This window comes from Lytechinus variegatus, chromosome 18, assembly GCF_018143015.1.
Source record: "Lytechinus variegatus isolate NC3 chromosome 18, Lvar_3.0, whole genome shotgun sequence".
Classification (NCBI taxonomy): Eukaryota; Metazoa; Echinodermata; class Echinoidea; order Temnopleuroida; family Toxopneustidae; genus Lytechinus; species Lytechinus variegatus.
Genome location: NC_054757.1, coordinates 19,310,404 through 19,454,582, shown reverse-complemented (window position 1 = coordinate 19,454,582; position 144,179 = coordinate 19,310,404). Strand labels below are relative to the sequence as shown.

Sequence of the window (144,179 nt, the reverse complement as noted above, 5' to 3'; positions counted from 1 at the left end):
GATACATGGAAGATGTTTTGTCAGAAAGGCTCTCTAGACATTGTATTTGACATCTTCAGCAAGGCTCCTCATGCAATATTGACAATATACCATTCCTAATTCAAATACTGGCTAATTAGTGTTGTTTTTTTTAGTTGAATGTTTTTTCTCTCCAAATTTTGAGAAGAATGTTTTAAGCCACTAGTACTAATATTGGGTGTGTCCGAGGCAGCCATTGAGTGTGAGGCTGGCTAGCCAAAGAAGAGATCAAGGTAAATTTAGCTGGGTGTTGACGGGTAAACTATATCTGTCTCCTGACATTTATTCTTCACTTCATGCCAGTTGGCAACTTTAGCGAGAAGACGAGGTTACCTCCGATCACTCGTGCCACAAATACATGTATCAACCCATAATTTCATTCAGCCACCCCCACAATCTAATGATTAAAAAGAAGATTGAATGTAGATGAAACCAAAATAAATGTAGCATCCATTCATCGTCAGCATTAACTCTTATATTGATGCACTATTTGCTCTAAATTGCAAGAATTTGAAATAAATCGAGATGGACTGTACAGTAGTTTGGGACCAATCAAATTGTGGATTATTCTGAATCTTAAAGATTTTTCAATCTCAAGGGATTTAATCCTTTGAAATTTACAAATGGATCTTTAGGAATCAAAGTTAATCCAGAATTTGATTGGTTGATAAAGTACAGTTTATCCCGATTGTTTTTTAATCTATTCATTGTAGAGTGTTAATTTTTTCAAGTTTGAGTTTGGATTTACAATGTGTGTTCTCATGTTAGAATTACAGTGTGTGTTTTCCTTTTTAGTGTCACTTAAGTGATAACTCGTCCACTCACCACATGTACTTTCATTTAGTCTAATGCCATTCTGTCCATCAACATTTGTATAACAACCATTTGGTCCAATAAACATTTGATCCAATAATCACTTTGTCTAATCACTATTTCGTCCATGACCGTTTCCTCTCATAACCAGTTAATGTAATTTCCATTTCATTTTCATTCATTTTGCTCAACACTTAGTCCGATTAGACCAAATGGTATTTGGACTAAATGGCTATTGGACCAACTGGTTATTAGACGAAATGGTGAGTGGACAAATTTGCAGTTAGACCATGTGGATAGTGGATGAACTGATGGTAGACCAAATGACAGTAGACGAGTTGACAGTTGGACAAATTGGCATTAGACGAATCGGAAATAAACCCACTGAATTTGCTCTAAAAAGGGCCCATGGCAATTCTTTATTACTACTAGTATGATATTCATGTACAGTATATATCTGTTATAATACAGTTAATGTTTTATAGAGACATATACCGTGTTTACACAGGGACACGGCTCGGGGGTTCGACACGCGAGCCGTGCTCAACACGGCAATTTTATGCTGTGTAAACGCGATCAGAGTGATCCGCGAGCCGTGTCGAACACGGCTTTTTTGATCCGCCAAAATTGTAGGTTTCAACCCGCGAGCCGAGTCAGACTCGGCAATTTTTTCGTGTGTAAACAGAAAGCCGTGTCGAACTCTCTTGACCAGGTCACTGCGCGCGCTTTCACTTTTGGCATTGTTGTTGTTCACACGGACAAGATTCGATTCCGGCGGTGAATTTCCCGCGTTTAATTTGCGACGTCATAATTCTTCTTCCGTTCGAGATCCGCGAGCCGTGTTGAACTCGCCTTTTTATATGTACGTATAAACGCGATCTCTGATCCCTTCTTCGCAGTGTTCAACCCGGCTCGCGGATTCAACACCCGAGCCGAGTCAATGTGTAAACACGGTAATAGTTATGGTGTTTCAAGCACTGTAAGAAAAAGGTTGATTGTTATAATTTTGTTATTGATGCCAATATGAAAATATTTTGTCAATCCTGGATTGTAGAATTATTTATGATTTTCATATCCTGAGTGTACAGGATCTTGGTCACTAAAAGTACAGTGTAATCAATTTTAGTCATTCGCTTATTAAGTTTGTAACAAATTTAGGTCATTACATGGCCAAAACAACTTGTGTTTTATTGACTCAGTTGTGGTCGGAGATACATTTCTTCATTTGATTGGACTGATAAACAAACATCTGTTTTTGGAACATGCTCTCATTTTAGAATGAACCTTTTCCTCATATTCTCATCACCTATTTATAGAGATTGTTTAATTAATTTGAGAAGACCCCATATTGCATCACTGACGTTCATTTGTGCATATGTACATCGCCCGATTCCTTTTGCATTGCATACGTGTAATTTTCAGCTGCGGTTATTTCTCCCATGCACTCATCCTTGGTGATAAATATAGGCCTTCGTTGTTAGGACATGGTGTTCGAAGCCTCTCCCTGATAGCTCTATCTCCTTTGATGATTCTAAAATCTGGTAAAGTGACCTGCCACATGGATGATCGGGAAACCATTCTCCAATATATCCTCAGCCCTGATCCAAGAAAAGAAGATGGAGATGCTGTAGATACAGAGGTGGTATTCGCACCCTCTCAATCAGAAAAATGCATGTACCTATAAATGAGAGACTGTGTGTATTCGCGCTAGTCTGAAGTTTTGAAAGTTCATGTAGAAATACAGGTACACCCGATTATCAAGTCAATCTTCAATGAGTCGTATATTCGCTAATATTGAAGCACATTTTTAGACAATATGAAAAAACATTTGTATGTACCTCTTGTGAGTAGAAATTCTAGTATACTGTACTTCATAATATTGTATACTGCAGTTGTCTGTACCAAGAGTGTAAAAAGAGGATTGACAGCTCATTTTATACATATAAAGTATAAAGATAACAGGTTTGGGAAAAAACAAATTTATGTATAGTTAAATAAGAAAAACATAAATGTACATGTAAGTGGGGACATGACCTTTATACATGTAGTACTCGTTCATGATGAATGTTTAAAAAAAATCAAGTTTTGTTTTCATTTTTTTCATCTAATTTTGATCATATTTGTAGGGTTTTGCTGGATAGATTTTATGCTATTTATTTGATTTATGTCAATTTCAATCTGGAGTATACCTTTAAATTACTTCAGATTGATTTGAAAACATATGGGGACCCCGGACCTGGTATAGAATTGGGTTACCTTAAAGTCAATGCTAGCTAATAATTGGTGATAAATCAATTATACACTTGCTGGCATTTTTTTATGTTCTATTAATGATACATGTTTATACACAGGTACCTTCTAAAGTTCAATCTGTTGCTGAAAATATATTGTCAAAACCATAAGTCTAAATTCTGGGATGGATTTGTATTTAAATTTTAAATGATTAATGGCATTTGTTACAGTGTCTTGTTTTTGGTTATACCATGGTCACATTTGTTCTATGGCGGCCGTACGGCTAGTCAAAAACAGCCGTTTTAACATTTTTGTGCCAGCTAAATATAGGTAGTTTGAATAAAAATGAATAAAAGATGCATGATTCAGTCCTCCCATTACACTTACATGTACTACATGTACTGTAGAATTGTAACATTATTGTTATCGCATGTGCAAGTAGCAATTTACAACGATTAGAGTTCAAATTTGGCATTGTTTCTGTCTCTTGTGCCCTCTCTCGGCAATGTCTTCAATTTTCTTTAAAAAAAGGCTCTTTTTGCACTTACCTTACAATTACAAATTCAGTGATTGGATTTCGGAAAGCTACAGATACGGTGTATATTATGAAATATTCAGAGCATTCCATGAATGGAAATACAATGTAGGTTTTATATTTATACATTTAAAAGAGATATGCAGGTGCATGTATTTTATTTTGATCCAGCCCCTGATTGAAATGAATTTTCCTGTATTAACCATGACACTTTTCCTTTCATTTTTCATTTCATATCCTCCATATCATAACTATCTATTGTAGAGCATACATGTACACAGTCATACAATCTAGTAATGAATTGTAAGAGAGAAAGATGCATTAGGGGTATTAACCAAAGCAAAAGACAGGTTTTTAACCCAAGATTTGTGTACATGTAGTCTGTTGGCATAAACCCTTGGTTTTCCCCATTTGCATAGAGCTTCCAGCAGAGTCTGAAGCAATGAGACTAGATTCACTCTGTACTGTGGCTGGGTGATATTTTACACAGACAGAGTCCTTGGCTTCTAGTCTTCACTTTAGAACTGTTATTGGTTAAAGTGTCAACTATAAGTCTGTGCTTGCAGAGTAGGATTTGTGCCCTCCTTGCTCCAACTAGAGACATGAGCTTGATAAGATGCCACCGTGGTATGGCATTAGAAAAAAAGACCTGGCAAGTATGTGATGGGTGTGGGAACATCCAAGGGTACAAGCAATGTTTCCCCTTACACACCAAAGGTCAATGTTGCCCCTCTATGTCTTCTATCCATCATCAACTCATCAATGGCTTTGAAGGAAGGGGTGAGGAGAGCGGAAGGGAGGGAGAGAGGAGAGGGGGTGATGGGGGGGGGGTGAGAAGAGGAGAGAGGGAGGTAGGGAGAAAACCTCAGCCCTATGGTGAGATTGATGAGGAGAGGGCAGGGAAGGGGAGGGGAGGAGGACATGGAAGGGGGGTAGAGTAGGGGAGGGTCTCTCCCCTCCTGAGCAGGGAGGAAAAAACCCAAGAAGGTTATTAGAGGATAGGGGGAAGAGATGAGAGGGTGAGGGGGAGAGGATGAGGTAAGAAAGGCTGATGAATAGGGTTGAAGGATGCAATGAATGGCTAAAGAAAATGGGAAGAGGAGATAGGAAGAGAAGAGGGGTAAAGAGAGTTGGGTGGAAGGACAGAAAAGGAGGAGAGAGGGGGGGGGGGGGGTGAAACAGAGAGTTGTGAGGAATAGAATGATGGAGTAAGGGGTAGCGAGGTAGGGGACAGAAAGTAAGACAAGTATAATAGGGTAGAATGCAGAAAGGTCATGGGGGCAAGCGAATAAGGGCTAGTGCACCTGTCGACTTGCGTCTCCCCAAAGTAGAGCATTGCCTGACATTTCATGAACTCTCATGCATGGCTCTGAAACATTCTTGGAGATTAATCTCTCTTTGGCCAGATACCTTCTTCATATCATTTTGGCCTATTTATATTTTCCTACATATATCATTATTAATAATTTTTTGTTCTGGATAAATTGACGTTTCCCTTTAAACAAGGATAAGGGCCTTCTAATTATTTAGGGCAGTATTAAAGGATTAAAAGAAAAATGGACAGTTGGACACGAATGCATCTGTCCTTCAGTTCCCAGTTAAGACTGTCCTCGTCAACTGTAACTGAACTGCGTCTTGAGCAATGGATTTGGGAGTGGGGGGGGGACATGGAATATATTCTTTGCATCAGGTTGGTAAAACATGTATTCATTTCATAGATCTGGTCTAAAGTTCTTGATTCATTCAGATTGTATTTCATGCCTGTCAGCGCCCAAACCAATCCCCCTCCCCTCGCTGCCAACAGATAGATTTTCCTGCTAAATAGTTGGTGAAAACCTTTCTCTGAAACGCATCCATCAGATTTGATCGGAGCTCCCCAGTGTCCAATTTTTCATATGCACTTGTCGGCGGCGTTACTCTCGTCCCAAGTGTAAGGTCTATAGCTGTTTGGCAGATCAATAATGGTTCGGGGAGAAAGTACAGTTGTTAGCTGTGAAGTTGATTAATTCTGTTCTCTTCGCTTCTTATCGGCCAGGGTGACATGTCGTTTGCTGTTGATTAATTGCTGATCATGAGTGAGAGTCTAAATGGATGTAATATCATCCTTACCTAAAACACATGAATCTTAGGTATTAAAGAGAAAATGGGAAATTCATATACTTTCAAGACTAAAATTGTTTTTTTAGTATAATAGTGCAATCTGTATAGTTCATAAAATGAAATTCCAGTTGTTTTGTAATTGAATATTTCCAGCTTGGGCTTGTACAAGGGAATGCAAACAGAAGGAATGTTGTTTTTACTGCTCTATTTATATATATACTTGAATATTCTCTAAAAATAAGGTAAATGTAGACCTAAGCCTTTACAAAAGAGGGCCTTCATTTTACTGTTTAATAACAAATAAATAAAAATATACCCACAAAATTTCTTTAGCAACAGAAGAAAATAGATGAGGGGGAGGTAATGTAAGGAGGGCAAGGGTGAGACTGAGAAGTGAGGGAGGGGGTAGAAAATGGGTCCAAATTTGTGTTTCCAGTTTTACAGAATATAATGTATGAGAATAGAAAATGAATGGGGGTGGGGTGGTAGAAGTAAAACTATTAGTGGTAGAGGCAGAGAGAAAGAGAGAGGGGGAGGGGGGAGAATGGGTACTTATGTTTTCATCAGCCTCAGATATTCCAAATACCAAGCTTCTTTTGATATAGGAAATCATCCCGATCTTCAGTGAATGATACAGTTTTTTTCAGCAAACATTTTTTTTTCAGATGTCATCTCAAGAATACTAAAACGTTTGCCTTCTTTTGGTGAAAACTAGTAACAAAATCTGCTGTTTGCTACTTTACATTTATGTAGGTGAAGTTGTATGATACTAAATGATGCCCATAATGATGATGAAAAGCAAAGTGAAGAGTGGGCATGCTCTTCAGGCCTATGTATTCCATATCTTGGGTTAGAATCTTGTCAGTTGTGTTTAATGAAAGACTGGGTACGGTATTTGAAACTTTTATAGGCAAGGGCTGATCGGGTTTCGATTGTCAGAGCTAAAGCGAATTTGGGCTAATGGGGACCCAACCAACCAACAACAAAAAAATGTTTGATATCTCCATGGTTTGAGAGAATGGGAGCCGAGTGAGAGATTCATCTACGATCATCTCCATGATTGATGCAGGCGTATTTTGACAAGATGAAAATCGCCAAATTCAGTTGATCCGCAGAGTGGGAGAAAAAATGCTGCAAATAGCTGTTAAATGACATGCCCTGACATCTGCGCATTACCTGTCCATTTATCTCACATATATCCATGCATAAATACATTTATATCATATGGTTCAATCATACTGTATATACGCATGGGGGAAAGATATTTATCCTGTTTTTATCCCAGTGTTTTGAATTGAATTTGGCAGCACTGTGATGACTTGTTTAGTAAGAAAACAGGCTATATAGCTTGTTGCAGTATATTGCATATTTTGGAAAGGTTGAACAAACTTCATATATAATAATTTTATGATAAAAATCATAGGACTACAATCTTACATGAATCATGACAAACTTGTGTACAGAATGTAGTATGGGTTTTCTGTATCTGTGAATGACGAGTGTCCCCCACTATTGACATTATACTACCTGAACATTCACAGGTAATCCATCTCAGTTTATAAGTCCTTTAACAATGTAGGGAAATATTAATGAGATATTTCCCTTTGTCTGTGTCTGTGTCTATGTTTTTTTGTCTGCCTGTTCATATAAAAACAAAGGCAGACAAGAAAGGAGAAGGTGATAGTTGAGACAGTGAGAGAATAAAAAGAACAGGAATGTTAAAGGGGAAGTTCACTCAGACATCAAGTCAGTTTTGGTTTAAAAAATCTAGGTAAAGAAAATGAAGCAATGCTACAGTGAAATTTTGACCAAAATCCATCTTGTTTTTGTACATGACTTGCAATAGACTTGAAGTTACTCCATGTACATGTTATTAAAAAGAATATGTTATGAATGGGGGGAGGGTCCTAAAGTTTATGACTGAAGGGGATAGTACATGTATTTTCAAACTGGGCGATGTGCAGAAGATAAAGGACCTACACGTACATGCATGTATATCTATGAAACTGCATAAAAGGAAAACAAATTCATGAATTGTAGAAGAATCTGGGGAGCGTTTCATCAATATTTTCATCCGACAAGTTGTCAGATCTGACATCTTTCTCTGATGTTGATTGGCTGAGAGGTACTGTTACTATGGTAACTGTCGGATAAAATGGGACTTGTCGGATAAAACGTCCGACAAGTCCTTTCATGAAACGCCCCCCTGGAAAGTGGAGCTTTGTTACATCAGGGCTCGACATTTGTGGTGGCCCCGGGCAACCAAAAATGAGAGTTGGGCCACAAAATTCTGTAAAAGCCTGCAATCGGTGGCCCAGTTGGGCAATCAGAGTTTTGATAAATTGTAATGTTTTCTATTGTTTTAGGGCCACCAGATTTGCTTTTAGGGCCACCAAGAATATGAAATTGATGATTTTGGTGGACCGATCGGGCCACAAAAGGAATAAAGTTAGTTTGGAGCCTTGGTTACATCCACATTCACAAATAGGACACTTTCCAAGTTTTTTTTAAGATGATGTACATGTACATGTAGAACTATAGTTTTCAATGCCTGTATAAACCTCCTATTGTTAGATCACAGCATGTAAAGTGAGGTCCTTGGATAGATCATGACTTGTAAGTTTCTTACATAATCTTTGCGACTGTTTGACGAGTCTTCAAGGTAGCATCTTGTCCCAGTTCCTGTTATGAAACTCGTTTATGCTATATTGATAGGGATGAAAAGATTTTTGTCTGTTACACTTTGAGAGTTGATGCATATATATCTCTCAGTCCCATCAGAGTATTTAGATGCAGAATGTTTTTCTTGATTTGCTCAGATGATACATTTTGTTGGTTCGGAAGCATTACATGCATTTGGCATTTAGGGAGTCAAATCAAGGAGATAAATATCTCCTTGGTCAAATCAAGGAGATATCACCTCAAATAGGCCAAAAGTAGGGGAACAGTGTGATTTTTTAAAAAAGAAAAATAGGCAAAACTAGTGGCAGAAGGGTACTGTTTTAGGGGAGCATTTGATTTCATTTCAACAGTTACATTTGACAAGTTGTCAGATCTGACAACTTTCCTTGATTTTGAATGGCTGAGAAGCACTGTTACTAGGGCAACTGTCAGATGAAATGGGACTTGTCAGATAAAATGTCTGACAAGTCCTTTCAAGAAACACCCCCCAGAGTTTATTCATTTGGTGTTTAGGGCATCTATTACATCCCCCCATAATGGTTAGGATTTTGTAGGGTTTGACCATGGACACTTGCTTAGGCCAGGGCTATAGGGTAAAATGTAAGCAGAAAGCAGTGAAAAGCACATGGCAGTCATGTATTGTTCCAGTGCATTTATTTGGGTACTATTTTAACAAATGAAAGATACAGAAGTTACATGCCTAAATCTTCTTAAGAACTGGTATAAATTAAGTGTGGTCTGAATAGCACAATCAAATAACATTAATTGAGATTTGACCTTGATGTGTCCTTCTATAAAGGTGCCACATCTCTTATCTTGAGACATCACAGGCACTTTCATATGTTCCATCAAATATATATAGTTTTATCATGCATTTATGCCAAAATGTCTGTGAACACTCAGTTGATAACAGATTCAAACATATAGATTACAAACCGATGACAATGGTTTCTTATGATGAAAAATCTATGACATTATTGAAGACTTCATCTGGCATGGACCCCCTTCTGCTATGAAGAGTTCAATTATTTTTTTTCAATAAATAGACTTGATATTGTTTATTATCTGTTACTTTCAGAACCACTTTAAGTTACCAGAATTCAATCAAATAATTAAATCAAATGAATATACTCAATATAATTTAATTTATTAAGTCTATAATGGAATTTTGTATCGGGATTTACATAATTATTCAAAACATGCATTACATGATAACATTAAAAAATGCATGCGTGAAAGACATATAAGGTGGAAATGGTAAATATACAAAAATGGTGTATCATTACAATAATATAAACATATCAATACAATGTATACATAGGCCTAGCTTTTTATTGAAAATTTTAGGAAAACTTTAGACCCTAGCATATCTACATTTAGTAGAAAGGAAACAAATCCTGGTCGTGTTTCAATTAATTTTCATCCGTGAAAAACAAATTGCTCTTTTGATATCAATTATTACAAACAAGCAAATAATGAAAATAATGTTTTCTTGTGTTAAATGACCACTTCTCAGTCTTTTTGGATGTTTCCTTATTTAAGAGTTGATAGATATCAAACAATTGGTAATCTTTTGAAGAGTAAGAACCACATCTACCGCCCGAACTTCCAATCTCTCTTCTGTAAGAAGTGACTAACCATGATAAGATCAGTATCATCTCTTGGGACAGTGGCCCTATCAGTATCATAACCCCCAGAAGGGCACCGCCAACCAGGGGTCAAGTTGAAGGTCAAGTAAAGAGGTCAAAGGTTAGATCAATTGGTTGATGTACATCTCTCCTCAGGAGAGAGGAGACCTCCATGATGTTTCAGGTGTGACAAGGTCACATGGGACTCATCTGTCATAACTGACAAATGCATTGATAACAGATGAGGTGTTCACATAAGAAATTTAACAAGCTCACTGACTAATACATTCAGAGCTGAGGGACTGTTCACATTAGCAATTTAACCAGTCTTTGTGCTGCAATATTGATGAAAAACATTGGAGGCATATTCATGTCTCAAATGAATTTGAAATTATATATAACGTATAAATTCATTTTAACAAATAGCAACACAAATAGTGTTTTATATCCATTTTCCTACTTTCTTTGCAAAAATTGGGACTCCTCTGTCACAAACAGACAAGTGCGTCAATAACAGGGAGTTTTCACATTAGAACTTTAACAAGCAAATTAACAAATGCATTGATAGCTGTTGAATTGTTCACATTAAAAATCTTACTAGCCAACTGACAAATATATTGATAATTTTTGTGTGTATTCACATTAGAAACCCCAAAACAAGCCAATTGACAAATGCCTTGATACCTTATTTTGTGTTCACATTACAAGTTTAACCAAGCCAACTGTTAACTGTACATGTATTTGATAACCAGTTGAGGGATTGTTCACATTAAAGAAATCTAATAAACTTCTGAATGCTGCAATAGTGCTGGAAGTCATTGATGCTTTGGACGGCACAAGTCCTGTCTCCTATCAAATTCAGTCTCAGCGTAACTTATAATCTTTAGCATAAGAAATAAGCAAATATAGAAAAAAAAGAGTTCTTTATATTTTTTTTTCAAAACTTGGAACTCATCTGTCATATTTGACAAATGCATTGATAACTGTGAGATTGTTCACATTAAAACCTTAACAAAAGCCTCTGTCTGCTGCAATAATGATAAAAACATCATCGAAGGCCTGCCTTGCATCAAATTCAGCCTCTGTGCATATTGTAACAAAGGAGCAAAAATAACATTTTGTTGTTGTTGTTGACAAGAACCGTAATGTCTTAACCTTCAAATCTTTATGGCCATCAATTTACAGACGTTTCTTTTTTTCTTCAAAATAGTCACAATACATGTACTAGTAGGCAAATAACTCAACCTGCCTTTACTTTGTCTGCTCAATTCTACCTATAAGCAGGGATTTTTCTCTTACAATTTATAATAGTGTCGATAGCATCATCACTCAATATTCAAAATAAGGTATCATTTATGGAGAAAGTTAGATGCCAATGGTGAGGGTTCTCTTCCACCCTAAACTTCAAGGATTTAGAATAAATCCTGATAGGCTTTGAGTATAGTGATCAGCTGAATGTTAGATTTAACTTAATCCTAAAGATTAACTTATTTACCTAAATCTCAAAAAAAAATTTAAAAGTTCATCTTTATGAATAACTCTCCAATCTGTGTTATTTAAACCCTCGAAATTGTGAGTGTACAGGGGTGCTTGTCATTCATTTGCGATTCAGTGTTTTGTGGCATTTCATTAAAGAACTGGCTTTCTAATTCCCAATTATGATCTTGAACCATTTAAATATTTGCCTCAGATATTAGGCCTACTTGTATATTGATTTGTATCCTTGTGATGCTTGATACCAGTGGAGCTACTCACACACATTATATCAAACAGATCCAAGCGTAAGCTCTTGGTAACCCATTGGTTCCCATGAAGTAACCATTGAGACTCCCAAGGCAGTAAGAAATGATGAGATTGATATCATGTTGCTCTTCTCTGATGCGGAAAATTCATCCATACCTGGAAGAGGTGTCCAGGGCAGCTACTTCTGAGGTCACCAAAGTTTAAATGCCATGGTGGGCCTCACTAAATATAGCCTGACAGTAAGTAATTACTACAATAACACCATTCATGTCGCGACAATTTTCACCCAGAGAATTCCCCCACATTGGGGTGCTAATGCAGTCCCAGCACCCGGCTCTGTTGGCAGCAAGGTGGGTTTCAATATATGGCCAACCGTTGGCGTAATTGGGGCGCAACGCAAATGGCATGCTTGAGGATAGATTGCCGATAGAGTCGTCCATCGAGGTGTGAAACAATTACTGCCGTACGCAAGTGGTGTGAAGTAGCGGCTAATCGACACTGGCGAAACAGGGAGCGTTAGTAAATGGACAGAATTACAGCAGGACTTTGATTTAAATTGGAATTGATGGAAGGATATATTGTTGATATGTTTAGGTTACCTGTAAAGAATGCCAAGAATTATTAATCGTCTGGTATGGATCTGGAGTTCAAATGTTCAAAGGAGCAAATTTTACAAAACTGATGGCGCATGGGTTGTTTGGTTGCTGCACAGGGGCACTACAAGTATTTTCTATTATTAAAGAAGTATACATGTAGGAAAAGATGTTATCTCTCATCAGTGTGGCTTTTTATTTTATTTTAGAAGTAGTTGTTCAAATGCTCATGTTCAGGACCATAGTTAGAAAATGAATGTCCAAGTCTCAAGGGCTATATCCTACTGGAAAAAAAACTTTTTTCACAGTGTGTTCACAGTGTGCTCAGTGTGTTCTCAGTGTGTCCACAGTTTGTTCACAGTGTGAACACATGTTCACAGTGTTTCCACAGTGTGGAACATGATACAATATTATTTTCACATTGTTAAATGGTTAAATGCAACATTGTGAAACTCATATTCACCGGGTCCAAATTATGAACAAACTGAACACTCACACTGAAGAGGCGTCCGCAGTGTGAAATTATCTTAATTTTGATAATTTTCACATTGATATGGCCGCACTGTGAACACACTGCATGGATGTGACAGTTGCCTGTATTCTGAATTAAACTTAATTTAATCTTTGGTCTAAAGTTGTGGTGAAACTGTGGATTGCCATTTGTGACACAAATCTATAAACAGTACTTGATCAATGACATTAGCCTCTTATACACCAAAATCATAACTGTCCGGGAATAATGTCTAGAATCAGTGCTCCATCATAAAAGCATGGTGGTAAACATGAGAAACGTATGATGTAAACTAGATTAGAACAATTTTGGCTTTCCATAATTTTAATACAGAGTTAAGACCTTGGCGTACATGTAACTTAAACCAAGGGGTGTTTCACAAAGATTTTAGTATGACTTAGACTGGAGTTGCACTTAAATGCTGACATGGACATGATATGCAATGCACAATCTTATTGATCAATAGGCAGGAGTGCACATCCTCTTGGCATGATCTGACCAATGCCATCGTGCCTTAATGCATGCAACCAGTCATTTAAGTGCGACTCTTAAGTTATACTTTAGTCTTTAACAGCCCCAAGCTTCAGAAAATTTTCCAATAATGAGTTCTTTCCAGTGGGGATGGCATCTTCCTTTAAGAAAAGTAGAAGGAGCAGTACTGTCTCCTCTCATCTGTACGATCACTGAGATATCCCCATGTGGCCGTAGATGTTCTGTCATGGAAGGAACACATGAAACAATGATGGTTGGCAGGGTGACGAACAAGCGATAACACACTCCAGGACTCCCTGATAAACCCCAAAGATATCTTTGACATCCGTATCATTTGTAGAATGAAAGTGCTAGCAGGATTTTATCTTTCACACGGTGTGTGGGGTACATAAAAGTAAAAGCTGAAATCTAGGTGTCTAAAAAGATTCTTCATTAGATTAGTTAAGGTACTTGCCCTTCATGCCCTCATCTGGGAAAGAATCACCAAGAGTTTCAATCTTGCCTCTTTGTTTTGTTACGCAGTATGATACTTTTTCTAAATCTTGACACACACCCAAATTATTTTTGGGAAAGTATAGACCTCCATATAATTGCTGGTTAACTTGTTGACTACTGTATTCTTAAAATCGTGGATAATTTTTACAGGGATTAACTGATTCCAGTAGGTACTGGGTTGAGTGAAATCTGTTGTCGATTTTAAGACAGAAAACAAAAGTCAGAATGCAGAAACAGATGCAGGATTGCATCATTTGGGAACGAGAGTGTGCTTGATTTAATGTTGCTATTTTTGTAATACCCCCCCCCCCAGATTAAAAAAAGAAAGGACATAAGTGGCAACCCCAAAAAAGGTTTCTAGAAAAAGGGGGAAATGTTTATTGCTACAAAAGTGGCAAATTTGCCTAGTATAAAATAACAAACAAAACACACCCAAATTTTGTTTGAACATAACAGTGTAACGGTATTTGAATTCTATCAGGAGAGGAGAGGGGATAGTTTTTTCTCTACCACAGACAGTGCATTGGAGGCACCCTTGTTCCTTTTCACCTTTCACATAACAGTGTCTAACTTTCCTTAAATGTATTGTAACTTTGTGAGCAGCCGATTTAAAAAATTCTCACACCAAGATGAAACATGTGTACAAGTGCATGTATTAGAACTAATAAACCCTGAAAACAACCATTATTGAGAATGAAAAGCTAAAACTACAAGGCAAACCCCAATTTTGTAAATATGCGTCTTATAGATGCCTAAATAGTGCACATAAGTGTATGGGATGAAATTAAGATGGTGTTTCAGGTCACTTTATATTTCAATTTTTGAAGCACTAAATAATTATTTTCGAACGCAATTTTTTCTTGGCTTCATTTTTGTAACATATTACAGACACAGGTGACAAGTGTGACCTAGCTCAGATTTGTTAAAAGTCAAACCAATGTTAACCAATCACTTTAAAGTATTAGTTTGAGAATGATATTGACCCTTTTCATCAAACAGATGTTGGAATGATTTCATCTACAGCTAATTGTAAACTCAATCAGCTGCTAATCTCTCAGACACGAGGTCTCTTGACCAGTTATAAATCTATTAAGCCATTCAGACAACCAAAAATAGATATGTTTGGAGGCGTATTTCATATTGATATGCAAGGTTTTGAAATCCAGTTTGAATGGCTTGTATACTTGTATACCAGTAATTAAGAAAACTTGCAGAGGATTATGGATGTTTTTAAGCACTACATATCAATACACTGGCTTTAAAATACATGTAGCTGCCAATAAACAATGCTTTAGCATTTTAAGAACTTCCTGTTTAAAGGTCCCCATTTATCTCACCTGGGTTGAGAGTGGTAAATGTAGGTGAATGCTTGCTAAATGACATTCATGCTAAGGAGGCAATCAAACCCTGTACCCTGAGGTCAATAACCTTGAGACATATCAGCCAGACCATCACAACACCTCAACAAAATAAAGCATGGAATGAAACTACAGTTGGAGATAAAATTTTGATTATCGATCTGACTTAAAGATTTAATTTGGTCTGGTGCCCAGGAAAATATTTTTTCCCTATTTTTGTCTTGTTTTTATTAAAGAGAAATTCCAGTTGTTGCAGTAAACACTGATTTCATGAGAAAGTCTGTAAAACAAGGCTTAATTGTCCGTATATCATTGAGGATCTAGATCTGGTACAGTTACATAAACTGAACTTTGTGAAATCTTGAAATCTACGCTGAAAAATGTTCAGACTGAAGATCCCCAACACAGATAAGCGCACGTGGGACAGTGTATAATTATTGCTTCGAATGTTGGGCCCGACGCTCTACCCGAATCCTCTGCTTATTTGCTGATTTCTCAGCAATTACACAATTTCTTCCAGAATCCTTTGGCACATATGTTTTATTTATACAGACAGACACTTTGGTGGTCATTTCATTGGATTCTGTACGAACTCATTTTGATATCGTTACCAAAACTGGCACTTACCTTTAACCAAGTATGGAATTCCTGTTAATTTCAGGATGTAATCCTTGTCTGTGGCTTTCCCATTAGTGCTCATAGTGTTTTAAAGAAAATAATTACAAAAATTACCCAGAGAGAGCACCGATGCCAAAATGAATCCTAATTGCTGAAAAAATGCCAAATTTGAATTCCAATGTCCACCACTACAATTTTTTAATATTTGTAAAATTAGATGATGCTTCAGTTTATGTAACTCCTATACTGGCCCTTTACCAAAGAGCTTGAGGTGGGCTTTTAAGCTAGATAATCTGATTTGGCTCCCACATGCATGTATCATATATAGACAACAATTGCTTAGTGTAGATAATGGGGTTGGCTGGAAATAATTAATTTCAATAGGATAGGGGCAGTTCATTTCATTTTGGACATTTACACTTATGCACTTCAAAAGGCATTGATGACTAAACCACTTTCTTTTATACCTCATGCTGTATGTTAGAATCATGCTCAGTACAACTTTGAGTACAGCTTATACAGGTACCTGTCAATCATGAAAGTTTTAATCCATTTCAGTTGTTTAAGGCTATATTGTTACGGTACTAGTAATGATACATCACATTACATTGAAGTGTTATCCTCAGATCTTGTGCCATTACTATGATTTCAGATATACTTTTTATAGGGAGCATTTGTAAGTAAGAACAATGTAGTTTCCCTGTTCAAATTCATACCCATATCCTTTACTCTAATAAGAGTCGGCTACCTTATGCTACCTAGGTCATGCTGTTTTGCAAGTTCAGTGTGAAACATTCCACAAGTAAGTTTACTACAAACTGTTTTGCCATGCCCATCTCATAAATTTTCTTTCCATCATATTTCAGATTTGACCATAAATGTCAGGGTGACATTGATATTTGCACATGCAAAATACTTTCACTGTGTACCCGTAAACTTGAGGGTAAGGCACTGTAGAATTCTTTAAGAATGAAAAATAAAGCAAAAACTTCCCCAAATGTTGGAGACAGTTGCCATGGATATCTATAATTTATTGAAATTCAGTTACTGTTACAGCAGCAGAGAATGCACATACTGCAACTTTTATTTTTCATCTTCGTGTTTGCATCCGTGCTGTCCCACTGAACTATTTCACAAACTGACATTGTTCCATGAGATATCTGTAGTGGTGTGCAAACTCAAGTTCCAGCACGAGCTCCATTAAGTTTTATTTTAATTGAATATCGGTCTCAATAGCAATAGCGATGACCCGTTAAAGTGTGCGGGCTGATAAACGCGCATAAGATGCTCTATTTTTGTGGCCCCGTGATTTACGACCTTCGCTAGGAATGCAAAGGGTTTTGCTTGATGTCTCAATAAGGAAACACTGTTTTCATCATGTTTCTGGCAGCGATCATCAAGTCTTGAAAGTCACCTGATAGGTTGGCGAGACCTGCACCCACGGGCTGGGCGGCGACGACGCTGTACGAAAGAGAAGTTTTACGACCGTGCGGTATGTGTTTACTGACAAGGGGAGCTGTCTTCCCATGTTGGAATGCAGACTATGCATTCATTCATACCGAAGAGTAGAGCAGAAAGATGCCATTTTTAAGAGCAACAACCGGTAGGAAAGATCTCGGGGAATATTTATGAGGATGGGAGGTAAATTGATGCGGAAGCGGTATCAAAATATTCTTAATGGAAAAAATATTATTGTCTTGTGATATATGATACAGCTATATGTGTGGCAGGCGTGATCTAGACTGCTATTTTATGGGTGACTTTATGTGAGCATTAAGCAAAGTGTCTGATGGCTGTTAGTAAGTCCTATCCAAGGGACTCAGACATATTGTTAAAACTTATGTGTTAAGAACACAAACACCATCAGGTGCTAAAAATAAAGTATGAAGTGTAGATGTAACACCACATAGTGTAAAATATAATAAACATTAGGGTGCTGTTGAACTAGCACCATGAATTCAACACTAGAGTAAATTGCTTGGTGCAGTCGGCAGAACATTGTCTTTTAAGCACAGATTTTCCTCTCATTTTGAAAAGATGAGAATTAGGAAATGGCTTTGACTATAAAGCAGGAATTTTTCACATTTCCATTGACCTGGTACAAATATCAAAGATTTACATTTGTGATCTATTCACATTTATTTATAATTAAACATCCTTTACCTCTTCAGGAACATAAAACTTCTAGTATCAACCCAAACACGATATGTTCGCATTCTAAATTAAATATAAAGCGTGTGTGACATCATTACTTACTTGTTTTCTTGTCAGAGTGATATGCAATGAACCATTTTGCGATATTTTAGGTTAAGTTTTAAAATGTAATAATTTTCTTATTTTTTATCTGTTTTTGATGAAATTTTCAGCATAGTGGTTGTTTTCTTTTTCACTTTTTATTCAAACCCAACTTTTTCTTGGGTGTACTTCCCCTTTGAAACTTCTGTTAGCTCCGGCGACAATTACTCTGCTATTAATTCCACACACTAATCGAATGACTCAATGCAACCATGGATTTATCACTATACTCTAAACTAAACCTAGCTTTAAACCAGACGTATAACCCTATTGCAACTCTAACCCTAACCCTGCATCTTAGATGAAGTAAAGCCCTGAGCAACTGTTACAGGAGCAAATTTGTCACTCTATGCAAAGAGAAGTATCCTTGTCTAAATGGAGACTCATGTAGCCGAACCTTGTCAAGCAAGACAAGCAAGGTAAATGGGTCTGTCTTGAAGCAAACCAGGGAAGTCACTGGGAGCACGGCAAATGTCAATGAATCTCTGGAGAGATCTTTGGGTTCTAAAACCTTCCTTCAATAATATGATGTGAGCTAATTTAACCACTTGGTGGTGATTTTGCAAGTTCTTCATGGTGCTCGTGGATGCTTCTTCAACCGTCCAAGTTGTCAGATTGTCCCACTCTTTCAGAACCAGCAAATTATCCCATTCAGAATAATCTTGAGGTCAGTTGTCCCAATTGCACCCCCAATAAGATTTTGTAGGAGTGATAGTGCTCCCCCGTACCCTCGATGCCCGATATTGTAATGCTGTTTAACCCAGAGATCCTCATTTCTTGGTCATTGGAGGTATAATATGGGTGCGTCATCATGGTCTGTTGGTTATGGCTCTCATCTTTCAATCTGAGGGACATAGTGGACATAGTGGCACGCCAAGCCATGGCGTGCTTTCCTTCAGTAAGAAATTTTCCCACATTGTGCTGCACTCAACCCAGGTAAGGCGAATGGGTACCCAGTAGGAAGAAATTCCTTGAATGCTTCAGCGGCTAGGTAGCCAAGCTAAAGCTGGGTAATAATAGCAGGGTGCGCCGGGGGGAGGGGGGGGGGGAGAACTACCCTGGGTAAATATAATGTTATTGTCATAATCCACCTGTTATTAAGATGTTTTTTTTTTTAGTATGGTCCTTTATATATTAAAAAAGTTAAAAGTGTGTACATATATTGATAACCTTTGGGTTGATATGGGTTAAAATAGGTATTACATTCCTATATAGGTAAAGGATAATTGATCAAAAATGAATGTGAATAAATTATGAATATTCATTCTTATATGTACTAGGTCAATGGGCGTGGAATAAATCCCTGCTATTAAAGTCAAGGCCATTTCCTCATGCTCATTTTATCAAAATGAGGGGAAAATCTTACATTTAAATTGGATCCCTTTTAGCTCCATCACTGATGGAAAATATCTCATTTTAGTAATAAATTATGGTTGTATTGCAGTGGGTTTACACCAGTGTGGGATTGATTTGGGAAAATCTGCCATAGAATTGGTAGAAAGCCGAGGTAATAGGCTGAACTTGATTGGATAATCTCGTTTAGTCATACAAAAGCCTCAAGTGGTTCATTTAGACTAGGGTTCTGAAGGGATAGGGTGAAAGCGTAGTACTGTGTAGTAGAAAAGAATGTGGGATTTGGATGAGAGAGAGAGATAAAGATATATATATAGAGAGAGTATAGAGAGAGAGAGAGTATTGTGAATGAAGAATATGCCATGCATTCTCACATTTCATGTATTGTTTATTTTGTCACTTTGAAAAAAAGAAGAAATTGAAGGCAAAAGTGTCATCAATATTGTAATAATTTCCGAGATGTATAGTTTGTTGCCACACAGTATACACATTCATTACGCTACTTCATGTTTAACATGAAATACAGACATGACTCTTGTTTTAAAATAAGAATTAATCATGTAAAGCAGGAAACCTCACCATAGTCACCTAATTAGTAAGAAATGTTAATTTGCTTTGGCATATCGCCTGGCAAGCTCCTCACAGTGACAGGTGAGAAAGGGGTGGGATGAAGGGTGGTCAGGGGGCACTTTCCTAATCTCTAGTTCAAAGAGTTGCGATTGATCCGATCAATCACAACTATGGACGGCCATCAACGTCAACATCTATTATGCATGTTTGTTCAAAATATTTTCTAACTATGATGTACATTCATGCATTCATTGTTGTCTTGACAATTCACTGTGCTTCTCTTTGTTTAAAAAGGACATTTTGCCAATCTCCTCTCGAAAAAATTATGACACTGCTGGATTTCCATAGAGTTATGATTGATTGGACCACTCATAATTCTTTGTAAGACGGGGTTCAGGCCAACTTTTTTCTTTCTTGGGTTGAAATGATGTGTACAGTGTATGGGGGCATTTAGACAATTTTCTTTTGCTAGCCTCATGATTTCATGAATATTAATAATTAAACAAAAAAATATTCACATTTTGTTTTATCAAAGAGCATGTATTTCAAGCACACCCATTTGAGTTTAACCCCCACAGTTAGACAAAATTATACAACACAATATACATAAAATGTTCTGCACAACCTGGTTCACTGTATGAACTCACTGTTGTTCTGTAACAGTTTAAAGAGAGTTTCAACAAATGTTTTAACAATTTTAACAACAATATTTAACTTTTGGTTGATATTGGAAATTGCCAATTGCCTTTTAGATTTTTACACACAACAAATAATTTGCCTTGTAAACATAGTTTTTTTTCGATGTTTATATTCTATGAATATAATGAAAAACATACTTGATTGGATCCTTCATTTAAACTATTACATCTTTCATCCTTCTCTGATTAAAAATTAGTGATTGAATGCTAGTTTGGTCCAGTAGAAGTTTGGACATATCTATTGAATTTAAATGTGTAAAAAGGGTAAAAATGGGGATATACCTTAAATAATGACTCTAGTTAAAATTTAGTTAGAAAACTCTATGCAGACCATCGAGATGGATCCCCCCCCCCCCCCCCCCCGCACAGTCTTGTTCAAATTATGTCAAGAATTATGGAGCCCTATCATAATATGATAGTAATTCACGTTGATTTTGAAGACTCGTTTTGAAAATTATTACTCACCACACTATATACCATTATTTGGATTTTCAGATTTATTCTTCTGATAAATCATATAGTAAAGTAGGGGTATTGACCTTAGTTCCACAGAGGAAGGAAATCACCACAAGAACTTTGGTTTTCCCCTTGACATTCTTTTACTGCCACAAGAATAGCTAAAAATGGGTCAAGAGATTAAATTCTCCCTATTCTTGTTTACCTTGTAACTATGAAATAAAAGCAGCTTAATATATCTTCTACATTCTTTCTTAATCAGATATTGATGGATTGTTATAAAAAATTCCATTGAGTTATGTCGAGTGTGTGTACACTCGAGGTGTGACTATATTGAGTACATGATACGGAACCTCGCGGCTCTTCGGAGTCAGAAGGCCGTTATATCACGTTCATTAACACTGGCTCAATGCCCTTTCAGATATCAAAGGACCTTATTAAAATTCTGGGGCATCATAAAATTTATGTTTACCTTGCAGATAAGATTCAAGTATTTGAGATGAATGTGTGTAGGTGTGTGATCAAAGTTCTTTAAAACTTCCTCTCGTGGTAGCCAAGTTTGATAAGATGGCTACTGCAAAGGTTAATGTGGTCTGCTATTTTTTGCCAGTCATGACAGAAATGTCTTTAAATAATCAAATGTACTCCTTAAAGAAGTGAGTGCATTTAATGATGGGTTGAATATAAATAAATGTAAAGAGAGAAGAGGCCAATAAATTAATAAAATGAGACAACCATAATAGAAAGTCATAAAAGCATACCTGCCAAGATTGGAATATGATTAAGTAAACAAAAAGAAAGGTATAATTTTGTACAACATCTGGGTCCGGTTTCATAAAGGCTTGTAGTAACAACTGAAAAGTTTCTATAACAAATTGACTATCAACCAATCAGATCTAAGGCTTTCAGTAGCTTTTAACTGTTATTGTAAATTTGTTATTATAACAGGTATTATGAAATGGGCCCTAGATCACTAATTCTTGGGCATTGCATCAATATTGACAGATTGAAAAAAGAACCCAATAGAAATTTGTTTTAACATGTTGAATGATCGATCAGTTTTACTACATTTAAACATAGCTAATGTGAGACATTATATTGGCAGATTCTCAAAGTGGGCTTAGTATAGATATAAGATCTCTATAGGAAGGAACTATTAACACATAACTTTGACAGTTTGGGTAGAGAAAACATGAAGGAGGATGTGATATATTTTCCCTGGTTAGTCTTTTCTTTTTATTGTGTGCCACCTATCATTTAATGATTGAAGAAGAAATGCAATTTTGACTTGGGAGCAGATTTTGGAGTTTGTGCTATTTTGTGCATTCACTCAGTGAAAATATAGGCAAACAATGCCATGGTCTGATGGTCAGAGAGTAATTTTTGCCATTTGGATTCCACCTTGTATTTCATATTTCAATAGTTGAATGATGTTGAATTGAATTTATTTTCGACATTCTCATTAAAAATATATGTATTGTGAATATACAAACAAAGCATAGCAATCAACATAATAAAGAAAATGTAAACAATTTTACCAAAACAACACAATACAACTGAAATGTGGTGGGATCATAGAAAGCTTTCTTGAACATCCAACTACTAGGAATTAAGCCAGAAGACTTTGTTTCACTTATTTCTATATTTACTTTTGTATTTTTAGAATACGTTTTTATTGGTAGGTTGACAAATATTTGAATTGTTTTATTTTCAGAGTTAGTAGTATTACATTGAACATTTTTGTTATCAGAGTATAGTAATGTATGCTTTTCCAATGCACTTACTTTTTCCTTCTTCAAGAATACATCAGAATTTAAAATAATTCTCCTTTATTGATGGTGTAAAGGTGGAGTAGGAAATTCAGGGAGAGGTGAAGTTAGCAGTCTAGTATCTAGGGAACAATGTGCTGTCAAACTCACTTAACATCAGATGTCAATTTGAGGATGTTTTAACTCTTAAAGGGATCCCTGTCATTGATTAAGTTTATTTAAGTGTAATCAATCTACAGAATATTGGGGGCAGTTACTGCATGTAATTTTGTACTCAGTTTTTTCCTTAAAGTAATTTTTGCTTAAATTTTGTATATGTGTACATATATGTAAAAATATTTATTTGTAAACAAGATAATTTCACTATCATTAATTTGTAGAAATTAAAAACGAATTGGAGCTTTAAATTAAAATGTTACTAGGCAAAATTTTTAACGAAATATTGTGACCTTTAAACTGAAACAACAAAAGGGCTGCAAAATATGCAGAAATGTCTGTCTTTGATTTGGCTTTTCATTATACTAAATATCGTCGGCCTTATGCCAAAAGGGCCTTAACTGCTTTTGGCCATTCCGAGATAATGGCGTTTATAAAGGTTTTGGCCTCTCTAATAATCAAAAGTTTGTGGTCGTTTTTTTGCTTTTGAAGCCAATTTCGATAAACGTGTTAAGTTATTAAGTTTTACATGAAATGTGTTAAATTTATTATAAAATATTCAGAACCCCTAAAATCGGGTTAAGGCCCTTTTGGCATAAGGCCGAATACGATAACTAAATGCATTTTGGCAAACACTTGTTGAAGTTATCCACTTCACTCATTGATTTTTGTGTCTTGTAATAGATCCGTTTCATATTGATAGCAAATCTTGTTCCCGTTTTTAGTGGGTAACTCCAGAAGCATGGCGTCTTGAAGTGTTTTCACCGAAAGAGCTCACTTACAATGTGGTTTTGTAATGTGGATTGTAAATTCACCCCCTCGTCTGGTGTTGGCCCAGCCCTTTAAGAGGGAGAGCTGGGAGTTGAGTGGCTTATTGAATCAGGGAAAGGGAAGGATTATATTTTCTTGGCTGATGGTGAAACAAGAGTTGTGAGAGGAGAAAGGGTATCTTGTGATGGATATCTTTTAGAAGCAGTTAGTGGGATGCATTGCGGGAGGAGGGATAGGTGGGGTGGGTTTGGAGCCTGTTCTCATTGCAGTGGCTGGTATGGTGGTGTGCGCCAAGGCAGGCCACTCTCTCCTGTCTTGTTCTTTTTTCTTGGCTGAAATGTAATTCAAGAGTTGTGATATGGGAAAGGGGATCTAGTGATACATCTTCTAGGAGGAAGGAGTGGGATGCATTGCAGACGAGGAAAGATGGATGGGGTGGCTTTGGAGCCTGTTGTTATTGCAGTGGATGGTATGGTGTTGTGCACTGAGGTGAGCCACTGTCTCCTGTCTTGTTCTATTTTCTTGGCTGATGGTAATTCAAGAGTTGTGGGAGGAGGAAGGGGATCTGTTGATGGTTATCTTCTTGGGGAGGGATGAGTTTGGTGGGATTGTAGCCTATTCTTATTGCAGTAGCTGTTGCAGTTACACATTGCTTGATATATGGTGTTCGTCAAGGTGAGCCACTAGCCCATGTCTTGTTTCTACTGTTGTCCCAATGTACCGATATGAGAGAGCTACTGTAGATAGTGGCTATTGGGCAATGAACATTGAAGGTTAAATAAAAAAAAAGTGTTTTGGGTGATGAATGTGAGGGTGACATGGAAAAAATGTTATTTTCATTATTAGGGATAGTTTTCCCCTGCTCTAATTAATTCCACATTACATTCTGTATAAAAGCCAGAGGTTTCTATTTTGAGACTTTGGGTCAAATTGCCCCCCCCCCATGTATTTTTTTCCACTGAACTTAAAAAAATTGTGTGAAAGATAGAGAGACTGATACAATTCCAAAAATGAAATAGTGAATAGGGTAAATCACCCCTTACAATGGCCAAAGTCTGACAGAGTTTTTTAAAAGTGTGGAAAATGCGGTCACTCCTCGGCTGTTTTCCACCCTTCGTGTTTTAGAGTGGTGTACATGTAGATAGGTGGATAGAGGGAAATAGAGAGGGAGAGAGAAAGGTAAAAGAGGATAACTGAGAGAAAGGAAGGAATTGAGTAGGAAAGGGTGCGGATAAAATCAGTACCTGATCATAGGTAGATCAAAGAACGCTGTATGAGTCATAATAATGTGCTTTATAGTAGAATGCTGGTAATGTATGAATGATCCAATGTATGTAATGTACAATCTCTATTGCACCATCACAGCTAAACATTGTTTGTCATGCAATGCTATTACTGTCTACACAGAGTTAGAGTAATGCCTTGAGATATAATTTGATTTTTTTTTACAAACAAGTGTGTATCTATATCATTGATAAAATGTAGTATGAACTCCACATCTCACTTAGAGATATTAAAGTTGTACACCAAACTTCATATCTTTGACTATATGCACAAGTTTGTTTAACACTTGTGATTTTGTGAGGCAGCAGTGAAGGAATGTGACTAGCACCACATATTTGCTCATTTGATTTGCATCTTGTAGCAATGCCATTATGCAATGGTTTAATGCAGTTCTACGAATGTACTTGTTGTGGTGTTATGATTAGATACCTAGCTGTAAAATCATCTTGCTATTTGTTAATTGAAATATTTCATCAAAGCTTTGGAAACAGGAGCTGTGTAGAAGTTAAGGTGCATTTCATCATTTTTATAAAATGCAACTCTAAACTACAATGATAATTTTGCTGAAAAAGTTGTATTTTATGAAGGACGAATTTTGGAAAAGAATAGGTAAAGAAATCTAAATTGAATATCATGCCAGATGTGTGAATTTAAATGGAACCTCAATATTGTAATGGTCACCATAGATCTTTTTGGGGTATTTGCCATGTTCCACTTTCTCTCTCTCTTTCTCTTCCTCTCTTTCTTGAGATGGTGTCTCCTAGAAATAGCTCATTTATCGTTTTTCGTGTTTTAATGAGAAAACTAGCTTGAGATGACCTCTGTAACACTTGAAATCTTTCACCTTTCGTTCTCTGATTGAATAATTTATTTCTGATCGGGCCATTTTCTTCTGGAGCCTGCAAAATTTCAGAATAAAATAAATTCTAAATCTATCTTTAAAAAATACTGCCACAATATAGGATTTTGAAAACTGCATAGGATTCACCAACCATTGTTGAGAGGACTATACACTTATGCACTTTACACCAGTGTTGAATCCATGGCATTAATTCAGCACCTACTATTTTGTGTCATGGAGTTTCCAGTAATGTACATTACACTTTGATTACACCGTATTCTGAATTATTCTAGAAATACACCGAAAATGAACTTCACCTGCCAAAGTTGTGCTTGGAATACATTAAGCTCTCTACATTGGTGTTAAGTCCATGGTGTAAGTTTAACACTCATTGTTATTTGAACAATTTGAGTTTGTTATATGAACACTATTTCCAATTCCAAACCCCTAGGGTGAGGTCAGCTCACAGCACTGACTGGTGTTTATAAAACACCATAGTGTATACATTCTAATAGTTCAAGTCAATTAGAGTAATTTGCTATTAATCCATTTTCTTTTCCCATATTTTAGTCAAACATTTTCAAGTGTGTTGAGAAAAAAAGTTTAATTTCTCAACATCTTCTTCCAACACAGATGAGCTTTGATGATCAAAATTTTAAAAAGTGTTGTTTTTTTTAAACCTGAAAAGGTGATTATACTTGACATCTCATCCCTTCTTCTACCTCTGTGGGGATAATAATAACACAGCCTTGTGACTTGTCTTATTCATTGCGTAATACCTAATGACTACATCCACATGATGGATCATAGTAATTTCAGAAACATGCAGTGTGAACTTCACTGCTACACTGATTCTTTTTTAGTAATGATTGATATTTTGCGGTTGCCTCTCTCATTTTTTTTATAACTACATTTTTTCCCTTTGCTAGACACTAGTATACCTTATAAAGCTCTCATTCTGATAATTCATATTCTGATATTGATCATATGGTTAAATTGAAAATAGCTCCAAGTTGGGATGCAAGCAAATATGAAAACCATTTTCATTCTATTGTTTTTCTCTTTTTTGTGTGAATGAACTTCACCTCTGTAATATAGTGACATCTATCTAGATAAAATCCATTTCAAGGTGCATTACTATAATTATCCCACTTGAGTTGTAGCTGCCGCTTAACATGCAGCCCTTAATTCTGCCAAGTTCCCATTCACCTCACCTGGGATGAGTGCAGCACAATGTAGACTAATAATTTATTGCTGAAAAGAAAAACATGGCCAAGATTTGAACCCAGGACCTTCTGATTAAAAGACGAAAGTCATCTATAACTTGACTACCGGTATACATAATGTTATGATACGAGTATGCTTGAGTGCATACTGTACAGTGTAATGTGTAATATTCAAATTTCCTAAAGTTGCAAATAGTAAGCCCTAAATATATAGGCCTAGGTTCCGTGAGCCTCTTCATGATGAACATATTACCGAGATTCTTTGAAAGTACCTTTAATAGATCCATAATGACCGGTTACCTTTGATGGCCAATTTGATGATTAATTGCCAGTAAAGATCATCATTGTCTTCATAATCGAATTAGGCGTCCTTGCACAACCTGCCTACATCCATGTCATCATTCAGTCTCCATAGGTTTATGATGATGGTTGTATTACAAAGTGTAAAGCGAGAGCGGGTGGGGAAGTGCCTCCTCTTGACAAAGCTTTTTAATATATTCCCCCTCCCTAATAAACATGAATTTTATCTTTTGCTCCTGTGTTTCCTCTTTAATAGTGCTATAGTACCAAGCACCTGAGAGTAAACTCAGAGAAAGAAGAATTTTTTTTGTTCTTTTTTTACTCAGACGATGAGACTCCCTCCCCCCCCCCCCTTGGAAAAAAAAGCTGGATCCAACTCTAATGATGTATCATATGTTATGATATAGGTCATCTTGGCACTGTGCTGTCTGCTGTGGCGCCTGAAAAATCCAAATTGCAAGTTAATTTGTCATAGCTATATGTACATATAAAGAGTCCCATGAGGGGTCGGATATGTTCAAAACTTACAAGAATCAAACTGTAATCTGTTTGGTTGTACATACATATTTTCAGAAAAATTTGATAAAAATGATATTAACTAGAGAAATTGGTAACTAACTGTTATTGGTAACTATCTGAATGAAAATGGGAAGAAGGGAAAGTTCACTGGCGGATCCAGGGGGGGGGGGGGGGTACTGCCGGCCCGTGCCCCCCCTTTTGAGAAGCAAAATTAAAATTTGTAATGTAAAAAGTGCCCCCCTCTTTTGAAAGTGAAGACTTCATTCTTGGTTAAAACCCCCTCTATTTTTTTGGGGGGGGGACTTGTCTAATTTTTCCTCGGAATAAAATTTGCCTCCCCTTTTTGAAAATTCTGTGTTTCTCTGCAGAAAAATTTGTTACCAGTTGTATTTTTATATATTTAAAAAAAATATTTTTTGTCAGATTGTAAAGATGCCCAGTGAAACATGTTATTCAATCGTGGATAAATCCTTGGATGGGAGTTTGCTAAGCCCAACATTGCACTCATTTTTTGTGGTTAACACATTGGTCTACATTTGCCACTCTCTCCACCCAGGTGTAGAATGAGAAGCAAATGATACTGTGTATGGATTTTCCAGTACCACCATGAGTAAACAAGACAAGAGGAGTGTTCCCCAAGGAGAGGGGACTGTATGTTCCCCAAGGAGTGTAGCCTGTGTAAACTCCAATCTTCATCCATTGCCTTGGTTGATCTCTGTAATGCACCTTCGGGATTTACAGAGGGAAGCATTAAGGATTTTTAATAATGAGCTTTGTTTTTAAAATGTCCATCGGAAGGGTTCTGTCATAAGTTTGTTCTCCGAAGTCGAGCCTTTCTAGGTCGATATCATGATGTCTTCGGAAGTTAGAAAAAAGGTTTAGTCATTATCCCAGCATGCATCGCAGCATGATCCATTGAGTCAGGCTTCGGTTCATTCTAGAAATCAAGAAGAAAAAACCCTCTTGATTATAACATAATTTCTATGATGGCTTCTTGGCTGTTAGCATTTTTTTTGTCACTGTGGAAGTTAAAGAAAAGCATTTACATTCTTATAAATTCATTACTGTTAAAGGTGTTAACAGTTTGTTTGTGTTACATAATTTGTTGTACATGTAAGTGCCTGCTGTAATTGAATGGCACAGATTATGTATTAAGAGAATATGATGATGATTGCAACTGAATATTGCAATGAAAAATGTTGCAAATTTTATGAAATTTTGATTTTGTCATGATGATGAAAATATATCAGTTGTGCATTGTATGAAAAATAAACCCTCAGTGTGTATTTTAACAAACATCACTATAGAATTAAGATATGAATAAAATTATTTTTAACAAGTTTTGACCCATTGCCAATGTTCATGCAAACTGATTTTAAATTGGGGTCAGAATATTAATTTGAGATTTTTGCAGAAAATTAAAGTTGAAGTCACTTGTACCGCATAGAAATGCATGCATGGGACTACAAATGAATATTTGGCCTGTTCATTTCAGCTGGGTTTATGGGGGATTTATTTCTTTGTTTTTTTAAAAGTATTTTCTTTTGTTGGGGATCACATTTTTAAAAGATTAATGTTAAGGTATTTATCAAGAGCGATTCTTTGCAGTGATTTTTTTTACTGTTATAATAATATCCCTAACATTTTTAAGACTTCTGATGGTTATCTTCATCCTTGCTGTCATCAGGGAATCCCTTTAAAGCTCAACCATCTCGAGACTGTCATACTTGCTGACTGTCCATGAACTCATTACTGTAAAGTACATTGAAAGGAAACACGGAACCCGAAACACCGACGATGTTAACGGCAAACATTATCCGATGCTTCCTACGTAGAGATATTGTTTGAATACCTCACATGTTTGTGGATGTATCTCACATCCGATACGTCTGTTTACTCCTAGCGTTTCGCTTGGGATGTTGCGTTCAAGTTTGATTTACATGTATGAACCCTAATAACAGCATCACAAAACAGAGTTACCATTGGAGAGCGTTTGGATTATTCCGTATGAAACAAAGCTGATTCTCCCTCACTTCAAGGTGTTTTTTTTTATTCTTGCCTATTGCATTGGATGTCAAGTTCAAACATTTTTCTTCAGCTCTAATTATAGACCTGTATCGTGAGCCTTTGATTAGTGCCAGCACTACGGGAGTGTTCAGGGCTCTTTAACACAGGTGATTTTTTTCACTGAAGCCGATACTCTCTCGTGTCAAGGGGTGCACGTCACTGTGTATCATCCAGCACAGTTCTTGAAGTCGACATGGGAAGTGAAGTTTATTACACTTTAAGAATTAAGGTGTTAAGAGCAACACCAGTTAGTTTTGTAAGGTGTTGATAACACCATGGAGTTTGAACATAAAACCATATAGTAACACCAATGGGTCTTGAACTACATGTACACCATGGATTTAGTGCTGGTGTATACTGCTTGGTGTAGTCCTCTGAACACTGGAGGAGTACTAGAGGTGTACCACTGTTTAACAGTAAACTTGAAGTCTAGATAGCATTTCATGCCCAAACCAAAAATCAAGCCACTTCAGTGACATTGTAGGAACATGATTAATTAAAATCTTGTTACGTTTGGGTTTTGAAGGAGCTACTGCATGTTTATTTAGAACTTCTCAAATTAAGTGTTCTTGAAACCATGGTTGTAGAGGATGATAATTAGTCACTTGAATACAACCCAATTTTATCAAGTTCAATCCTTGTTCCGTGTCCAGGAGGAAGTGTTGGTGTCAGTCCAGACTTCCTCGCGAGGGAATCCATGTTTTCCTCCCTCGCAGGTGGTTTGTTTTAATCATTAATTCTGACATCCGTGATCGCTGGGAATCTCGGCTTATGTGTGCCTTGGTAATTAAACTGCGAATGATAGGGCAAATTATGTAGCGATAGAATGTAGTACAAGCATTACAGCTTCCATGCATTTCCCCTCATCCGGAAGTATTCTGTTCATTGGATATCCTGCAGTTGCTATTGATCATTTCTATGTAATTAATACTACATTCCTTTAATTCATGATTAAGAAGGATCTAGGTATTTGTTCCATCAAAGCTGTTAACAAAATTTACATTGTAATGGTACAAATTACAATATAGTTCAATATTGTGAAAAAAAATATGAAAAGTAAACAATTGGAAAAATGAAAATAAATTCTTTTCTTTTTCTTTTCAGTGAATGTCAAATACTCGTAGTACATGTAGAACATAGTCAAATGAAAGCAATAAAAACAATAATTGTAAATAGATAAAGCAAGATAATGTATTTATTGTAATTAGTACAGACCTGTGTACCATTTTTCTTATACTCTTCAGTATTCAATGTGAATTTTGATGTTTCCATTGATTAGGTGAAGTTCCTCAGGGTTCGATATATAAAACTTGTTATAATACCAAGTAGGCAATAGTTTGCTCCCATCCCCTAGCCAGGGGGATTCGGGGGTAGTCGGCTGTGCAAACCCTTTACTCAAGGTCTGAATGTGCAGCCTATAATGCCCTGAGTACTGAAGGCCCTCTCGCAATTTTTGATTATGTGCTAGTCTTTGCGTGGAGGCCCACTTGTTGATCAGACTTTCAATCAGTGTCTGTGCTCGCAGACTGGTTTGGGAGTTTGATCATCAAACTCCCTTCAGTTTTCAAAAGCAAGGAAAATGGAGAAGAGAAAGGATCGAACCCTTTACTTGAAAGCCAAGGCTACGGTCCTGGGCAAACTTTAGGGGTAGGATGAACAAATTTCTCTGGACGTACTTATTCCATTTTCATTTATTAGGATACATTTTCCATTACTGTAACCGTGAAGCAGAACATAGTTGTCACTGTGGTTTATTCTGTTAGTAAATTCAGTAGTTATTCACTCATTGGTTGGTACGTCATCGGACTGCCCCATCCGGTCTTGCTTAATATAGACTTCATGCTTGGTCATTCCTTCTATATATTCTACCAAGTACATTGGGATGCTTTTGCAATCAGTCGAATACCAAAGAAGTTTGTGAATGTAATCTAATTTGAGATTCCTCAGACCAGATGGGAATATCTCGAAGGAACTGTTCACTTTAAAACCGTTTCGTGGGGCGAGACGGGGGGGGGGGGGGCTTGCCTTGAAAAGTTTAAAAGAATTGATTGCAACTGTTTACACATAATCATGTACTAATAATACCAACGGCAACAACATTGATGATAATGGTTTATGTAAAGAAAATTTTACAACAGTTTAAACACCATCACATACAGATTGTTGATGATGATAATTATACCAGCAATAACCATTTGATGATAAAAATGATGACAACAACAATGATGATAATGATGACGACAATGACGATAACAATTGCAGTGCATAATAAAAATTATGTTCCTATAAATTTTGTATATTTATGTATGTGTTTTAATCCAACGTATTCCTCTGACAATATTCACTTTTGTAATTTGCATTCAGCAAAATGAGGTACACATACATGGAGGCAGATTGTATTGTGACACTTCTATTCAATTATCGCTCAGTGACTTCTTAATTAAGTATTAGAATAACCAGGGGTCCGTTGCAGAAAGAGTTGCGTTTAAACGCAAGTCAAAATATCAATCACAAGTCCCAAATGCGCGCTGTTGATTGGTAGAAAATCAAGTTGCGCATGATTTTTAGAGTTGCGATTGATTGCATCTCTTTCTGCAACGGGCCAAGGTCAGATTAAATACATCCATATGCTTTTATCTGGATGGGATATAAAAAATTGTGTAACCGCTTAATATTGCCGCCAAACTATTACAGAGGAGGATTAAGCAAATGTTAAAACAAATTTTGCATATAATCTTTTCTTTTCTCTTTTCAGTAATATGCACAGAGAATATTCTGTTGCACTATTAGGATCGAAGTCCAAGTGTTGAGCTTCGTTATGATATTATTTTGAATCCGGAATAGGATATCATTTCCCTAGGGCAGGGAGGGCTTAGTTTTCTGATTTTTCGGAAGAAACTCCCGCTGTACCAGGCCACTTCCTGCGATCAATTGGTCTCATTTCCTCAAGAAAGTGTCAAGTCTTCAGCAGATGGCTTATCATACAGAGTCCACTGTGACTTGCTGAAACTTGGCTCATCATCTACCCAGCGGCAATTTTGGAAGATTTGGAGCCCCTATGTCATTTGTACTAAACTAACATGGTGGTTCAATATTAAATGACACAAGCACTGACTTAAGATGTTCTTGATTATTCATATACCGGTATTTTTTTTAAATTGTGTTTTTTATTAGATCCACAAAAAACAATAATGCGTCCTCTAGATGGCCAAGTACATTGTTCTAACAACATGCTAAATGCAGCAAATACCTTCATTACTCATAGAGTGTTCATTGGTGTGCTATTCTAGTCACCTCGTCTATTCAATTTCTCCATCCTGCTATGTAAGGCATGCTTACATCATATCTTGCTTTGAAATCTACCCATCGTAATGAAAGAAATGAAAGGTCATTTGACCAAAATCGCCCATGAGGTAACTCTGAACTGGTCTATTGGGCTTAGAATTGATTATATTCACTTGGGCTCCAAGCATTTGGTCCACTTTTCAGATAGTCACATAACACATGGACTAAACTCATTTCTCAGCGAAAAATGTTGACTGAACGCAGCCTTAGCTTAGTTGACTGTCCTCTTTCTTTCTTTCTTTCTTTCATTCTTCTTTTTTTTCAACATGACCCTGTTTGTATAGACATTGTCTTCTAACCCTACTCCTTAATCAGGAAATTTACTCCTGTACTGCTACAGTAATATTTCCATCTCTAAGAATTTTTACATCAATTGCTCTGCCATTTCTATGGCTCTGGCGGTTGGATATCATCCATGCCATTCATATACTGTTCACTGTCTTGTAAAACTAAGTAAATCTTTTGGAACATCATGACAAGTTATTTTGATATTTTATTTTGGTATAAATTAAGAAAAATTGCTACTTGGCTCTGTTATTTCATTGAACCAACTTGCTTGAGAGGCATGTTTAGACTTGGCCTTCAGCTCTTAAAGGAGTTGGTAACCACTTTGACAATCGTCATTTCCTTCTCTTTTCCCTATCATTCAGTCTGCCCTGTGCGCTCATTCATGAACCCAAATCTTGTCACCTTTTTAGGAAACTATCGAGATCTTCCTCACCAAGGACATTGGCCTATCTGTTTTGACAATAAGAGAGTGCATGTCTATTGAACAGGATTTATAGTCTATTCCAGTTCAGACCCTAGAGAGTGACTCACTTAATTTGAGGGTTTGACCCCATTTACCATCACTTTCTTGATTGAATCTTGAATCTTAAAGGCTACTTCTACCGCAACAAAATGTTGGTTTTGAATAAAACAGAGAGAAATCAGACGGGTATACCACTAGAAATTTCCTCAAAATATGTAATGAAATAAGGAAATTATGTCTGCTCCAACAAAAATGTTTGAATAGGCCTAAAAACAGAAAGTCAAACAAATATGACACTATGTTATCAATATCTTTGTAAAATTAAAAAAGTTATGAGACTGTTAAATTTCACTCAATTCCACAAAATTTTTGAATTCACATCCTGGTTGGTATGCAAATAAGGGAACCAATGACATCACCCACTCATCAATTCTCTTTTAATTTATTATGAGAAATATGAAATATTTGTATTCATCATTGTATGGTGAAACAAGGTTTAGTTCCCCTCTTAACAAAATTGTCATTGTTGCAACCTAATTATATTGTGATTGTAATTTCATGAAGAGCTTCTGTATTATCCAATCTGCAAAAATGAAATATTATGCATAATTCATATACAAAAGAACAGTATTGAAGACACCATATGCTCTCTCATTACCATATCACTTGTGTTGCATATGTTAATTTTGTTGGAATAAACAAAGATTTAAATGTAATTAAAATGTCTTTCTATAACTTTCTTACTGTATTTTATATCTGATTTGATGAAATTTTCTGTGCTTTTAAATATTCTCTATACACTGTATTTATTCAAATCAACATCTTGATGTGGTGGTCTTGACTTGTAATAGGTGACATCCTTCCACTGTATATTAGCTTGCACAAGAAACATGGTGCATTGTGGGTCTTCATTTGGGCACTCTCCCAATCTCAGCTTCAGATGGAGTTCTTGAAAGTGTTGGTGTACCGTCTCCTTTAAGATTTTCTTAAAGACATTAATCAGGTAGTTGATTCTAGCTCAATTACTGAAGGAAATGCAGAGTCAAAACTCGAGACACGTGGTGCCGATTCCCAGGACCCTGTCCCGAGAATCTAAGTCATCCGATACCGATTTAAAAATAGCGCTCTACGTCTTTGGAGAAAATGTTGCACATTTTTCACAGGTCCTGGCTGTTGTCGAACCCACTCGTAGACTGTTTGGATTGCATCAGTACATTGACGTAGACACCGATGTCGGTGAATTCCTAGCCTCATGCTGGCTCAGATATTTCTGATGCATTCCCATAGAATTATGACCTATAAAAATGATTTGTGGCATATTTATAGCCCAGTCTGTGCAAGCGAAGAGTCCGGCACGTGAAAGCGGATCTCTTGCTAGAAATTCAGGTAGCTGACCCACTCGAGCATGAATTTTTCCTGAAGATTCTTGCCAAAAACAAGTGTTAAAAAGAAGATGAAATCTTATTTCTACTTTTTTTTTGGGGGGGGGTCAAAATGCAAAATGGTTTAGAATTGAATGAATGGATTATAAATTCACTGTTGAATGGTGTCACACTATTCAAGGGGGGGGGGGGGTTAGATGACAATATATGAATATGTGTATTTCATTCCCCAGCCCCCCCCCCCCCCTTTGAACATTCGGTTTACTGCTTGAACATACACCAGTGGATTACCTCACTACATTTCAGGGGAAACTGCTCGTACCCTCACCTGGGTGGAGTTAAGCACAATGTGGATAACTATCTTGCTGAAGGAAGTAATGCCATGGCTGGGATTCGAACCAACAACCTTTGGACTAAAAGGCAAGAGTCAGAACCACTCGACCACCAGAGTAAAAATGCAAACAAAATCATTTGATCTATAAAGAGAACACCTATTGATTTGTGCTGTACACTGGTGTTGGAATGTTCCACTCTTCTTTATAGCTATAAGTAAAGACTCGAAATACCTTTATCTTGACCACACAAGTGCCGGCACTTGTCTCGATGAATATTTATAAAAGGGGATAGATTCCTTTGTGGTGTTTTATAGCAATAAATTCATCATCGTTACTATTGATATCTTTGTGGTTTCGAATTCTGAACGGATGCTCTCTTGACTCCACTAAAACTTGAGAGAGTGCTGTTTGAGTGTCGCTCCTGGAAATAGATTTCACTTTGTGGGTGCGTTCATATATAGTCAGAATGACGTTTTCATGTTGGGAATGGATAACAGAAGAGGGTTATGGCAAATAGTATGTTCTATGAATAGATTTCACTTCTTAATGTGTTCAGGTATTATCAGAATGACGTTTCTATATCATTGATAGTGATTTGGAAGAGGGCACTGACAAACTGTCCACTCTAGAAATAGATTTCACCCTTTTGGTGTATTCAATTATTTTCAGAATGACATTTTCATATATACACAAATACATATGTTAGGTCAAAGTGTCCATTCAAGGAATAGTTTTTCACTTGCTGCGTTCACTTCAGGTATTAGGTCCATGGTTTTTCCAATATCAGAAAAGACTCTGGAAGAGGGCAATGGCACAGTGTCCATTCCAGAAATTTATTTCAGTTCTTGGGTATGTTCAGGTATTATCAGAACGAAATTTCGATATCATCTTTGTTTCTCATTACACGTGTGTGGTTAAATGGACTCCGGAAGAGGAACAGCAAAGTGTCCGTTCTAGAAATAGATTTCACTTCTTCGATCTGATGAAATAGTTCTGCGCCCAATAACATACAATGGAAAGCTTTGCGATTGAATATGGGGACTGGTCATAATAAGACATCAGCCCCAAATTCAATTGGTTGCTTTCCATCGGAGATGAATATTTCTGATAGTGGTCAAAGTAGCGATGTACTCCAAATTCATGTGGTTTGTGTCTTCAGAACATGATCACCCCCTCCCCCGGCATTACAACATTGGCTCCGGTCTTGATATCTCAAAAGGCATAGGGTTAGAGTGAGGATTGTAATAAATTTTTTTGGTTCAGAATGATGTAAAGATTAGGATTAGGGTTTATTAGTTATGGAGGTTAGGCTTTATGTTTGGCTTATGTAGATTTTCCATTTGAGCAATTGTCGCTGGAGGAAATGTCATGGAACCCCCCCCCCCCTCTCTCTCTATCCCTCAATTTCTCACCTTCTCCCTTCCTCTCAGTCTTTCCTTCCACCCACTCTCTCAAATTGATAGAACTCAAAAGAAATTTGACACTGTAAGAATTTCATTACAGTGCAAGTATTTCTTTGATAATTCAGGATTTACAAATTTTGCACATTGTTTGTAAAATCAATGAAATGTTTCCAGATGTTGGAATATAAAATGTACAAAGGTAGCACCTCAAATAGAAATACCAATTTTGTCTTACTACCACCCAGCCCTCTCCAGTTTTACAAGGTTTTTTTTTTAATACTAATTTGGGGGTTCAAATAAGATTACCCCCCCTCCCTACCTCTTTGACAGCTGATCAATGTAAATAAATGGATTGGGATATAGAGGTATTTACATGTAGAGCTTTGTAACAAGTGATCACAAATTGTGTTATACTCATGATTTACCATAATGTGGTGTAACTCACCTGTACTGTACACCTGCTAAACAAGAGATGGCGGCAGACAGCTTTTGATCTTGGTGCACTTTGCTGCCACAGGTAATGATGAGTTTCTCCTGTTGCTGCTGTCAACCTGTTCATAGTTTAACTTGTGCTTCAATCCAAATGAATGAATTTCGATTTTTGTATTCGCATGTGTTATTAAGATCATATGATATGAAACTTTATTTTTTTTTGCAAATTGATGATTTTTCTCCGCGGCAATACGACTTGGACAGTAATTAATTTGGATATAATTTCCAGGAAATTAAGTTTGTCTGAGGTTTTCTGAAGTCTGGGTCTCCCAAGTGGAATTATTCCAAGTGATGAGGATTGTATGAGGGTTGAGATTTCCTTCCAAGCGGAAAGGGTCTTGACATGTTCACCATGTCTCTCAGGGATTTCCAGATATTTATATGCAGGAAACTAGAGTAGACGAAGATGGCATGATGAAATTGAACTGGTTTCTTGAAGAGGTCTATTTACTTTGAAAATAGAGTTGTGGACTACTTGTAGTAGTAATAAGAGTAGTAGTAGTAGTTTATTAATAACTTGTTAAGCACAATGATAATTTTCCATTACTTCACTGTTTTGCACTTAAAGTAATATAGAATAACTATTTATTAAACAAGATTTGATCACCAAACCAAAACAAATACTAATGTTTAGTTCTGATACAGATTAGTGCATGTCACATACCATTATTCTGAAAAAAACAAAATACATACTAGAATTGAATACTAAATTTGAATCCATGATTTTTAATGATTTATTGATAATTAATTAAGCCTACACAAACACACCAACTAGAGACATTTCAATCATAATCCTCAGAAAATTAAAGAGAGAGAGACAGATGGAAAAACAGGGAGAGTGATGGATAAACAGAAATGAATGCAATTATTGTTACTAGGCCCATTTCGGGTACACGTGTACACGTGTACACGCACGGTCAAGTCAGTGCACGTGTACTAAATTCCATCACCGTGTACACGGTACATGTAGCATCTGCATAAACAAGCTCACAGCCTCACATTAAATCTTAGTTCTCAGACACTGCACATGTTTTAATTACTAATATGTCAACATATTTCAATTAATCCAGAGTGAGTTCACTTCCAAAGTCGCCAATTTAATCCACATTCTTTCTGGAGACTCACGTTTTTGTACCACGAAATCGGCACGAAATGGGTCTGCTCCGGTCTCAAAAGCTCGAAAGTGTTGCTCAATCACACTCAGAGTCAATTTGAGAATCACAAATTGCGATAGCGATCATCGCTACAACTTACGTGTTATACGCTCGCACACAAGCCTACAACAAACGCTCTTCAAATTGGCAACATAATAATGAAAATTAATCGATAACTTCAGTTACACTTATTCTGCAGCGATCTGTGCATGCATGTACGGTACAGTATACAAAATGCGCATCCACCGAGCGTCGGCGATAGCTAGGGCCCTGCACTGATTTTCTTTTGCATTCTTTATTAATTTAATGCGCTGCTAAGCCGAGTAAACTTTTAATTTGCACCAATTTTTGTGGATTGATACTTCAAACTTCTCAGGTAAGCTTTAAAACCGTGACTTAGGCTATATAGACCCCTTTTTATGACATATTGATGCGGGTCCGTGTCGACATGAAAACAGAACTCACTCTCACAGTGTTTACAACGTGTACACGTGTACACGACCGAAAAACACGCCGTGTACACGTGCATCAAAAATGGACTTTCAAAACGGGCCTAATTGTTACCCGTTTCATGCGAAAAAAAAGTACAGGGAGGAAAGAAAACAGTAGCAATACAATAAAATATTGAGGTGAAAACAAAGCAACATTCAGTTTGATTTAATATGTCTCAGCAAAATGAAAAAAAAAATTGATTATCAGATCCAATACACTTTTAAATGAAATGAGACACTTCATGGTTAACAAATACAGTACAGTGGATGTAATAAAGCTTTGAGTTGATTTTGCATCTCAAGCTCTCACTCCCTGTATGGTATTTCACCACAAGATGGCACTCTTCTACTTATGGCTTTATTTCCTTCCTGACTTAGATTCAGTTTGATATTTTTCCCCCTTCAATGCCATGGCTCTCAATATGAGATGATATAAAATCTTGCAGTGGTAGACTCAAGGAGAAAAGTACCTATCTTTGGATTTCCTGTTTTGACAGTGATTTATAGAAAATAAAACAGTATTGATGTAAATGAGTCAATAATTTCCCCCGACCATAAGTGTCATGTTGAAAATGATCTACTTTGCTCAAAAGGGTAAGCATTTCATACTGATATTCTAATGCACACTAATGATACACATTTCTTTCCCTTGAAGTAGAACATTGTAATTCAATAGTTTGATTTGTAGTTTATTTTTGAACTTGCTATGAAAAAATTGTATGTTCCCTGAATAAAGGATACATAATTTCTTGTTTAATTTATGTATTTTATCTTGTTTTTAGTAATTATTTTTTTTATTCCATTGTATAAGACTGATATTTTTTTTTCGAATAATAGAGGGTAAAGTCTGTATGAATGTAAGTGAAGTAATATCCTTTTACTTCCAAATGTAAAGGCATTGTACAAAACTCATTTATCAATCAAATCAAACTTATATATATCTTTTTCTCTTATCTTCAGGTGGGCCTCCCGTATTGACGAAGAGATTAAAACCGAAGTCAATGGGCGAGGGCGACAGACTTCTCCTGACCTGCGCGGGGAAGGGTACGCCTATGCCCCTTATGTACTGGGAGAGAGATGGAAGGAGATTACAAGATAATGACATACCTAGGCTCAAGATCAAACCATCAAAGTGAGTATCCATGTACCGACACTGTGAAAACTGTGGTGTTAAAACTGACACCAACTGGTGTTAATAGAGGACCACAACCTGAGGTGTTAAAATAACACCCTAGAGATTGAACATAACACCAAACTGTGTTAATGTAACAACCATAGGTGTTGTATTAACACCTATAGGTGTAAAACTAGCACCACCAATTTAACACCGGTGTAAAATAACTGGCGTGGTCCTCTATGTACATCGGTTAACACCACAGTTTTTGCTTGTCCATACACTTTTATACTTTACGGCTAAAGCCCAGGGCACACTATGCAACAAAATAACTAAGGCCCAAGTACGTCAGAAGGTGGACTGAGGTCGGCCTAACGTATGTATATATGCTCACTAATTTTTATTGCCGGACCGGACTAAGTACACCTAAAAGGCGGCTTGACCACTGAACTACATGTAGAATTAGACATTACTGTTGACGTAAAGATGGGCAAATGTGTCACTTGAATAGTCATGGATAAAGAATCTCAAAGCGGTTTCAGTCTACTTCTGGCATGTCTGGTGTAAGTATATGCGCACCAAATTGCAGGCTTGAGGCCCGCGTCGGAGGCGGCTTCAAACCCAACGCATGTGTATCTTTGGCCAGGTTGGCCTACGATCAGATTGCATCAATATCGTAGAGTATCTGCCAACCTGCATAGTGCTGCAACTGCATTCCGATTTCTTGCAGATGAATCTCAGACCTGTGATATGTCAAATTTTCCTGCGAATCTTCTGCAATTTTGGTGATTTGAGCAAATCACATTTATCCCTAGACGATGGCGTCACGGCCAATTTGCTGGTGCAGAGACAACATATGCATGAAAGAGGAGGTACCTTTGAGATGCAGCACGTTGCATAGCTGTTGCAATTTTAGTGCTGGCCTGTGATGCAGTTGCACTGAGATGCAATGGGCAACTTGTTGCAATTGGATCTGAGTGCAGTCACATCGCAGTGTGCACTGGAAGTTTGGACTTCAAAGGGTTTCAAACACGAATTTAATCTGGACCTGTAGACCTACATGTATTATACTTCAAAATCAAATTATCAAAGTTGACTGCCATACGAATCCTTGAATTTCTTCTAACAAAAGTTTAAAAAGAATTATCCATACATTTACTATATTAGATGCAATTTATCATCTGAAAAGAAAGTCAATCACTTCATATTTTTAGAGATTCAATTGTTCTTTATTAAAGGTTCCAATTGTCGCCTACGCCTGTGATATGTTACAAAATATGTTACAAAAATGAAGCCCAGAAAAAAATCGCATGCGAAAATCATTATTCAGTCCTTCAAAAAAGTGAAATATAAAGTGACCGGAAATACCATCTTAATTCAATCCATACACTTATGTGTTGTAATTATTAAATTACACATAATCTTCAATTATAACGTATCAAAAGCATTTCTTTCAATTTTTGGGTTGGTTTCAGAGTTTTTAGGTTGACAGAAAGGCATTCATGTACACATTTCATCTCTCCTTTATTTTTTTTTTAAATTACATGTCTACAACGTTAGCATATGCCTTTAAATAAGGATAAAATTTTAGATAGAAGTTGATCGACTGCATTTGTTCATGTTGAGTCAAGTAATGTCATGCTCATAACCTGCAATATTGAACATAATGAAGGAAAAGTGAGTTTGTGACATAATTTGTAAACCCTATAACTGATATATATGAATTTTTGAATGACTTGCAGTACATTTTTTATAATTTTTATCATTTTTGGCGACTCGACACTCTTTATAGCATCCACTACTTCAGAAATCAGTTGTATTATTGATAACAGGTCTATATTATAATGATTCATTATTTTCTCAAAGTATAATTCTATTTTTTTATGTTTATGTATATATTCAGGTATTTTAAAATATTCAAATACACGTTTTGAACATTGGGTAAAATTTCTTGGTTGACGAAAATAAATCGAGTTAAAATTGACTCTCAGATGCCTTATTTTCCACAATATAATCACATGACCAAAACTTATTGTTTTCTTTAATATCTTTTCTCTGAAATGTTTAATTTTTTACAGGCGTAATGTGAAGCTGTTGATAAGAAACCTTGATAAAAACTTGCACGAAGGAACGTATACCTGTGTGCTAACGAATAAAGTGGATCCGCCTATTAGAGCAAGCTCATCATTAAGTAAGTCTCTTCACATAATTATCATTCAACCAAATCCAATAGCTTTCTTTGCTCATTATTTGTATTTGATTTCAAAGTATATTCCTTTTGAATCTGTCTGATTTTTAGTGGGTTTCATTTTCAGTTGGTCTAATGCCAATTCATCCAATTTCCAACTCGTCTACTACCATTTGATCTACCATCAGTTCGTCCACTATCCACATGGTCTAATTGCCATTTTATCCACTCACCATTTCGTCTGATACGTGGCTTTAATAGACAGGTTTGTTGACTGTATAATGTACCTACATGTACATGTACTTTGTCTAATATCACAAATTTGAATGAACTTATGGGCATGGTGACCCCAACCCCCACCCTCGGTAGTACTGCAGTCAAAGTCAATATACTTTATTTTATGAGTTATAACACGCAATCACAATACCCCTCATACAATATACCATATTCCAAGGAGTTTACCTCATAACATGGATTGTTTATTGTTATCGAAACACTTGCTGCGATTGTCTTGCTGGACTTTGTAAAATGTGACTCATGTTCATTCATTTATTTGGTTATCATTCAAGCAGAATTTGTTTCATAGTTTCATATGCACCAAGTCAAATGTGCTACTGCAAAAGCACAGAGTTTCTTTTGCAAGTAGAGAATATTTTCAGGGTGACCAGATTTCACAAAATGAAATACGGGACAATCAACAAAAAAGTTCAACACAGAAGGCATCATATACAACAAGACTCAAAACGAAAGCTGAAACAACTAGATCTAGTTATGAAAACTCAATAACTTGTTCCTCAGATTACATCTCCAAGTCGATAATCTGAGAACCCATAATATAATTATACAAATTTCCCGCCGATTTGTGATTATTTTGGCATGTTTGGTGGAGAGAATCTGCTCTGATCCTACATGCCTAGCTAGTACTAGCTTGCCACACAGTGGCAGGAGGCCAGTCCATTTGCGATATATTGGGTTAGCAAGAAAATCACTGCAGAACTTGCAAAAGTTTATTTCGATTTTATTGTTGTCTCTGCTTTGTCATTTGTTGGTTATTTTGAAAATTCATCACTTTTTAATACATTTTGTTCAATATTCTGAAATACGGGACAATTAGGCGTCCCGGGAAGGGTTTGTAGGACGCTGGGACAAAGAAGCAAAATGCGAGACAATCCCGGGAAATACGGGACGTCTGGTCACCCTGAATACTTTGGACAATCCTGTTTGATAATGTGAGAGAGAGATATAGAGGGACATACCAAAAGGGATCAGCAAAATGAAAAGCTGATCATCTATACTGAGGTCGTTTGGATGATAATATTGAAAAAAAGGGAAAGGCAGACAGAGAGAGAGTGGGAGATGATAAATATTTAAGAGAGTTAGCATGATATGAAATTTGAAACAGACAAGATGGGTGGATGGAAATTCAGAAAAAAGAGGGAGGGAAATAGATAGAATGAGAGAGAGCCAGACAGACGGGGAGAGAGAAAGAAAAATAATTGAGGGAGAGTAAAGGTGTGTGTTTGTGTGTGTTGTGTCTGTCAGAGATAGAGAGAAGGGGAGCATAGGGAGAAAGATGAAAAGAGTGAGAAAGAGACCTTAACAGAAAAAAGGAGAGGAGGAAGCTTTTTGGATGGTCACATTCATAATTGTAGAATGGTATAAAATTATCTCTATTTAACAGAAACATGAATTTAAAAGGTACAAATGAAGAGAGTTAGGAAATAGGATGTATACAGAAGGTAGAGATCAGATGGTTTCAGAAGAAGAAATGGGAGATGGTTGGATTGTTTGTAGAAACACAGCACTCCTGGTTCTTTGATATACACTCTCTTCTGTTTGGGAAGTGAGTATACAAGGTCGTGCTCTGATTGGCCGTTTCTCCCTCGGCAGTGATAAGCCAGGCATCCCCCTCCCACTCGGATGATGCCTGCCTGCCGGAGCTTGCATCATCGTGACGGCAACCGCATCTTTCTTGACAACTGGTGTATGTAGCACCACCGTTCATCATCATCACCACCAAGTCTTCTGTGCTACCCTTCACTTGGCTCAGCGATTTCATTTTATTATCTCATTTTGGTGCAAAAGTGAGGAATTCAACCATTCTCATCCTTCTCGGCAGTATTGTTGCCATGGCAACCCACTTTTAATTGCATTCCATTCAAGAGATTGAAGTTGTTTGATCGTACATATCTCCATTTTTCTTGCATCATTGCTTTCAAATTGTGACATAACCTATATTCGGTGTAGCAATTTATTGGAAGTGATTTAATTTGGATTGTCAGCGTCAAACTTTGAATGATACTTTTTTTCTTGGTGTATAGCAGTTTATTGGAAGTGTGATTCCAGCATTAACTTTCCAAGGCTTGGAATGCATGAGAACTGGAGTTTCTTTGTTGCCTTTATTGTCATTTCACACTTATCTTGCATTTGAAAAAAAAAATTGAGGCCCAAGGGTAGAACAGTATCATTGGTCTCATTCACACAAGATATTAATGAGTTTCACACTGCACTTTATATTTCTTTCATGTGTGAATGCTTATTTTTGGCGTGATAGATATCCTACAATCAGAGAAGTATGTGAGATTTGAAGTTGATTATTAAATCATTTCAGCTATATGTGTGAAGTTTAGTAGTTTGCTTTGATATGAGGCTCCTAGTACACACATAGAAATCAGTGTGATTTAAAACATGTGACAAAATTTCAAATATCATTTCTTCCTCTGAATGCGATTTTTTTTATATCTATTTATATTAGGATGAATAACTATGGTTTGAATATTAACTTTAGTCCACACTTTTTCTTCTGTGTGAATGATCTCATTTGGCATGATAGGTACAAGCATTGAGCAATCATTGTGCAATAAAGCTGGGATAATGTACACATGTTTGCATTGAACATTCATAGTTCAATTACATTGTAGATATCAAAGGACTTTTATATAATTTCTCAGTGTATCTATATAGCCAAATTCAATATTCCATATTCAAAATAACAAATTTTCTGGAATTTATATTCAATTATTTAAAGAATAAAATATGGAAAGATTTTCTCTTCCTGTTCTTGAAAATTTCAATAATCTCTTTGGAATTAATAGCATACCCTTTTTTCAACTCTGGAGCAAATGCAAACTGGCTGAATTGTAATCAATTTGTAATGATTGGGTGGTTAGTTCCTGTCAGAGTCAGTTGTCAGGATATCCAATCAACTTTTTTGCTGTTTCAATTATGGAAATTGCAAGTTACAAAAGGAATAATGAAAATTAGAGTGATTAATGGATTAAAGCGGCGGAGCAATCAAAACTGCCATGAATGTTGGCAAAAAAGAGAAGTGAAAGTTAATTGATTACATGACTAGTTGATGTTTGTTTCATCGCTCCTAAAGGGGACATTCATTTCCTTCCTGCATGTTGCTCTGTCACAGTGCAGGCCTGTGACTTGTTAAAGTGAATGTTTGAAATTCTGACAAATATCGGTAGAATTTAATGATCCGTTTGTTGGAAATTGTTTGATGGATGGCCGCATAAATCACTTTGGACTCTATCTTCCATCTCATTTTTCGATGATTTTTTTTTGTTATGCAAGTCATTTTGGAAATTGGATGCAAATGCAGTGATGCGTGTAACGTGTGAGAATAAAACGTAATTTCATGTGGTTAGAAACTTCATGGGTTACCATTCGGCTTTCTGGCTGCTGGTATAGACAATGAAATGAAAAGTGTGTTACATGTGAAGTGCATTCCAATTGAATCAACGTTTTATGAGAGTGTGAACTCAATGAGACCGACTCTATTGTATGCTTGCATAGGAGGCAGAGAGTTGGTGCCGTGATTCGGCCTCACTTCTCCTAATTGTTCAAACCAACCCTGGTCTGGTGTTATTCTTTATCGAACTTTGGACCTGAGGTTCCCCCAAGTGTCGACCCTTTATACTCAAGTTCTTGTATATACCCTCCTTGGATTATTAAGGCTAACAAACTTCATGCTGTGAAATGTATTTAATTACCTGTGTACCATAACGCATTTGCTTTTCTCCAACCTATGTTGCTGTTGATCACCCATTTTATCAAAGCCGATATATTTCTCTACCTTTTGTCTGGCCTGGTCTGTCTCCGCGATGGAATGTGTAACAGAATATTTTTCGTTTTAATTGAACGACAGGGATTCAGTCTGAAGCCATATATGTCATAGCTCTTGTGCTCCACATCATGTAAACATTTCTTTTGATCGTTGCCATGGAAATATTGTATTATGAGGAGTAGATCTTCTAAAGAGCTGTATATGTTGCATAGAGACGGCAAGAAGAAGCTGAGTAGATCTCATTTGAGACTGGACAGGTATATCATACCTGCTCTCTGCCTGATGGCAGATTTTGTTTGATATTTACCGAGTTGCATAATAGGAATGACAAATTTACACTTGGGAGGCCTGGACTCACTTTTATGGGAACCCCCAGAATATAATTAATTTGGGACCGTTTTCTTGACGATTGCCTAATAATTGAATCAGTCAACTTGTTGAAATCTACCAAGTTAATTAGAATTACCGGATTGTAACAACCTTTAATCTACATGTATATTTGGATATAATTGTCATGTGATGCAAGTTTGGTTTCATTTTTGCTAAGTATTATACAGTTTGAAATCTTTGGCCTGGCTTTCATTATTCTCCATCTATTGCCCCTAGTTGCTCTTCATCGCAATGAGGATTCCGTGTGAAGTCATGTGACTGAATTCTATACTGGAATTCAAGGAAGATTGAGCATCGAGACCAATAGGCCATTCAATCCCTTCCCCGATTGCCTCTCCCAGCTTTTCAAGTTCCCCGACCATCTTGCAACGGGGGTGATCATTTCTCTCATTGCTTTTGATCACCCGTCTGTGTATGACAGGCTCGCTTGGTAATTAGGCACGCTGGAACCATCGGGAGACGAGGATTGAGCTTGAAAATCGGTGGATGAGCTAGGTGTGATGCGCCTTGTTATTGAGGTGTAGAATCAAGGGCGTGGAAGCCGAGGATTCATCACTTCTGTCTCCTTGACATTGCGCGTCCAAACCTACTGGACTTGATCATGAGGGAACTTTGCATGCATCATATCGATCAAATTCTTGCAATTTGTGTGTATGCAAGGAATCAAGATTTTATCAATTGAGCAAATAAAAATTGAGGCCAATGTTTCACTTGGTCTAGATAAGATAGCTGCTGTATTTCTTGTCTTGCATTTAGTTTCCTTGCTCCGGTATATTATATTTCTTTGGCCAAAGCCCATATCGTATGAGAATACTTGTTGCATCGTATTTAAAGGTAATACCAAGAGTGTGAACGTTCCATCTCCTGATCAGATGATTTGGAATTCTTTGAAAGCATGTGAGGGCTTGTGATATTGGATCACTTTGGCTGTGCACGCTACTTGTTTTGAGGAGGAATTTGGGGGAATTTTGAGTGATTTTGCTCCAAGTCACTTTGTGGCTCTGGGGATAAAGATCGGTTTGCAATATTTGTCTTGAAGTTGGTACATCGACGTTTGGAAGGATGTTGTAAAGCACACTGGAGAAGGGTGAAATCGGTAACCAGCGTTAGACCAACCTTTACATGCTGCAGACATCTTTAGCATCTCAAGAGTCATCCCAGCGTTTTGATTTCATGTCATTGGTAGTTCAGCCCTTCAGCGTCTGCTGTATGCATAATAACAGAACACAGCTACCTTGTATTTATTGTGATGAAGTCTTTGCTCGCATCATCAACAGTTTCACATTTCTTTTTAACACTGTAGAGATTACTGTCCGCATAAGGTTACATTTCTTCAGCTGATCAAGAGATTATATACCCAAGTCATCAAAAAGGGTTTACCACTATAGGAAGATCCGCCTGTTGGATTTGAACAAAGCAGTCGCATCAAATACCGTCACCACTCAATAAATTGTGCGGAAAGGATTTCATTGCGATAAAAAGCACTGATAAACATTAAATTATCATAATACAAAGTTAGTGTGGAGTGCACTGTCCGCTCCAAAACAGTGAAAATATCCGCAGCTGGGAGGTGCCAAAAGCCAACTTTTCCAAAAATGGCGAGTGCAGTGACTTCGGACGTGGACGAGATTCGGTTGGAGGAGGAAAAGATGCCGAGGACGTTTTGGCAACGTTGTCTGCCTTTCTTTGTTTATTCCTTCATCATCGTCTGCATCCTCGGTGCCCTCATCTTTCTCGTTATCACCTTGACAACCAATTGGTATCTCAGATACATTTTTGTTGGGGAGGAGTATACAGATTATGGTAAGTTTTGCAATAAATTGTTGTACAATTCCTCTCCGTTTAGCACATGCACTTTATTTCTTTCCTTTTTTTGGGGGGAGGGATACCCTGGGAGAAACACTTTTGTAAGACTATTCCTTGATTTGGTGATTTTCATGTTATTTTTTCACAAAGTTACCAATTGATTACACCCTGAATAAAAAGTGATTACATTTCCGAGAGTTATATCACTTTGGGAAACTGCCTTAATTGTTGCATTGGTTTTTGTCAGTCATTGAGTCATTGAGGGCTGAATAAGTTGTGCTCTACCCTTCAAGTGTACTAGCCCCCCCCCCTCCCTCCCCACCTCCCTCCCCTTCCCCTGACAATCCAAGATCCACCACATGCATCACTGATGAGTGTGTTGAAATGTCCATGTTGCATGGTGCAGATCTTGGCCCTGTATTAAGTATTAACATGCCATGTACAAACCTACAATATTGGGAACATCTCCTTATGTTACACATGATCAATCCATGTCTTGACAATCCATGATCACCATGAGAGCCCTAATAACATGATTTCAGGTTGCGTCTCCCGATGACAGCCTAGATAAATTATAAATGTTTCCTATGCCTTTATCACCTGAGCTGAGCTATCTCAGGAAGGCTAACTGCCAGGTCGGTGATGAGAGATAGAGGATATCATTTTATAGGAGAGGAAATAAGGACAGTGGGTGTGAAGCTACTTAGCTTACTTTGGATAGGGTATCACCATTTGGTCCAAGACCCATTCACATAAACTTTTCCAGACCACTGTGGACCTGTCTGGGCCCTTGCGTACATAGAGTTCACATGTAATTTCCTGCACCACCCTGGGCCCTCTTGTAAAAAGAAGAGGCCCCCACTTTAAAAACAATTGTTCCATGTCCCACGATGTGGCATTGACACTGCAAAATAGAACAAATGGCTAATCAACAAATTGGCAGTTGGATCAAATTGAATCTGATATATATACAAATTTATTATAGAATATAGACCAAATGCAATTGGACCAAGTGGCAATTCACCCTAGTTTGGAGAAGATTAAGCCAGTATCAGTTGCGTGTTTTAGTGGATATTCCATCCCTACCCACATCTAGGACAGTTTACCAGCTACAAGGTACCCCCATTTATTCCCGTGCTTTAGTTCCATGATATCAAAGAATGCGACCATTTGGCAGGTTTTTGAAGAGCTCTTCAGCGAAAAATGGTATAGAATTTTCATGCACTAAAAAACTCTGTGGGCTGTGCATATGGCGAGTCATGTTACTCAATATAGGTAAGAGGAATAGATGGCACTTAGGTATATTATTTTGAGCCCTGGAAAACTACTTAAAAGAATTTTTGATACATCTATCTAGTGGCATATGCAGGGGGGGGGGGTTTACAGGAGTTTAGCCCCCCAAACAAATTTTAAGACTTTTTTTTGTCAATTTTTTTTGGGTAGCTACAGAACGACCTCAACTGAACTGGTGGTGACGACATTTTTATTTGGGGGGGGGGTTGTTAACATTTCATTCAGCTTTACGAAAACTCCTGCATATGCTACTGCATCAATCATTGGAGTAAATAAAAGATATTCAATATTAAAATATGAATTATTTCTGTCTTTTGGCCTTTTTGTCTGTTCCCTTCATAGTTCTCATTGCCCTTGAGATTCTCGCTTACTTTCTCTGGTTTACAATCATCGTGAGGTGTTCTTTCACTGTTAAACTGTCACCATTGTTTTGGCGTTGGTCATTGCCACGGTCATATTGAACTCTTTGTCCATTTGCATCACATTGCTTTCTGTCTTTCTCTTCCTTTCCCTCTCTTTCTCCCAAGTGCCTGTTTTCTTTTCCTTCTTTCTCTATAACTCCTCTCTTTCTTTGTCTCCCTCTCTTCTCTGTCTCTCCCCCTGTCACCTCTTTGTCTGTTTTGTCTTCCTTCTTTCTCTACAACACCTCTCCTCTTTCTGCCCCTCCCTACTCTGTTTCCCTATCTCTCTTTGTCTTTCTGTCACTTTCGTTTTTCTCCCCCCCCCCTTCACTCCCCATGCATGCATATCACTTCCCACCCCACCCCAACCACTTTGTCCTCACTTCTATCTCACCATCTTACCCCTCCCCCTTTTCTCTTTCTCTCCCTTCCCATCTCTCTTTCTCTCCTCACTCTCCTAACCTATCATTTACTGGTTTATTTCCAATTTGTCAAATGCCAATTCGTCCAATTGCCAACTCCTCTACTATCATTTGGTCTACCATCATTTCTTCCACTCACCACATGGTCTACTTTCATTTAGTCTCATGCCATTCCGTTTAATAACCAGTTGGTCCAATAGCCATTTGGTCCATATACCATTTGGTAGAATTAAACTAAACTGTTAAATGTGCAAAATGAATGAAAAGAAAATGGGTATTAGACCAACTGGTTATTAGATGAAATGGTAATAGAGGAACCGGTGATTAGACAAATTGATGATTGGACAATATGGTTGTTAGACGAAATGTTGATGGGCGGAATGGCATTAGACTAAATGAAGGTAGACTAAATGAAGGTAGACCATGTGGTGAGTGGATGAATTTGCAATTTTCCTCATTTACTTCCTCACTGTGTGAGAAAAATAGTGCACTATTTATCGATGTGCAGACTGATAGCTCCTTGAGACCCACTCATACTATCATAATAGCTCCTTCGCAGTAAGAACTATTGATTTCATCCTATGGATGTATTAGTAACCCAGAATGAGAACTTTTATCTCAATATATTTTCCATGCTCAAAGGCATATTTTCAGCAACTTCAGAATTCAAGGAAAATGAAGAAAAAATTGAAAGTAGACCTTTTCTGCTTTTCAAAGTAAGAAGAATGTCTTGACCTAGTTATCCAAGGTATAATAACATAATGAATAATTAGACTTCTCTTGCTTTTTTTCACAATTTTTCAATTATTTTGCTAAATACATTGGGATTCATAGCTGTATAATCTTAACAATACACTCTAAAAAAAAAACTGGGTAAAAGTGCTCCATGAGGGTAATTATGTGTCCAACCAACATTGGGCATCTCTTTTGGGCATTTTTATCTATTCAGCATGATGAAAAGTAATTGTTGCTTATTTTTTTAACCTTACTGGACAATACCAGTATGCTACCCGCATTGGGTAAAATACTGCCCCGAATCGGTTGGACACATAATTACTCTCGTGATGGTAAAATTTTTACCTAATATGTTTTACAGTGTAGCAACCAGAAATATTTGTAAATCTAATTCTAATAATTATAAACTTCAGGTATAATAATAGCATAATTAGTATTAGAATTCTGATTTGCATTTTTCACATTAAAACAGATATTTTGATAAATACATAAGTATTTATAGATGTACAAACTGACAGTTGCCCCAACATAGCAACAAGAAATATTTGTAAATCTAATTTCAAGACTTTTACAATTCTAGGAATAATAGCATAATTGATATTAGACTTCTCTTTTGCTTTTTTTCACAATTTGTAATTATTTTCATAGATACATTAGTATTTATAACTGTACAAACTGATATTTTGCCCCACATTTTTAAGTATTTCATTAAGTCCATTTATCCTAGATTTTTGGATTCCTGGTATATGTCACCTCTTAACTGTATTATGATAAAGTGAGTTCAAAATAATATCTTGTTTGATTTTTTTACAACATCAAAGTAATTTTGAGTCTGACTTGTTTTTATACCTTTTTATGGATTTTTTCATTGTTGAAATATGTCATTCGAGCTTTGCACTCTCTCTACCTCTGAAGTGAAAGGGCACTTTGTAAATCATGTTTCAATGAATGTTAATAATGGTTAGTAGCATATAAGTAGCAGAGGAAGCAATATCATGAGAATATTGCACAAAACTCGGTCTATATTCTTGGTACTGTGAGAAAATTCGCAGCTAGAATTTCCTCTTCTCTGCGACACAAGGTAGAATAAGATTGCATGTATTGAGGGAGTGTAGTCGTGTGTGATTGTTGGGATGTTCTCTGTAACATTGGACACGCTCCCAAGAAATATTGACTTCTTTTCAACTTGAATTTGCTTTGAAATCGGCTCCCCAAGGACGTTTCCCAGTCATAGTTTGTTCGGGAAGGAACGAGCGAAATAGACTAATGGAGCTTTTGCAAGAAATGTGCAATCAATTGCAAGCCAATTTTAGGTCCCCATATCAATCGTAAGTCATGCCATCAATTGCTATTTTGCACAATTGTGTAATTAACCAATGGCAAATTTACAATTGATTTCTGGTCTCCTTCCTATATCAACAAGAACCAGTATGCATTGTTTGCTTTAGTTGAAATTGATCTGTCACTTTTAAATTTGCAACTGAAATATTGCAAATATATATATTCTTGTAACACCCCCCCTTAAGCTATGATCAATTGACTTTTTTGTACCCACGAAACAGTTTTCAAAGATGTTAAGTAAAAAAAGTGGTTGTGTTCTAACAATTTTTGATGCGTGTAGAAAAGGGATCATCTTTACAATTTAAGAATGAATTATGTAAATTTGCAAAATATTTGGCAAAACTTGGCAAAAACGCAGATGGGAATAGATTAGTAAGTTAAAGTACATCGTTGTTGCATTCTTTCCCAATTTAGCATTTTAATGTTCAAGTACAGGAACAAGCAGATATAGTCGAAATGGGATCAAAATTTCCGTTGAAAAAACAAACCTTTTGCTCAATATTTCACAAGTAATTGGTGGAATTTGGGCTCAAAAGAAACTGCAAAACTATTGCATGAAAGAAGAACGAAGGTGTGTCCTAGTTGGCCTGCATGTTGCTGGGGATGTCCTGTCTTTTCTTTACCCAACCAATAAACCACGTAGCGGGCATGATTGCCTTGGTAGCTAATTGGTAACATGAGAGCGATGAAGAGTCAGTTTTGACAGCTACGTTTCCCCCCTCAAAATATGATGAGAGAAGGTTCTTGGATGCTTGCATGGAACAGCTGGTATTGAATGTCAACGCACTTACGGTGTGAGGAGTGCCTGACATACGTCACATTCGCTTCCCATTTTTTTGCCATCGTTATTAGTTCACGTTTTCCGTGCTCTGCGTCTGTTAATAAGTTATTTATTTTGCACGGTCCTCATCAAGTCTCGTCTCCCTATCAACATGTTGTTTTTCTTGGGGTGTGATAAACTGGATTTGGAAGAAGATTGGTTGAGATGTGTATCTATTGACCTTAACACGATTATAATAAGGTCATGCTTTGCTACCTTGCGTTAATTTGTTGGGGTTCACCTTTCGCCGTCGTCATCGTCTCTTCGAACTAATAACCCGTAAACTTACTTCCTTCAGCCATCTGCCTTTTCGATTAAAAGGTTTTCAATGCCAAGTGCCATCAGGCAGAAGTACACAGCAAAAACGATGGTGTCAACCGGTGTACATAGATGGCTACACCGGTCATTTGACTCTGGTGTTCAATGTACAGTGTTAGTTCAACACCTATGGGTGTTATCATAACACCTTTGGTTGTACCATTTACACTCTTTGGTGTTATGTTCAGTCTCAAGGGTGTAATCTTAACACGTCAGGGTGCATGGTACAGTTTTAACACCCCAGTTTTTATCAGTGTAGGGAAAGCAAGGGGAATGATATCAGGTACTGCCCTTTAAACCTATATTGTAACAGTTGTCTTTGTAGAGTATTTTCTATCATGAATACAATCTGTCATTGTGTACAAGTCATGTGATTGAAATCTCATATGTCGTGTGATTAAGTCGTGGGCATATGATTTCATATAAGCACAGGGGATGATTGGGGGGGGGGGGAGCATAGTGCCAAAATTGTATGAAAAGATTCCATGTTATAAAGGTTACCCCTTCTTTTTTTATTTCTATTTCTCCCCCCAAAAAAGGGAATATTCCAATGTGCATCCTTGTGGGATTGAGAAACTTGGGGAAAGAGACGAAGCTCCAAGGGTATATTAAATTAAGAGAATTTGACTCCCATTCTGGTATGCTTTTATGACATTCTGGATTTGCTTCAGTATTCGTATTGTTTTCTATCATGCAATATTATTTAATTGAATTTATGAATTCATCTATTTATAACTTTTGAATTCAAATGTAAATCACCATGGGAAGAAGTAATTAATTTGCTTATTTATGCACCATATCATTTACCCTGTGTGTAAAGCATGGCAAACCAGGGTGTATTTTGCCATGAATTTTCTTCCTACAGGGGTGTGATTTTATTGATATTCATATTGAAATTGATCGTCCTCCTGATTTATGAAAACATAACTTCAAGGCAAGTGTACTTAGCATAGACATAAGGCGGTTTCAGACCGCCTCGAAGTTCGCCAGTTCCAGGTATTCTCTGATCGGGAAATTTACCCCGATCAGAAAATACCAGGTATTTTGGTAATGTGAAAGCAAACTACGCGTAATTTCCCCGAAAGAAAATACCCGCTAAATAGTAGGTACTTGGCGAAATTACGAGAACTTTCGTGGGGATTTTTCCAAGGTCGCAGGTATTTTGGCGATGTGAAAGCAAATTACGGGAACTTTTATCCCAGCGTGTCGTTGGGCGCAGCGGCGTGGGTGGCTGCTGGGCTAGTGATTTTGAATCTCCCGCCTTGCCTGCTTATCAGACCACACTGCGCATGCTCGTAACTTCGGGAACTTATCCCGAAGGATGTGTTTCGGGGCGGTGTGAATGCAGGAACAATTAACGGGTATTTTTTAGCCTTAAAAAGTTCTCGTAATTTAACGGGGATTCTTGTGATCGAGGCGGTTTGAAACCACCTATAGAGGTGGCACTGTGACATTACCGGAACTGTATATCTGCAGGTTGGGTTGAATTTAGGAAACATTGATCAAATTATGGGACACACTGGCCGGTATTCTGAAGTCAGGTTTTAAATTTAAACTCTGGTTTAAGTTGCGGTTTAGCTATGGAAAGCCAGTTGTTACATGAATCTCTAACAGTAGAGGTTCAGTGTATCAGCTCATTTGACTCCTAAAATAGTATTACCTGCCTGGGAAGGATAAGTATGACAGTTGTCTTCACCATTAAAGAATTAGTACACAGCACAGTAAACATGAGAAGCATTCACTGTAAACAAAATTTTGAAACATTTGGCTTCCCATAATTTAAGTACAGAGTTAGACCATGGTCTGAAGTTAAACCCAACTTCAGAATACAGGCCATTGAGTTTATTAACTTGTTTTGTCTTCTATCTTTTCATCTTTCCCAGCTAGTGACATGTATCGCCTTTTCATTCAAACTCCTGTTCCATCTCAGCTTTTATCTATTTGTCTTTTTTTTCTTTTTCACAATTTTATTTTCCCTGTTCTCATGTATGCCCCTTGTATGTATTCTCATATATTCCCATCCACCCCAAATATCCTATTATTGATCAATCGAGCGAGCAATCAATCAATTAATCAATCAATAAATCACTCAATCAATCACTCACTCAATCATCCACCCACTCAATCACCCACCCACCCACTCACTCACTTAGTCAGTCAGTCAGTCAGTCAGTCAGTCAATCAATCAATCAATCAATCTATCAATATCTCTGTCACCATTAATACTTCTTCATGCTAATTCCTTTCTCACCTGTCATTTACCATCCTCTTCATCTTTCTCCTGTTTCTCCCTCACCCATCTCCTCCATTCCTCGTCCTGCTCCTTTTCCTTTCTTCTTCCACCTTTTTACTATATATTAATTTTTTCCTCCTTCATATCTGCCTGCCGATATCATCTCCTACCTGTCTCCCCATCCCTTCTCTTTTCCTCCCTGTCTCCCCCCTCCCTTTACCTCCTCCTTGTCCCCCTCCCCCCATATCTTCCTCAGGTCTCCTCTCACTTCCTCCCCCCCTCTACCAGCCCTTTCTCCATCATCTTCCTATGTCCTTGGAGATACACTGCACCTGCCACAATCCTTGCTAGATATGAAAGATGGGTCTCCATCAACCCAAGTTTATCCCGAGATTCAACCCGAACAGCTCTCTTTGGGATTACTCTCAATATTTATTAAACATCTCCAATAGTTCAGGTTTGCCTAATCCCAAGATTCTAACTGGATCAGCCCTCTTTGGGATGAATCTTTAGAGATTTGAAAATTCCCATCATCATCAGCTCAATTTTGTCCAATCCCAAGATCTAGGCACAATTAGCCCTATTCTGATAATGCTTTCTCACAAAAAATCTCAATATTTGCATATTCACTATGAATAATCTCAAGATTGCTCTCATTTGGGATTATGTGCCAGATCAGGGACCCGTTTCATAAAGTCCTGTTATAATAACTAATGCACAGTTTCTATAACAAATATCATCTCAGCCAATCAGATTGAAGGATTTCAGTAGCTTATAACTCTTATTGCAAATTTTGTTATTACAAAAGTTTTAAGAAACAGGTTCCCAGAAATACTGGAATAATCTGAAAAATAGGGCTGGTTGAGATGGAGCCAGAGTGAACCTCACACCCAATACCCCGTCCCTCCCTGCTACGGACTCGGCTCCTCTATTGATTACAAACCAACAATCGACTGAAATTGTTATTTCCCATTTCTGGTCAAATCTACATCTAATTAACCTTCAATCCAGGAGATTTGACTTCTACCTCCCCACCATCTCGCCCTTGACTCGAAAATGAACGAGAAAATTAGATGAATTGGTTGGTCTTCCCTTAACCCCTATTCTATAGATTGTCACTCAAGTGCAGGTGTTTAAGATCTTGTATTGTTGCCATCCGCAAATGGCCAATTTCAAGTCCATGTGGAATTGTACTATTTGGCTTCGGAGCAAAAATGAGTTCATTTGAGTTGGAAAAGTTGTCGCTGCTTAACATTGAGCTGATTAATATGAAACCCCAAAGCTTACATGTACATGTATATAATAATTTATGATGATAATATTTCATTTACCCAGGGTAGCCACTTGAGTTATGAAACAGAACCAGTCTGTGTGTTATATTGATTTTTTTTTACAGAGGAGTATCACTGTGTCAGTCAGATATCATCGTATTGGTATGGAGATTGAATTTAAATACATCCTTGGTCTTTTGAATATGGGGTTTAATTGTATATTTTCAAAATATGAAGAGCTTTCTTCATATAATTTCCAGTTACTAGTAATGGAGGATATGATAAAAGACCGGGACAGGGGGGGGGGTCATAAATTTATCAGCATTCTGAGTAAATTTGTTCATTTTGACAGCTACCATAAGATAAGTAGTGGCTATTAATTATGATTATGATTATACACTACCTTCTTTGAGCACTTGAATTAGTAGATTGGGGCTTTAAAAGTTGCATCATAATGACTCTTTCAATTAAAATACCTGCAAGGAAATTGTGTGTGTCTGAACACCCCCATGCCTTTGTATACACAATCTCATGCTGGACAATATCAGGTGAGTTTACATTACTCTTATCTGATGGGACCCTAATTTAGATTGGGTTATAAATACATGTCCAAGATTTATAGAGGAAACACTTGAAGGTCTACTCTAGAAAAGTGAATTTGAAGAGACCATGTTCTTCTCAGGGTATAGATAAAACTTGGAAGTCTGGGGAAGGTTTCATGAATCAAGCAGTCAGTGAGATTTTTCTGACTGATTGGATCTGAGCCAATCAGATGCAAGGATTTCACTAGCTTGTAACATTTGTTATTTGTTTTATGTTATGAAATGCTCCCATTTGAATTAGATTGTCTTGTCTATCATTGGTTTATGTATTATACGCCTGCAAACTGCAAAAACACAATAATACCACATCAAATTGCAAGTAGTACTCACAACTCAGTTTGGAAGATGGAATACTAGTACCTCCGTATTGAGAAACATGAACTTTAGTCATATTTTCAAACCAAATGTCTTCTATTTTTACCCATTTCCATGATTTCTTTATGACCCAATTATGTCAAGGACAACCAAAACACTGCCATGTGAACAATGAAAGCGTATAAAACAATAAAAATCCTTTCATTAGTAAATGAATAAGCAGATACGAGAGATATCAGAGGATTCCACAATAAGAAAAGATTGATGACGCATGTAGCTTTTTTTCATTCATTGCACCCCACCCCCAATCTCGCATTGATGTTGGTATGCAAAACCATGCCCCCTTTCCACTTGCATCGTACTTATCCTGGGGTCTTTCCTCCCATTATTCCTTATCTCTAAACTTATCGGTATAAATGGCACGCACCACTCTTTACAAGAGCAAACGCTCAGTACCGCTTCCGCTCCTTCGGTCGGTCGGGGCAGGGTAATTTCTGCTGGACTTCTAATATTACCTCCAGGGAAGGAATTCCTTGTATGTTTGTAACCCTGATCATTCTGGAATCTGTGCTGTTTAGTGCCATGGAGGGGGAGGGGGAGGGGGGGGGGGGGGAAGGGGTGGTGTAGTATTCAAATGAAATCATAATCTGATCTGCTTTTATTCAAGTATTGTACTGTTCAGGTGAAGCCACGAAAAATCCACTTCAAGAGCGTCATCTTTAATTTGCTAAAGAAGATGTGCTTTGAAATTGATAAAACAAACAGGTCCTGAAATTGCCAGATTACATTTCTCCTCATAAAATACAGTATCATATTCCGTGGTTATAGATTATTGATCATAATAATCAGGGGTGCAGAATGGTTTTGAAAGTGGGGAAGGGGCTGACCATGCCAAATTACAATCAGATGGTTATTGGTACATTGTATTTTTTTTTGGGGGGGGGGCTGAAGCTCTCCCGTCCTCCCGGTTTGTGGCTCCTGATGATCGTTTCCTGCCTTTATCCATAGATCTATTCTTCGGAACATAATAATCGAGCATACCATTGAGACTCAAAGCTACATAATGCTCCAAAGTAATATTCTTCTTGCTTGCAACATGTCCATAATGTTCACTGTTTTTATAGTCTGAATGAGCGTTTGTAAACTGAAATTTGAGTGTTTCATAACATACGATCTTGAACGTCGGTTGCAAGTTTCGAACAAATTTTTCCAAGTTTTAATTAGAGTATGGCGACAGCATGAGTTCGGTGTTTTATAATTAGGATGGCTTTGTTTGGGAAAAGAGTGAGACAGAAAGAAAAGAGAGAGAGAGAGATGAGGAAGAGATAGAAAGCTTGAGAGATAAGTAGTCCAAGGCCCTGTCTAAAAAATAGTTTCGATTGCGATTGATCTGATCAATCGTAACTCCATGGAAATCCATCAGCCTCATGATTTTTTCTACATGAAATTTGCAGAAGTGTCCTTTGTAAACAAAGGAGAACACACCAAATTGTCAAGAAATCAATGAATTTATGAATATACATTCATATCTAGATTTTTTTTGAACAAGCAAGCATTTCAGATGTTGACTTACTGGCTGTCCATGGTTGCAGTTGATCAGATCAAATTCAACTTTTTGTAAGACGGGCCCCTGCTGATTTAACTCTAATTGCAATTGAACAAAAATTCCTTAAAATCTTGTTATAATCACTACTACACAATTTCTGATCAATCGCAATTTTGAGATTGATTTTAAATCTATAACAACTGTTTGTGTAAAGCAGGGTCCAGGTTACACATGATCATTTATTAACCCACATTCATTACTACAAGCTTTAAAATAGATGTCATTCAGCGTCACAGCATGGTCTCTCTTTAGCTTCAAGAAGATTAATTAGTGAGGAAAACATTTACGGTCTCCCAGCTTGAGTGATGTTTCTCTCGGGTGCCTTCAGTCAAGATACAGTTTCAAGCGCCAGGGAAGACAGCGTAATTGCTTGGCTGATTAAACCCTCCTGCCCCAAGGTGGGTAATGTGATTGAATTAATGACGGCTGCAGTATAAAATGGAGGTGATCACTTCCAACATTTACTCGTAAATCACATTGCACTCGTTTTGTAAGGAGTGTGTTCCTACTGCCTACGTGTATTTCCAAACATGCATTATGCGGTGTGCATCATATTAATTTGAAATGATCTGTCCATGCAAACTTGCTAACCATTTATAACTTTACTAGTACTTGACTTTAAAAATTCTGTTCTCTTTGGTGTCCTGAAGTTCAAGTTCCATTTTTCATTATTAAATGACACATTCAGAACATATTTCAATGACACATTAAGTTTAGGTTTTCAGTTGATAAACTGGTATGTTTAATTGGATTTTGCCTATTCATGTACCAATTTGCTATATTTCAGCAATAAGTTCCTTCTTTTTGCCCTAAAATTGTGTCTCCTTTGAAAGTCCTTGTCCAACCACGAATTCTGTGCAATTTTTTTTTTCAATTTTCCTGTTTTTAGGCCATGTGGACAAACTCTGCCATGTTCGTGGGTTTGAGGTGTTTTTTATTAAAAAGCTTGTTCCATTATTAAATAAAGGGATAATTGGAGTAGAAGGCAGGTGGCGGTTAAGAAAGTTGTTACACTATTTTTATAGGCCACTGGTTTTAATGAAATCGGTCAACTCTTTGTCACACTGACGCAGCACTGAATAGTGAGCTATTGTCCCGGTGGGGTCACTCAGCCGCAGAGGGGGACACGTATGACCGTTACCACAAATGCAAGTGACCCCCTATTTCAGTCAATTTCAAGGACATTTTGTGAAATTTACCCCCCCCCCCCCTATTTTCATGCAAAGCAAGGACAAAATTGCGGTAAAATGGTACCTTGAAACACCCCTAATTATAAGATTGTAACGACACTTTTGCCCGTTTCGCAAATTTACCCCTATTCACCGTATTTCAAGGACAGGGCATTTAACACCCTTTCCTCATTAGAGGAAATTGCAACACAGGCGTCAGAGTGCTCAGTCCTTAAAGATGACCAAGAGCCAAGTCATACTGATACAATAATCCAAAAGAACTTTATTTTTCTTGAAAAATAAGAAAAGTAACGGTAGAATTCTTTGTAAATATAAATGTAGAGTTGTCCATATAATTATAAAGATACAGATTACAGAGCATGATGCACGCGCCCTCTGCGGCTGGTGACTCGGCGACGGATTTTACTCCCCTTTTTCCTGACCCTATTTTCATCAGATTGAGGACGGTCGGAGCACCCCTATTTTCACTACTTCGAGGAGTGTTCTGTCCGCGGACGTTCCTTGAAATTGACCCCTTTTCCCGCGATTTTGGTAACGGTCATGCGGTCCCCAAGTCATATTGAGTGACCCCACCGGGGCTATTGTGAGAAAGAGAAGCTTTCAAATGTTCATATACGTAATCTATACATGTATATATTTCATGTAGCATATAATCTTTATTACTTATATGAACATTTGAAAGTTTCTTTCTTGATACGATTTCTGAGCACTTCATATTATTTCCCCAGCTGTGTTTTTTTTTTCTTGCTTGAACATTCAAGAACTCTTCTTTAGAATGGAGATAATACCCCTTTCATAAACCCAATTACTATGAATTAGGCGGCTAATAGCAGCATAAGTTGGTCGTAAAATTGGAGAGGACAAGAGTTATCCGCATTACTCTGATGCTGCTATTATCCGCATAATAGCGGCATCGGGATAAGATTTTGAGTTTATGAAGGCATTTCCAAATAATGCGGATAATTGCCATGGTGCGGTCCCAAGGTCACCCTTTTCCAACACAACCGCATCGGAGGGGGTGTGTCCAGTTGTCATGGCGATTATCCGCCTTTTTCAAGACGGGCGCTCGTAAAAATAATACGGCTTATTTTCGGAGTTTATGAACACAATTTTTATTGAATTATCCGCATTACTCTTAGGCGGCTAATTGGAGGATAGGTTTATGAAAAGGGTATTAGTCTAGACCAAGCAGGGGTTAATGAGGAGAGATTTCACAAGTTTTCAATAAAGAGTTTTACAAATGAAGTCATAAACTGGAAGTTACTTATTTAGTATTCTTTGAGGGCAAATTGTCCTCAAAACCCAACATCTTAGGCCCTACAAATTTTGTTTGGCAAATGTAATATGAAATATAAAATTTCTACAATTTTTGGGGGTGTGAGAGACACCTTACAATGAAAACATATTCAGGGCTATCACCATGGGAAACTGCTTTTGTCAAATTTTCGTTTTTTATAATGAGGTCATGTTACAGAGGCATGATGTTTGGATAATTTGAAAGTTAATTTCCTTTTAAAAATACACAGATTGTGGTGAGATTGTGCCAATCATGGAATGTCAAAACCCACCTGGAATTTTAATTGTGCTCTCTATTTCATTTTCATTTTCTTCAAAGAATTGTAGTTGATTCTGTATGAGCATGAAGGAATCAAGTTAAATAGTTCATTGTAATGCACTTTTTGTGTTATTACATTGAAAGACAAATTTGAGAATTGTCAACTTTATTTTTAAATGATTTTTTCCTTTGATACTTTAAGAAAATCCTTCTTTGAAAGAGATGTTTCTATGGAATTCTGAGAAAAATGCTGTCACAGTTATCAACCGAGATGCAGAATTTGCAGTTGGAATAAACTCACTCTCTTTTTACGTCCATTAAAGCAATTATCTGATTTGGTTCCAAATGGAGAGGCAGCTAGTATTTCTTCAATTCGAAAATTGCTAACTTAATTTACTATCTTTTATTTCACTGTTTAGTCTCCTATTAAAGCCCCTTTTCCTGACAGATAAGTTTATTTCTCTTTTTTGGGGGTTGGGGGGGGGGGGTTCTTGGTAGAATTATAGAATCCTTGATTGTATCTAAAGCTAAATCTGGTTGGATAAGTTTTTACGAATTTGACTTTCCGAGAAGAGGTGGGGGGGGAGTCTTTTACCGCATTAAGGACCCTCGTGTGAATTCAATATTAAGGAATGCCAAGTTGAGGGGAAAACATTGAGCTTTCATGCTATTTTCATGTTATTTAGGAACAAGAGTATCAATATTTTTTCTACTGTCTTGAACCCCTATTTTTACATTTGATACAATTGAATGGGATTCCTATTCAACTTGTTGAATGTAGAATAAGTTCATTACACATTGTTTTTCTCTTTTCTTTGGGGACCATTTTCTTTCTTTTGGAGCAAGCAAATTCTTAAAGATATAAAAGGAGAGTCACTTTAAAAAAAAATCCCCAAGTAAACGCTCTATATGCTCATCTCAGAAGTTAATCACCATCCTGTTCACCAGGTGTCTATGCACACATTGACATTCATGCTCAAATTAAAAACAGTTTATACCTGTTAGCGTCTAACCAACTTTTAATGAAATTGCAACACTTTCGAGCCAGATTGCTGGAAACAAACTGAAATTCCCGGCCAATAACCTACTTCCTTGTGCTACAGTCACTCACACTGACAGTACCGACTCCAGACCGATCAAAGGTACAATGTTATTTCAAATGGGTACATCATTGGTCGGTTTGGAGTCAGTTTCGTTAGTGTGACTGAGGTGCTGTAATAGCAGTGCTGTGTTAACTAGGGCAGGTAATCTCAATGGCATGCTAGCTAGCGAGAGAGAGAGAGCAAACAGCCCAAAGAAGGAGACCGTTTTGGCGGGATAATTACCCAGAACATTTTTTTTAATGCCGACCCCCTCGCCCAAAGGGTTAGGCTTTGAAGGAAGGCATTAGTAGACGGTTTTGAAACAATACAAATAGCGCGGAAAAGGAAAGGAAAAAAAGGAGCGGGTGACGGCATAGATATACCCTCGGATCCCTCGGCAATTACAGGGTATTGGCGTAGACTGGAAATTGACACTTTCTTGGGGGAGAGGAATGATAGGCGCTTAGAAAGGGATGAGGTTTGTCTAGTAAGAGTGTTTTCACACGAGCGAAGAATGCTCCATTTAAGCATTAAAATAGTAACAGTATTCAAATTAGATTCTGTATTTATATTGAACATGCTTTCATGGATTCTGTGTGTGTGTGTTTGTAGTTCAGAACAAGGAAAGAAGTTATGGGATACTTTTTAATCTCACGTTCAAGAAGCCTGTCAAGCTTCCCCTTCCATTTGCATGCTTGAGTTGTGAACACCTTTTGAGACACTGTATGAAAAATGTCACAAAATGACCCCCTCCACCCCCCCCCCCCCCCCCCCGTGGGCTAATGTTGGTCTATCCATAGGGGGTTTGGTTCAGGGTAGCATTAAGATTAGGGATTAGTCTTGGGTGAGGTTTTTAGTTTGACTTAATGTGCAAATTAGTCTTGGGTGAAGTTTTTAGTTTGACTTAATGTGCAAATTGAAAATTGGGGTACTTGCCTCCATTATTTTGTAAGCATCCACTTGTCTGTCTCTTTCTGTCTCACCCTCTCTCTCTCTTACTCTCCCTCTCTCACTGGTGTCTCAAACAAAGCAATCCTAATTTTTGTACACCAAACTCAAGTGTGTAGCCATATAATAATAATAATAATAATAATTATTATTATTATAATGGTATATTTACCCAGGGTAGCCACTTCAGTTCCGAAAACTTTTCTCGCAGCGGGCCATGCTATTATTATTACCCTGGCTATGCTACATGTAGGCTACCTATTCAGGTGCACACAGCTTTTCAGGACTTCCTGCCGGTACCCATTTACCTCACCTGGGTCGAGTGCAGCACACTGTGGATGATTTCCTTGCTGAATGAAATTAGGCCATGGCTGGGATTTGAACCCACAACCCTCTGTTTCAAAGTCTGGAGACCAATCCACTGGGCCACGATGCTCCACTCCATATATTCTCAATATTTTTTTAAAAAGAATTGTCCAGAGGAATTTGTGGAACCAATGCCCAAGTTCATGATATGAAACAGTCCTCATTGCTCGTGTGAAAACGGTCAAGGTTTGTCTTGGTCTGCTCCGATCAAGAGATACATGCCATGGATACACACTGATTATCCTCGAGTAATTTGGAAGATGAGCAATGCTTGTTATAGCTCGGTGGCTAAGCTTTGGACGCGGCAAGCCGTCGTTTGTTGTGATTATACCTATACCAATCTCCTTCCTGCCAACCATTCTCCAAGAAAAAAGCCTCATCCTTTTGAAGGTGTTCGTTACTTAATAGAAGTCTTGGGAAAAACAGATTCTTCAGAAAATTTTTTTGTTGTTTTTTTAGAGGGAAGTGTGAAAAAGGAAACTATCATTTGTTTTCATGTTGTATAGTGTGAATGCATATAATAATGATAAATAATAATAATAATAACAATAATAATGATGATTATAATTATGATAATGATGAGAATAACCAGATTGATAAGAAAGACTCTTGAAAATTCACAGTGTAAAGTTCTTAGTTGCACTTGAAATTACTTGATGCTTTTTGTTAGAGCAAAGTTATTCAAGAAAAAATACGGACTTGATCCTGTTTAGAGGAATAATGATAATAATAATTGATAATAATAATAAATTGGACTTGTATCATACCAAATCAACTCTGTAGAGTGCTCAAGGTGCTTAATTAGAAATGTTAAGGGAAGTTAAGAAGAATAAAAGAGAAAATATTTTAGGTGTTTTGAGAAAGTTTCAGAAGTTCAACATGTTTTATCCCAGTTTGCAGGTAGGATCTGATGAAAAATAATTGATTAGTTTGGACTGAGCATTTTTTTGCTGCATATCATTCCTTTTCCATTATGCATACCTTTGGGGTATTATGAATCTTTAAATGACTACTACACAGCTATTATAATGCTAACCCCTAATATCTCACAATACACCAAATCTAGGGTAGATGTGGACTTGTTACCATGGAAACAGCATGATTCTAAGAAATCACAGATCATACACCAACTTTAAATTGAAATATAAGGCAAATAGGAACGTGTCATCAAGATCTAAGCTATGATCATTTATTGGGATGTAAATATTGTATTATTATTATCATGTTTATCATCAACCAGTCATGAAAAAACTTTGTTTATCAGATAATCTATATACAACACAATAGCTGTCATAATGCAATTTTTGTTGTTTTATTATGACTAAATTTTCAAAGGAGAATACCAGTCGGGTTTTTGTAAACTGTGTGCGTAAATGTAACAAAATATATTGGTATAAATTTCCACAGTATCATATTATACACAAGTGGGTATTAGGAATATGTTATAATATTGCTCTATCTGGTAGGGACTGCCATCAGTTTCAACACATTCTTTTACTGATTCAATATTATGGGGATTAAATGCATTTGAATATAGTGATGAAGCGGTGCATAGAGGAAATTAATTGCGATATTCAATTTACTGGTTAAGTCTGTTTAATCCCATAAGTGAGGGGGTGATTGGGTACTAGTTGATATCACCGGATTGTTGAAAGAGAGCAGATTCGGGTGAAATGCAAAATACTTTGAAATAGGCAAGAGAAAAGTGAACTAGATTGGGTTTGAGTTCAAAGTGATGTGAGATTGGAGATAGATTAAGTTGGTGTAATTTGTTGTTTTCATTTCATTTATTTCATTTCCAACAAAGTACAAATCTGAAAAACACAATTTGATCAAAAGAACAAAGTCAATTTAAGTCCATTTAAGCAGATTATTATCATTATCTTCATTATTATTCTTAGTTGTAGTTGAACCATGTATTTCACCATAAAAAGACAAGAAAACGGCTGTTTCATAATGTACATGTATAGTTGGAAAGAGATTAGGATTGAAATTATGTAAAGTGAAGAGTATGCATGTATATTTATGTAGGTGTTTGCTGACAGATATTTTGCATAAAATAATATGTTTTCCAAATTTATTGTTGAAAAGGCATGCATGGGAGATCCCTTTCTTATTCATCATGCATTCTTTTACCTGTACAATCATAAATTGGATTCATCCATGTAAAATGTAAATAAAAAAAAAATGTATAAGTGGAAACTTATCGAACAAATCAATCCAAATCAAGTACATCTGCATTTCACAAGTGACAGGAATCTAATCAAGATATATAAAACATTCAAACTGTTCAAATTGATGCAGTCACTCATTCATTCATACAAATGCAGACATTGTGGAAATATTACGTGTTGAAGATTTGCTCCCAAAATACAGACGACCAGTTGTAATTGTGTACAACAAACCCCCCTAGTCTCGGCTGGACCCTGTAATTGTATTTTATTCATGAATGAATGAGATTTTGGAATAAATTGAAGCCATTATACGCAGGGGAATGAATTAAGAATCAAATCGGGGCTAATTTAATGGATATATGAATAAAAATCACTGCTTTAGTGGATCCAATCTGAAATAGAATTACTGAAGCAAGTGGTTGAAATTGAATTTTGTTGTGCGATGGAGAGTTCATATTGGAGTGAGTAAGAATCATGAAATTGATGTACACTGAATCTGTACATTCTAATCATACCGATCAAATTACGTTTTTCATGATGTTGAAAAAAGGATGAATTACATGGAATTCAGGAAGAGAACAAAGATTTTCACAGAAAACATGATTTCTGGGGGTTGATGATAATTTAATTACCCCCAAAACAACAATAATATAAACCAAAAAAAGTCCAATTTAACAGATTTTGAGCTTGCAGGAAATCACAATATTCAATTGAAAAAATATATAATGGACATATTAACAGTTTCTTAATGACAATTAGTGTTTTAATTGATGAGGTGTTTTGATATTGTGTGATGTTAGATAGCCGACAATTATTCCCACAATAGCTTACTTTTAGCCACTAAAAGAATGAGATACAGTAAGTATTCAACCTCCATGTGATTTAATTATTAACATGTTGTTAATTGATATAAAAAGCTCTACATCCTTGACTCTCCTCAAATCAAATTTAAAAACATTTTCTTAATTTACTGTGTAGACATAAGTAAAAAGAGCTCTGAATAAGCGCAGCTGAATATATCCATATAAAAGCTGCGTTATAAAAATGTTTATTATCATTTTGTTATTATGTAAATCTTGTTTTTTTTTATAATTAGTAAAGATAATACTGGTACTATGGACAGTGTATGGCTTTCATACCTTCCAAGTGTTCCTGTTAAATAGGAGTAGTCCTATTTTTTTTTCTGGGGGTGGGGGATATTCTTTTTATCTGTGAGTTCCTGCATCTGTTAATTTCTTAGTAATTTGTTCCTATTTCTTGGATGTTGGGATCGGCAAGTATGAATTTTTAAAATCCATTTTCTCAGAATTTCTTGATGGTGATCAACCAACTATTTCAATCACTTTGCTCACTTTTTTGAAACTTCAATTGTTACTCCTGCTTTCAGAAATTTCTTAGCAATTGTTCCCAATTTTTGAATGTCTGATGGGTTAGCAAGTATGGATATTTGAAATCCCTTTTTCTCAGAATTTATTTTGATGATGAGCAAAACATTCCAATTAGGGTGCTTACTAGCATGAAAATTACAACTGCTACCCTTTGTTCTGTACAGTTTTCCTATCGCAGCTCAAAATGATGACGTTTCCCCGGACGATGCTATGATGATCTGCCCGAAGGCGGTTGTCCATCGCTATACGTGCCCTTGCATAGATGGCTTGCCGATGTGATTCAAAGTAGGCTATGACATACTCAATCAAGAAAGAGATTAGGAGAGTGATAGAAAACAGTCTGCCCTGATGGGGGAATAGTATGGAAATAATTATCAGATATTTCATGAAGGAGGGTATTGAGTGGGGATGAGATGCATGAAGAGGAGGGGGTATTTCCAATGCAGATGATTGTAGAAGTCTTTTGCATTTATTGTTAGTAGCTATAATCCTACTATTACTACAATAATTACTGCTGATGATATTACTAGTGCTGCTACTTTTGCTTCTACTACTACTACTGCTTCTACTATTTCTTCTACTGCTGCTGCTGCTGTTACTGCTACTACTACTACTACTACTACTACTACTACTACTACTACTACTACTACTACTACTACTACTACTACTACTACTACTACTACTACTACTACTACTACTACTAATAATAATAATAATAATGCTACTACCACCACGACTACCACCACCACTATTCCTACTACTACTACTACTACTACTACTACTACTACTACTACTACTACTACTACTACTACTACTACTACTACTACTACTACTACTACTACTACTACTACTACTACTACTACTACTACTACTACTACTACTACTACTAAATACTACTATTACTACTTCTACTAGGCCTACAACATGTTATACTACTACTTCTACTAATGCTACTTCTACTGCTATACTACTACCACTGCTACTAATATACTACTACTACTGGTTAATGCCTCTATGCATTTTAATGCAAGCGCATCTTGATATAATGCTTGCATTGCATGCAGGTCATTAATAATCATTCTTACCCTTCTGAAATTGACTACTAATGATAAAGAAATGTTCCCAGAGTCTTCTTGAAAGTGGAATATCTTATTGGTTATAGGAAAACATTTCCAAGGGCCATATTTTATCTTTCCCCCTCAGCTAATAGCATACAATTCTTTATGCATTACAAATTACATTCTTGTAATGAATGCATATCAAACCAAGTGTTTAAAATGAGCTCTTGTTCCGTTCCCAAGTGAGAAAGCATGTATACTTTGATGATCATATCTTTCAAGATCCCCTCAATCTTTCAAATTATTTTCATTCCTTCATCGATCTCTCCTCTCCCCTCTCCTCCTCATCATCTTTGGATAGCTTTTGGAGCATTACTTTTTGAGTGCTCTTTGCATTGTTTGCACATCAAGCTATGGTTGTGTTTGCTAAGGCTTTTTAAAGAAGCATCGTCGTCGTCGCCGTCGGAGAGGACTTTGTGTTGAGGGGAGTTTATTGCCTGTAATTCCATCCACAAATCGGTTGAAATTTCCTTAAATTGATGTGCAATAATCTACCACCCTGCCTCATCAAATTATGACTGTGTGATAAGGAAAGGTGGTGCACCATTCCTAAAACAAGTCATTCCAAAATACTGCTCTTGCCGAAACATGTGAGGGAAAGAATGTACTGATGCCATTTACTGTGTTCAGATTTTTAAAGTTAGAAACATAAGGAAATCAATTTTCCAAGCTTTGGTATTTTTTTATCACTTATTATCTTTGAATCTCACTTTTTGCCTAACTTATATCTCAAAGAAAATGACACACGATAGTCCACAACATTTCCATTTTACTTAAAATTTACTTAAATACTTTTAAAAGTGTTTCATTCATTTTCAATTATTTATTCATCAATTTTCTATTACATTGTTTCTGTTTTGATAGTAAATATATCTTTTCAGTCCATTCATTTACATTTATTTATTTACTCATCTATTCTCTCATTGATCTGTTAATTGGTGGGGTAGTGAATTTGAGGCAGTTCGTAAATGTTGTAAGGTACTGTTATATGCACACCCATCTCTTTCATATTATATTCAGTTGCAATATAGCCTACCCGTAAAGACCTACTATTGCACTAATAGAAAGTGGCATTTTGTTTGAAGATGTGTGAGAAATGATTAAAAACAAGATCCATATCAGTGTATAATTTTGTGTATCACTTCTGTAGATCAGTGTATAGTTCTGTATATCAGCACTGTAGATTGGTGTATAGTTCTGTATAGTGACTCCTGTGGGATGCTGACGAGTTCTGTAGAGTATTGGAGGTAATAGACTGGGGTTCACCCCCATAGACTTGGTATAAACAATCATTCCTCACCCTGTCCCATGCCATACTTGTCTCTAACTACGCGTCACCCTCTTAAATGTGTTCACACATGCAAATAATGTGTGTTCACACTTTTAAATGGTTTGCGTTCAGTCAAATCTCTTAGGCTAGCCTAGAATCAGAAACAAGAATATCATCTAAACGCAATCACAATTATGGCCACACTGCGAAAACGACGGTGTTAATTTAGCGCAGCCTGGTATCTATATCGGTCCACACCAGAGAGGTGTTGAAACAACACTGGTTTGATGTTAGGCTAACAACAATTTGGCATTTAAGCACCACCAATAAGTATTCAACAAATATCGCTTTGATTCTTAACTGGTGTTGTTGCAACATTTCTCTGCACTCTTAAGAATGTTGGGCAACATACTGTCCACACAATTGGTTAAACTTTATCTAATTCTGGGTAGTGTTAAACCAGTAATGTGTGCTTTGGGTGAAAACTACTCAGTATTGGTTGAAAACTACCTATAGTTTGATAACTTTTGAACCAATTGTTGTGTGGACAGTATGTTGCTCAACATTTTAAGAGTGTGGTGTGGACCGATATTGATTCCGGGCTGGTGTTATATCGTCGCCGGTGTTTTTGCAGTGCATTTTGCCATAGGATGATTTTTATGGAACTTTTGTTAGTGCATGACACTCAATCAATCAATCATACAATCACACAGTCAATCAATCCAATCAATCAATCACACAATCAATAAATCAATCAATCATGCAATCAATCAACCAATCAATCAATCATGCAATCAATCATGTAATTAATCAATCAACCAATCACACAATCAATTAATCAATCAATCAACCAATCACACAATCAATCAACCAATCACACAATCAATTAATAACACAATCAATCAATCAACCAATCACACAATCAATCAATCATGCAATCAATCATGTAATCAATCAATCAACCAATCACACAATCAATCATGAAATCGATCATACAATCAATCAACCAACAAATCACACAATCAATCACGCAATCAATCATGCAATCAATTATGCAATCACACAATCAACCAACCAATCAACAAATGTTAGGAGTGCATTCAATCACTGGTGCTTTGTTCCTCTCTTTCAAGCCCACCCACCTCACATCACAGATCAGTGAGTTTGACCCAGGAAGGGTCAAGTCTGGACTGTATGAAATTCCTGTCTGAACAAGACAGGAGTTGTCTTTCAAAACACATAGTTTTCAGTGTTTCATCTTCACATACATGTATATGTTTGACAGAAACAATTGCAGTCATTTTGCTTTAATGTTTATTTTCGATAAAACCCATTTTTAATGCAATTAAAAAGATTAAAAACTGAAAGCAATAATTCTGTAATAATTCCTTCTGCGCCTCTGAATAGGAAACTAGATAGAAGGCACACTCTAAATGCAATATATTATTATTATTACACTGTAAAACTGTGGTGTTAAAACTGACACCAATCGGTGGTAATAGAGGACCACACCCTGAGGTGTTCAATTTACACCCTAAGGATTGAACATTACACCAAAGTGTGTAAATGTAACAACCAAAGGAGTTGTAATAACACCTATAGGTGTAAAACTAACACCACCAGGTGTAAAACTAACACCACCAATTTAACACTGGTGTAAAATAACTGGTGTGGTCCTCTATGTACACCCATTAACACCACAGTTTTTACTGTGTATTATTATTAAAGTGCTAGTTTTAGTTTAGATGTGTTGAGAAAAATATACAATGGCTACAAATTTGTACTCTATTGCAGCTTGTGATGGAAAGAGGTTGGAATAGCTCGCTGAAGTACCTGAGAGCATATTATAGAGAGAATTGCATACAACTCGCTACAAATACCCGACCGTATTACAGAATCTAAGAAATAAAATGGTGCAGACTTTGATGACTTCTAGCCTATGCCTAATGCAAGAAGGACACTGAGTCATACGCTGTAACACTATGCGAACGCCTTTCTGCTGCCAATGAGCTTTTTCCATCTCTGTTAAGTGATGTTGGATGTGAAATAGGCATTTCGATTTCTTGGGTAGTCTGTCGGTGTACTCAGACCAACTCGATCACCAAAATACCTGTAAATTCATGAGAACACTTCTTTAGGCTTCAAGATACCTGATAATTATTTTTTCGCATTCATATCAACCCGTATTCAGTCTCTTTTATGGTTAGTTCTTGATTGTTATGAGCATGCACACTGCGCAGTATGGTCTGATTAGCAGATGAGGTAGGCGATTCAAGATCAGCTATGCAAGCCAAGTGCTCTACTAGGGCGGCTGCACCCAGTGCTCTCGTTGGGAAGTTCTTGTAATTTTCTTTTACTCTGCGAGAATACCCTCGGCATTAGAAAATATCCCTGTGATTTTTTTCATTATATCGAGGAGTACCTACTTTCTAGCTGGTAGTATCTTTTAAGACAATAAGCCAGTTCGTAGTTCCTTTGTGCGCATGATCAGAGGAAGGTCATTTGTACTAAAGTGACATGGTGGTTTACAATCTAATGAGATAAGCACCAACTTTGATATCTTGATTATTCATATATTCTTTTGAATTGTGGTTTTCATTGACATCCACAAAAAACAACAATGCATCCATGAACGACTGGTATTTCACAGTTTGCCAAGTACATTGTGCAACATGCTATGATATGCATTCAAAGTAGGAATGCAACAAATACCTTCATAAAGTGTTAATTTGTGTGATATTCTAGTCACCTGGTCTATTCAATTTCTTCATCCTGCTATGTAAGGCAAGCTTACATAATATCTTGCTTTGAAATCTGCCTATCATAATGAAAGAAATGAAAGGTCATTTGACCAAAATTGTCCATGAAGTAACTACGAACTAGTCTATTGCAAGTAATTTGCTTTCACGCTCCCTTAAATTCCTGGTACTTTGCGATTGCTGTTCATCAGAGTAAAATTTCTGATCAGAGAATACCTAGGGGTGTTTCACATAGGATTAAGTGTGACTTAAGTCATGCTTAAGTACAGACACGCACATGATATCTAACGTGCGATCATATTCATGAAAACACTGTATCGCGTGCCCTCTGAGTGTGACTTGGCCAACCATGACTTTAAGTGCTACTCCAAGTCATTCTTAAATCTTTGTGAATCACCCTCCTGGGGGATGTTTTACAAAGATTTAAGTATGACTTAAATGCAGACACGTACATGATATGCAACATGCAATCTTTTTTATCAATACGCAGTAGTACGCGTCCTCTCGGCATGGTCTGACCAATGCCGTCATACCTTTAATATCGCATGCAACGAGGCATTTAAGTGCTACTCCAAGTCATTCTTAACTCTGTAAATCACTCTCCAGATATTCTAAGTTTTTGAGTCGGTCTGAATGCACCCCTTATAGAAGTAAAATGTAGGATAGGCGGTGACTAGTAGTGTTTGGATGGTCATAGGTCGTAGAAACCAATCAGACAAAAGTAGTACTTAGAATTGATGGGTGTTTGGCATGGTCTTGAGGATCGATGAGACAGGGTGGAGGGATGAGGAGAAGAATACAATGAAGGAGAGGAATAATAGAAAGATTGATAGAAGATAAAGAGGTTGGGGAATAGTACAGACAAAAAGGGAGAATAATTAGCAAAAAAAGGTTGGAACAGACTAAATAGCACTGACCTATTAACTTACAATGGCGGAAAGGGGAGATAAAATTGATCAATTGGAAGAAGAAGAAAAATAGGAAGTTGGAGAAGAAGAGAAATAAGGTAAAAAGAGAGTATGAAGAAACAAAAAACAGACTGGAAAATGACAACAACAAAAAAGATAATGACGATGAATGTGGACAGAGAAAGATTATTTATTGTTTTACTCGAGAACACGTTCTGTTAATTGATGCAACTTTGCTCTGAGTGCATGGTGAAAAGCATTTGATAAAGAAGACTTGGAGAGTACATGTACAGAGATGGAGAGAGAGAGAGATAGAGTGGGAGAGATAGACAGAGGAAGAAAAAATGGTAGTAGACAAGGACAAAACTTAAATTTAAGATGAATCATAGATAAGATACACATAAAATTTTGTTAGAAAGAGAGGGAAGGAGAGACTGAACTAATAAACTTTTTCATTATTTCACAAGGTACAGAGCAACATATGTTATTAACAATCAAAAGGAAATCTGCGAAATGACAAACGTCAAATTTACGAAGGCCCGATGTTTCTGGGCTAGCGGGTTAAGTGCCGTCATAAGCGCAGTGTTGAGACATACTTCAGCCTGTCTCGTAGACCGTACACCATGTCTTTCAGACTAGGTTTGCTGACAATAGATTATGGTCGTCCATCATCACATGCGCTTTTAAGGTGTCAGAAGCACTTCATACCCTGTGTCTCTCTGCTCTCTGCAGTTATCTTGCTCAGTGGTGTTCCTTTGAAGTTTGAATAGAGGATGAGTAATGCGTTCAGCTCTGATTGGTCATTCCATTTTTTTCAATGAACTGAAAAAATGCTAAACGAAAAGAAATGATGCTACATAACACGTTTGTTGTTATGATTTTTTCATTTGTGTAGACATTTGTTTGCATTTAATTTGTAAAAATGAACAAATTAATCAAATAATTTGAAATTTCATCTTTTTCCTCTCAGGCGAATAATTCTTACATAAGACAATGGTCACAATACCTTCATGTTTCGGCCTTATCAGTTTATTGATCTGATGATGCTGATGATGGTGATGATGATGGCGACGGCGATGATTGTGGTGATGATGAGGATGATGATGAGTATGATGAAGATGATGATGCTGATGAAGATGATTATGATGATGATGATGATGATGGTGATATTGATGATGTTGTCGTTTGATGATGGTGAGATGATAGTGGAGATGATGATAGTGGAGATGATAATGATGATGATGATAATGATGATGATGATAATGATGATGATGATAATGATTATAATGATGGTGGAGGTGATGATGTTGGTGATGGTGTTGACGAAGTTCATGATGGTGATGATAATAAGGAATCCAAGAATTCTTTCCACTTAACCATTCAAACCATCATACCAAAAACCATATGATTAACCAACCGCTCTCCATTCTTTCTTATCTCTTTACTAGGCATATGTGCCATAAAATGCATGCATGGTGAGCGGCATCCGAAGAAATGTCGCTGCGTTTGTGATGAAGGATACAGCGGAGACCTCTGTCAGATACCAGACCCTACCTCGCCCCCTCCGCCCACCACACCCGTACCATGTGACCTTGACTGCGGAACCAATGGAACTCTTGATGATATCCTGTAAGTAGTATATATGTATTCAAGGGAGCATTTCACGAAACGTGAATTCAGTGATTTTCACTGACAGTTTTGTTGTTAACCAATCAGACGCAAGGAATTCAGTAGCTTATAGAAATAGTGAATATCACTGACTTTTGGTTTCATGAAATGCTCCTCTTGTTTCTTGTGATATTACCTTTGTAATCTTTGAGTTTTTATTCATTATTAAGAACATACAATGGTATGGTGCAGCCAGGAATGAACCCATGACCTAACCATATTCATAGAGCAAGCACTGTACCACTGAGCCACCATATGTGCCATTAGTGGTCTAAATTTTTTTCTCATTTTAGCTCACTAGTATAGTGAGTGATTGAATTACTGACTGGCCTTGTATTACCGAACGCGCGCATCGTAGTGTCAAAAAATAATTTCATACGCTCAAAACTTTGTAACATTTTTCCAAAGGGGACTTGAATAAAGAGATGATGAAAAATGGTCAAAAACACATTTTCAAAGTATTCATATTCTAAAATAATAAAATATGGTAAAAATAGCTCATCAGTAATTATGTTGTTTTCTCAACTTTTCCCATAGAAAACACACGTTCGGTAATACGATACCTTTTTCAAGTTACCAAAATTTTTCATATGTGAGGAGGGGTCCGATTGGAAGCTTATATCATAAAAAGGAAAAATGATTTCGGCAAAATTGTTACACATTTATATTTTGTAGGTAATTGTGTATTTATGGTAAAAGTTTGGTGAATATTTTGAGAATAATGTGTTTGATATGATTGAATTCATGAAAAGTGTTCCGTAATACGATCCACTACCATACTTAGTCTATAACCAGAAGATAATACAATCTTGCCTAAACATCACTTGTTTCCTTTTATAGGCAGAAAAAATAGCAAAAGTTTGAAGACTAAATGGAGAATAGACAAACTGGATAGTATGCCAACTGGTTATTAAGCTAAATGGACAAAATGGAGAGTAGACCAACTAGTTTTAAACAAAATTTAAGTTTGCACTTTATATTAGTGGTTGATTTGATCAAGTGATTTATAGATCAAGCAAGCAGGAGTGAAAACAAATTTCTCCAAATATTCCTCAATTTACAGTCAGGTTTTTTTTATACAAAATCAATATGGAAGACAATTATGTGGTTTTGTAATAGAAGTGGTTATTGCTCCCATCTCATCTCGATAAACAATCTATTGTTTAAACAGATTATTTTGATATGCGTGATATATTTGGGCCTTCTGTATAAGAAGAAAATTAATTAATGTTTTACTGCACGTGATGATGCAACAAGACTTGTTTTTTCATTTCCAGTTTGTTTATCTAACTCCACCATCAATTTTGCAATCCAAGCATATTTTGGGTGATTGTTTGCATTAAGTTTAGGGCCGTCGCTGCTATTTGCGCAACTGTCCGCGGCATATCTGCCTCTGTGGCCAAAAGGGAGATGTGGGCATGCATATATGCCGGTTGATTACCGGCTAATGAAATGGATGGTGTCATGTTATATCTGATAGGAATTATCAATTTACCAGAGTCGAGTTATGTTATTGGTTATGTAAACATGGCAAGGGAATGAAGAGATGGCTGGAGGGAGAGAAGAATATAGTTATGAAGATGAGAGACTATTGAAAGTGGCGATAGGAAGGAGGGAAGGAAAAGGGAAATTATTTTTACATGTAAGTAATGACTTTCTACTTTCATAATAATAAAAGCCCCCAAAATAGAATAAATGGAAAAAAAATTAACGGATGTATTTGATCAATCGGGTCAAACTCTTGTGATTAATTTACAATTATACTTAATTCTTTTTTTTCTAATTTTATTTGAAATAAGTGATTAAACTCCGTCCCAGATCCAAATACATGTAATGTAAATTCATCTTCTAGAAAGCTGCAACCAACCTAGAGAAAATGTTTTAACCAATATTAAGGCAATGCCCAAGTATTCATGATTTACTTTTGTCTGGAAAATATAAATTTGTGTTAGAGATATCATTTTGACACTGCAAACAACGATGTCATTTTTTAAATTTAATATTGTTTTATAATGGGACAATACTCAGGCAAATTTTATGAAGTGATCTTATATTTCTTTCTCATTTTTTTCAGCTGTTTTTGTAACTGCAACCCTGGTTTCGAGGGTCAAACCTGTTCAGAAGTACTTCCTACGGGTCGCACGCCCCAGCCAATCAGCCCAGACAATTGCACGCTGGACTGCGGTGACCATGGCAACAGGGTCAGAGGTAGCTGTTCCTGTTTGTGTGACCAGGGTTTCAGCGGGACGACCTGTGAAAGTGAGTCTTCTTCCAGCGTCGTAGATGTCGGTGAAGAGTCCGACATCAGTTCCAGCAGCAGCAGTGGCTATTCAGGTGCTTTTGAGTTAACACTCGTGATTGAGTCATGTGATCCTGTCATGTGAACTTGTCATGTGACACAACAGGTTTCAAATCATATGACTTATGTGATCAGGGTATGCTGGCAAAACACATTTTATTCTTGACTCATTCGTTTAAATTATGTAAATTTACTTCTTCGTTTCAAGTTGAAAAGAAGTGTTTTCAAATAAGACAGACAAACTTACATCCCTCCCCAAAAATGATGATAAAATGAATAAATGAATGAATGAATAAAAGAGAAAGAGAAAAGATTATTAAGACTTAAAGTCTCTCAAACATGAGTTATTATGTTTGTTTTTTTTGCCTTATATCTAAAATACATGTATGTGTATGAATCCATTATCGTTCGGACTGAAATCCTTTTACATACCATTGATCAGATATATTCAAACAGATAATTGAGTCAAGAAAAATGTGATATGAATTGCATTTCACAAGCACACCTGATAATAAAGTCATCTTAAAGTTTTTCCATGTCGCCTAACCTTCAATGCTTTTAGTTACTTACTTTTCACGACCACCCTTTTACACCTCCACCCCCCTCATATTAACATTCCACATTTCATGCACTCTTGTTCATTGTAACATTCATTTACATTCATCACAAATCAATTTACTGTTCACACTAATTCAATTTCACCCTCAATTTGTCTCATTAGGGATACTTAATATCCCCATTTAATCAACATTCTGTTACTCACTGGAAACCTTTCATTGACACCATGAATCAGCTCCAGATTCGGAAATGACTGAATAAATCTCATCGGTTCATTAAACGCTGCACATTAATGAAACTGAATTGGAATGTTAGGTCAATATGTATTTGTCAGAGTCATTTCATTTATCAAACGCAATCAAATTAACGCCTTTGGCACAATAATATAATAACAAATCATTAAATGAGGCACTTTAATTGCCTTTTAATATTAACCAAACACTATCTATTCATCCATCATGCTCTGACTTTCAAACATTAATGAAATGCTCATATATCACTCTGTCAAATTCTAGCTATTTATACTAATTTCCTCTTTTCTGGTATCTATAACATTGCTATTCTTCTTAAAAAACTTGTGTCACATGACTAAACTGAGCCAATCACAAAGCAGTGTTAACCCCAAAGTAACGAAATAGTCAATGCTGTTGGCTAAAGTGATTATTGTGCGCACTTAATAACTAAAAATAATAGATGTTGATTCCATTAAAATAATAATTATAATAATGAAAAAGAATAGATGTTCATTCCATACAAATTGTCACTATTTTCACAGTGTCTCACAAAGTCATGATGAAATGAAAAAAATATGAAAAATGGTATGTAAACTAGACTAATGTCTCACAAATTTCAGACTTTAATGCTTTCATTTGATTCCTGAAATTATGTACTATCATGGTATAAAATTTTATTGTAAAAATCTCAATTTCAAAAGCATTTCATCTTAAAATTTATTTATCTCTGGCAAATTTCTTCTGGGTAGGTTGTGAAAATGGTGACAGAATGTACTCACATGTTTGTATTGATTTAATTTCAAGAATCATTTTTATTTGAAAGTTTATATTACTATTATTTCTTCATGTCTGCTGTTATTATTTATCCTTTGTATCCATGATGACTCATAACTGAAAAAAATTCAGGTTAATTTCATTTTGAGCTGTAGAGTGTACAAAGAAAGGAGAGTGCGTTTCATTTGAGTAATTGCTTAATTTCTAATGAAAAGCAACAAATTTTTACTTGTATCAGACCTCGCCAAAGTGAACAGGAACATTTCTTGCCTTAGAATCAAAGATGACAAGGTCATTTTTGTACCGAGGATTATTTTGCATCTCCAACGGAGAGAGAGGGTGACAAAGGGAGAAAGGGAATTTTCTACAAATTAAAGTTCAGGCTGGCATTGCATTGAACTACGTGAGCAAAATACTATGACTCACAGACTCCCACTTAAACATCATTAAAAGGAATAGACTTTAATATTGACATCTAAATTGAGAAGTTTAAAGGGCATTTCCAGCTCCCGTTCAGTGCCGACGTAATTAGTATCAAGCAGTGATAACAAGTAACCCACTATGTTTCTCAGCGATACTGATTTAACTATAAACGGCAAAGCACTGTGTACATGAAAATGTGTCAGAATCAACAGCAAATATTCTTAAGGTGAATGTACAATGAAGTAATTTATTTCAGTCGATTCTAATAGATGAATTCGACCTCAGAGCACTGTAACTTCTGACAGCCGTAACCAGGAAACTTGTAAAACAAAAGCACTTTCTTGTACTAGTATTTTGCAATGAGGTAGAATTGGTCTGCTGCAGGTGTAGATCTGTAGTTCTGAGGGGGTACAGGAGGTTTGTGCACCCCCCCCCCCCTTGCAAAACTATATTTTTTTATTGGAGATGTGCCCCTGGCCTCCCTCCTCCCTGATGAGAGGCAAATATTCTTGGGGGAGGATAAAAACCTTATTTTGTCCATTTCCTTTGAACCCCCCCCCCCCATTTGAAATCTTCGATACACCCCTATCGTGGGGACAAATTCTGTCAGATTAATCCTGATAAATGCAATATGAGTGAAGAATGAGTACCTAATTAATTCTCCCCACCCCCTTTATGAAATCCTAGATACGCCCATAGCATGGTGCAAATTCTGTCAGATCATGGAGGTAGAAGTCAGATTGACATTGATAAATGCAATATGCGTGAAGAATGGAGTATACAATGTAGATCATATGTCCGCGTTGTTGTGTAATATCCATCTTTGCATTATGGTATGTTAGGCATTCTCGACATGCTGTGTGTATATTAGTCGTATGACGTAGTAGACAGTCAAGCCTATATAGGAGAACATGTGCATGTGGGGTTACATCACAGTGTGTGGATGAATGGTGTCATAGATAGGAAGTTGAAAAGTAAACAAATATTTGTATTTCACGTTTTACTTCTTAATGTGATTATAGCTGTTATGCGAGAGGATTACAATGAACTTAAAGGGGAAGTTCACCCTGATAAAAAGTTTATTGTAAAAATAGCAGAAAAAATAATAAAAAATATTGCAGAAGGTTGGAGAAAAATTCATCAAGTAATTAAAAAGTTATTAGAATTTCAATTATTTTATTTGTGACGTCATATGCGAGCAGCATTCCTACATAGCGAATGGTAAAAAATCAATGAAATGTCAGTTTCCCAGAAAATTGAAAATGGTTTTCACTGTACCTTTTGTGTATCAATAGACAAATCATTTCACACCCGATCATGAATAGAAAACAAAATTAAGTCATCAGGAACCATACAAAATTTGAAATTCATGCATTTTATATTACATAACACATGGGGCAGCTGCTAGTATATGACGTCACAAATCCAAAACTTTGAACTCTTTAACGGATTTTCCTTAAACCTTCACCAATATTCTTTACTATTTTTTCTGCTATTTTTACAACAACGTTTTCTCCAGGGTGTGCTTCCCCTTTAATTACTGAATCAAGCTTTCTTTCATGAGGTAAACCTTTACAATTTAGTATTATTCTACCATAGCAAAAAAAACATTTGTTTTAATGGTCCAAAATCATGTGAAATGCCATTAAAAGTATAAAATAATCGAAAGTAACTAAAGTCTAACAAAATCATTTTGGAGGTGTTTGTAGATTGGTTTTAAGGACTATGAACCAAAAGGCAGAGGGTTGATGTCTAACAGCAACAGGCATATCCTTAGGCAAGCCATTAATCATGAATCTGTCTCTCTCTCTATCAAGGTCAAGTTCAGTTGTATCTTGCAATGATGTATTTCTTGATATATTAGAGTGTATTATTTGCAGCACTCATGTTCTATGGCAATACTGTACATCATTCTTCATTTGCCACTCTACACCCAGGTGAATAATGGGTATTTTGCAAGAATCATTTTCTTGAGATGGTATCTAGCACTTTTTTTCAGTTGGTGGTAAAGCTAAGACAATAAGAATGAAGTCATTTGGAAGAGCTTGGATATGATGATTAAAACTGAACTTTTTTTGCTTTTTAAATAGTATTACCTTCTTTATTCAACTATTTGACTTTTTCCACATTTTGAAATTTCAGTCATTTTCAGTGGGTTTGTGTTTTCAAGTGCAGAATATCAAAAATCATCTCTGGTGCTATAGATTTTACTATTGTAAAATTCCTCTCTATTCCTCTCTATTCATCAGACATTTCTTATTACCTGGTAGGAGTGCACATAATCTTTTATATCGCCCTTTCCTACGCATCGAACCTCGGTGGCAAAGAGGAGGAGGGATAGAGAGGGATGTTTATTGAGTTTAATCTTTCATAAATGACTCACAAAAGTACCCATGATCAATACAAGTCCTTCAATTACAATTATGTGATTGCAATCACATTCATATATTCCAACTTCATTTGATCTGTTTCCATGGCAACGTTCTCTCTTGAGAAATTTGAAATATACCTATCACTACTGGGAGAAATTGAGAACATGTTTGATGCAAGTGAATAGTATGGATATTGCATGCTCAACTATCATTTCTTCAAGGGGGAAGTTCAACCCTGACATTAAGTTGGTTTTAATCAAAGCCTGATAATAAGAGATGCATGAAAATTGAGAATTTTGGTGAAAAAAACATCAAAGAAAAACAGATTTTCAAGTTCTCAATTTGTGACATTCGACCTCATGTCAGTTGATCTAAATTCTATTCAAGTGCCATATATTGGAAATTGAAAAATAACTTTACCTTTGCATTGAATATTCAATCAGGCACATTACACGATACATTCTTTTGTGAAAAGATCATTATATATCTCCTATACCATGTAATGAAATGTAAATTACATGACAAATGGGGAACTGAACTTCTCACATGTCAACAAACTAAAACTTTGAAAAGAGAGGGTGTTTTTTTAAAGATATTTCATCATGGCTGGGTGACGAGAGGAACAAGACAATCCTCATAAGCTGCTGACCAAAATTCAAAATTCTAGGGGTGGAGGGCATTTCCCACGCCCCCTCCCCATCAGCTCAGATTGTCGAGTTGCCCCCCTATTACGCAGGTGTGTTCAACTTGCAAATTAATTCAATGGAGAGTCTGTTCCCCATATGATTTTTATCAGCAATGTGCAGTGATATCAAGAGGAATAGGTGCACAAAAATATAGGATGCTTTCACACCTTCCCGATCAGTAACAATACCAGGCATTTTTGATAGGGAATAATAATGATAATGTAGAGTATTTCTAAAGTGCCAAATCCACATTGATTATGTGCTCAAGGCGCTGAAATATACTTGGTATATTATTATTACCCCGGCTGTAGCTGAGCGGCCATATAGGCGCTAAAGCATTCATGGAATGAATCCTACCGGGTACCCATTCACCTCACCTGGGTCGAGTGCAGCACAATGTGGATAAATTTCTTGCCGAAGGAAATTACGCCATGGCTGGGATTCGAACCCACGACCCTCTGTTTCAAAGTCCGAAGACTAATCCGCTGGGCCACAAAGCTCCCCTATCACTAAGTGCTAGGTAATGGCAAACTGAAAGCAAGTATAGTAGCCAAGATGGAAAACACCAGTAAAATAATAGGTTTTTTCCAATACAAGAACTTTCATTGGGATTTGATTTCTAAAAGGTTACATACAGAACCAGGCAAGAAGCATCTGCATCTTTTGTAGCAAGATCATGATAGAACTTTATCTGCTTCAGGCATGTGATTATCTGCAAAATAAACCCCCACTGCAGCACTTGCCTCATTTGGCAAGGCATTTATCTTCATTTGCCACTCTCCACCCTGGTGTGGTACATGGGTTCTGTGTAGGAAGGAATTCCTTGAATACTCAAGCAGCTGAGCAAGGTGTTAAAGCTGGGATAATAACATGCATTGGTTAGGAAACATTGTATCAAGTGCTATAAATGTTGTGTGTTATTATCACTATGTTAGTCTCATAAAGATAATATAATTTACAGATATTTTCCCTTGTGTGCCAGGTGTGAATGTGTATATTGGCACGTCCTGGTGACATAAAATTCTAATCATCATTCATATCTAGGCATACTGGTCATTGTGATTGCTATCTTGGAAATCATATAAGGAGAAAAGCTAGGTCAAAATTATTTGTGCATCTCCCTTTTTTGTGGGTGGGGGGGTTCTTGTGAATAAAAGCAAGTTGAGTCATCCGTTTCACAACATTTGCTTTTATACACTGTATCATCAGTTGAAAGTCAGGAGGGTGTTATTGCAGCTGAAAGATGTTCCATTGAGAACCAGAAGGGCACTATTGTACAAAGTCAATGGTAGTAGAGCCTTTCTGGTTCTCAATGGAATATAATCTGATGGTATGACTTTATCTGACACGCTCACTCGTAGTTGCTCTTAGGGGTTTTTTTTATGGTGACCACTTTACTGTTATGGACTTTGATATCACAAAAGACACAAATCCTAGTTTTTATATAAAATGTAACGTGTCTAACATTTTTGTGTTTTGAATTATGTCATTTCTCTTTTTTCAACTAATGCATGGTTTTGTGTTGGGGGAAAATTTACATTATTTGATTCCCTCCTTATTGAAACTGTAGTTAGCCAAGTTCACCATGAAGGCCATTAGAAACATTTCTTTGTCACTTGACTTTTAGCCTGTTTCAATACACTCGATGGCATTGAAAAGTGGGAATTTCATATGTCACTTTTAGCGAGGACGCCGCAGATTCTAAATTGAGGTATACGAATGGGCACCTCTCCGGCTTTTAGCAGACTCTGTCTTAAGTTGCAATTCTTGCCTGCCTGTTGCCTGGTGGTCTGTAGTGGTGTTGATCTGTGCCCAGTGACTCAAAGCTCTGCAATTGATATTTCAGTTGATTTATACAAGTGATTGCATTTAGTAATCATTGTAATCGTTAATGAAGATCACTCCTGCAATTAATCGCAAAGCTTTGTGTGGCCAGGGGACACTCTTTATCCTATGACTCCGTTCTGTTTGCTTTGTTTTAGATGACGATGTGGCGTCGTGTTTGGAAGGGACGTACTGCTTCAACGGAGGGACATGTGAAACCATTCCAAATACAGACGGTCAATCGGGGAATGCTCTAACGCCAACTTGCTCGTAAGTTTACACTTTGTCTTGATTGGAAAGTGCTCTGTACCTTTAACCCATATTTACTCATTTTATGTCTCATTCGGCAAAGAGACCAGGGGGGTGTTTCACAAAAGATTTAAGTATGAGTCGTCGCGCTTAATGCCGAGTTGCGTATCATATAAAAGGCATGACTGCAATGGTCAGATCCTGCCAAGAGGAAGTGCACTACTGCGTATTGATCATGTGCGGGTTGGCATTAAAGTGCATATTTAGTTACATTTAAATCTTTGTGAAACACCCCCTGGACCTAATGATACATAGTGTAGTCATCAATCATATGGTTGATTTGTACACTTTTCAGCACGTAATGATTAATGCTATCAGTCATAGAAAATCAGTCATAAAGCAAATCACAAAGAATACAAGTCTGTCCAACTGTTATGTGCTACTATACAATCCTTGAATCTGATTGGCTGAGAAACAAATTAGTGAAGAGCGTTGCCAAGATCATTAATGATACCCCCCCCCACCAATGTGTCAATGTTTCACGGTGCTCCAAAATTAGGTGACTTTAAATGATTCCAATAAGAAGGGATGTTCTAGTCAATCAATTGGAAGAAATAACGGTCAGTTATAGAGCGATTTGGAGAAATATAGTATTTTGTTTAAATTGTGAATTAATTCATTGTCATTATTGATCACATTTAAATTCATGTAAAACAACACAAACAGAAAGTTTTTTGAAGAATCATATAAATGATTAGAGAAAATTCATGGTCATCCCTTGCATAGTTAAACAAGATTTTAAGGGGCTGGGTATGGAAAATGGTAGACTGTTTGGAAACATTTGTAAGTGAGCAAAGCAAGCGAGCAATAGTATTTATAATTTTCAAATTTTGAAGTGAATTTGACATTTTATAAAGGCAAATTAACCCAATAATGAAGAAAATCAATATCACGAAACAACATAAAAAATATTACTTTTCTAATTTTTTAGGGGGATTTGTTTATATGACTATGCTATATCAGTATTCAGTTAGATCCCCACTGCAGAAGTTTAATTACCGATTCATTCCATTGTCCCCCATTGCTAAAGCCTTGGAAGGAAATTGGAAAAGAGAAAGGCATATTGACATTCATTGACGACAGTTAGCTACCTTGTCAGTTTGGTCTATCGATTAGTGAAAGTTCATTGGCGGGTACTATACTCTCAAAATGAAGACTGATGGCGGGAAAGTAGGGACGACCACTCAGAGAAATCAATGAACTCGAGTCACAAAAAGGACCTCCTTTCGAGAGAATCCTATAATTAGTTTAATCTGCACTGTGGGAAGATGTCTATAGATGCTTCAAGTAATCGGTTAACATTTGCAGATTGAAAAGAATTAAAGCTCATTTTTATATTTATAAATCAATGTATGACATCATTGATATCATCAAATTCTGTGCAGTGATCAAGGGTAGCATTCACAAAAATGGTGAAATATACATGTAAGTGCTATATTATGCATGATTTTGCCCTTTGTGCTTCAAAAATTGGTATGTTCATTGGAAATGTTGATCTCAAAAACAGAGTTTTGAAGTTGAGTGTCATATTGATGTAGATACAATATTAGAAAGAGAGCAACCATTTTTCAACCAAACATGTTTGAAAATGTTAAATTCGGTTAAAGGACAAGTCCACTCCAACTCATTGGCTCTTCCAATGTCTTACTTGACACAGTCAGAGCCTTTGGCATCTAGTATTTACTCTAGATATGGTGTCATTGGTTTAAGTGTCAAATGTGAGTCTGTGCTTGTAGACAGATGGATGGACAGCATCCGGTAATGTTCCCATTTGTTAGTGTGTTGGAACCGAATCAAATTCGGTCCTGCCGATGAGAAAATGATTATTCCCAGGGATTTGGGAAGGAGGAGTAAACAAGCACAAATCTTTATCTGATTAATGATGTATGTTGTCAATCAGGGGCAGCACCTACGGGGGGGGGGGGGTGTCTCCCCCCACACACACACCCATGGTCCTGCCCTTGATAACGAACCAACCCTAATAGTGCAACTAATAGTGCAACATAGCATCAAATCATTTCATGATCCAAGAAGATTCTAAATGAAAAAAAGGAACTCCACAATTTAATAAGCAGAAAAAGTATTCCTCCAAACATAAATTTTAACTAATTGATCATGGGCTTTGCAGCCACTGGGTAGCAGCATCCTACTCCCGTCTTGTAACGTCTTTTTGGTCTGACGTGGCCAGGGCTTGAACTCCCGACCTCACGGTTGTGAGACGGACGCTCTACCAACTGAGCCACCACACTGATGGCAGCATGACAGCTGAATTGACAAGTGTTCCCGCAACAAAATAAAAATACACATCAAATACAAATAAGCAAACTGACAACAAAGCAATGAATTATAAAAAGCAATTTGTATATGATCAAATTTAGAATATTATGGTATAGTGATATTTTATGTTAATGGTTTCTTTGATATTTCATTCTTGTTTTCCTAGTTGTCCGTTTGGTTTTACTGGTGATCTGTGTGAGATAGAGGTAAGATGTCCTGATCTTGACTGTGGTCCTAATGGAAACCTATCTCCTGATGATTGTTCATGCGTCTGCCAGGATAAGTACTCAGGACCAATGTGCGAAGGTGAGGAATGAAGTAAAGATAAGTATTGGCGTGTTTCACAAATGACCGTGCATGCTTATTATGATAATGATAATAATAATAGCGGTATATTTACCCAGGGTAGCCACTTCAGTTCTGAAAACTGTTCTCCCAGCGGGCCCTGCTATTATAACCCCGGCTTTAGCTGGGCTGCCTTGGCACATAGCATCCAATGAATTAATCCTGCTGGATACCCATTCACCTCACCTGGGTCAAGTGCAGCGCAGTGTGGATTAATTTCTTGCTGAAGGAAAACACGCCATGGCTTGGAATCGAACCCACGACCCTCTGTTTGAAAAGCAAGAGCCAGAACCACTAGACCACAACGTGCCCACACGTCATGGGTACCTATCTCTTACATTAAGAATAGTTTCAAGCACTCTTCTCTGGTTCTAGCAGAGCAGCTGAGTTTCTAGGAAATTATTCATGCAAGGGCCCTGTTTACCTCACCTGAGTTGAGTGCAGCTAAATATGAATACATTTTTAATTGTCATAACTGATAACTTTATCCTGTATTTAAGTTTGAATATAAATGCATCAGAATCCATAGTTTTTAATAGACCGAGTATGTTTTCCTGCACGGATGTTGTTTGTTAGGGCAAATATATAGTTAATTGGTAAAGTATACTTGAAAAGTATAAGAATACTTATACTTGAAAAAAAGAGAATAATAAATAAAAAAAAAACAATAGAAATCAAAAGGTTAAAACAGAAAAAATGTAATAAAAGTATTTGCAACTACTTAAATTACCTGTACTCACTCATGATTGTGTATATCCTTCATGAATTTGTATGGAAAATAAAATTGTGTTCAGAAAGTATGAAGTCTATCAGATTGTATCCATTTAAAAGGAATATGGGTGTATAGGTTAGGATATTGCAGGACATAATCAGGATTCCATGAATTTCATGCCATGATGACAGATGCAAACAACCTAATTAAGGACATCTCCAATTTTCTCTCGGAAGTGTTTTTATGACCAGCACTCTTTCAGATAGGAAAAAGCACATTCCTACCCAAATGGAGAAAGGAAATCAATTATATTATAATTCTTCCTTGAAATCAACTTTCATTTCTGTCTCGTCTGCAATTAAATTGATGATGCAGGATTAAATTGCAATTTGCACTCTCAAGCTGACTGGTATTCAAAATTTTGTTTAGAATTTGTTTTAAATTTGAAATTCATAAATTGCTTGTTTCAAAGAACATCAGCAGTGTATACTAGTGGAGCGTTTTGGCCCAGTGGATTAGTCTTCGGACTTTGAAACAGAGGGTCGTGGGTTCGAATCCCAGCCATGGGGTAATTCCTTCAGCAAGAAACTCATCAACAATGTGCTGCACTCAACCCAGGTGAGGTAAATGGGTACTGGTAGGAAGTAATTCCTTAAAAAGCTGTGTGCGCTATGAACGCCTAGCTTAGCCGGGTAATATAGGAGCACCTAACAAGGTGGATATGTGCGCAATATAGATACCCTATATTATTATTATTATACAAGTTTATATTAGAATTTATATGTAAAAGAAAATTTTGTGTCCCAATACAAAACTAGGAATTACAGAATAAAGTCAACCATCACTTGATTATCAAGATACCACTGTTTTTTATTCAATTAATCCGCTGATGAAATTTAAAGTCGTACATCTACACAATCAATAGTTTTACAGTTTATATTAGTTCAACAGAACTCCACAGTGTAGAGGAGAGTAAATAAACGACACAAATCTGGTGACTTGCAAGGCTTTCAGAATTACAGAATAAAGTAGATAACAATTCAAACCTTGCATCTCCTTAAAGAGAAATGCCAGTAGTTGCAGTAAACACTGATTTCTGTAAAACCAGGCTTAATTGTCAGTATATCATCGAAGATCTAGATCTGATACAGTTACATAAACTGAACTTTGTGAAATCTTGAAATCTACGCTGAAAAATGTTCACTCTGAAGATCACCAACACAGATGAGCGCACGTGGGACAATGTATTATTATTGCTTTGAATGTCGTACACGACGCTTGACCTGAATCCTGTGCTTATTTGCTAATTTCTTTGCAATTACACAATTTCTTCCACAATCCTTTGGCACATATTTCTAATTTATACAAACAGACACTATGGTGGTCATTTCATTGGATTCTGTACAAACTCATTTTGATATTGCTACCAAAACTGGCATTTACCTTTAAAATACCCTGATATTTCTTTATCCCCTGATATTTCTTTATCCCATGATTGATGGAGTTAAGGTAGGAGATCTACTTGCACACATTGAATAGTTTTACAATTATATATTAGTTTTTCAACAGAAAGCAGCAGTGCACATGAGAGAAAATTATGTGCCTGAAGTGAAAAATAAACCATGTATGCACACAAATATGGTGACTTGCAAGGCTGTTGGAATTACAGAATACAGTAGATAACCGGTCAAACCTCATTTGTGCGTGAAGATACTCTCGTGTCTTATCCTCTACGTGAGAGATCTTGTGTTTCCGTGGTTATCAAACCTCAATCAGAATGACCGCAAATAACCCTTCACGGGTAATCGTTCGCCGAAAGATCAATCTATCTTGTCTATCCATGGCTACAAAGCCACTAAATGAATCGAAGGTAGCCACAGTGATTTGCACTGTCTCGTTATCATTGCACTCTAAAAATGCAAATAGTGGAAAGGATGGAAATAGTAAAAAAAAATAGAGGAGTGAAATTTTTTTTTGTAAAAACTCTGTTGCTCCTCAGTACTTTCAAGGTCTTTTTTCTCCTTTCCACCTATTTATTTCTTAAAGGGGAAGTTCATCCTGAAGAAAACATTGTTGTTAAAATAGCAGAAAAAATAATAAAAAATATTAGTGAAGGTTTGAGGAAAATCCGTTTAAGATTAAGAAAGTTATTATAGTTCAAAATTTTGTATTTGTGACGTCATAAACGAGCAGCTGCCCCATAGGTTATGTAATATGCAATGCATGAATTTCAAATTTTGTATGGTTCCTGATGACTTAATTTTGTTTTCTATTCATGATCGGGTGTGAAATGATTTGTCTATTGATATACAAAAGGTACATTGAAAACCATTTTCAATATTCTGAGAAAATGACATTTCATTGATTTTTTTACCATTCGCTATGTAGGAATGCGGCTCGCATATGACGTCACAAACCAAGTAATTGAAATTCTAATAACTTTTTAATTCTTTGATGAATTTTTCTCAAACCTTCAGCAGTATTTTTTATTATTTTTTCTACTATTTTTACAATAGACTTTTTGTCAGGGTGAACTTCCCCTTTAAAGTGTACCAGCTGGGTGTTAGTCTGCAAGCACAGACTCTATTTGAAACTTTTACCAATTATTCCATGTCTAGAATGAAGACTAGATAGATGTTAAACTCTTATGTCTGTGTCTTGAAGCTAGCCGCAGTACAAAGTAAATCTAGTCTTACTACTTCAGACTCTGCATTATTCACTATGCAAATTGCGAAAACCAAAGGGTCTGTATATTGAGACTAGCTGGGTGTTGCATGAATGGGTGTGATAATATTTTACAACTATTAATTGTAAGTTTTGTTACATGGATTGCCACACAACAGGGCCATGAGAAATATAATTGCTGTTTCTGAAGTCTCAAAATGTCTCAGAAAATTAATTGTCATCCCTAGCGATTTCGAATTTCCACAAAGTTCCTCATATTTGGCAATGGTGACACAGCACATGAATAAAACATTGTTTTCGAATTCAATCGGACAATCGGGTATGATTTTCATTACTTTGAATGCAAACAGGAACGTGGGTTATGTTTTGGTTGGTTGTTAACAATGTAACAAATGAGTTGTTGGAGGGTATTGCCCATCATGCCGTGGGTGGTTATCGGTCATCCATCACAATCGCCATGGTGATGACGCAGTAGATGTTTAGGTATCTCTTTCCATCCATTCTATGTATCATCCGGTAGCACGCTGGAGGGGACATGGGGAGGATGAGGAGCGGACGGATACTGACAATTTCTTTTTATCTAAGAATGCATTCAAACATTCTATTCTTTTTTACTAGAATCACGTTTTGAAACGTTAAATTGTTATTGTTGCGAATGAGAAAGACATTAACGTAGAAATAATCATTATACAGTCAAAACGACTTCTAAGCAACCACCTGGGGAGCGTTTCATCAATATTGTCAGATCTGACATCTTTCCATGATTTTGATTGGCTGAGAGGCACTGTTCCTATGGTAATTGTCTGATAAAATGGGACTTGTCGGATAAAACGTCTGACAAGTCCTTTCATGAAACGCCCCCAGTATAGAAAGAACATTTGTCTAATAATGTGATTTCCCTTGAATAATTTTCCTCATTGAACACAAGCTACTAGAACCTCTTCATAAAGACCACCTGTAAATGAAGACCTCTTTCTCTGTCCCCCTCCAGTGGTCTTTATACAGGTTTCACTGGATTATGAACAATCATAATGCTACGGTATCCATCATGATTTTGTGCTTGTAGCGTAGTAAAACAGTAAAGAGAAAATGAAATAGAACAATAAAACCATTATTTTAAAATCATCATTAGTAAATTATCATTATTAAACTGCACAAGCTAGAATTGAAAAATAATATTTATTAATGAAAAGTTGTTCAAATGCTCTTTCACAGAAATGGCATTATGGATTGCATACATGAATTGTAATACCTTTTGGTGTTTTGAGGCACAAAATATGTGTGAACGCAGCTGTAATACTGTACATAGGAGAGATCAGTGTAGAGTTTATCCCTGCAGGTTTTTCTTTGACACTTGTAAACTGATTTTTATTGATGTGCGGTAGGAAACACATCTCGTTTAAAAATCTTGGTTGATTGCATTAAAAGGGACATATAAAAAAATGTGTTTTGATCACAATTCTGATTTCATACAAATGGAAAATTGCTACTTGCAGAATTTTTTTAGTGATTAAAGCATTGAAACTCAGTTTTCATCATAAAGATGTCTATATCTTTTAGAGTGTTAGTTAGCTTTGATGCTTTATATGACTGGATTGGATGTCACTGACACTGAAGCAGATTGGTGACTGACCAATTACTTTATATTACATTATTTCCGATAACACTGTCATGGCACCATAGCTCGGTCGGTAGAGCGGAGTTTTTTATTCCGGTGACCCGGGTTTAATTCCCACTTAGCGCGCTAGTGCCTTTTGGTAAGGCATTAATCCTCATTACCAGGTCCCTCGGAGAGTTCCTAAAGCCGTCGGTCCTCTGGTTGCTTGCTCACTTGCATTTTCCGTTGGTCCATTTGGAGTGGGTTTCGTTGATGTGTCTGTAAATTAAGTATCATTTGTTACAATTGTGTCTTTTCCAAGTGAATCATACCATTAATATTTGAAGTATGCATACATGTATGTTCTATCCTGTATATTTTGGGGAGAGGTTGTTTGCTTTCGACTTATTTTCTTTGATTAACCGTAAAGTCTGTATTTTTGTTTTATTTTTCTTTTGCAGTTTTGAGTGACAACCACACAATACCCTGCAGTGCAGATTACCACAACTACTGTTTAAACGGAGGGACGTGCCATCAACTCGTGGGGATTAATAAACCAACGTGCAAGTACGTCATTCTAACAGACAAACCCAACACTTTCAAGATTCTCAAATAATTCCTTCTTTTTCAAAAGCTTAGGCATCAAACATGTTTATTATTCACCATCATGCAATATCATGAAAGAAATTAAGACTGCATGAAAATTAAAACCATTCATTTTAACAGTTTTTTTCTCCCTCCCTCCATTATGCAGCTATCTACCCTAGATATCAACATGGTAGAGTCCTGATCGCATGCCCTTCTCCCATTGGCCCGATGCATGTAGTGGGATTGAATGTGGGAGTGCTGATACAATTACTAGTGCATGTGCAATCATACCCGATCATATCATTACAAATAAATCCACCATTCTATCCTAACTCTGCTTTCAGCATTTTCACCTTTTTACAACATTTTACTCCCTCAAATACCACATGACAGTTAAAATATGAGGTCTCTGCAGGATTTCGAAGACATTGAAGCACCTTTGCTTTATTTTGAGGAGTTGCTTATGAAACTTTTGGCCTTTGCTCATCTAGAGTACATTGCTCTACCATGATGCTCATGACATGATTATGTATTAATGGGACTGTGGTAAGCATCTGTCATCACACTTGGCACCAACTTCCTTCAATTTTCATCCAAATTGGAAGAAAAGTCCATCAAATGGCCCAAACTCCGACATTGAGAAATTCTTTTGCCTGTCCGAGGCATATTTGTACACCTGCTTTCACTTCTGCAGTACATTATGATATTCATTTTCTTTGAATAGAAGCTCAGTGAAATGCATTAGAGAAGGTAAAAACCCAGATGCACTTAGGGTGGGGTAGTTCTCCCAAGGATAATTGTAAATAAATGAATAGATAAATGAATAATGAAAAATAATAAAAACAATAATGATCATAATTTGATAAATATATAAAAAAATCAAGAATAAATTGAATAAGATAAGAATAATATGTTTTTAAATAGATGATGGTGAGGAAAATATGATAATAGTTATAGAAACTATAACAGTGTTAATGATAATACTTATAATATTCTCTTTTATTACTATCATTTAGTTTTCCAATATCAGAATATTTCATTAAATGTTCTCAAATATCTGGCTGATTTGACTTGATTACTTTATCAACAATGAATAAAAGATTCATTTTACTTTTTCCAAACAAATTTGCAAGAAATTAAAAGGCAACTGGAAGTAAGTAAGTTTTGAAACTGAATATTTGGCCTAATTGTTCCAATTGCCAAAGACTCATAAATTGAAGCCTAGAATTTAAAGGGGTGTTCCTTAGATTCACAGATATATGGATTGAGTTACCTCATCCTTCCATTAGCAAGTTCAAAGTGAAACACCTGTCTTTGTGTTGCCATGGTAACTGAACCTTTTTCAAGGGGAAGTTCTCCTGTAGCCAGGCAATTACCAGGGATTTGAGTTACAGCATTTTTTATGGGAATGGTGGAACGGTTAAAAGAAGAAGACCCATGGATTGGACGAAAAAGACGATTGTGAGGTTTTACATTTGTTTCATTTTCAAAATGAGGTGACAGATGCACGAAAAAGAGAAATTGGTATGTAATGTCATATTCGGTTAGGTGTTGATTACTGACCTTCAAATTCTCAGTTCTTGATATTTCCTAATTTATGAATTAGGTTGAGGTTTTCAAATGTTGAATTGAGTGTCTAGAGAAGATGGGGGAGAGAGATAGACAGAAAGAAAGAATAAGAGAGAGAACAGGGTTGAGAAGAGAGAGAAGAAAGAGTGGTAAAAGGAGAGATAGGGAAGACAGAGAAAAGGAAGAGTTGGGCAGAGAGATATAAAGGGGCAGGGGAAAAGTGGGATAAAAGGGAGACAGAATGAAAGAGACAAAAGTAGAAAGAGATGCGGAGAGAAAGGGAAGGAGCAGACAGAGGCGGAGCGAGAAAGTCAGAGATAGAGAGTCTCAAAAGGCGGTGCTGCAACACCCGGAGTTTGCTCAATATTGAGATTTTAGCCAAATCAGCCCTCTTTGCGATTAATCTCGAGATTCAAGAAACCCTGTCTCCACCATCGCAAGAAGAGCGATTCCTGCTCGAGCGGGGTATCGATGCATTATGGTCTGACGCCATGAATAAAATAATAAAAAACATAATTCGTGCGATAATTTGTAAAATAGCACGCTATTTTGCAAATAATCCCAAGTTGACTTGGGATTGCAATCTCGAGATTAATCCTATGAACTAGCGCGATAATTGCGTCTCCATTGCAAATAATCCTGAGATTGTTCAGATTGGGATAATTTGCCGGATCAGAAATCGCACGCTAATATGTAAACTCGGGATGGTGCAGACGGCCCTTATGAGAAATGGCAGAGAGGGATAAAAATTGAGGGTAGAGTGGAAAAGAGGAGACATACATACAGAAGACAGAAACAGAAAGAAAGTCAAATATTGAGAGAGATGCAAAGAGAGAGGGGATTGGGCAGACATTAAAGCTAAATGAAAGTAGTTGCAGGAAAACACTGATTTCATGAGAAAGTCTGTAAAACCAAGGTTAAGTATCATCATGGATCTAGATCTGGTACAGTTACATGAACTGAACTTTGTGAAATCATAAAAATCTAAGCTGAAAAACGATCACACTGACAATCGCTAACACAGATAGGCACACGTGGGACAGTGTATATTATTATTGCTGGAATAAAGACCCGACGGAAGTGCCCGAATCCACATTTATTTTGCTTATTTCTCAGCAATTAAACAATTTCTTCCAGAATCCTCAGGCACATATTTTTTACTCATACTAACAGGCACTTGGGTGGTAATTATATTGGATTCTGTAAAGTCATTTTGAGCTTGTTCCACAATTGGCATTTATCTTTAACAGAGAGGCAGAGAGAGGGGGACACACAGAGTTATATATAGGGGGACAGAGGTGGATATATTTAGGGATAGGAAGAGTGAGATAGAGACAGTTAACGGGAAGAGAGATGAGGGTGGGAGGGGTTGAAGATTGATAGAAAACAGCTACAATTTTTTTTTAATGAATGGGGAAGGAAATGACAAGCAAGGAGAAAACGACGGTCATCATACATTCAATTTACCTAATCATCCTTCCTCTAGTTAGTAGATCAGTATATATAAGTTTGAGCAAATCAAAAGGAGATCAGACAGAAATGAAGAAAATCAGGCTCTAGCAGTAAGCAATAAGCCCTGAAGCCTATTTCTTGAAAGTTATGAATGCTCTAGAATGGGAGAGGGGTTGCATGGGGGCTTGGGTGATATGCCACCATAATTAATTAAAGAAGCCTGGTAAGTAACTAATTTGTTGAAAAAGAAACACAGGAAAAGAATCCCCCCCAAAAAAATAAATAATAATAATTAACAAAAAAATGCTTTTTTTAGAGTGGAAATTATTACATACTTTGCCTCTTGTCTACATGTAGTTATGGAGGAAGACGAGTTGATAAGAGATGCTTTGATATCATTTTGAAAGTAAAGACAAACAGAAACAAACTCATAAAGCAATTATTTTTTATTAATTTTAGAGAGAATTGATGAAGGAGAGATGGTGGCCAAAATTGTGTGGATAAGGTAAGGATATCTCAAGGAGGTAGAGACAGAGAGGGGAGGTTCACTGACAACCCAAATGGGGTATGACATCCTTTTCCCAATCCTCACCCCCCCCCCTCCCTTTCATATGATTTTGATCAGGAAAATCACTTTTTATACCATGGATCAGGTACTACTAAAAAACTCAGATACATTTATTTCTTAAAACCCCGGCCTATCATTATAGACCCAAAAGAAGGAATAATCCTGCTAGTTATGGGGGGGGGATGGAGGAAGCAGATTCTAAGGAGAGAGAGAGAATAAATGAGAGAGATAGAGAAAGAGAATATCAAAGGCTTATCCACAGACAAATGAATGAATGTATCACATGATAAATGGATGTATATAGAAATGTCGCCATCAGCCGAAGACGTAACGCAGGAATCGACAAATGAATACGTCTAAGAATAGCCGAGCTATTGAAAAACAGGACACCTAACACATATGAGTCATGTGCTATCATCGCAGCACCCACAGTGATTGAAAGGAAATAGAGAACGATGATGAGCTCGGGATTTGATAGATGGAAAGGAAAACAAAGTGTTACATTAGGGTGCGTGCACACCCACCAGATGATTTTAAAAAATACCGGTATTTCCTTATTGGGGAATCTACCCAGAAAATGGAGGTTATCTTGTCAGTGTCGAATCAAATTACTCGTAGCTAATTCATTGGAGGTACAAGTTCAATGTTATTTTTTCAAAATTGTAACTTTTGCTAGGATTTATTCAAAGTCAGGAAGATTATTTTAGAATAGTCTTAAAAACAGAGAGACTGAAGCTTTCCGATGTGCGCTCATCAGAGTACAAATGCTTGAATGACCACAACCATAGTATACTAGCAAATTAAGAGAACTTAAGTTAGAATATAGAAATAGAATGTTCATACTTAGTATCAGAATAAACGAGTCTTTTTGCTCTCTGATATTGGTAACTTAATCCATTCTGACATGTGGGAATGCATTCTAGAATTTATCAAGTATTTTTTATGCCTGAACAAGTTTTCTGAATTTTCAAATATTGTTTTTTATCTCGCAAGTGTGAAAGGGCCTTTTTGTGAATCGCTATGTTAGGAAAACAAAGGTGGTCTGAATGAGATTGGTAGGGGAGAGTGGATGAGTAGAGGAATTTAGTGCAGTGTCCATAGAGATTATCTTTTCTGTTGTGTTTTCATTCTGTTTAAAGAGATACCCCTGACATGTATCGTCTTTTTTCTCACATATGAGATCTTGATTATTATTTATAGGTATATATCCCTTAAAGATGAGTTCTTACGAAGATAATATTAGCAGTAAATCCTTCTCTGTTATCTTTGGAGTAGAAATTTAATTATTTGGGTAAATTTTTCACCCCCCCCCCTTCCCCAAAATTGAAAAATACTTTGGACAAATTTTTTGTCTAAATTGTATTTTTGCACAAGTAGTCTGTTCTCTGGCTCGTATGAAAGACCCAACAACAATGTACAACTTCTATTTCAATTTTCATCACTGGAAACCATGGAAACCCTCATTGGGATGGCTTGTGAGAGGTTTCCCCTCTTTCTATTTCCTTCTCATTCATTGTCTTTGTTGTTCATCCATTCTCACAATCACCCACACCCATTCACATTACCATACACTATCGTTGCCTTTTTCACAAAATATCCCAAGAGACTAAATTTAATGAAGAAATTCGAAAATTTTTGTTTTATTTAGCTAGACTGCTTGATGTTATATTTAGCTAGACTGCTTGATGTTTATAATCTCATCAAATCGCCATGTTTGTTTATCTCATTTGATTTGTTAGAAAATGTTTTTAAAAATTCTATTTCAATCACACACTCTTTAATAGCCCTCCCAAAGAGGCGGAAAACAAAATTTAACTTTAAAACACCTTTATTTCAACAATATATTTCTGTCCGCTGAAACCCTCCTTGGTCGGTTTGTGAAAATGGTGACGTCATCCTTTGTAAATTGCACATGCACTGTTTCTTTGTAAAAGCCTTGCACATTATTTCCATGATGAACCCTTACACATAACCTTTCTTCTACCCACCCACACTTAAAAGACCCAACATGAATGTGGAGAAAATTTGTCAGACATATTGAATATTTCCATTCTTGGCAATAAAAAAAAGCCAGTAAAAAATTGTTTTTCTTTTTAAAATTTTACCTTTAGAATCTTATTTTTCATTTGAACATCTGAACTTAAATGTAAGTTATATATTTTTAAGATACATTGATATTTTAAAAGAAAATAATGTAATTAATATTCTGATGTCAGCATTTGCCTATTTTTTTTATTCAAACAACTCCTTGTTTAGATTTGATTATCAAACTACATGTATCCAATGATTCTTTGATTATGATGATTTATGGGGGGTCAATATTAATAGAAATGATCTTCTGTTCTACATGATAAACTTTGGGTTGTTGTCAAAAATATTAATAACATGCAAAAATGAAGGGCATATTGTCTTTATTCTCATTTTCATTCCATATTTATTTGCTTTATATATATATATACACGATGACGCTTTTTGAAATGAGTTTCTTGAAAAGTATATAATGAACCTCTACTTTATTATTCATCGCTGTCACACACACAAAAAAAAAACTTTTTTGTTTGCAGTGAATCCTGATCCTGTTAATTGCATGGTAATTTCCTTTCTGTCATGGGCTAAATACACATTTTGTTTTTTTTTTCAAAGAATTTTTATGATAAATACTTTTTCTTCTACGGTTTGCATGTGTGGATGTAATTACTTCACAATCAAAGCTTATTTTGTGATAAATCAATTATGGGATGTGTGTGTGGGATTTTCAACATGCTTTTGAATGGTTTGAATAGAATTTATCAATTTATACCTCATTGCATGGTTTTGATATTTTTGAATAACACAGTCTTGTATACTTTGCAATATGTATTCTGAATAGAAATGAATTGATATTCTTTGATATACCGTATTCATTGTCTTTCTCTTTGAAATGTAAATGCTGTGAGGAAATTCAAAGAAAGCATAAAGAATGTGTTTTTTTAAATGATATACAGTATATGCATATATTCCATCACATTTTGATATTGATCTGGAAATGGTGTGAAATGGGTGTTTTTGAAGAATTACATTGAATTGTGGATTTAAATGCATTTCTCCATTGCTGGCATTTTGTTTTTTCACATTTTTATAAACTACACTGCACTTCACCTTTGTTTTATGAATGAGAGAAAACATATATCATGGCACACTCATATCTGTTTCATCTCATTACCATGGTAACGTGATATTATTTGGACTAAGGGGAAGTATTTCACATAGATGCTGATGTAAATGACCCATTTGGGGGTTGAGAAAACTTGTTCTTTCATTGGCAGTTTGGGAAAATTCACCTTTTCATCTTTAAAGACTGAAGTTTTGGTAGTTTGAATTCATCCTCCCGATAAGATGAAAGAATATATCAGAAGACACAAGTTATGTGAAAGATTCCATGGACATCTGATATTTAATAGTGAAATTTTCCATTATTAAGTTCTCAGTTTATTTTTCAAATTCAGGTGTCTCAATGAAGGCATAATATATTATTAGCAAAATTTTCGAAATCCTGGCATTTTTCAAGTTTGGGAGGAGATCCCCACCCCCAATTTTCGCTTTTTTTATCATATCTGTAACAAGAAAGGGGCAAGAGGCATCGTGTGTGTATGTGTGTTTTCTATCCTTCCTTATCGTCAGCTCTTTTTTTTCTTAAGTGTTTTATATGTCTTAAACTATATTATCTAATCAGTAATTTGAATAATAAAATCATTTCTTTTTCAAATCGTTCATGTCACTTCATTCTTTTGCATGCTTTAAAATCATCCATCTGTAACTTTTCATCATTGACTTGAACGAACTTTGATTCAAGCTTTTTAGGAAAACATGGAGTCATAAAATTGAACTGAAACAAGCGCTAATTTGAATTTTCCTTTCATTCAAAATGAATGCAAATATATCTCAAATGATCCTGATAGGCTAGAACCAAAATATTACAGCACTTTTGTTATTATATGGATGAATTTAATTCAGAAAGTGTCTCTCTGTTATTTTCTTTTAAGAAATCTTGCTTGAATTCTTCCAGGATTAAAAATAACCACTACCTTCATTTTTTGTTTAATTTAAAAATACGACAGCTTATCCTTGAAAAAAAAAATTCTTAAAGGTAAGATAGCTCTGGATTATTCCAACTATCTCTTTAAAAATCTCAGTGACGCCTTGCTCTCCCTTTAATTACCACGTAAGATCATTTAAGGATAAACAGAAAGAGAATTTATGTTGGCATCTGCCCATATGATCAATTAGAGCAGACCTTTTAGGTGCTAACCGGCGCTCGCTCACCCAATTTTATCAGGAAAACCGGGTATTATTACATTCAAGCTTATTATTTGAGGTAATCTGTTGCACCAGCTTCCAGCTCCTCTTCTCGCTCTTCCCTTTCCCATTCCTTCTCTCTCTCTTTCTATCTCTCTCTCCATCTATCTTTTTAATTCCTCCTTTGCTTTACAGAGAAGAGTTGAAGCTGAAGAAAGGTGTTTGTAATTGCACTCGAACACGTCTGCGTGTTTGCAGAGTGTGCTAGGCATACTGGACCAGGCAGCATTAGTAGGGATTTAACTTAAAGCTAAAAATGAGTACCCAAAGTAAATCTGCATTATTAAAGTAATAGGTTGGCATTTTAAGCTTTGGAAATGCATTTTTAGCTTTGGAAATGCATTTTTAGTTTTGAAAATGCATTTTGATACCTGAAAATCATGTATAATGAATTTATATAAAATTGATATCAGCTAATATAAAATTGTTTTCAGTTGATACAAAATTGTATCAATAATAGTAATAATTATCATAATAATGAATTTTCAGAATTACTGAAAATGATTTGCCATAGCGTCTACCATACACGAGGACATAAGAACCAGTTGTTTGATCATATGAAATAGACCAAGCCAAATGTTTTAAATCATGCTGTCCACTGTAAGAGATTTTGCATAGTGAAGGATTGATCCAATATTTGAAAAAATATATATTTTTGATAAATTTGTCAAATTTCCCTGGTGAAAATATATTTTAAAAATTTCTATTTTAACTTTTCTAATGGATTAAATCAATAGGTCATTGGTTGCAGAGTCATTATTTAGTTTTACGCTATCCTAACATCCACATCTTATTTAACCTGGCCCTTTTTTAAATATATGCTCAAAGGGCTCCCTAAAGCCTTCAAAATTAATAATAGCTGTGGTATTTTGTTAAAAATTTATTTCTGTATTTTATCGTGACTTAAAATGGATAGGCACCCAGCTGGAAACAAGACAAATGTGATATACATGTACATGATATTAGTATTAAAAAAATTGAGCAATTCCTACCACTTGCATATTGTTGGGGATATTCTGTAATAAAATACATATGGGGAAAATAGGGATTTCCGGTCACTTCCGATATTTTTTTTCTTTCTCAGAGGATTTAATGATGTCTTTATCTTGAAATTCAAATGAAATAAGAGTATCTATTGTGAATCACAAATCATCCATTGCCTTTGTACTTTCTGTGAAAAATGATCTACTACATTGAATGTATTCCTGCATTCTTGTTGCTGTTGTTTGCAGCCATATATATGTCTTGCCGTGTCTTGCAAAATCGTTTTGTTTCGTCTTTCCCATCAGCGTCTAATTGCCATCATCTCGCTTTGCCATTGCATTCTTCATATTTTCGTTTGATTGTGATCCAGTTTGAGTTGAAACGGTTGGCTTTTGCTCCTTCATATATATATTTTGCAGCCCTTTTTTGCTTATCGTCATACTTCTAGGTTTTTTTGTGAATGACTTGTATCCTACCCTGGTTTGTACTGCTATGTTTGTATTAAACAATCCCACCCCTTATTAATTTGAAGAAAAAAAAAACTCACCGAACCCTCCCCTTCCCACCAAACCACACCCCCTTTATGAATACAGGTGTCCGGACAATAAGCGCGGGCCTCGATGTGAGAGTACCGTGATCGAACCGAGTAAATGCTACCCAGGATATTGTCTCAATAACGGAACTTGTCGTTATTCCGTCAAAAGAGACAAACGAAGATGCATGTGAGTAGCTGAGGAAATTTTGACGTGGGCCATTTAGACAAAAAAAAATCGTAAAAACAAAAATGAAATCTAAAATCATGTAGACCAGTCATACTTGCTCATCTTGTATTGCTTTCATGAATATAAGAAGTAGAATAGAATCTTTGAAAGGTGATGGTTGTCTAACTTTTGGATATATTATCGTGACATTTTGACAAACATTGTTTGAGAATATATCTATATACATGTATATCACCACACATCCAGATCATCTATGGAATCAGAATTGTGAAACCGGTCTTGATATTCCTAATTGTGAATCTGTGAACTATATTGGGATCATGTTCATTAATTTGTGAGAATTCTTTGTGAAGGACCAGTTCCGTAACACACCTGTCCCCTTCCTTACACTTCCATTGCCACGCCTCACCCACCGATTGCCACACCCCTTCCAACCCTCCCCCCCATTACCTCCACCGAAGCTTCAAGGGTCACTAAAGAGATAAATAAATGCATTGCATGACAGGTTTGCCAAATTTTGATTTGGTTTGAAAAAAGTCCTATATTTATCTATCATACATGTAATATGTTGCATGAGACTTGTTTGCAATTAATTGCCATATGAAAATTTGTTTAACGAAGATGTAATTCATTATTTTCTGTTGAAGTAGCAGACTTAACAATCAATTAATTAAAAGTCAAATTTATGTTGGAAATATCAGTTATATTAAATTGAAAGTCCTGCTATTCATTGCATGTCAACTTTTTGCCCCAAATTGATTATAAGTCTTGGAATTGATTGCAAGTGAATGGTAGGTCCCCACCATTTTTTTTGGGGGGTGTGATTGTTTTTAATTTAATTAGGAGTATTGTAAATAATTGCACGTCAAATTCATGTCCCAAAATGAATTATTATAAGTCTTGCAAGTAATTACTTATCTGCTCCGTACAATGTAAAGTATTGCTTGATAATGCCTTAGTGAAAATTGGTCCATCACCTGCAAATGACATTCTTGTGTTACCTGTGCAAACATGCAGACAAAATTGTTAGATAAAGTGAATTATTATCAAGTATTTTTCAGTATTATTATTCAGCAATATATTTAATGTACAGTTGCAATCGTAGGATCTGTCTTTTCTGTGATTCTATTTAGCTTCAACATCCTTCCCTGCAACCACACCCCCACCCCCCATCCCCCCCCCCCCCCCGTTTCCTATATAAAGTTATATATATCCTCCACCCCACCCCTCCAAAAAGCAATATGAAAAACATCAGCTTTAATATATACATGTACATACAACATTATCATTGTCATTATCATCATCAACAGTATTACATTAAAATGCGATTCATCATCAATAATGATTTCATCAAAATCATGTGGTGATATTTAATATCAGAAAATTGTCACAAACTATTTTGTATTGTAAAGAAATAGTCCTTTTTAAAAATTGTAGTCAAAGTAGAAAATGGCCATATATTTTTTTTAATTCTGGCTCTTAGGCTTAGTCCTGTAATTATCAATGTTAAAAAATCTATGAAATACTTATTGCTATAGATATATGTCTCTATCAAACAGAAAAAGAAATGCATATATTAATTCAAACTACAAGTCATTTCTATATATCTTGATTACACACCTAGATGTGTTGCAAATGCATACTTAAATAGAACAATTAACCCATTATCATGTATATGAAAATTAAGTCTACATAAAAAGAAAATATATTACAAACACTATATCATGATCAGATCTATTTTCTATTGCTCAGTGCAAGTGATTGAAATGATTATGTTGGCCTGACCAGACCTATCTAATACCCTTTTCATAAACCCATCCTCCAATTAGCCGCCTAAGAGTAATGCAGATAATTCAATAAAAATTGCGTTCACAAACTCCGAAAATAAGCCGCATTATTTTTACGAGCGCCCGTCCTGAAAAAGGCGGATAATCGTCATGACAACTGGACACGTCCCCTCCGATGCGGTTGTGTTGGAAAAGGGTGACCTTGTGACCGCACCATGGCAATTATCCGCATTATTTGGAAATGCGTTCATAAACTAAAAATCTTGTCCCGATGCTGCTATTATGCGGATAATAGCAGCATCAAAATAATGCGGATAACTCTGGTCCTCCTCCAATTTTACGACCAAATTATGCTGCTATTAGCCGCATAATTGGGTTTATGAAAGGGGTATCAAAGGGAAATAACAAGTAATTACATTTCCATCATCTCATATGAAAAAAAAGTTGGAGGTATAATGTGTGAAATATAGTGCAAACATTTTAGGCTTAAAAGTCCTCTCAAAGATACGCAATTCAATATACACTCACTTTAGGCATTTAGTTAAAGTGGCATTTAAAGATGTAGTTTAGAACAATGACAAGCTAATTCTTAACTAATAAAGATAATTATTTAAATCATAAATTTCTACCTGATTTCAAAATATTCTAAAAAGCTGTGGTTTGAGGCAAATTTTAAGTGCTATGATGTGTTTAGTGTGATTTAACTTTTATGGGATGTCGACGGTCCTCTAAACTGGTTCAGGAAAAATTGTACTCTTTTTCCCCTCCCCATTCACCCAACTGCTCATTTCTGTTGCCTCTGCATATAATATATCTTCATACCAGGTGTATACCAGTACCCCCTCTTATACCCCCATTATTACCCTTCCCTTACCTTTCTCATACTCCCTTGCTACCCTTCTATTACCCCTATGCTAAATCTTCAAAATGTTTTTGTCATGTTGCTAAGTAGAAGCTAGTGTCACAGGAACTTGTTGCACCCAAATCCAAATGGAAACAAATATGATTAGTTTATTAGTGAAAAATGTGCCCCAATCACACATAAGTTAAAGCCTGTGTATAGCTTTGGTAAAGGGTCAATAATGTGATTGATAATCGAATATCATCTAATATGACAGTCTTACTGAAGCGTAGAGACCGTTAGATATTTTTCCAACTGCACTTCTCTGAGAAAATTTCAAATATTCAAATCTTGGATATATAGCGACCTCTCTCGGCGATGCTTGTTTTAAATTTAAAAAATGGGCATTCAAGCACTTATCTTTTAAATTTAGTGATTAGATATCCAAAAGTTACAGACAAAGAACATATCTTGAAAGTTTCAGCCCATTCCATGATTTGAAATAGGATTTAATTGAAAGACAAAAACACACAGATATTTCAATTTGATCGGGTCACCCGATCAAGTTAAATTTCCATGTAAAATTGCAAAATTTCTCCTGTAAAACACATTTTCATTTCATATCCTCCACATCGAAACTGTTTTAGGGCATATCCATTCATATTAGCTAGCAATGAATTGGAATAGTGATAGGTGCATTTTGGTCGATTTACCAAAACTATACACAAGCTTTAAGAAAAGGAAGCAATATAGTGTATGAAAAATGTAGAATGCAAATTATCAAATTGCAGTTCTAATAAATAATGTTTTTATTGTGAAATGAATAACTCATTACAATGGTGTTTCATAATGCTGTTTGTTAGTTATCCATGACTCTATTAACAAGTGTTGACCTGTTCTTGGATGTAAAGACAGATTTTCAGTGATTTTAATTCTTCTTATCAGCCAAAGAAATCTGATATATATAGATTGAAATTCTTGTCATTAAGATTTGAATAAAAAGGTTTCATTCTGTCAGAATTTTATAGGGGCTGTAGGAAATTCACTCTTACTATGTTACAACAGGAGAACGGAAATCTGGGTTTGTTGTTTAGCACAGGTACATTATACATCTTGCATGAAGTCATGGGTAATTTACAAAAAAAAGGTTTATGAAACCTGGCCCTATCCCTACTTAGTACTCCCGAAGCTATGATTCTGATAGCTGTTCGAAAGTTTATACAACACAGTTTACTACTGTTTGTGAACTTCCCAGTAGTTGTTTTATGTTTAAACAACCATGCTGAATTCATTGATGATTGAATATCAAATATTAAACTATGTTTAAGGTTTTAACACTTGTTTAAACTGTTAACACAACTACTGAAAAGTTCATATGTGAACAGTGTTTTATACAAGTTTTAAACAACATTTCTGAGTGAGGAATCTGTTACCATTTTGCAACAAGATCCCTTTTAAAAACAAAATGTTTTCTGTACATCATTTCTATACACTGGCTGCCTTAGTATATAGATAGTCACATTTTGAACTACACATCAGCTTTACAATGTTATATACAATCATGTGATCATTGTCATCTGTTACTTGTTAAATTTCTGTTTTCATTGAGGGTGTGAATCAATACAAATGGAATTTGGTTTAAAAAAAGTTGCTATCATGTGATCAGAAAAGTTGATTGTGTGACCATTAGCTTGTATGATAGCATACATGGCTTAGTCGATTTGACATTTTCCGAACATAGAAATGTTCTTTCCGATGAAGTTTTTTTTCTTGATTCTTGTTACTATGGCGTCCTAGAACGAATTAAGCTTGGTTGCATAAATCCAAAATGGCCTCCAGATGCCATCTTAAAAACCTAACTTTTGAACCTCTTGCCCCAAAATGATAAGGAATAACTCCTTTTAGGGGTTTAGGGGCATGTAGAATCCATTTCTATTATTATTTTTTGCAATACAAGGTCATCTTCAGGTCAAATCCAAGATGGCCACCAGATGCCATCTTGAAAAATTGTTTTATGGTGGGAAGAGATACATTATCATGTGATGAGAAAGTAAAACTTGGCAGTGAAACTATAAACATGAATGCATTTAAATCATTATAAATGCCAAGTTATGAAATAATCAGGATTTCCGGTCTATATATTGCCTCACATCATAGCTTATTCCTCATATTTATTGTGAATTAAATGTGTTAGCGGTATACTTTACGGATCAAATTTCTTTTAGTATTCAAAAAACATCTTTTTGAAGTGGTATTTTAGTATTGATATGGCAAATGTACAATAGCCTCGGCTTTAAAATAAAAACAAATTGTGATGCATTCGTATTCAATGCTTGTAGTGTACAAAGAAAGTCACATGATTATTTTTCTTCATAACTGAGAAATTCAAGTTGGTGTAGCAAGGTTTGTGGTTGTCATTCGTGCAATTATTGCTATGCAAATCTTAATGCCTTTGCAAGTTTAGATGACTGGGTTTTCATTGTATTTTCAATGTTTTTTTCAATTATTAATGATGTTCTTTTTTCAGAGTCTTCTGGGCATTTTCTATTTCTTGGGTTTTGATTTTGTGATTTCCAAAGCCCACACCTCTTCACCCCACTCCCTTTCCCCCTACCCTTCCATCTTCCTCACATGTCCCCCATCCCCTCACTTTTCACACCCTTTCTTTACCGCCCCCTCCCCCTCCCCCCCCCCCCTACATTGCCGATCTGAATTGTTTGCCTTTTGTTTTGCTAGTTTTATGCTGCCTGTGCCAACATATTGCATTATTATTTGAAAGTTTATTTTGCTGCAGTGTAGTGAAGCTACCCTCACCTCCATTGCCTTCTAATAATTTGCATGAACCATCAATTTCATCCGTTTTATATCAATTTTCATTTAATATGTATACTGGTGTATATACTTATATCATATTTTTATCTCCTTTCAATTTATTAACAATAACATTGATAGAGCCGTGTATGTATGCTCTAAAAACTAAGATGTCAAATCGGTATCTTTTTCACAAAATGTTAGAATCAATTTTGAAATATGCTTATTGATTTTATTGGATGATATATTTAAAATGTGGATTCCAATAAAATATATGGTTAATAATTTTTAATTTCACTTCACCTATCCACTCAAATTTACAATTGCCATTAGTATGCCAGTTAGGAAGATTAAGTGTATTCATTGATTAAAATGTTGGATGAAGAACAGACAATTACATCTGCTTTAAACATCTTAGCTTTTAGAATATTCTTGATACTTTAATCACTTTTTTACTTACTCTCTCTCTTTATATCTCTGTTTCTATTCCCCTCCCCCTCTTTCTCCCTCACTCTCCCTCTCTGTTCTTCTTTCTATCTCTTTTCTCTTCTCTTCACTCTGTTACTTTTACTTTCTCTTTATCCCTCGCCCAACCATTTCTCTTCATTTTCTACAATGTATTAACATTTATGATAAACTTTTCAATGTATTTGCCTCCATTATTAGTCACACTGCTATGTCAGAGCAAATATGATTAACAATGAGAATGAGACATGCTTTTACATGCTCTTGTATGTAGGATTAACGAATTGAACATTCATTGTGATATCTCATTTCTTGATGAGTTTATTAATTTTCTGTAGAATTAATGCTTTATGAATGTGTATATTTGATGTATGAATCGTCATTTTCTTGCTTAATTTCACTCAAGTCTATATCGGAAGGAGAGAGTTGACCATTTTAATAATACCACAGAATCTATAAATCCTGTTATTGGTAGACCGTCCTTTTTGTCTCATTTTTAGTATCATGCTGTTCTCACTCAGAAACATAAAATGCAATTAATGCTACATGAGATGCTTAACCCCATTTTCATTCTTATTTCCAAATTGTAAATTCAGATATTTATACATTGCCAAATTTGTATCCATTCTGTTTAATTCATATCATACATGAGAAAAATCATTAAGGGGGAAATAAAGGGATGTTTATATATTTTTATTCTATTATCATGTATATTACTGAACAATTTCATTAATGTTTCTATTATGCTATATATTTTTGTACTGGGATAGAAGTATAAAGATTTTCATTTAATCTAATATTGGGTGGAAGTTCAAGATAACTGTGATATTGGATGTTTTTTGTCAAATATTTCATCTTTAGGTTTAAGCACTCAGTATTAACTCCGCATATTGGCGAGTTAAGTGGCAATTTAAGAAAATTCCCCATTATTTATTGCTTTGACGAAAATCAACAAAAGTTCACCCTTATGTCTTTCCTGAAACAATGTTGAACATTACCTTGATAAACGATTACAATTTTCTTTCAAATTATTGGCAGTAAAACCCAAATCAGAGATTCTGTGGTGTCCTTAATATTTTTTATTATTGTTTTAACTCATGAAAATTGCATTGTTATATTGCTTTCTTTTCTCTCTTTATTTCTCCCTCTTGATACTCCTCACACCTTCGTTGAATCCTTTGTCCACTCATCTTGTTTGTATCATCCGTTCTCTGTGTCGTCTCTCATCTCTTCGTTCGTCTGTTCGTCACCCTCCTCCTCCTCTTCAAGTGGTCCACACACTTCTTTATTTTTTTGTTTTATTTTTCGCCTCGTGTAGCTGTCCCGACCTTTACCGTGGGTCCTCACGCTGCCAGTATATTAATAATTATGATCCTAGCAAAGCGCCACCTGTAGTCCATCCGAGTAAGTACTTGATAAGCGATCACGTATGAAAGAACACGGGAAGTCAGTCGGGGCAAACGGTCAGTCGTGCAAATCGTTTCTTACAAACTTTGACGTACAGTATTCCTCGTGGATGTTTGGGAGAAGCTTGTTGGAAACGGTTTGCAGCGGCGGACGATTTGTGCCGGGTTTCTTCCGCGTTTTCCGTTGTACGTGGTATTAACTGGAAACTGATACTAACAAGAGTAATGTGATGATATCCGTTCTCTCTCCCCCTTCCGAACTTATTATCTCTCTCTTGTACAGTTGTTTGCAAACCTATGGCGGCCCTCGATGTCAGTTTATAAAGCCACAACACGTAACCAGTAAGTAGGCAACACCCGCCTGTGACCCCCCGTGACCTTTGACCTGATGACCTTCGGCACCATGTGATCTGCGGCTCTTTCTCTCTTTCTTTCTCTTTGTCTTGTGATATCTTGTGCACCGTCATGCATATAGGTCGTACAATCAGTTACAGCCCTCCGTCCCACTGCTTGACATCATACAATTATCTCATGGTTAGCCTCTACAAATTACACCAAAAATACTCTCGGAACCCATTTTCATGAGGTGGTTGGAACTTATTTATAAAAACAAATATTTGAAAGCTACATTTGTTCATTAAATTGAACTATGCTCTATTCCATTTCAGCTTTCTCCAAAAGAAAATGATTCAGTCCTCCTTTTCCGTAATTTTTAGTTTTGACCATTTTATTCTAATGAAATTTGACGTTCAAAACAAAATGAATAAATAAAGTAAATTTATTTTGACATAAATGTTTATATCCCCATCATTATTTTTATATGAAAAAGCATATACAAATTGATATTGTTAGATAAAGCTTGTATTATCTTTGAAAAACATTTTACTAATGATTTCACATCTACTGAAGAAAGTATGAACATCAAAATATTGTACTTTTCGGGAGAAATGCAGATAATCTGTAGAGGAAGCATAGTTGTATGTATGATTGAGCAGTAAACTGGCTTTCAGTCCCACTGGTTTAGATCTGTGTATAGGTGAAGTAATGGCTACATGGCTGAGACCTGGAGCTTGGATGTCGTAACCTTTGACCCCATGACATCACAGTCTCACCAAATTTCTTTTCCCTTGCCTGTTTGCATTATGTTGCTATTTCTCATGCATGTGTATTTCAACTTGGTATATATTACACAGGAAGATGCTCAAGGACCTGGGAATTATTTTTGAAGAGAGGTTGCTGGTTTTGAACAAAAGAAATTAACAAGCAAAAAGAGAAAAGTTTTTTCGCTCGAAAATGAAGATAATTTTGGTCAAATTTCAACCTAATTTCCAGGGGATGCCACCAATGGTGTATAACATAAACACCAGAAAATTTTGGGGTGTGCTTCTGCATTCCCAGGGCCATGAACGTGTTGTAACATTTGCAATTGTAATTATAGAAAAAGGAAAAAAATAAGAACAGATACATTTATAGGACACAATTCTTTACAAAATTATGAAAATTCAGATATCTGAAACCCTTGTCAGGGTTTGATTTTCTTTGCAGAATATTTGAAACTTTCTAAATAATGATTCGTTGAGATATTTGATAATACAAGAAAAATTTTCCTACCATTCCATCTCCCATAATGTGGTCACTGTATACAGCTGTTTGTTAGGAATACCACTGTAAGTTGAGATTTAGGACCCCCTTATTCAAGAAAGTTGTGAATGATTAAATCAAATTCTACCGATGGAAGCCATTTATTTATAATTCATTATAAGGTGTAAAATCGATGATGACGATGCAATCAATGCATAAACCTGTAGTGGTCTGGAAATATGTCTTTAGCTCTCCGTTGTAAGTGGCTCAATCAATTGTAACTATTTTTCTGGCAAAGCCCTGATAGATGAAAATGAATTATTAATTGCACAACTTGAGAGATTTCTCAACTGGTGTTTGATTTGAATTGACTAAGGTTCTTTGTAAAAATGGGTCCTAGGTTGAAAGGGAATTGGTTTAATCATTCTCACCTCCTGCAGATTAAGATAAAGGAATATTTTATTTGACCCTTTCCTTCTATTACATATTGCTTGCAAAATTTTATTCAACAATTAGCGATCAGGCAATATCAGTTAGATCTAATGTCAATGTTAGATGTACACACACAAGCTACTTGGCTAATAGACGTTCATCTCAGTAAGATGTCAGTGTATATTAAAGCCTCCTTTTTACTTTCAGCTTTTCCTTCTTTCTTCAAAGTGCCCCTTCCTCGAGAAAGAGCCCATTTATTTAATCAGCTTCTTCCCCATTCGACACCCCTCCCCCAGTTGCCCTAGATGTATAAGTCCTACTTGTGGCTGTAGGTATTTGCATGTTATTAGCACACAGAGGGAGTCGTAAGCATGCTATATTCAATGTCTGTATCAGTGGTGATGTATTGTGGGTAAAATTGGGTATTCAAGGGCATTATGGGTAATATATAAGGATACTATGGATAGTGGGTTGTATTCAAGCATTTTTCGAAATGAAGGCTACCTAACAAAATCAGTAACTGTATTTTCAATTTGGAACTTTCAATGACCGTATATTTTCAAATATCATTTTTATATCAGATTTTAGAATTTTAAAGTTATGATGTTTCCCCATATCAGACTTTCACCAAATTGGTGATTGAGCTGATTCTATTCTTTCTTTTATGAGCATAAAAGTGAAAGGTTAAGCTAACTAGGGGAACTTAAACAGAATGGAGTAAACGCTTCGTGATATAAGGAAATTAAACAAAAATAAATTTGTGTTGACGTTTGGAAATAAAAGAAATTCCCTGCCAAAAGTGTGGGGGTGCAATGCCGGGATGAAGGAGATTTTGATGTTTGTTTTCTAGATAAAATGTTTTTCACATTTTGGGCAAGATTTCCAAGGACTTTTAGCTGGAGGAAATAACATAAAAAGAGAGTGGGGCACATAGCCAACTTCAAGTATATCATATACAAAATGTTAAAGTGTCAAGTCCTATGATTGATTCGTTTTAGGGTCTACTACAAACATTTCCCTCCAAATTATTTTTGTTTACCAAATGTGAATCTTTCAGATGCAAAACTGAGATAGCTTTTTAAGTGTCTATCCAAGGTGACAAGTAATTTCCACTAATAAAATGATAGCAAGCATTCAACAATCCAGACAAACTTGATTGAACAAATCCTTCTTGAATATGAATACAGGGAAATAATCATTAAAGTGCATTCAGTGTGAATTGGTGTATTTGGGGGTGAAATTGTTTCATTTTCAAATCCAACATTTGGAGATTTTTTTTAGAAGAAAGATTTTAAGGCATTTAAAAGAGAGGGGTAAAATTGTCTTTTTCAGAATGTTTCAAACCAAATGAAATTAATTAATTTAACAGAATTTGCAATATTGATTTATGTTAAGCCTTCAAAATTGTTATTAGGTTTATTTGTTGGTATTACACAGATTGACTTTTAAAAATTTTGCTTTCATTGAAAAACATTTGTGAAAAATAAAAATGTTTACAATTAATTAGAGATTGACTTTGCAATTCAGAGGAAAGGTTCTTACCCTTTGATACCAGACCATAACCACTTATGACCCTAGCATTGAACAGTGTGTGGGGGAGGGGTATTGGAAGATATAGGGACCCCCCTCCCCCCCGCCTCTGAATGATTTGCTTATATACAATGTAATAACCAAAGAAGAGAAGGCTCTGGCCCCCGCCCTTGATCTGTGTTGACTTCCATTTCAATATTCAAACATTGTTGTTTTGATAACATTTATCTCCTTTTATTTTTTTTTGGGGGGGAGGTAAAAATTACAACATTCATGGCAAAGAGAACCCTTAAAAATATGCACAACTCAATGGAATATTGTCCCCTATTATCCATGTTTCTTATTATTTAGAAGTGTTGGAGGATGGGAGAAGTGGAGAAATTAGACATTCTGGGCTGTATGCCATTCGTTCATGGGGGGAAGGTTCATTAATAACCACGAACCTTTCAAGTATGAAACATTCCTGTATGGTTATAGTGACTCAAAGTGTCATCAAGGAATGATTTTAGTTTTCATTTTCTAATGAAAATTAGAAGAAGAAAAAAATGCATATGGTCAATTTTCATGATATTGCGCATTTCTAGACACCCCCCCCCCCCCCCAAAAAAAATGAACAAAACAAAATATCACTTTCTGTGATTGATTCAGAAAATGTAAGTGTCATAATGTCACATGTATGAAAGTCTTGGCAGGGGGCATGTACCTTTTTTTATTTAAATTTTTCATGGGCTTGAAAGCTAGATAATGAAATCCTGGTTGTATTTGAAGTAAGGAAACCAGACTTTCAAAGCTCTTTATGACAAAAAAAAATGATTTTTTTTCGTTGGAGCATATTTCATCTAATCCTTGGGGATTGATTTGAGGAAGGGGTGGAGGGATTAACTGTGTGACTATTAAACCATTATTTTACCTCCTACATCAGGCATCGAGCAGAATTCTATGAAGGTTATCATCACGTTGACGGTCATCTTCATCAGCCTCTTACTGGTCCTTCTTCTAGTGGTCTTCATCTACATCAAAAACAAGTGAGTACCATAAGGAAGCGATCTAGAGCAATCCGCAGGTAAATTGCTGATTGGCCACCACACACCTATACGGCCCGACTGGTCTATGACTGGTCATGAGCCTTGACACCGCACACCCTGCGATCCGACTACCCTGCTGTCAGTAACTCGATGCGTGCACTTTTTGCCATTGCAACTGAAAAAATGACGCTTACTACTGCGTTGCATATTACGTATGCATCGGTATTTAAGTGCAACTCTGCTGTCTGATTGGCTGTGAGTTGGATTCAGTTCGCAGTCCAGTTGTAAGGATTCAATATTTCAAATCCTCTCGATTTTCCTTGCGATTTGTCTCTGACCGGCCTGCTACTCTCAAGCTGACAAGAGCTGTGACGCCATATCTCCCCTCATGCAGTCGCAGACCAGTCATAGACCAGTCGGGTCGTGAGGTGTGCGGTGGCCTTTAACCTGCCTTGTCTACTTTCCTTTTCTTCACATCCCACATGGTCTAATCCTGCTTCGTCTACTAACCATTCGGTCCTCTTGCCATTTGGTCTATTTACCATTTTCTGTAATCCAGTTAGGATATACCCTGAGGCCAGTATTCTGCAGTCAGGTTTAACTTAGACTACGGTCTAACTTTGCTAAAATTATGGGAGCCACAAATTCAAAAATTCTGTTTATATTGTATATTTATTATTTTGTTTCATTTTGCTTTCATAAAGAAGAAAAATAACCATTCCCAAACAATTATGAACAATTTGGGTGTCAAATGAGTTAATAAATTGAATGTGTAAAGGGATTTGTGCTCCACTTGGCTCTCCATGGTAATACCACAACTTTAAACTAGGGTTTAATTTAAACCCTAGTTCAGAATACGGTATCCACTTTGTCTAACACCTTTTCGTCTATTTAGGTAAGATGAAGTTTTTATGAACCATACCTTCATTTGACAAAGTAGATGCAGTAGAAATAAGACTAACTGGCAATTAGACTAAGTGCGTCTTACACCAAATGGCAATTGGACCACGTTGATAGTAGACTGAATGAGTTAAGACCATGTGGTATTTGACTAAGTCGGAGAAGTAGACCAACTGCTTTCTCCTCAAGAGTAATAATAATAATAATAATAGCAAATTTTTATAAAGCGCTTTTCCCAGAGTGCCCCAAAGCGCGTTACAGCATATTATTACCCCGGTCATTGGATTCATTTCAATCAAGCACGAAACGTGCACAATTTCCACTCCCTGGGGAGCATTCCTTGCATTCATCGCAGCCACATTATGGCGCTGGCAAAATCAAACATACAATATCTTTCGCATCCTACCGGGTACCCATTTAGCACCTGGGTCGAGAGTGGCAAAGTGTGGATTAACGCCTTGCCAAAGGACGCTAGAGTATATAACCCTATTCCCAGAGAACATCGAAAGGCTAATCGCCAAAGATCAGGAACGATCTGGACTGGACCCCTTGGTATGCTCCTAGGCATATGGTGAATGCGGACTAGGTCTAGATCGGTCTAGTCCCGGAGTGCACCCTAAGGCATGGCAGAGACTTTGGAGCGATCTAAACCGCTCCATTCAATCCTGACGCATGTTACAGACCGCTGCATATTTCCATGCATGTCCCTAGTCTGCAGGTTCAGACCCTTGGTTTTCACAAATTCGCGTAGTGCGTAATGCAGAGTCTGAAGTAATGAGACTAGATTCACTATGTACTGTGGCTGGAGAGAGACTCTGAAGTCTAGTTTTCACTCTAGACATAGTTTTTTTTTAAGTGTCAAATAAGAGTCTGTGCTTGTAGACTAGCATTTTCCTTTGTAATCTCTGAGAAAAAAAATATATTGGGTTGGTTAACATATGAACCTAGTAACTGTTGGTTAAAAGAAAATTGCATGTCAAATGAATGGAGGTTTTTCTCAACCAACAGTTAGTAGATGTTACCATGCATTGGTTAAAACATGAAGAACCTTATTCTGAAGTCGGGTTTATCTTAAACTCTGGTTTTAAGTTCTGGTTTGACTATGGATAGCCAATAGTGGTATGAATCTCTAATAGTATAATTTCAATACGTCAGCTCATTTTTCTCTCAAATCATTCTTGTTTCAGAAGGATAAATAAATTTCTTCACCATTCATCAGTTAGGAAAGAGCACATTAATCATAAAGAAATGTGTAAGGACAATATTTTGGCTTTCCATAATTTATTTATTTATTTATTTATTTCACATATTTAAAAAGGGTGGCCCAATCAGTACAAACACTGGTTTTCGTTGGGGCCCTTTAATTACAAAGTAGATACACATAATATATACAGATATAACAAAATTATAAATACAAACTTATGTATACTAAAAACTAATTTAAGCACAAGAGTTAGACCATGGTCTAAGTTAAACCGACTTCAGAATACGGGCCAAAGGGTGTAAACGCAGTGAAATAACAGTAATAATGATGATCAAATATGGTTGGTGGGCTGTTAAAAACTCATATCTCAAATTTCACCACCAGCTCAGAAAAGATCTGTATTTACAAATCAGAAGAATTGTAAGAACCTTTATGTTATCTTAAAAGTTTTCACATTCCTGTAGAGAACTCCTCATACTAAATTCCTTCAATTTAAGAGTTATGACACCTTAGCCATGAAACATAGGAAAGTGTTTCATAACTCTAAAATTGAAGGAGTTAGCTGTCTTGAGAAAATGAATTTGAACAAGCTTTGAAGTCTTATGTGAGGTCGCCAAGCCCCAACGCCACTGTAATACAGCTGTTTTGTTTTGAATATTTTTTTTGATGAACTAAGGTGATTATATGTTCAAGCCGTGAGCTGAGAAGTAAGTAATTGGATGTGCCCGTTTATGAATGCATGATGATGGGAACGGTAATATTTGTGCTCCATACAGCATGATCAATTGAGACTGCTTTGAATTGGCAAATTAGAAGATGATTGCAAGTGAATTGGTTTAGGGGTTCTTGCCTCTTACAGTACTCTCATTCAGAGGGTCAGCTGTTCAAATCCACCTGGGGATATTAATTAGAAGCACTTTGCAGAGATACTTTAATCATTACCGTGGGTTTAGCATGGATGCCCTCCTGGCACACAAGGGTTGATCGACCAATGCCAGGAACCGATTTTCTTGGCCAAGTGCAGCACAAGATGGACAGATTGCTTGCTGAAGAAAGTTAACACCATGGGTTGGATTGAAACCCATGATCCTCTGATTAGAAGGCAAGAGTCAGAACCACTAGACCACTGACAAAAAAAATAAAGCTCAATGTGGATTTTGTACGACCTCAGAAATGATTTAGGTACAGATTCTAGTTTGTATCTAGCGAGTAGGAGGACAAAAGACAAAATGAAAGGGGCTTTCACTCTAGAGCTGTAGTCAAGCGTTGGTTACAATGGTCAATGCCGGTTGAGTGACCATTTTGATCTTTCTGGAACAGAGATCTGCTGTAATTCAAGCGTAGTAGAGCCCATTACAGCTGTAATATACTGTAGCAGACCCATTTGCAGTATTTATGAACTGTAAAGACAATTACCCAAGTGCCATATTTCTTATTTTTATTCAACCAAACAAAAACTGTTGTAAGAAATAGTTGAGCAGAGTCTTAGGGATGTAGTCTTGTGTAGAACCTACAAGTCACAAGGCCACTGGATAAAAACTCCCCGGGGGGTCCACTTACATTGACGAGTGGATACCATGCGCGACCAAAAAAACACGTAAAAAGGATGTCCTTTTCACGATAGGGCACGTTACGTACGTAACGTGAAAAGGGTGTAAAAAACACAAAAATAATGAAAAAAGGGTATCTATTTCGCTATTAAAATTACATGTTTTGGGTCGAATTTGCGGGGATGATAAAACAAAATTAAAATGTTTTATAAAGGATGTCCTTTTTGCCCCAACACTACGTGTTTAGAGTCCTATTTGCGCGAGGTGTAGAAGGTGGGGTCGTACTAAATTAAATAAGATAAAGCCGACAACCAGAGGACCCGTAACAATGAAACATTCCTGTACTTGTTTAGGGGTTCATTTCAGGGAATATTTGCCAAGAGTATCGTTTTGTTTCCAGTACTTGTTAAGGGTAGGGTTTCACACGCCAATACTTGTTAAGGGTTGCATTTTCAGAATATGGAAATTATGTGTTTAGGGTGCTTTTCGAGACCCCATGGTCGCGCCATGGTATTCACTCGTGAATGGAAGTGCCCCCCCCCCCCCCCCGGGAAAAACTCTTCCCATAGACTTTGTGAATGTGCCTCGGGCCAAGGCCAATGCTGTCAAAATGTGGACTCGAGGCTGGCCTCCACCAACTACCTTGAGCTGACCATGGTAATTGGCAGATGGAGGAATGTTTTTTACTTGTTTATAAAGTTTTTTTTCTGACCTATAAAAGCAACTGTCAGGGTTGGTCAGTGATGTTTGAGTGACCATTTTGTCCAGTTAGTGTAATGTAGCCCCAAAGCATTAAGGCTGGATTTTACACTTTGACCATTGTGTTGAAACTCAGTCTACTGCTATCAACAGCAACTCTAATATCGCAACTGCAATACTGCTGAACTATTGACTTGAAGGTTCCATGTCATATGCTCCTGCAGCTATTGCTCCTAACGGAATGGTACACATGAAGCCAAACATAAACATTAGCTTTAAAAATGATCTATTATAATCCTTATCATATGATTCCAAAATAAAAACCCTACCACAGCTATTACCCTCACCTTACATCTTTAGAAAAATGTTTTTTGCCCTCAGAGAACAGACTGTGTTACCGTACTGAATCATCAAGACGGTAAATTATCCATCAGTAACTGAGACTGAATCATTGCTTCAGTTCAAAGAGCTTCTTTCAAAACGAATGAGAGGCAACATATAGGAATAACATATACCATTAAACATGTTCTAAATTTTGAGATATAAGTAGTGATATTTTGGAGGGGGCATGTTCCAGTTCCACCCCCCCCCCCCTCCCTGGCATGTAGATATACCATCAGGGCTCAAAAACTCATTCATCAGCAACTCAGAACGATTCGACTGATTTCTGTTTCCTCCAGGAATTATCAGGAGAGGCATAAGAGGGCCAAGACAGGTCGGAATCCACTGCGACCCCCCAGCTACAACGTATCCCATCCTCTGCACCAGAACACCAATAATCAGGCAGGGAACCAATCCAGAGGCATACAGGAACTGGAAATGGAAGTAAGTCGGGACTACAGTGTGTCCCAGAAAAACAGAAAACTCAGTTTAAGGAATACGTAGATATCTCAATCATCCAACATATTTCTGTTTGAAAATTTGACGCTAATAGACTGAGTGCAATTTCCGCTTTGATAGTAAGCTCCATGTTTCGACACGATGTCTGTGAACTTGGCAAACATTGTTGCAATGCACAAGCCTAGGGGTTTTGAGTTGGGCGAGGATAAAATCCCCAGTTTTCAAGTCCACCCCAGAAAAATGTTCATTTGAATAAATGTAAAAAAAAATCAAACAAGCATTATGCTGAAAATTTCATCAAAATCGGATTTAAAATAAGAGACATTTAAAAGTTTTGCTTATTTTTCACAAAATAGTGATATGCATACCTCAACGTGAGACAGTCGATGATGGCCCTCACTTTTTCTTCTGTTTTTTGTTGTTTGATTTATACAATATTTAATTTTTTATAGATTTGACAATAAGGACCAACTTGACTGAATCATATAGGATTAAACAAAGTTTATTCCACGTGTTCAGGGAGGAATTAGTCATTGTTTTACTTGACTATGAGAAAAATTAAATATTCCTTATTTCATATGATAAAAAACAAAAGAAATAGTGAGTAGATGACGTCATCAATCTCCTCATTTGCATACCCACCTGGATGTGATATAACTTGTGAAATTAAGCATAACTTAAAATGTCATGGCTTTCTTATATTTTACACCTGATTTTGATGAAATTTTCAGTTTGTTTCTTTTTATTCAAATCAACTTTATGTTGGGGTGGACTTGTCCGTAAAGTGCACGTGTACTAGTACATTTTTGAGAAGAGATTTTGCTGTTTATAATTATTGCCTTGGGATATGTATTGTTCTCGTCACCAAACAGAAGGTATCATGCATGTGTTTGTTTTTTACCTGTAGCCAAGACGACCATCAGCCCCACCCACTGTCATGAGGATGGAGAGCGAGGGCAGTGTTCACTCGACACCCAGTCAAAGGAGTCACTCCGTGGATGTGCGTTACAGCAGTGTTCCGGTCCAAGCTAATCCGGTGGTAGCAAGGACGATGCATAACGGTTCCGCTCGCAAAATATCGCAGGCGAGCATTCATTCAAATCGCTCGACATCGAGCCATCGTTCGACCGGGTCGAGTCCCGGATCCGGAAAGCGGCGTAGGCTGGGCTACGAAGCGGTACCTGTAAACGAGCCAGCGGATACGATAGAAGAGTACCACGGTGATACGGCGGCGTGTGAGGATGCGAGCATAATCATGTTACCCAAGGAGGACGTTTGTAGTGATGGAGAGAGCGTGTGCTCCTCGGAGCCCGACGATGTCGTCGACGTGCCAAATCCTCAGATCTCGGCCATCGAGACGCACCTGGCGCAGCCGAGCGAGGATTACGACGACAACGTCGACAGAGACTTCAGTGCTGACGTGGTGAATGCCAACGTCCACTTCTCAAACCCCTATGCACAAGACGACTCGCCGTCTCTCTCGCCACGAGGTCACTCGACCTCTTGCGGGTCACCTCATGACGTCAACCTGCATGAAAACCCATTCCACGGTGGGCTCAGCTTGCAGGGCAACCAACCTAACAACAAACTCTACGCCAACGATGCTTATTATGGCAATAGGTACGAAGATGAAATCGATAGGAGTAGCCCACCGCATGCTGTTTAATGCACGAAAAGACTTTATCTCAACATGTTGTACATTACTTACTGTATAATCATAAAAACTTATTTATTATCTCTGATCTCTTTTCACAGCTATATTATATAACTTTCTGCTGCAGCAAGTGGCACTATTTCTTGTCAAATGTAAGAAAGATTTTACCTGTGTGTACTTGAGTACACCATCACTGTTGTGTCTCGTTTTGTAATTACCAATCATTATAAGATTATGAAGTGGCAGTTTTGTGATTATGAAACTTCAGGTCGCAAATAAAATCAACATCAACCGGGTCCTGTCTCACAAAGAGTTGTGATTGATCCAATCGACCGTAAATCTATGGAAATCCATCAGTGTTATAATTTTTTTCTGTAAGAAATGTGCAAAACAATGAATGTCATATCTACAAAACAATTTGAACGAACATGCATTTTAGGTGTGGGCGTTGCTGGCTTTCCATAGTTGAAATAGATCGAATCAATCGCAACTCTTTGTAAGACGGGGGCCCAGAAGTCGCTGAAGATTAATCAATAGATACAGTATATGACCTTGACTTTATTCAAGGTTTGGAGCAGATCTTGTTTGTCTATTTGTGTTATTCTGCATCAAAATTCACAACTGTGTTATATACAGTATGTACTGTTATATTTTGAGTATTTGCTATCAAGAAGTCAGTATTTGACATCAGAAAGTCCAATATCCCGAGCCTTTTTCTGATCACAGTGTTGAGCAAAACAAAGTAAATGAAGCGGATGCAGGGAGTTTAACGTAAGTTATTTAGAAAATGAAAATTCTCTGCAGTAAAACAGCAATATCTGTATGCATCTAACACAAATTGGTTATCTAGATTTATTCATGTTGTACAGAATCTACTCAAAAATGTTCAACCACATAGTTTACAAGTATAACAATGTAATGTTTTATTTCGGGGGCATAATTTAATCTGCTTGTATGATAGCTTTTTGGGTAGTAGCTAGCATATGCCGTTTTATGAAGCAGTTCATGATTTTAACACAACTTAATGAATGACTGATCACCTTTGTTGATATAAGATATTCCAAATGTTCATAGTTTTCACATGGGAGTAAACTCTCCAAAATTGAAATCAAATCTTGACAAACAAGGATTGAATCCAAATACTTGTTTAGGGATTTAACGCCGGGGGGGGGGGGCATTGCCGTGCACAGCAGGGGGTGGGGCATTTGCCCTCAGAAATTTTGAAAACTTAAATTTGTTTATGAAAATCAATCAATTCTATTTCAATTTACTTTATGACAAGCTCGGTCACTTTGCTCTCTCGCTTTCAAGTTGTTTTTTTTTAAGTTTACGCATCCTGCCCCCCCCCCAGTAAAATATCTCTGCGTACGGCCATGGGGGGAGGAGGATAGGGAAAATAGGTTCTTTATCTGGATTTTACAACTCATATGCAAAGAATCCCCCCAACAAAAACAAATATTCGCTTTGATGGTTTTGTAATCCCCCCCACCCAATAAGTTTTCATTAACTGATTGATTATCTGAACTGCTCAGCTGCTTTTTGAGTCAAATATTAGATGCAAGCAAACTTTTTTCATCATTGATCCACGATCCACATATTCACTAAGATATTATTTTGGAAATTTTCTTCAAAAACAAGTTCATTGAATAATTCTTCATCTAGTGTTGTTTCATTCACTTTATTTATCCAAGAGATTTTTGTGGCGATGTGGGTACAAAACTTGAGAAAATGAAACAGCAAAATATTGGGGCTAATGCAGTATTCCATTATTTGATACTGCGTCTTTGACAACATAAGTGATTGGAAGAAGAGCTTGAAAAAATAGTCCTCTTTTATCCCCTCTTCATCTGGTGCTCATTGAATACATCTCGTCATTTATCATCCATTGTTTGTGTATATCTCATACTAGTAGGGACCAAATCTATGCTTACTTTACTTATCCTATTTAAATGTTTGTTTTTTGCACCTGTCTTGTACTGTTAATGTCTTCCCCCTTCTCTCTCTCACTCTCTCTCTCTCTGTTGTAAAACTTATTTATAAATAACCTAACTTATATGTATATTTGTTACTCTGTACTTAATATGTTATGAAAAAAAATACATGGTAGTTCATTATTAAGTTCAACTGAAACATAATGTTTTGTGTCATAATAGAGATTATTATTTTTGTGTCCATGAGGAAACTATCATGAGAATTATATTTTGTATTTATATAGTATTGAATGCACAATTAATCAGGTTTGTGTTGTATTGATTAGGAGTCATTTCTATGTTGTATGTGTTATAGTTTTTTTTTGTATAGGGAAGATGCGAGGCATCCTCTCTGTATTCTTTATGCACAGAAAATGATAACATCTCACTTACATATCTTATCATCCTGTGGAATATTGCTATTGAATTTGTTTCATATGCAAAATATCACTATTTTGAAGGAGAGGGTATTTCACATTGAGTTAAGTCTGATAAAGACAAAGAAATCACTTTTTATTTTTGTAATGCAAGTTGTATTATAATGCATTACTGTATAAGTCAGATCACACTCCTCGTATGATTATGTGTATTCATCAATGGGATTAGGCTTTGAATATCACATGTGCATTGCCACTTGAGCATGAGTTTTATTCAGACTTTATTCTTTGTGAACCCCCCCCCCCCCCCAAGTCTTGAACTACAGTGTGTCCCAGAAAAAGGAAAAAACTTTTTCTCCAGTGGTGCTGTAAATATGACAATCATTAAATGTTTTTTGACTTCGGATTTGACATAAATTACACGAGTAATATCTCTTCTTTTAGAGACTAGATATTTAGTGAATCCTTTAACACATGGGCATACTGCCAGTAAAAACTAAAATTTGTTGGAATTAATTTTCAAAGTGATTCATATATGAATCAATTATATTTCATCTTGTAGAAATATCATAAAATAAACATGACAAAGTCAATATTTGGAATAGAAATGCAAATGAACCATTATTTTTTTTACATTTAATTTTTCTGCGCAACATGTCTTTGACAGAAATTTAACTCTCCTCACTTATCTGTACATGTATCTAAGACCCTTCATATTACATTTAGAATCAAAATAAGAATACTCTTATTGATTCAAATTATATATTATGAATCATTTTTGGTAATGTTGGAAAACAACTTGAAAACCTATTTTTTTCTGGGATGCACTGTACAAAAAATATTGGATTGATGAGGAGTTGATACAAATTCTATTTAAAAAATAATTCCTTTTCATTTTTTTTATCATCATCTTAAATCATTCAAATTTCCCTATAAATAGCATTTAGCAGATGAATACTTCGGAGTTTATTACACGAAATCATTGACATTTCTCCTTTTTGGTGAGAAAAAAGATTGATTGCACACAAAAATTAAGCAAACATTTACTGGTTGTGATTTTTACTTTTCTGGGACATAGCTATGTACCGAACTTTTTCATGAATTCAGAATTCTTTTTCCGTAATTCCAACAATCTGAACCTGCCAGCTTATTTTCATAGCTCAAGGCAATGTAATATTTCTCTTTACTTTCAAATTTGATCGTGGAGATTTTGTCATTCAATGTGTTTTTTTTTAAGTAATAATAATCCACTTACATAAATCCTTTATACATCAGCATGATGCCTATAAGTGCTTAACAAATGAGTTGTCTCTTTCATCAAATAGTATTTATTTCTTTTATTCTGTTTGAACCTGAACTTACACAGCAAAAACTGTGGTGTTAACCGGTGTACATAGAGGACCATCATCAGATATTTTACACCGGTGTTAAATTGGTGGTGTTAGTTTTACACCTATAGGTGTCATTACAACACCTTTTGTTGTTAATTTTACACTCTTTGGTGTTATGTTTAATCTCTAGGGTGTAATTTTAGCACCTCAGGGTGTGGTCCTCTATTAACACCAATTGGTGTCAGTTTTAACACCGCAGTTTTTACAGTGTAAGAAAATGACCTTTTATTTTTTTAAAATAAAATACATATATTTATTAATTACATTTGTTAGGAGTTATTCCTAGGTGTTATCAACCAGTGGCAGGTAGGAGCAGGGGCACAAGTGATGCACACTATCTCTATGACATTTTAAGAATGATCCATTAGACATTAGGCCCCATGGCTGAATTTAAGATATAAAGCCATCTGGGACCCCTGTATTTTAAATTTGCTCTTTGCGCCCTCTTTGTTTTCTGGTTCAGCAGCCACTGTGGACCAGTGTATATATTTCACATTTGAGGAGATATAATTTATGACTTTTTTACCCAATGAATTTACTACAGGGCATTTGTAAAAGATTAAAATTGATGGATCAGTCTCACTTATAGTAAATTAAGTATTCCTTTCTATTGCGAGAAGCTGCCCTGCAGTTAACATACAACTTTCCATTTAACTACATTTGCAATTGATTTAGATCATAAAACTTGGCTTGCAATTTGTTGGTTGGTTGATTTATTTTACTATAAGTAGTCAATTTATAGTTTATACCAGTGCAAGAAGCACACAGCCGAAATCAATCACAAACTTTTCAAGTGATTGCATACAAATTCCATTCAATGCATTTATCACCGACCAACAAGGTATTAACTCCAATTGGGTTACTGAAGTTCAATGCAAGCTGTGATTGATTTTATGTTTGATTTTAGGCCAGTTTCCAATGTTGCATTTTGTAATGCTCTCTGTGTTTGACTTATTGCTCCAAATTCACTTGACTTCATAAATGAACAGTATTCATCGGCTTTGTGCTATCTACTGTCCTGTATCACAAACATTAGCAATTGATCTGAGAACACAATTTACGTTTGATTGCTTTGACCGCCATGTACTGTTAAACATGAAAATCAATCTTACAGTCAATTTGCTAACTTCGTGCTACAGGAAGTACAAGTGGCCTCATATCTCAAAATCAAGAATAACTCACCAGTAATCAATTCAAACAATCTAATATCCGTTTCAAGAATTGCATAAATCACACCAAAAAAATCCAATAACCTTGATTACTGATATATTTATTAGATATCTAGTATGAAATTGTCCTCACAAAATCTCCCTTTTTATCACATGACAGCAATCAGATTTTGTTTTCTTTTATTACTTGAAATCTAATTCCTGCTTTATTGAAATAAATACCAATCTATATTAATGTAAATAGAAGTTATTTTATTCTATGATATACGTTGGTAATAATTGATACATCCATTATGTTTTAAAGAAAAAACAAACATGAATTCAACCTATTTTGATACATATTGTGCTCGTGACTACTCCATTGCAAGTTTTCAATGGATGGCTTTTGATCTCAATTCAGAAACTTAACACTTTGTCAGAGAAATTGCATAATCTTTTTATTCATGCTTTTGAAATATAAGGTCACTGAACCAGTATCATAGGTCAAAGAAACAGTATTAAGACAATTGAAGTTTCATTTCAATACTGATGTTTATGACAATTTCATGAAATATTTTTTGGTTTAGCCATGGTGTTTTAGAAGTGAAAATGCTCCCCGGCCCGCTCTCTTTTTTTATCAACCATTTCAATTGTTGACATCCGTGCTGATTACTTAATATTTTTTTTTGGGGGGGGGGGTGGTTTCACAAAGCTGTATTCAAAGTTATGCATGACTTTATAAACAGCAGGAATGTAAAGTGCTAATACATGTAGAAAGCATGTAGAGTACCTTACACTGAAAATATGAAGGGTATTTATATTGCATGGATATCCACATTATTAGGTGCTCAAAGTGCTCATATATTTGTAGCAGTACCCATTTACCTCACATGGGTCGACTGCAGCACAATGTATTATGTATTTTACATAATAAAGGTACATTTTACAATTTTGAGAAACACATTTGATTGCCATGTTCTAGTTGTTTGCCTAGACCAGTGTAACTTTTCTGACAGCTTTATGAAACCTGCCCCAGAAAGCAATTGATTTTGATAACCACAAAGTTCAACTCTAATTGCTTAGAATCTTTTTTGAAATTTCACAGATTGAATTATTTCATATATCATTTTTGTGTGCACTTTGAACCAATTTTGTGACTACTTGTAGATCACTGAGGTAGATAAAACACTTTGACCATGCATAGATATTGTGCTACATAATAGACAAATATTTTTTATTCTTGTGAATTCAGCCAATGCTATTTTCATGTACCTCTTATTTTCATTAACTTATGAACAAAAATATAACAATTATGTTATGATCAGTTTTTAGAGATTTTGTGCTCTGTAAAATGGAATTCGGTAGGGCAAAATTTTTGAAAATGCCAATTTTCATGTATATGCAATCAAAATTATTTAAATTTTTGGGATTAACTTGTAGAGCCTGCAGATTGTGGACAATAGACAGAGTTTTTTTTCTCTCTGAAAAAATCTTTGTTTAGAGAAATGTAGTATACCAAAAAGATTTATGCATTTCAATAATGATATTATGTGCTTTTTTAGGGATTTTATTTTATTTCTATCATAATAAATCAAGCAGGCATTCAATTTCAATAAACTATTAAAAAAATCATTTTAATTTCTGATTATGTGTCGTTGATTGAATCATTCAAGTAATATGATGATTGTTTATTGTGGCAATGGTTTCAGTTTGCAGTGGTCGAAATTGTGGTGGTTGCATACAAATCTAAACAACACAGAGCAATTACACCTGAATAGGAATAGCCTTTTAACCAAGGGGTTTTGAGAAAAAAAACTTCATGGTGCATGGTTGTGATGGTGGAATATCATGGTAATCATGGTGCTAACAGTGATTGTGTGTAGAATGATGGTGGTCATGAATATTGTGGTTCAAACGGCGATAGTCATGTGTTTAGAATGATGGTGGTCACTAATGTCATGGTAATCGTGGTTGTAACGGTGATGGTCAATGTGTTTGGAATGATGGTGGTCATGAAAGTCATGGTAATTGTGGTTGTAACGGTAATGGTCAATGTGTTTGGAATGATAGTGGCCATGAATATCATGGTAATTGTGGTTGTAATGGTCAATGTGTTTGGAATGATGGTGGCCATGAAAGTCATGGTAATCGTGGTTCCAGCGGTGATGGTCATGCGTATTGAAAGATGGTCATGAATTTCATGGTAATCATGGTTTTAATGTTTTGGAATGAATGGCTGTATAATGTGACAAGTTATGTTGACAGTGCAAATGCACCCCCCCCCCCCCCATCCCCCCTGTGGTGCAGTCACTCGATCTGAGGGATGTTATATATTCTCCTCCCATTCAGCAAGTAAAATGAATAGATTAAGGATTCTCTCAAAAATCATTTTCATTTCACATTTTTTCGCACAGTGGGCCGGGGCGAAACAAAAGTGCGCCAAAAGTCATTTTGGGCAATTTCAGATTTTTAATTTGTGTCATGCCCAGCTGAAAGACAACACTGAAGAATACTTCTGCAAAATATTTCATTCGGGAATTTGCATAAAGGGTGTTAATTTGGGGTCCGACCACTTGACCGAAGGTCCGCGAGACCGACTTTTTTCCCTTCATCTGGGGAGCGTTTCATGAAAGGACTTGTCAGACGTTTTATCCGACAAGTCCTGTTTTATCCGACAGTTACTGTAACAGTGCTTCTCAACCAATCAGAATCCAGGAAAGATGTCAGATCTGAGAACCTGTTGTACAAAGAGTTATGATTGATCCGATCAATCGTAACTCTATGGAAATCCATCAGTGTCATAATTTTTTTAAAGAAAAATTTGCACAATGTCGTTTTTATGCAAAGAGAAGCGCAGTGAATTTTCAAGAAATCAATGAATGCATGAATATACATCACAGCTAAAAAATATTTTGAACAAACATGCATAATAGATGTTGACTTTGCTGGCCGTCCATAGTTGCGATTGATCGGATCAATCATAACTCTTTGTACAACAGGCCCTGACCACTTGTCGAACGAAAATATTGATGAAACGCCCCCCAGGTGACGAGTGGTTTAAAGCGCCTCGTTGCATGCAGCGGCGTATATGCCTGTTTTCGGGGGGGGGGGGGTAGAGCCAAAATACTTCCCGGTAACTAAGTCCAGAAGGATTTCATTTTATTTTATATAGGAATAAGATGTTAACAAAATTAAAGAGAACAGAAATGGAGAGAGAGGGGGTGGGGTCAAGAGGAACGATAGGAGAAATTGAAAGTAAAAGAGGTATGAGAAAATACAGAGGAAAAGAACTTGGAATAATATCAAATTTATTTGAATGTGCTCTGTGTCTATCAGTGTGGGCATTTCTATGCAAAATATGGTTAGGATATTTCTGATTTTTCTTTTTTTTTAATTTGCAACAGCCCACCTGTGATGCGGCGCCACTGTATTTGGGTTCATCAGTCTAATTGTTGTAACATTTTTGGTTTAACCTCGGTGGTGTAGATTTCTTCAGAGACTATAATATGATTTCATTAGACGATGAAGTGAGAGAGGGAATGGGGTGTCCGATTTCATAGTATTATGAAAAGCATTTTGCAAACTATTCCCAGTCTATCTATGGAAAAATGATGTTAAAAAATGAATCTGTTAAAGATGAATTAATAAATAAATGAATAATTATATTTATCAATTAACTACACCCTCGTAGCAAAAAAAACCCCGCCAATCCCCCCCCCCTTCCCCAAAAAAAGGGGGAAACGTGATCAAGAAAATAAAAATGTAGAGGAGAACGTAAGACGAGCGAGAGCAGACAAGGAATAGTTCAAGGGATCGTCACAGCTTATCCCTCTACGCACCCCCCCCCCCCCCCCTCGGAACGCGTTTTGCGCGCTCGGTGTTTCACACGCTTCGCGTGCAGACAGCTACCTAGCTCCCCCTTGAATTAAATCCTAGCTTTGCCACTAATTTTAGACTTAGTTAACGGGAAGTTTTTTGTTGTGCCCCTCCCCATTTTAGGCAGAAAACGTAAGAAGAGCGGATGCAGACAAGGAACGATTAAAAGAAACGTCGGAGCTTCTGCAATTCGAATTTGTGGAAAAATATTTCCGCTTGAGTGAGCACCAATTACTTTTGAAAAGTTAGTGAAAAATGATTAGCGCAGAACTTTGAAATAGTTATGTGAATAAAAGTAGACCATAGTCATGAAGAACACGTGGAATTTAGAAAGTAAAATTGATGTGAAGATATCTTTTTTTTCCTTTTTAACTGTTTCCTTGCTCAAAACACTTCGAAGAGTGCATTGCGCCCCACCCCGATCCCACACACACCGAGACCATCGTGACGATATTTGCTTCACACTGAGCTGTGATTTACATGGAATGGCTTAGGCTTGATTTTCATTTTGTTAATTTGATTTTATTTTATTCATATACATATATACATCATTTTCAACATTACATGGTATTCATAGTATAATCATTTATCTCCATTATATATACATATACATGATTGGAGCATCATAAGCTCTATGAGCTTGAGAATGATGATCTAAGAGAGAAAAAAATACGAAGATACATAATCATACATTGGCTAAAATAATACATTCAATGACGCGAACATCAACAAATTAATCATTGTCAAGATTGGGAAAAGTGTAGAGAAACGAGTATTAAACGAAAAATGAAATGTAAACCCACTTTAAAATGATAAAAACTAAAATGAAAAAAACTAAGTGAAAAAATGCTGGAGATGTCTGATGAAACCTTTCTTCAGATTCAGTTATGTCATCAGATCCAGCTGTCACAAAAAGGGTAAATGTGGTGCTTACTAAGTGTTGAAATTTCGGTTTGGTGGCAAAATTGTTATAAAATGCTTTAATGTATTCGTTTTATTTCAATTGACTACAAGGGCAAGGGAAATGTATGAGAAATGTTTCGCAAGGGTAAGTTTGATTTCGCCCTTTCCCTTAAAACAACGTAAAAAACGAGCATTGCGCAAACAGATTTCTGCGAGCTTTGGACAGTGCTCACTCAAGTGTAACATTCTGTCAAAACTTTTACTTCCATTTGATAGATGAGACCCAAACCAATACCTTGCAAAAGGTAAAAAGAAACATAAATGAGTGTCGATATGGAATAAGATTGATAAAATATCACTAAGTATTTCACTGTTAGAAAAAATAAAAGAAGTTCCTGCAGCAGAGTCTCGAGAACACCTGTAATCTTACCAAATTGCGTAATCTTACAGGAAATTGGTATTTGATGTATGGAATCTTACAAATTTCCTTGAATAAAACACCCTTTTCCCCTTTTTAAACAGACCTGTTCTGTTAAATTGCAGAAAAATTCTTGTTTTATGAATTTACAGAATGATTATTACGCAATTCGGTAAGATTACAGGTGTTCTCGAGACTCTGCTGCAGGAACTTCTTTTATTTTTTCTAACAGTGCACGTGTGGAACGGAAACAGTGAGAACAATAAACAAAAAATAAATTCGTAACAATAGGCATAATCATTGAGTAGCATTGTGAATTATTAAATACTGTAAATAAAGAGAACATTATATCGGAGTAAACGAACAAAAAGGCGGTTAACAAGGTCTAATGGAGCACTGAAACATAATATAGATTGTTGGACAAAAGTACAAGTCCGCCCCAGCAACAAGCCGACCCGAACGAAAAGAGAACCGAAATAAGCATAGCACTTTACACTTAACATTCTAGCCGATCCACCTCTATTCCTTCAAATCAACCTACACTCGGGGCGGACTTGGCTTACAAGAAGAGAAAAGGGATATGGAGAGTGGAGAAACAGAATATTAGAAGAACGAAGAAAAAAGATATAGGAAAGAGGAAGAGAAAATAGATGCAATGCCAACAATGTTCAATTTTACATATAACGAGACACGAGTACATGTTATTAAAAAAAGAATCTTAAAATTTTAAGAGATAAAATTGCAACGCTATCGTGTTTTACTTCACTGTAACTGCACTACATGATGCATTCAAATATCAATTCTACCATGCATAACTCTACTTCATTATCAAATTTCTCAAGCGTTTTTTGTACTGCAAGAAAGATTAAGAAGGAAATATGAATGAGAGAAAAGGAGAAAGAAAAGAGATGGAGGAATATAGTATCGAGACAATGAAGATGGACATGATAAGTGGATGATAGAGAGAAGAGGTGATAAATGGAGATAAGAGAAAGAGAGAGGGTAGAGGATATGAGAAGAAAGATAGGGAAGAAGCGAAAGTGAGAAGTGAAGGAAAGGAAGAGTAAAACTGGCTGACAACACTATACATGTACATGTCTCACACATTTCAATTAAACGGGGTCCGACCATTCAATGACCGAAGGCCCGCGAGACCGACTTTTTTTTTATTTCCATCATCAGGTGTCTAGTGCTTTAAGGCGCCTCGTTACAGCAGCGTATGCCTGTTATCTGAGGGGGAGGGGTAGAGCTAAATATTTCACGGTAACTCCGTCTAGAATTAGTGGCATAGCTAGGATTTCAGTTTAGGGGCGGTAGTGATCACGGGAAGCACGCTCCGTGTAGGGGGGGGTACAGGGAGGGGATTGTCCCCCGCGAGAAGCCTGGAAGCTCCGACTCCGACGTTCATATGAATCGTTCCTTGTCTGCTCCCGCACATCTTAATACGTCCTCTGTCTGTTTTTGGCAGAAGCTGAAATGTTATCTTTAAAAAAGTTGATATTAAAAACAATCTATTACTGAATAGTTGAATGAATGAATGAATAAATAGATAAATGAACAATTATATTAATCAATTGATTACACCCTCGTAGCAAAAAAGGAAAAACAAACAAACGCCAATCCCCCCTCCCCCCCCAAAAAAAAAAAAGAAGAAGGGGAAACCGTCAGCGAGAAAAAAAAAGGTATAGGAGAACGAAAGACGAGCGACAGCAGACAAGGAATAGTTCAAAGGATCGTCACAGGTTCTCCCTTCATTCACCCCCCCCCCCCCGAAGGCGTTTTGCGCTCAGTGTTTCACACGCTTTGCGTGCTGACTACCGCCCCCCTTGAATTAAATCCTAGCTTCGCCACTAATTTTAGACTTAGTTAATGTTTGCTGTGTCCCTCCCCATTTCAGGCAGAAAACATAGGAAGATCAGGAGCGGGCACGGAACAATCCAAAGGAAACATCGGAGCTTCCGTGCTTCGCGCGGAAGGGGGAACCTCTCCTTTAATATGGAGCGCCTTTCGCGCGCGCTCATTATTAAGTGTTTCGCACACTTCGCGTGGGTCGCATGCTCACTACTGTCCCATCAAAATGAAAAAGTGATTCTGGACTTAGTTACCGGGAATTTTTCTTTGCTCTGCCCCCTCCCCCTCTGACACCTGTTACGCCGCTGCAACGAGGCGCCTTAAACCACTCGATCGCACCCGATGAAGGGGAAAAAAGTCGGTCTCGCGGGCTGTCACCCAATTGAACAGCTTCTTACAACAATAACATGGAAATCCCAGCAAAGAGGGGGAAAAAAACTAGTGAAAGATAGAAATCGAGAAGAAAAGGAGAGGGGTGACAGAGGAAAAAGAGGATAGTAAGAGGAGAGAGTAAGAGATAGTAAGAGAACGAGAGTGCAAGGTTTTCCCCGACACCATTACAAGGCATTAAGTGTCTTGATTAGGTATGGAATTGGTCTTCTCCTGTACTTCTCTGTTCTACATCTCACCACTACAAGATTTGTGGGTCAGTACAATTTTCTACCTATCTTGTAATATGCATTTATACAGGTCACTGTATATCCTACGGGAACAATATACAGCTATATCATGGGAACTATGTTTTTCCTCAGCGCTTCGCGCTACAGAAAAATATAATAATCCTCGACAAAATAAAACTCCCCTCCAGGATCTAAAAAGTTATATTTCCCATCTATGCAGTCAATATCTGTATAATGAACTAGGTTCTTTTATATGAAATATATGATTCATTTTATATCTGTCAAAGCAAAATACAGCTAACCATTGAAAAAAAGGAGTTCGAATTAATCACATTGTTGAGTTATTATTTCGTACGCAATCCCTTAACTCACTAATACACTATAAAAACACTAAACAAAGATTCCGAAACTTCCTGAAAATAAGCAATTGTAGTTTGAGAAAAAAAAAAGGTAGATCGACTGCACTGCTAGCATCGATAATAGCAAATTATTACTCATGATATTAGTAGTAGCAAGAGATTTACCACATTGAAGATTGTCCGTCCAGTTTTGCACTAACATTGCCGAATAGTCAGTTCTGTCTTCAATATTTTCCCTTATTTTTTCCTTGACTATTAATTTTAGGGTGAATTTCGTTTGCCCAGCTTCATTTTCACTCCAACAAGTGTAAAAACCAGTCATGTTTTTGGCAGCATTACTGATCAGAAGAGCATTATGAGGAAGAATTGAAACTCCATTGGGTAAGGTGTCTCTATCAGAGAACTGGAGATCTTGAAGCGTTACTGACCAGTAAGTGTTGCTTGATGTTGAATGTCTGACTGGGCAAGGTAACTCAACTTTGTCACCAACGAACGAAAGCAGGGTTTGATATGGTGGAGAGCACAATTGTGGGCGACAACTAAAATTGTCTGCGGCAGCTAGTTCGGCCACTGAAGTGCCGGCGTATGCTGCAGGTTTAACACATTTCATGGATTTCTCGTTTGGATGTAGGGTTAAAAAAGTTTTGATGAGGTCACAATCACACAACCAAGGATTACTTTCAAAGTTAATTCTTACTGATTTTAAAGAGAACGTAAGATACCCACTATCAAGTGTTGTGATTTGGTTGCCCTCCAGATTTAAGTCGGTCAAGTATGTCTGATGTTGCAAGGAACCGAATTCGAATAATATAATATTGTTGTAACTTAAGTCTAACATCCAGAACTGCTGTTGCTTGTCGAATGAATCATTAGAAATGACTTTGATTTCATTATCTGACAGATCAAGATTATATGCCTTGCTGTTTCTTGGTAGACAGTATCTAGGAATTGAAGTAAAGGAATTGTTAGACAAATCAAGTGCCTCCAAATTGTTCATTAACAATTCTTTACAGTGATTTCCGAGGTTAAGTGAAGAAAGTCTAAATATCAAAAGTTCTTGGAATTCAATAGTGGTATCTGCTTCTATAGTAGTGTTTCTTATAAAGTACTGTTTAAAAGCAAAACTTTGATGAAGGCTCAGGTATTCAACATTTTTCAAATCTCTTAATACGTCTATGGACGTGTTCGAAAGGGGTAGGCAAGACAAATCTATACCGGTACCTATTCGGCCCTGCACTCCTGAAAACTGTTGATTAGAAATGTACTTCAGAGGATTTCCACTCAACATGAGATACGACAGCTGCTCTATGTGTGAAAACACACCAGCGGGGAGGTACACCAAACGGTTTCTGTTTAAGCTCAATATGACGACATCTTTTAGACCAATGAAAGCTAAAGGTTGAATATCAACAAGGTGGTTATCATCCAACTCGAGAAAGAAGAGTGAAGATGCCGACACGAAGGTAAAATTCGGTATGGAACTAATTTGATTCGTCTTCAGGTAAAGACCGACCAAATCAGGCGAAATCCTTATCTGTTTGAAGTCTGTCAGGTTATTATTGCGGGCGAAAATGTTGTTTCCTGATAGAACACTTGAGTTGGAAGATCCGATAGCATTATTGTTAATGTTTATATGTAAGGCCGAAAGGGAGATGATTTCCGTAATCCCATTGGCCTCTACATTCAAATAAATCAATTGTTCTGTATCAAAGATATGATTTAAATTTAAATGGGTTAACAAATTGTGACTAATATCAAACCTTTCAAGAGAAGTCAAGCTTAGGGGTTTAACCTCTGTTATGAGATTGAAAGCTAAATCCAGTGTTTGGAGAGAGATTAAACTTGAAAAATATTGACGATCGATTACCCTGACATCGTTGTGACTTACATTCAATCTCTTCAGTGGTGTAATCGAACGGACGAAATTCAGGCACGATATTTTATTCTCGGCGAGGTTTAATTCCACAAGGTTTGGTAAGAAATCAAAGGTGGAGTTTTCTATCATGTATAGATTGTTACCGGACAAATCTAACTTTGCTAGTTCTGGCAATGTTGTAAAGTTTGAAAGCACTGACAATCTATTGTTGCTTAAATAAAGATAACGGAGTTTTGGCAGACCTGTCAAGTATTTATGATCCCATGCGGTAAGAAGGTTATGACTTAGACCCAAGTATGATAGGTTGGTAAGGTTGTTAATATTAGTTAAATTTGAAACACAGTTCCATCTCAAGTTAATGTATTCAATATTTCTGTGTCCGAAAATTCCAAAGTGTAAAGTAGTGAGCTTATTTTGAGAAGCAAAAAGAGAATTTAACGTCGGAAAATACATAACAGAAATGCTTCGAAGATAATTTTTATCAACATTCAGAAAATGCACGTTTGAATGATTCCTTCCATACAGTGCGTCTAGTGTTAAAATGTTGTTGGAGTTAAGACCTAGACAGTACGGTGCGTCAAAGAATATATCGTTTGAAAACTGATCGATCTTATTGCCGTTCAATATGACGGTTTCTGTTTTGGAAATGTTGGTAAATGCGGGTTCACCCACAAATCTGATTTGGTTATCTTTCAATGAGATGAACTCCAAACGTTGCATGTTACGAAAGGAAGAGACATCCACAATTTTATTGCCTTGTAGGTAGATTCTTTTTATTGAAGGAAAGCAAGTGAAAAGAGTTTCACTGATGCTTTTGATATAGTTGTATTCGAGTGAAAGAACCTTCAGATTTTTCATCGTTTGCGCCTTTTCCAAGTATTCAATATTATTGTATGAAATGCACAAATTTGATATAAGTTTGGGGTAAGCAAAAATGGTTGTTGAAATGTCCCTGATTGCATTCCCTTCTAAATCTAACGATAATACTCTAAATGAGATTTTAGGTAGATTCTGGAGTTTGTTGAATGCCAGTTTTAGCGATGAAAGTCGTGTACCTGATGGATCACGAAGGGTCTGCTGTTGCCACTCTTTCAGAGAATTCCTGTTGACTGATAGCTTCAGAAGAGCCGGTAAGGTTCCAAGGTATGGTATCATTTGAAGGAAGTTTGAATCAAGTTCAATGTACTCCAGTTGGGTAGCATCCTCGAAGACTCCTTTCTCGATTAAGCGAATACGGTTGTTGGATAGGAGAAGCTCAACCAAGCTTCCGAGACATGAGAATGACTCCTTCTTGAGTGCAGTGATTGAATTGCTCTTCAAGTTAAGCAAAACAGTGTTGCATGGGAGATCCTGAGGCATATCATCAAGATCTGTGCATGTCACATCGACCAAAGTCCTCCTCTGCTTGCACTCACAAAAACTTGAACATCGTGATTGACCTGTTCTTCCCAACAATACAAGAATATACAGAAAGATAAGCACCCTCATCGTGCCAAACGGGTTGTAAGCATCCGACATGTCCGATGGAATAGTATGCAGAATGTGAAGCAAGACAGTTCGAGTCCGTACTTGTAGTTTAGTTTAAAGCTTCAATTTGTTCACTTATCATCAATTTCAAGACAAAAGTGAAAATGATATAAAAATCCTCTCTTTCACGTAATCTGTCGCGATAAAATAACGCACTCTCTTTTTGTTGGTTGTCGTATTTTCAGAATATGTCAAGGAGGTATTGGCACTATTTTAAGAGGTACTGGAGGCAGCATCGACCTTGATATCATGCAGAAAATGAGAAGCTATCATACTACACAAAATCAAATTATCTGATCACTTTCATCTTCAATTACCCAGCGTCGTATCCTCCCGTAGCATCATACCCCCAGGGAATAATAATTATGATAGGACTTTAGTAGTTGCCCAGCCATCTTGAAAGGTTTCTTGAACTAATTATATTCGCTAGACTCTTTTGTTCTTTTGAAACTTAATTGTTAAATCTCGGCAGTCTTTCACATTCTTCTCTTTCTTTCCCCTCTTTCTTATTCTTACATTTTTATTTTGTTTGCTTGGATGGAAAACAAGTTTAAAGGTGCTTCAACCAATCAAGCTTTTAGCTTCATTCATTCATTCATTCATTCATTTATTGATTCCACTTTTAAAACAAATATCATAATATACGTAACAAATGTGGTCATAAACATAGTGTATCAATGATAAAATTAAGTATCTAACATAAGTTTTTTTTTTTAAGCATAAGGTACACTACAAATGTAAAAAAAGTGAGGAAACCTAAATAAAAAGCAGAGCTTGTAAAAAATTAGGCTCCCAATGGGGGAAAAATATAAGTTGTTACTTTGAGCGAACAAATGTGGAAACGGAATACATATTTATTACGTAGATTGTTTTACACAAATGGTATCGAATGGCATCAGGTTACCAGAAAAAGATGAAATAGAAAAAAACCGAAATAAAAAAAAAGCTTATGTTGCAACACCTTTGTATGTTCATTATTTACTTGTGTTTCGTATATATTTATATGTTATCTATGTATTCTTTTACATTGTAAATTGTGAACATGCATGAATTAAATAAATAAATAAAATGAGAATTGCTAGAAAATCATTTGGTTGTTCATACCTCCAGAGATTTATTGCATATAAGAAATTATCAGTTTGTCAGAAAAGAAGGTTCTAGATTCTAAATTAAGTTTTGTATACAACATTCTATTCAATGGTATGTTACAGCAGTCCCACTGCACTTACGGATGCAAAACGGATGTAAAACGTACCGGGGGGCCAGTTACCTTGACGAGTGGATACCATGCGTCACCAAAAAAAAAACGTAAACAGGATGTCTTTTTCACGATAAGGCACGTTACGTACGTAACGTGATAAGGGTGTCAAAAACACAAAAATAATGAAAAAGGGTATCTATTTCGCTAGGAAAATTGCGTGTTTAGGGTCGAATTTGCGGGGATGATAAAACAAAATTAAAATATTTTATAAAGGATGTCCTTTTTGCCCCAACACTTCGTGTTTAGAGTCCGATTTGCGCGAGGTATAGACGGTGGGGTCGTACTAAACCAAATAAGGTAAAGCCGAAGACCGAAGGACCCGTATCAATAAAACATTCCTGTACTTGTTTAGGGGTTAATTTCAGGGAATATTTGTTTCCAATACTTGTTAAGGGAAGGGTTTCACACGCCAATACTTGTTAAAGGGTGCATTTTCAGAATATGGAAATGACGTGTTTAGGGTGCTTTTCGAGACCCCATGGTCGCGCATGGTATCCACTCGTGGATGGAAGTGCCCCCCCCCCCGGGAAAACGTACAAAAAAATTGCCATCCGTTGGAAAACGCTATGCATCAGTTGCGTACGTCACTGTAACTGCACTACATGATTGCACTTATGTACATGATGCATTCAAATATCAATTCTACCATGCATAACTCTACTTCAATGTCAAATTTCTCAAGTGGTTTTGTACTGCAAGAAATATGAAGAAGGAAAAATGAATGAGAGAAAGGGAGAAAGAAAAGAGATGGAGGAATATAGTATCGAGACAATGAAGATGGACATGATAAGTGGATGATAGAGAGAAGAGGTGATAAATGGAGATAAGAAAAGGGGAGAGGGAAGAGGATATGAGAAGAAAGATAGGGAAGCAGCGAAATTGAGAAGTGAAGGAAAGGAAGGGTAAAACTGGCTGACAACACTATACATGTACATGTACATGTCTCACGCATTTCAATTAAACGGGATCCGACCATTTGACCGAAGGCCCGCGAGACCGACTTTTTTTATTTCCATCATCAGGTGTCGAGTGGATTAAGGCACCTCGTTACAGCGGCGTATACCTGTTATCTGAGGCGAGAGGGGGGCAGTGCAAATACTTCCCTGTAACGCCGGCTAGAATAGGGCGGTAGTGAGCACGGGAAGCGCGCTCCGTGTAGGGGGGGGGAAGGGTTCAGGGATGGGGATTGTCCCCCGCGAGAAGCCTGGAAGCACCGACTCCGACGTTCATATGAATCGTTCCTTGTCTGCTCCCGCACATCTTAATACGTCCTTTGCCTGTTTTTGGCAGAAGCTGAAATGTTATCTTTAAAAAAAAGTTGATATTAAAAAATAATCTATTACAGAATAGTTGAATGAATGAATAAATAAATAGATATATGAACAATTATATTAATAAATTTATTACACCCTCGTAGCAAAAAGGAAAAACAAACAAACACAAATCCCCCCTCCCCCCCAAAAAGAAGGGGGGGAGAACCGTCAGCGAGAAACTAAGAAAGTATAGGAGAACGTAAGACGAGCAACAGAAGACAAGGAATAGTTCAAAGGATCGTCACAGGTTCTACCTCCATTCAACCCCCCGCCCCCGAAGGCGTTTTGCGCTCAGTAAGTATTTCACACGCTTTGCGTGCTGACTATCGCCCCCTTGAATTAAATCCTAGCTTCGCCACTAATTTTAGACTTAGTGAACGCGAATTTTTTGGCTGTGCCCCTCCCCCATTTCAGGCAGAAAACGTAGGAAGAGCAGGAGTGGGCAAGGAACAATTCGAAGTAATCATCGGAGCTTCCGTGCTTCGCGCGGCAGGGGGAAACTCTTATGGAGCGCCTTTCGTGCGCTCATTATTAAGTGTTTCGCACACTTCGCGTGGGTCGCATGCTCACTACTGTCCCATCAAATGAAATCCTCGCAAAGCCAATGATTCTGGACTTAGTTATCGGGAATTTTTCTTTTGCTCTGCCCCCTCCCCCTCTGATAAGACACCTGTTACGCCGCTGCAACGAGGCGCCTTAAACCACTCGATCGCACCCGATGAAGGGGAAAAAAGTCGGTCTCGCGGGCCTTTGGTATCGCGGGATGTCACCCAATTGAACAGCTTCTTACAACAATAACATGGAAATCCCAGCAAAGAGGGGGGAAAAAACCAGTGAAAGATAAAAATCGAGAAGAAAAGGAGAGGGGTGACAGAGGAAAAAGAGGATAGTAAGAGGAGAGAGTAAGTAAGAGAACGAGAGTGCAAAGTTTTCCCCGACACCATTACAAGGCATTAAGTGACTCGATTAGGTATGGAATTGGTCTTCTCCTGTACTTCTCTGTTCTACATCTCACCACTACAAGATTTGTGGGTCAGTACAATTTTCTACCTATCTTGTAATATGCATTTATACAGGTCACTGTATATATCCTACGGGAACAATATATCATTTCACTTACCTTGGGTAGTTATATCTTGGGAACTATGTTTTTCCTCAGCGCTTCGCGCTACGGAAAATGTATAATAATCCTCGACAAAAACTCCCCTCCAGGATCTGAAATGTTATATTTCCCTCTATGCAGTCAATATCTGTATAATAAACTAGGTTCTTGTATATGAAATATATGATTCATTGTATATCTGTCAAAGCAAAATACAGCTAACCATTGAAAAAAGGGAGTTCGAATTAATCACATTGTTGAGTTATTATTTCGTACGCAATCCCTTAACTCACTATTACACTATAAAAACACAAAACAAAGATTCCGAAACTTCCTGAAAATATGCAAGTGTAGTTTGAGAAACAAGGTAGATCGACTGCACTGCTAGCATTGATAATAGCAAATTATTACTCATGATATAAGTAGTAGCAAGAGATTTACCACATTGAAGATTGTCCGTCCAGTTTTGCACTAACATTGTCGAATAGTTAGTTCTGTCTTCAATATTTTCCCTTAATTTTTCCTTGACAATTAATTTGAGGGTGAATTTCGTTTGCCCAGCTTCATTTTCACTCCAACAAGTGTAAAAACCAGTCATGTTTTTGGCAGCATTACTGATCAGAAGAGCATTATGAGGAAGAATGGAAACTCCATTGGGGAATGTGTCTCTATCAGAGAACTGGAGTTCTTGAAGCGTTACTGACCAGTAAGTGTTGCTTGATGTTGAATGTCTGACTGGGCAAGGTAACTCAACTTTGTCACCAACAAACGAAAGCAGGGTTTGATATGGTGGAGAGCACAATTGTGGGCGACAACTAAAATTGTCTGCGGCAGCTAGTTCGGCCACTGAAGTGCCGGCATACGCTGCAGGTTGAAAACATTTCATGGATTTCTCGTTTGGAGGTAGGGTTAAAAAAGTTTTGATGAGGTCACAATCACATAACCAAGGATTACTTTCAAAGTTAATTCTTACTGATTTTAAAGAGAACGTAAGATACCCACTATCAAGTGTTATGATTTGGTTGCCCTCCAGATTTAAGTCGGTCAAGTATGTCTGATGTTGCAAGGAACCGAATTCGAATGATATAATATTGTTGTAACTTAAGTCCAACATCCAGAACTGCTGTTGCTTGTCGAATGAATCATTAGAAATGACTTTGATTTCATTATCGGACAGATCAAGATTATATGCCTTGCTGTTTCTTGGTAGACAGTATCTGGGAATTGAAGTAAAGGAATTGTTAGACAAATCAAGTACCTCCAAATTCTTCATCAACAATTCTTTACATTGATTTCCGAGATTAAGTGAAGACAGAAT

The 144,179-nt window shown here is 36.6% G+C and overlaps 3 protein-coding genes across 7 annotated transcripts in view; 1 reads left to right on the top strand and 2 right to left on the bottom strand.

The window, feature by feature from the left end:
* The first annotated feature begins 46,096 nt into the window (after positions 1–46,096).
* LOC121431606 (delta-like protein 1) lies at positions 46,097–123,240 on the top strand. Of its 5 annotated transcripts, none has more exons than XM_041629170.1 (11): positions 46,097–49,046; positions 76,613–76,793; positions 78,907–79,166; positions 86,160–86,271; positions 88,754–88,893; positions 94,388–94,493; positions 104,016–104,144; positions 111,738–111,796; positions 115,920–116,022; positions 121,056–121,200; positions 122,123–123,240. In XM_041629170.1, exons 1-11 carry the CDS (start codon positions 48,839–48,841, stop codon positions 122,879–122,881), a joined length of 2,202 nt encoding a protein of 733 aa, XP_041485104.1. In that variant the 5' UTR covers positions 46,097–48,838; the 3' UTR covers positions 122,882–123,240. The 5 variants fall into 5 exon arrangements, with proteins under 5 accessions (XP_041485104.1, XP_041485103.1, XP_041485107.1 ...); XM_041629169.1 differs by lacking the exon at positions 111,738–111,796 and adding an exon at positions 111,367–111,452 and having other exon boundaries at positions 46,098–49,046; XM_041629171.1 differs by lacking the exon at positions 111,738–111,796 and adding an exon at positions 111,367–111,452 and having other exon boundaries at positions 46,313–49,046; positions 78,907–79,091.
* A 9,023-nt stretch (positions 123,241–132,263) lies between these two features.
* LOC121432223 (relaxin receptor 1-like) lies at positions 132,264–139,761 on the bottom strand. Its single transcript, XM_041630076.1, has 3 exons — positions 138,110–139,761; positions 136,619–136,723; positions 132,264–132,285 (listed from the first exon to the last, which is right to left on the bottom strand). Exons 1-3 carry the CDS (start codon positions 139,174–139,176, stop codon positions 132,264–132,266), a joined length of 1,194 nt encoding a protein of 397 aa, XP_041486010.1. The 5' UTR covers positions 139,177–139,761.
* A 1,858-nt stretch (positions 139,762–141,619) lies between these two features.
* Positions 141,620–144,179, bottom strand: part of LOC121432222 (leucine-rich repeat and immunoglobulin-like domain-containing nogo receptor-interacting protein 3) — a 3,211-nt gene continuing 651 nt past the window's right edge. Inside the window, exons 1-2 of the mRNA XM_041630075.1 lie at positions 143,303–144,179; positions 141,620–141,723 (exon numbers count right to left, since the gene is read on the bottom strand). The exon at positions 143,303–144,179 is cut by the window's right edge and continues 651 nt beyond it. Of these exons, the coding sequence (XP_041486009.1) occupies positions 141,620–141,723; positions 143,303–144,179 (981 nt within the window). The remainder of the gene's footprint in view (positions 141,724–143,302) is intronic.

Excerpts from the sequence above, each read along its gene's own strand:
- LOC121432223 (XM_041630076.1), bottom strand. The coding sequence starts at position 139,176 with ATGTCGGATGCTTACAACCCGTTTGGCACGATGAGGGTGCTTATCTTT. Across the intron at positions 136,724-138,109 it reads CTTCGAAGCATTTCTGTTAT|ATACTGTCTACCAAGAAACA; the intron begins GTATTTTCCGAC and ends TTCAATTCCTAG. Across the intron at positions 132,286-136,618 it reads AAGCAACAGCAGTTCTGGAT|ATCATCATTCTCAAGCTCAT; the intron begins GTTAGACTTAAG and ends TTTCTCTCTTAG.
- LOC121431606 (XM_041629169.1), top strand. The coding sequence starts at position 48,839 with ATGGCGAGTGCAGTGACTTCGGACGTGGACGAGATTCGGTTGGAGGAG. Across the intron at positions 76,794-78,906 it reads GGAACTCTTGATGATATCCT|CTGTTTTTGTAACTGCAACC; the intron begins GTAAGTAGTATA and ends CATTTTTTTCAG. Across the intron at positions 104,145-111,366 it reads AGAGACAAACGAAGATGCAT|CTGTCCCGACCTTTACCGTG; the intron begins GTGAGTAGCTGA and ends CGCCTCGTGTAG.